The sequence below is a fragment of the Anas acuta genome, chromosome 2, assembly GCF_963932015.1.
Source record: "Anas acuta chromosome 2, bAnaAcu1.1, whole genome shotgun sequence".
In the NCBI taxonomy this organism is placed as follows: Eukaryota; Metazoa; Chordata; class Aves; order Anseriformes; family Anatidae; genus Anas; species Anas acuta.
Window position 1 is genome coordinate 80,989,918 of NC_088980.1, and position 110,523 is coordinate 81,100,440.

The 110,523-nt window shown below is 42.5% G+C and overlaps 4 protein-coding genes and 4 long non-coding RNA genes across 17 annotated transcripts; 5 read left to right on the forward strand and 3 right to left on the reverse strand.

The window, feature by feature from the left end:
* Window positions 1-3,667: 3,667 nt before the first annotated feature.
* Window positions 3,668-10,442, forward strand: LOC137850681 (uncharacterized). Its single transcript, XR_011092739.1, has 3 exons — window positions 3,668-3,838; window positions 4,778-4,990; window positions 5,743-10,442. It is a non-coding gene; the product is annotated as an uncharacterized lncRNA (long non-coding RNA).
* A 5,257-nt stretch (window positions 10,443-15,699) lies between these two features.
* Window positions 15,700-82,868, reverse strand: LOC137850680 (uncharacterized). Of its 4 annotated transcripts, XR_011092735.1 has the most exons (6): window positions 82,562-82,868; window positions 82,349-82,471; window positions 81,715-81,804; window positions 37,053-37,149; window positions 18,077-18,151; window positions 15,700-17,890 (listed from the first exon to the last, which is right to left on the reverse strand). It is a non-coding gene; the product is annotated as an uncharacterized lncRNA (long non-coding RNA). The 4 variants fall into 4 exon arrangements; XR_011092736.1 differs by lacking the exon at window positions 18,077-18,151 and having other exon boundaries at window positions 82,562-82,823; XR_011092738.1 differs by lacking the exons at window positions 18,077-18,151; window positions 37,053-37,149 and having other exon boundaries at window positions 82,562-82,792.
* On the forward strand, window positions 34,352-50,948 carry NQO2 (N-ribosyldihydronicotinamide:quinone dehydrogenase 2). Of its 7 annotated transcripts, none has more exons than XM_068670952.1 (7): window positions 34,352-34,470; window positions 41,297-41,349; window positions 42,933-43,097; window positions 44,587-44,717; window positions 47,128-47,241; window positions 48,901-49,002; window positions 50,164-50,948. In XM_068670952.1, exons 1-7 carry the CDS (start codon window positions 34,457-34,459, stop codon window positions 50,335-50,337), a joined length of 753 nt encoding a protein of 250 aa, XP_068527053.1. In that variant the 5' UTR covers window positions 34,352-34,456; the 3' UTR covers window positions 50,338-50,948. The 7 variants fall into 7 exon arrangements, with proteins under 7 accessions (XP_068527053.1, XP_068527056.1, XP_068527052.1 ...); XM_068670955.1 differs by having other exon boundaries at window positions 34,363-34,470; window positions 41,290-41,349; XM_068670951.1 differs by lacking the exon at window positions 34,352-34,470 and adding an exon at window positions 40,495-40,826 and having other exon boundaries at window positions 44,543-44,652.
* Window positions 39,995-41,357, reverse strand: LOC137850682 (uncharacterized). Its single transcript, XR_011092740.1, has 3 exons — window positions 41,295-41,357; window positions 40,337-40,820; window positions 39,995-40,134 (listed from the first exon to the last, which is right to left on the reverse strand). It is a non-coding gene; the product is annotated as an uncharacterized lncRNA (long non-coding RNA).
* RIPK1 (receptor interacting serine/threonine kinase 1) lies at window positions 57,375-79,243 on the forward strand. The gene is made up of 12 exons (XM_068670949.1): window positions 57,375-57,690; window positions 60,021-60,224; window positions 61,502-61,655; window positions 62,144-62,281; window positions 64,624-64,852; window positions 66,832-66,981; window positions 68,144-68,220; window positions 71,084-71,174; window positions 73,016-73,579; window positions 74,591-74,659; window positions 77,847-77,999; window positions 78,352-79,243. Exons 2-12 carry the CDS (start codon window positions 60,073-60,075, stop codon window positions 78,636-78,638), a joined length of 2,064 nt encoding a protein of 687 aa, XP_068527050.1. The 5' UTR covers window positions 57,375-57,690; window positions 60,021-60,072; the 3' UTR covers window positions 78,639-79,243.
* Window positions 82,869-84,244: 1,376 nt separating the features above from the next.
* On the forward strand, window positions 84,245-100,941 carry BPHL (biphenyl hydrolase like). The gene is made up of 7 exons (XM_068670960.1): window positions 84,245-84,399; window positions 86,759-86,862; window positions 88,489-88,655; window positions 92,746-92,899; window positions 95,272-95,403; window positions 97,974-98,097; window positions 100,504-100,941. Exons 1-7 carry the CDS (start codon window positions 84,299-84,301, stop codon window positions 100,589-100,591), a joined length of 870 nt encoding a protein of 289 aa, XP_068527061.1. The 5' UTR covers window positions 84,245-84,298; the 3' UTR covers window positions 100,592-100,941.
* LOC137850686 (uncharacterized) lies at window positions 90,114-92,151 on the forward strand. Its single transcript, XR_011092741.1, has 2 exons — window positions 90,114-90,694; window positions 90,781-92,151. It is a non-coding gene; the product is annotated as an uncharacterized lncRNA (long non-coding RNA).
* Window positions 100,865-103,295, reverse strand: LOC137850683 (tubulin beta-1 chain). The gene is made up of 4 exons (XM_068670958.1): window positions 103,138-103,295; window positions 102,724-102,832; window positions 102,336-102,446; window positions 100,865-102,144 (listed from the first exon to the last, which is right to left on the reverse strand). The coding sequence occupies exons 1-4, from the start codon at window positions 103,192-103,194 to the stop codon at window positions 101,084-101,086; spliced, it is 1,338 nt and encodes a 445-aa protein (XP_068527059.1). The 5' UTR covers window positions 103,195-103,295; the 3' UTR covers window positions 100,865-101,083.
* Between the last annotated feature and the right edge of the window lie 7,228 nt (window positions 103,296-110,523).

The window sequence follows — 110,523 nt, forward strand, 5'->3', positions numbered from 1 at the left end:
TCCTCAGCCCTTCTGAGAAGCATAGCAGAGAGCTTTATCACAGATACTGGCTTTAATATTTCATTGGCAAAGCTCTCCAGAATGCAATTTACTTTATTGTCATGCCACACAAAATACAACTGAGGTCCAAAAGGTCTGAATTGCAGTTTTTTATAATAACTACTCAACACATTCTGCCCCCAAAGTGGAAGAATTCTTTGCCAGCCACTGGCAAATGCTTTCTGTACATGAAACAAAAAGATAAACAATAAGTAAAGCTCCTGATCTGTGTTGTGCTAAGAGGTCCAGAATAACTGGAAAGCCTCATGCTCAATATGCTGGAAGTCTTGCCTGGTCACTTCAGTTCCCCATAACTTGGTTTCTCCATCTGCAATGGGCAGTATTTTTGTCCTTTGCAAAGAGCCCTGAAAAGTCCTGTGCTTGGGCAATACATGTGAAATCATTACGTTGTCTTAGGCAATACAGACGGAATACAAGTGCATCTAGCTTAGTCATCTAACATTTTTCTGAATGGGAAGTGCCACGCAGTCTTCTCTGTTTTATTTTCAAGTTTCGTGACTCCCTTCAGGACGTCTACTTCAGCCTGCAGTGCTTTCCCTTGTTAGAATTGTATTGCATGTGTGCAGCTTTCTACAGTGAAGGAACAAAAATTAGAGTGGGAGAGTGCAACATACCAAGATTAAATAGCAGTGGGAGGAAATCCACATGCACCTTAAACATTCAGGGTGATGTATAGTATCTGCTTTTCTTCCCCACAGCTCTAGAGGGGGAATCCCGATATAGTTGCCAGACCCATCCCTCTTGCCAGTTATTCCAAAAACTGGTTGTTGCAGTTCTTCACTGCTGTTTAATAAACGATCACATAATGCATTTATGGAGGTTGGTCTTCAGCAGACCTAAATCAACATATGGTGTTCAGTGAGTGTTTCTTCTTGGGGTCTTATTCCCTATGCTTAATATTTGCACTTTTTTAATGGTTTGAAAGTCCATTTTAAAAAGCGAGCTATCCTGAGACGACTGGACTGCATAAACGAACTTGCAAAGAAGAGCAAAAAGCTCTTGCCAGATCTCATAGCTCTCAGTATCCCTGAAAAGAGCCATCACTTCAGAATGGCCCCTAACCCCACAGATCTGGGGATGCTTCTACTGCTCTGTGATAAGGGGATGGTAAACTGAGTAATCTCCACTTCTTGACTTTGCACACACAGGTAACCTGGTAATGCCAAGAGTTCAGCAGCAGCGATCGTCTTCTAGGCAATTGCCTGGAAACTAACAAACAGAAGCAAACCGATACCGAAACTAAGTCGACTTCAAAAAAAAAAAAAAAAAAAAAGACAAAACTTCTGCTTTGACAGTATGTTGAGCTTGTTACGTTAAAAATAAATAAATACTCTTCTTATCCTCTGATCTTGCTTTCTGTAAACCCTGGAGTGCTGAGCTCACATTCGGCCATAAGCAAAAGGTATCTCAGCTATCCATGATCTGCCAGGAACTGATAAGACCTGGGCTGGGTTCCCCTGAAGTGGCGTCACAGCTTAGTTCTCAGAGGTGGCAAGAAGGGAGATAAAAAGGATGGCTAGTCAGAAATTGTCAGTTTTCCTCTGAAATAGGCTGGTTTGACAGGAAGGAACTGTTTCACCCGGAAATAAACAACCCAAAACCTTGAAATTCGTAAATAACACCAGTCTTGTTTCCTGAGTGTGCTGAGAGGGTGGTCACCTTCTGCCTCACACTCCTCTCGCCACCCCTTCCATCAGCATCACCAGAGTAAGGAGTGTGCCAGGATGAAAGAGCTGAGCCAGGAGATGAGGCAAAAGTGGCAGAAAGGAGTTGTGTGTTGTTTTTTTTTCTTTCTAGGCAGACCCCTAGGAAGGAACTGATGATTCAGACAGGAGGAACAACACTAGACAATGGCTGCGAAAGCTGTGCAAGATAATTCAGATGTAGGTTAGCTCCCATGGCAACCACGTACCAAATGACTGCACTTCTGTGCCTCTAAACCTGCCAGCAGTCACTTTTGTTTGTGTGTTTGTTTTTAAGGCTAAAAAATAATAATAAAAAAAAAGTTAATCCACCTTAATAATCATGTTGGATTGCAAATGAAGTGTAGAAGGGATTTTCTTGAGCCGCTTGGTTCAAACATTTGGAAGAGAGAAGTAAGAAAAATAATATGCCTTGAAAACTCTGATTTTGCTAACCAGTTAAAATATACACAACTTCTTAACCTTTAAAGCTGTCAGTTCAAACCCATAACTCATACTACTTTGACTTTTTTCCCTGTGTTTACCAGGTCAGCTTGACACCTTTACCTCCAGTGCTTATGTAGGAAAGAAATTGGTTCTAGCAGGTCCATTCATTTTTCATTGAGATGTGTTATAAAAGGAGTAGGGCATTGTGTACTAAGCCAGGATTTGGGAGAAAGACGGTAAAATATTTGATCCCTAAAAGCAAGACTAGTATTTTCAGTAGAAGCAAGGCTATCCAAAAGCATACTGCAAGGCACATGTATATTAATAGCTACTAAGAATAGTCCATTGCTGAGTGTGAATGAAAGCATCCAAACGCATTCCCTTGATAAGCTAGGTATGTATTTGTTTCTCTAGGCACACGTCAAAGTGTCCTCAAATGGAAAACCAGCTTTAAGAGCTTTTTCCTAAGCGCTGCTTCCAGGTCATGTATGGGAAATCCTAGGGAAACGGGGTCTTCACAGAACGTCTCTGCAGGAAGCCTGTAAACCATAATATCCACTGAACTTACGTAGTCCATGAAGACTCTGGAGTAGAAAGAGATCAGTTTTGAAGTTCCCATAGAAGCTTGGTGACCATCAGTGAGACGTTCACCTCTCAACAGGGAATATCACTAGGGTATGATCTGCCCGAGGCAGCAGGAATCTCTGAGCCCAGCCACAGAAGCAGCTGTGGTCAGTGCAAGGAGATAGTCCCCAGCCTTCCCACAATCACAGGATCCTCACGAGTGTAGGCTGGGGTATTCAGCCATTACCACCTGCCTCCAGCCAAAACGCTGGGCAGAGATCTTGATTTTGATGACATTTTCCCCATAGCTTCTGCACAATGGGATGTGTTTGTACAGATTTCCTGTATTTGGAAAATTGAGAATGGTTAATGCTACTATTCTCTATCAATAGGACTGGATCAGTATGATTAGGGACAGGAAAAAAGCCAAGCTCAGGAAGCAGCAACAACGCCAGGACTTCAAAATTCTGTGGTTTGCCTGGACTTTTTCCTCCCTGTGCTTCTGCACATCACACGTCTGTCTAACCTCACCTCCTGCTGAGCTCTGTGGTGTCTCCTGAGAGATATCCCGCTGACATGGCCCAGTGAAGTGCATCCAACGTTGTAAACCCATACTTTTCTGCACACAGCTGACCCGTATTCCTGGCCATTAAGCTGCTGCCTGTCTCTCTCTGCACCTGCTGGACACCTCGCAGTTCCAGGACACATTCCTCACATCTGCCTCTGAGCTCTCCAAGTGTTTCTGCGATGTTTTAGTCCGGTATTTCAGTCATCCCCTGTGCTAAAGCGCCAGTAACACCTAGCAGGCTTCTAACCTGCCGGGGGTTAATTCAGGGTCTCCTTGTGGTCTCTTCTGCGGCTTTCTTGTTTGTTCTGATCCTTTGGTCCTTCACCTGAGACTTGCAGCACTGGCTCTCAGATCAAATGCTTCTCGATAGTTTCGCTTTCCCTTGTGACCCCAGCACAGATCAGCTCTTCTGTACAGTTCATTTGACATACGAAGACAGGAGCAGATGTATTAGGTCGTGGCAGAGATCTCCACGTCTCACAGCAGTGACAAGTAGTGGACACCTATGGGAAACAGGGTGAGTACAGGGGGTTCCTTCCCCTTTTATATCTTCCACTTTCTGGCAACCAGTAGTAAGAGGTTTTTGAGCCAAGGGGCACACCCAGTCCCTGGCCTGAACATTAAGCTGGTTTTTGTTGTTGTTTTTAATATTAACATTTATGGTGACTCCAGGATGTCTGTTGAGTGACAACAGCTCATTCACAACTATCTGCATGTGCTGGGGTTGTGTTTTGCACTATTTTGTATTCACCAGCACCATATTTTCTTTACCATTATACTACCCAGGCAGCTGATGTAAAATCCCCGTGCTAATTTCTCAGGCAGCTTTTGTTTTTGGCTACTGGAAACGATGCTGTATCATCAGCCAGTTTGGCTATCCACGGTCTTTTCAAGCCCATTTGTGAACGCGTCGGATAATGCAGGATCTGGCACAGTCTCCTTCCCCTGCCTTCCTCTTGTAACTTCCTTGAATTGTGAGAAATGATCAGTAGCTCCCACCTTTGCTTTTCACCCCCTGTCCAGCTCCTGATTCACAAAGGGACCTTCCTTCAAGCTAAGGCTTTGTAATGAGCCCTTGGGGGGCTGTAGGGAATCCTGTGAAAAGTTCTCTGAAAATCACTGGTATACAAATGCTGGGGGAGACTAGAATGGGGAGAAGGATGGGGAATGAGGAAAGGTGAAACCTTCTCTGAGACCAGAAAGTTTCCAGTCTTCCTTATGTCTGAGCCTCCCCCAACCTAGGCAAGTTGTGCAGTCTGCCAGACCACTGCCTGTGTGAGAAAGCAGTACATTTCCACTGAAATCCATCTGGCAATGCTGATGACGCCAGCTGAATATTCTGCTGAGCAGCGGATTTGTTAAGTCCGGGTTTATTAGCTCATGTCTTTGAACTTGCTTCTCTCGGTAAAAACCCTCTTGCGTCTTCACTGCGAACCAACTGTGCTTTGATCAGCAGGAATCGAACCCACTTTGACGGGATGCAAGAAACACCAAGCTCTGGTCGGACCGAAGTTGAGTAGGGTTAATGCAGATTTACACCAGACTCAGAGGAGGCACAGCCAGGGTTTGTGCTTGTGCTGCCAGCGAAGTCAGCAAAGCTTTGTCATTCATTTCAGTAGGAACAGGAACACCATTTGTTGTAGAAGGATCGCTTGACACAACCTCTTTTGTAAGTAAAGAAGGAAGACGTTTCAGGAAACTTCACAGTGTCTTCTTTTTTCTTTTTATTATTCCTTTACCTGCTTTGATGGTTACTTTATTTGTCGTCTGGCAGAAAATGAAACTCACTTTAATCTCTTTTAATATCCGAACAGAGCTATAATGCACATAGACGGGCCCGTATTTAGGAGTGGTGCCAACACTGAGTAATTTTAAAATATTATATAGTTGATAATATCTGACCAAATATTCTAGAATAAGTCACTATAGAAATGAAGGTAGGTTTCCTGTGTGGCTTACAATATCATACTAAAATACAAAAGAAACCTGACTAGGTTTCAGTTATGAAATAATAGATACCGAGCCATTTTCAGATTTGCTCCATATTGCTGAAGTGTTTAAGCAGGTGTGTTTCACAAACTTTGTGAAACAAAAGCTCAGCTGAAAGCAAATCAACACTAGGAAGCAAAACCAGTGCTGAGTGATAGTGCTTAAAAACTGAGAAACACGAGTGGTTTTAAACAGCAACTGAAAAGATGCTTTGATGTTTTTTAAAGCACTGCCTCATACTCTAAAACATCTAATAGTTTTCTGCAGTTACCTACGAGGCACTGCATCTTACATGCGTGTTGCTTCGGTGGCTTGGATTATACCAACCAAGTATTAACTTCTGTCTTGTAATTTGAGCGTGTCAACAATTGTTGAGGAGCAGGAAAACATGCTCATGGACCTAACTGCTAAAACGCATTTGTTCTCTCCTAGGACGTTATCTTCTGCCTACAAATGGGGGAAAATGGCAGCGAACCTAAAAGCCTCATATCTCCACGTAACCAACAATTATCCTGTCGGTTCATAAGAAGAGAAAACACCCTCTGCAGCGCATGCAACGCTAGGCAAAAGTGTTTGCTGAATTCACCTGATCTCTGTAATGCAACTTTTTAGCTCCGTCTCAGCTCAGAAAACTCCCTTCCCTTGGACTGTAAACTGGAAAAATGCCACGTCTGTGCAGAATGACAAGCTGTCTCTCTCTGAAGCAAGACAAGGCTCAGCCATGGCACAGGCGGAAGCATTTAGGTCAAAGCCTGCTATCAGAGGCAAAGGTGGCCAACGTGACCTGAGGGGAAATTAAGAAAATCTGAAGAAGTCTGGCTGATTTTGCTTAAGTCCCTAAAAGCCTTGAATTCATTTGAATTCACCGCAGGCAAATCACTGCATGCCTTAAAGTATACAGAAGCCTTTTGACAGTAGGGCTCGTATTGTGTAGCTCTCCAGCATGACTTGGGAAGATAAGACATGAACAATGGAGAGTTATTAGCATGAATAATTTTCCATGCAAATTGGAAGCACCACAGAACAATGCGATGGCTGTAGCTTAATGGCACCAGGTTGTCTGCAGGGCTGCACATAAAATATCACAGGAGGAAAGACATAACAAAGATAAAAGTCACTTGAACAAAACTGCTTTCAAAAATGAGCTAGGGCAGCTGGACCACAAGATCCCTTTTTTCCTGGAAGTGGTTTCAGAGATTGGGTGCCCAGAAAACATGCCTGAAAAAGCTAGAGATAAAAGACTACTGCAGATTTTCCAGACCTGAGGAACACTTCATGAACCCAACACACAAATCTCAATGCTTTCATTAGATCTGTCTTCGTTCCACAGCCTGGAGTCAGCAGGACTGACACATTTGCAAAAGGCTAGCATCTATATTAATAAAACACATTGGCCCCTACAATACAACAGGAAAGAGAAACAACACAAAGAGATAAGCAAATTAACATTTTTGTATGTCACTATTTCAGTAGAGACTTCAGTGGAAAGGGTGTAAGAAGGAGGAGAGCTAGTGGAGGTAGCAGGGACTGGGATACACATCCCCTGGGGTGGGTGGTTCATGTTGCTACTGTGACTTCCTCAAGACACATTTCTGCTTTCTGTGTTGCTCTGAATCACACCCGAGCAGCAGAGCTGGTGCTGATCCAGGTGACAGCATCTCAAGCTGCTTGAAGTATCAATCCCAAGAAGCCCAAGGGGAAAAGAGGTCACCAAAGAGCAGCTGCTCCACTGGCTCTTCTGTCCCTTCCTCACTAAAGCCTGCCCCGCTGATAAATAGCTGACACCCACAGAAGTGATCATACCGAAGCAAAGTTTTTCCAGCTGGTGTTTTGGTGGACAGCCTACGTAGTAGCAGGATGCTCTCTGAAGCACGTAGATCTCTTTTGTCTTATTATTTTAGATCATAAGCAACAAAAACAGTATGTTCTGCAGGAACCAAACAAGACAAAACACCAACTCTTGAGGAACAGGAGCTATGACAACCTGTCCGTGCTGCAGATTCAGTGTCTGTCTGACCGTAAAAGAAATTTGAAAGAGACCTTTAGTGAAAGGGGTTGCATTTGCTGAGTCGAATAGGAGAGCTGTGTGTCTGCCTTCTAAAACTCCCAAATGTAGTTTGTGTTTTACTGGAAACCCAAAGGTGACAGCCAGGTCTGGTACATCGAGCCCAACATTCACTGAAATCAATTGAGCTGCATTTTTAACCCCTATGTCTGAAAGTCTTCCAACAAGTTTCTGACACAGAAGAGGTCACTCAAGCCATTCCTAGTGCCGTGGGAGGTAGGGAGAAGTGATTCCCTCGGAATAAGACTGCTCTATAATGATGCTTGTGAAGTCTCAATTGCTGCTGCTGCCTCTACGAGCCTCTCTGTGGTTATGCAAGGATTTTGGTCTCTGTGCTGTTAGTCTGACACCTTCAGTGCATACTTGAGTCTCTGCTGAAAACGTTGATACTAAATCTTAAGATCATGAAGTCGGTTTCCTCTACCCATGTGTCAAAGCCAGAATGAGGAAGGAAATATAGATTTCTTTTCTTTATTCTGTTGTAGTGATGAATCATTACTCAATCCAGTAGACAAGGCACAGGTTTTCTGCACACGTGGAAGCAAAATTACCCTGTTTCCCTAGTACATATTTATTCCAGTTCCCCTTTTATCTTTTCCCTTAATCTTTGTCCTTCACTCATCTCGCTACTCGTTTCAGTACCCCAAGTCCCCTTCTTGCTCACAAATCACAGCCCCAGGCTTTAGTATCTTTCATTCTCTAGGAACTGCATAGTAATTTATTCTGCAGTATAATAATACCTAAAGGATAAATGGTAAATGGGTCAAACACTAGTTACAACAGAATGCTTGCTTCTCTTTATATGAAAGTCTGCCTTTACCTCCACTTCTGCCTTCCAGGAATCTGGCCTTCATCCACTGCGAATGAAAGCGACCATACGGAGGAGCTTTATTTTGGACTTGTCTTCAAGGGGAGTAACTGATTTTGTTGTTGTTGTTTTGTTTTGGCTAATCTGGTTTCCAGTGTAAAAGTAACATCAGGCTTTCAGGTAAACCAAAATATCTGTTTTCTGTGTCAAATACAGACCCCAGCCTGGAAAAGAGGTGGCTGAAGAAAGATGTGCGCAGAGATCTATCAAATTATGTGCCACAGGGCAAGTGAACGGGTGATGGCTGTTCCTAGATTTTATTTATTTATTTATTTTTCAATACAAGAGCTAAGGGGCATCAAATTCCAAAACTTCCACAGAGCAGCCTGGAACAAAGGAAGTGATCCTTTACACACTGAGTTAAACTGTGACAGTCCTTGCTGCAAAAGGCTGTGTGTACTAAGATTTAATAAGCAACTACCAAAATCCGTAAAGGATCAGTAAATAGGAAAGCTTTCAGCAATGGAAGTCCCTGAGCTACACAATACTGAAGGACAGAAGAATATACTGGAAAATTTTCACTGTAACCTTACCTTATCCTTTTACTCCCTCTTAGGCATTTGCTGTCATCCACCCTTGGAAAAGGGCTAAAAGGGTATCCAGTCTGACCAGGCACAACTCTTTTTATGCTCTTCTATTTTGGCTCAAAATAAGGATATCTTATGTACAGCAGCATCTACTGCCCACTGAGCTCAGCAAAGGTACCATCCAGCTTTATGAATTCAAAATTAACATCTCAGGGGCAGCTCTATTGCGTGAAGTGGGGTTTCATGGTGGTCATTTTCAGGATTTCCCATTGGTAAGTGTGCTTATTTTTGTGTAAAATATGGCAGCACAAACCCAGAGTAGAGCCACATTTGGACTGACACTCGGCTCGTCTCAGCATCAGACACAAATCCCATTTTAGGATGAAGTGAACCTTCGGTGATCCTATCCCAATGTCAGTTTGCTGGCTGACCAGGGAGAAGGTCACTGCCTCAACAAAGATGTGGGAGAAATGGCGATGGTTAGATGGGCAGCAGCAAAGTCAGAAGCACTACACCTCTTGGAAATGAAAGACAGGACTTGAAGCTCCCTCTAGATTAAGAAACAGAGGAAAAACTCCCCAGTTCCTGAGACCAGGTGTACATTTTAGCTGCATCCTAAAACCAGTCACATAAACCTCCTGCTTGCTCTTCAACTGGAAATCTGCTACGTGCTTTTCATGCTTCTCGTATGCTTGTGACATTTGGACTGTTGTTTCATTATTTTGTGGCCCCCGAGACACCTTTTGATAAATAAGATACTTCTGCCTTGCCTTGGGCCGGGTGTCACTCGTGTGTGTGTGGCAGGGAGGTGAGAAAACTGAGTAGGGCTGGCACCTACAGGAGTACATGATAGTACTACGTTATAAGTTGTGACTCCCAGTCTCAAATATAAGTACTTATGCATTTTTTCCATCACAGTTATTATTCTGAGTAGTTTCAATTGTCATCTCTGGGCAGGATTCTCAAAACCACAAAGTGTCAGCCTAACTCTGCTTCCACCAAAGTCAACAACATTTTTATTGAATTTGGTTTTGGGTGAAGGTTGTGCACTACCAGCCATTTCTGAAAGCCAAATAGACCTCCAAACAGAAGGCCCTCTGTTGAAGGCATTCTGGCTAAATTAAATCCTTGTTCCTAGTCCTGATTCTAGTTCCTCAGAATATTTTAAACACTAGGAGAGGTATCTGACCATGAATAAATCACAGAGATGAGGGCGTAAACTTGGGTTAGAAATATGTGCAAGTCAAACATTGAAAGAGATAACATCTACAGAAGGATATGAGTTAACTGGCCAGCTAACAATGCAAATAAAACCTAAATTCTCTTATGCCCAGAACTCACAGGAGCCTTTTTGCAAAGGCTTGACCCTTGCTGCCATACTTTAAGGGATTATATAAAACTGCTGTTGTCCTGCCACTCCTGCAGCCTCATTCACTGTCAACTTCTGGCACTTTATTCCAATGTTGCAATCATCTTTTTCAAATTAAATGATTGTACCATTCATTCTCCAGCACGGCCCTCTAGAGTTTCACGCTTGGTCACAGGGAGGATGGTTAAGCACTCCAACAGGTGCCCAGAGAGACTGTGTGCAACCAAAACCCAAAGAAAGCTTGGACTAAGCAACTTATGGAGACCCCTTCCAACCTAAATTAGTCTCAGATTCAGCGACTGTGCTTCTTTTTTCCTGAAATCACTTACTACTAAGAGATCTATAAAAACACAGAGATAGTAGCTCTTTACTAATAGCCGTAGCCTCACAGATCTGTTTTTTTTTTTTTCTCTGGCCTTTCTTCTGCCACCATAATGAATACCCTCCTTCCTTTTTTCTGTCATAGTGTCTACCATCAGTTTTGAAAACAACACAGGCAAAACGTTTAAGCCTTTCTCCCCAAAACCTTCTGCACAGTCTCAGTCATCAAGGCACCACAAACATCTTCTGCTCAGTCTCACTATTATGTGCCATCGTTTACTTACCCAGCTCTGGAAACCTACATATTCAAGCAGTATCCAAATGTTACAGTTCCTTTGCACATCGGCTTTCGAAGACTCATCCCTCCCTTTCACTCGTCAGGGATCCAAGACAGGGAGCCAGAGATCTGAGTTTTAAATTTAGCAGTATATCTACTACTATACATTTTTCCCTGTAGTCTTTGATGATTCATTTAAGATATTCTAGAGCATCAGGGATTTTTTTTGCTTTCCATTATTTTCGTTTTTGCTAAAACTGTTGATCTCCTCAGCTCATTAATAAAATAATCTCTGTAAGCTAAAAAGGAAGATGAATTCTAGATCTTTGTTCTCCTCCCTGTTCTCATATCCTGCCTTTTTTATTGGAAGATGGGAAGGGTGGTAGCAAAGATACTGGATTTGAGATTCAGAAAACTTGGGGTTCTTTCCTGCATTTAGGAAGGTCTACACTGCTATGTGGAGCTTCATATGAATTAGTTCAGAGGCAAAGGTAGTTCTCCTGGAGCACATGAAGACTTTAAAAAGTAGTTATGAAAGTAGAATTCCTTATTTAAAGCTACCTTTGATATATATTTACCAGACTAAAGTCTAGAGAGGGTAAACATATCCAAGGACCATGCTAAAAATTGCACATCGGGAGAATGAGGCTAACAATAGTTCCTCCCTCTTTCTCTTCTTCATCTGCTTATGATGATCTTAAGACCTTTGCAGCAGGAACTTTTTTTGTTTGGAAAGCCAGACATCCACTCTTTTTAATGAATGCATGGTTTTAAGCAGAAATTAAGAGAAGACCAACAGCTTTTACTGCTTCACCTTTTAAAGGCCAGTCTTCTATGAAAAGCATCTTCCTCTGTGCTGCAGCCTTTCAGAAGAGATTCCTACCTTCTGAGATTAATTTTTGTCATTTAATCTTGGTCCTGTAAGTAAGGCTAGGAAATGCAGCTGAAACTAAAATCTTCCATACAGTTTCTGTTTTCTCTGAATATTTTTGAATATCAGGTGACACATGTGGGTGGGGGAAATTGCAGATTAGCCTTAACCAAATCTCAGCTTTTGCTGGAACTTCCCAAAGCTTTTCTCACCCTTTGCTCCTGACTGAAGTTTTGCTAGTTTTACGACTTTGGGTGCATTCCAATTAGAACTTAAATTTGGTTTTGGTTTGCTGATTTGCAATGTCCCAAGCACTTCCAAGTTTCATTTCATCATTCAGATTTATTCCTTTGGTCTTCAGTCCTGAAGATAGCTCTAAAATATCACCTTGGCATCAAGCATGCAGACCACATTCAAACAAATCTTCAGGTGATTTCCAAAAGACTTTTCATCTGAGTAAGGAAGAAGTCAATGGGGATGAAATTTACAGGACTGAAGCAGAGTGAACCCATACTAACAGCAGCTTCATTGTACCCTTTTAGAAAGAAAAGATGAAAAGTAACTTCATTATTTTTTAGGGTAGAAAGACAACTCTTTCCAGTACCCATCAGAAGATGAACTTTGCAATGAGTGTAGGTTTGGAAAATGTGGTCTGGAAAGTGAACAAACAATCCAGAACAAAGTGAGCTTTTTTCTACACTCTTTCTCAAGATGAAAACATTAGTCTTCAGAAAAGGAAAAGGGAAAAGTAAACTTAGAGCTGGAATGCATTATCAAAAAGAAGATGTTTGTGGAAGTAGATTGATATCACTGGAAAAAGCCAAGAAGGGCAAAAATGTTACGAAGAATCTTTACAGCTAATGTCTGACTGCATGGGTCTCCTTCCTGGTTGGGAACATTATGGCAGTTTCAGAACATGTGCTAAATCATACCAGAAGCCACCAATTTCTTCCAAGTGATAACTGACTAAAAAAGTTGGGATTTTCTTCCTTACTTTAGCATGCTTTCAGTTACTCATGCTTTTTCTTTGGCTTTCTCCCTCATCTCACCTCACAAGAAGTTTTTTACCTGCTTTTCTCCTTTAATGTCTTCTCTTGCCACCACGATCCTTCCCTCTTCCAGCTCCTGGTTTATTTTGCACCTTTTTGCATCACTCCTTCTCTTTCCTGTCTGTCTCTTTCTCTGCCCTACACAAACAGCCTTGTTTATACTCTGTCTTTAAGCCTGCTACTTCTACAGCTTTTTTCTACACTCATCTCTTGAAGAATAAGATTCATTAGGGAGCAGGTAAATGTATTTTTTTTTAATCAATAAGGCATAAGGACTAAAATTACAGCCAAAATGTATGTAGAATAAATTGATACAAATACAAGCAGCAAATTTCTCTCTCTAAAATCAGTGCAGTGTTGACATAGCTCTTCCTGTTGATTTTAAAATGTATTTTTCGGGACTCTACCAATTATTTCTAGTTGTTTCCAACATCTCTGTTACTTTTCTTCCTTTTTCACCATTTACTTTTATTAGCTTGGGTTTCTTTCAACTAGTTCATTGCATTGCTGTGTTTGTGGCCCTTTTTTCCTTTTTTTTATTTTTTTTTTATTTTTTTTTCGATTTTTACCAAAGAAGCTACTTAGTTTTTATTCTTACATGTATTTTCACTTCTTCTGACTAATTCATCCTATACTACCAGCCTTCTCCTTAACCAGCTACAGCTATTTTCTGCAGGCTTGATACTGGGAACAGGAAAGAGCTCTTTCTTTCACAATTATTTTGCGGTCTAACTTCACAAGTAAATCTAACTAATGATTTCAGATACCCCAAGTTATTGAAGCTGTTTGTATAATTAAATATTAAGCCTCCTCCAGTTTAGCTCCTGGCAACTGAATCCAACTAAACTATTTTCACCATAGCCTCCAGTGCCTTCTTAACTAAACTGTACAACTGCAGCACTGCGGTCTTCCCATTTTGGATCTGCCAGTTGTTCTTGACAAAGCTGCCATCTATCTGAAAGTTTGGCATTCACTGGCTTCAGGGTCTCCGTTCTCTCCTAATCCTCCTCCACCTCGGTGACAGTTTACAAAGCTTTTTGCAGGTCATCTATATTCCCCCCTCCATCACTTGAAGAGGGACAGAGTGTTCCGTCTGCTTTTGGCTCTTTTCTCTCCTTCTGCCCCTTATCTCTAACTAATCACTCCCCCAATGCACTTAACAACTTCATGCTCACAGCTTACAAATCCGCGTTTCCACTCCAGGCATGAATCATTTTCGCTCAGCTAACCACTCAGCATGTCTTTCTGACAGCTCACAGTGGATGTGTAATCATCGGTGTAAGCTTAATATGGTTAATCGTCCTCCCCCAGTCATTTCCCACCTGCCCCTTTTTTCTCTCACACTGGAAACATCACCATCCTGCCTCTCATTTGGGCCCATAAAGGCAGCATCATGTTCAGCTTGGATTTCTCTCTTGATCCTCGTGCTAGGCTACAAATAAATCTTGCAGATACTTTCTGAATAACAACCTTAAATATAACATTTTTTTCTATTAATCCAACTGAAATTTTGATTTGTTTCTCAACATGTATTATCTCAGTTCAATTGGACTTGATGATCTTAGAGGTCTCTTCCAACACAAACGATTCTATGATTCCGTGATACCCGCAATAGTCTTTTTCTTTTCCTAGCTTTGTCAACACCATCCTGTGCCGTGCAAATATTTCAGCACAGATGAAATTTTGTACCTTGATCTATTGATTTACTTTGCTTTCCTGGGACATTTCTCCTCTTATTCTTGTTTTTCTATTACTATAAATACAACCCTACCAGTCTTCTGTTTGTGGGACCTGTCACAATATAGCCCTAATGTACTTACTGCCTTGCTTGCTATTGGAGTGCTGAGTAGAAGAGGGGCTTCTCAAACAACCTGTGGTACAGCCACCTCTTAAATTTTGAGATGTGCACCTCTGCATTTGCTTCTATTCTATTTATGTGTTCCTTCACATTTCCCTTTAAAATAGTCCTCTGTTGTAAATCCTAAAATGATATGCTATGGTGAGATCAATTCAAGTTCCCTCTTCATCACCAGACTCTGTTCCTCTGCTGTGTCTTTGAGTTACTCTTAGATTGTGAATCTCTAAGAGGAGAGGACAGCCACGGTAGCAATGGGTTGTGTGCTTCCTGAGTAAAAATTCTAAAATTATAGAAATACAGGCAACTGAATAGATAAGTGAATAAATAATAACTATGTTCTTCTTGTATTAGGTAGTTCTCTTCACTACTACTGAATGCTAGAACACTTCAGTAAATTACACATCTTCCAAATAAAATTTGCATGTAAAGTATCCCGGCTGAGATTTGTAAATGCTTGCATAATTCAGATGATTGTATACCAAATTACACAACTTAATCATACTTAAGAACTGAATAAGATCCATCAACAGCTTCCTTATTCCACCACAGTCAAGTAAAATGAGCATACAGCAAAGAATCCAATAAATTAACACAAAGTGTTGCATGAAGACTAGCGCAAGTAAGTCTTGCTCTAATTTCCAGGCACAACAGCATACGACATATATTTTCAGTCTGGACACTATGGGAATCCAATAAACAATAAACAAACAAATGCAGTGTGAACACAAGAGTTCTGCTCACTATGCTCCTTAACACTTATATCTGAGCAGATTCTGTAAAAATACTTTTTTATAAATCAGCTTCCAATTCATTGCAGAGATGTCTACACGTGCCACTAGTGGAATATAATATGAATGCCAGGTGAGGTGATTATGATGTTGCATGACTGAAAAAAAAGGCTTTTGACATATTGGGATTTTTTTAATCAGTGCATATTATTGAGCTGTATATAAGGTTTTAGAATAGCATCAATAGAAAGAACAACCAAAGAAAACCTCCTAAAATTGCTGGAAAACAAAAAAGTGAATTGGCAGCCAAAGAACATCTATAAATATATCATATAACCACTTGCTATACATAGGCACATGTAAAAAAAAAAAATTGGAATGATAGAAATTTAGGCTGTGATACAAATCACTTAAGAAATACAAATTCTATACATTATGTATCTTAAGAAACAAAAGTAATTTGACTTTTAGATTTATTCCTGAAGCAAAATAAATCAGTTAGCTCTCATTCCATGCTATGAGGCATGCTGTAATTAATGTAACACTATACTCTGCTGAGTTACATAGCTGATTCATTTAAGGAGATGCCAAGATAAGGAAAATAAATCTGTGCTTTTCACCTTTTAGGGAAGTTCTTATGAGACCCAAAACTGATTGACATTTTTATCAATGTGTGAAATATCTCATAATACGTTTTCTGCTGACATCCTAGCAGTTTTCATAAGATGGGGAAAAAATAGCGCCATACTCTTTCTAGTCCTCCATCCTCAGTAAGATCAAAACTCTAATACTTCTATTATCATTCAACTAGAAAACGATAATCTAGCTGAAAGATCCTGTGAAAGAAATAGAAAAACTTCCATTGCTTTGGGCAGGTTCGAAGTTGATGTTCGAAAGACTTCTTTGCCTGAGCTGTTGTCACAAAAATAAATAAATAATTAAACCTACCTAAATGGATGTAAATGGATATAAATTTTCATTCTAAACAGTGTAGGATAATGTCCACAGTTGAGCTGACCTATCAATCTGTTAGATCAATGTTACAATATCAATAATCAAAACTGGTCCTGAAAATAAATATAGAAAGAATGGCTTCAACTTCTAAATGTATTTATAAGCAACCGAGCTACACAACGTGCTTCCTACTGCACCATACCTGCCCATGTATACACTCATATGTAAATATATACTCTACCTACAAGCTTGAGACCCAACATGGTAGATAAAATTTCTACATCCCAACTAATGTGCCTGAGTCATTTGAGCATTATTTTTTTCTTTCTGCAAACATCAGAGGCCTCCTCTTTCATCTGGCTAAAAATCCTGATGTGCTCATTCAGCTTTTCCCCAGTGCTTTATCAGGCAAAATTTCCCATTGCTTTCCACACCTTGCTTTCACAAACTTCCCAAACTCGCCGTTTCCAGGGAGTGGGACCAAGATGGGCCAAGCTGGTTTCATCATCAGACTCCCAAGATCCAGTTATGTTTACTGAAGCCTATCTACACAGATGCCTTAATTTCTTTGAAGCACTTTCTAGGTCCTTTACACCCCTCTCTCCTCTTGTCCAGCTGTCTGGGACTCCCCCACTTGTGGCCGAACGTGGATTTTCCCCTAAAGGGGGAAGTTCCCCAGAGCAGAAGGGACCCACAGAGAAATGAATGTCTCCAGTTGTGCTGAGCATTGTACAGATTCCCCAAGGGACTGACGGAGGGACAGTGAATTTCTTCCCTTGAACTAACTCCTCTCAAAAGGGCAAACATTGAAAAATTTGAACAAGAGTCAAAGAGTTATGACAGTCTATTAGAGGATGTCTAGGCAAAAGTGGAAGCAGGGATAAAGAGTATCATGCATGCACGTTTCTTGCAGTACTGGATGATCTCATTAAGACTGCGGAGAACTTAAGGACCATGTTCTGCTATATGACTCTTGAGAAACAGACAGAGCAGCAGAAACTTTCAGGAAGGCTCTAAGAGAGAGAGTTGTCCCAAGCAATGATTTTCAGATCCAGCCCAGGGTGTCTCTGGAGGACGTAACCCAGAACAGGAGGGCAGGATAAGCAAATCCAACCGGATTTGGAAAGGGTCTGGCTGTGTCTGAAGATACAGATACTTTCCTGGTAATCATTCTCCTTCTGAGAAAGTGCTGTACTACTGGTTTGCCTGATTATAATGCATGAATCCACTTCTCCTTTCAGAAGAGGTAATAGGAGGTTGACCTCAGTGGCATCATGAAAATTGAAATGCGTATGGTACCAGACATCGTTCTAATAAACTTAGTGCAACTCCCCTGAAAAAGCAGGGATGGCAGTGAGATGATCTCTTCCTGAGGTGCTCTTTTCCCTCCAACACCTATCGCTTTGCAAACTTCCCCTTTTGTTCCATTCTGTACCATGCTCTGTCTTCACAATTCACAAACTTTCTATTCTCCATATTCTTCTTCTTTCATTTTGGTTTAATGATTCACCCTGTGTCTTCTTTGGGGTCGAGAACAGCTTCACATGATACGATGAGTGTGAAATGTGGGGGCATTTACAGGAACTTGGAAGCAATTCTATAAACATTCCTCTCAAGAAAGGAGCTTCAGAAGCCAGATTTTTTTTTTTTTTTCCAGATAAAGTAGTTTCACAGAGTGCCTTCAGTGGTTTCCCTTTGAATGAAGAAAGAAACTAAAAATTATTATTGTATCACATTGGTGTGATCTAAACAGTTTCAGACTAATCTTTTATTAGCTCAACTCTTTCTGTGTCTGATAGTGACATCTTTTGTTTCTGCTGAAGTAGTGCAACTCATGCTCTTTTCTTTGGATCATTTCTCTGAAGGGGGAATTTCGTACCTGCAGTTCAGTGGACACACTTTATATAATACGAATCCTTTTATCCACAAGTCCAGTTCTGTCTCTTGTCTTGTGCTGAGGATGAAATCAAGAATCAGACAAACACATAAAATTGTGTATCTGGACTTGTAACTGAATCAGATCCAGGAGCTTCTCACTTGACATCCCACTTCCTTCCATATCTCTGCACTGCATCTTGAGATACAGAGATATTCTACTAAATCCTTATGCCACAGACACTAATTAATGCTAAACTATTACTTTCTCCCCCTATTTTAGGAAGACTTGAGTGAGAGAGAGCCATAGGGAAAAAGAATCTGTATTAATAGTTTCCTGTGGGTGTCTATCAATATATCTTGTCATAATCTAAATCAGGGACCAACTTTTCTGTGAAGAATATGAAAATGAAAGAAATTAAAAATGAAGTAAGACTGGGAATCTCAACTCTAATATTCTCTTCTCTTGCATGCACAGATATTTGAATAGTATCTTCGCTACCAAAACTGAAAAATGAGCTTTGATCAATCATGTAACCAAGAATCCTAGAGGGTAAAAATGCTATTCAAACAGTTTTATTTTTATGTTTTCCAAAATAGCATATTATGCAAAATAACTAAAAAGCATTAAAAACAAACAAACAACACCAACAATAAAGCAGGAAAATGAGTTTCACGTAGAGATTGGAAATGAGTTTATTCATACAAGTATTGCCTGGATAAACTTGGGTCCAGATTTAAGCTTTCACAGAATATAATGCTCTCCCTCTCAATCAGGGAACATGACCCTAATTCACACTAGGCAGTGCATCGCTTGTCAGGCTCAATGCACAGGTCCTCAGGCCAAGCTTTCTCCAGTGTAATCTGTGTGTTCTCCCTGTCCTGGAGTTTTGCTTTACTGTGGATTTGAGTGCATTCAAAATCTCAGTGAAAAATACTCTGGATCCAGGCTGACACTCTGTGAGATGGCCGTGCTTTGTTTTACCTCAGTAAATGACCCTAGTCTAGCACTTCAGAGAGTCAGCCATCAGGATGTACCTTCTGCTTAGCCTGACACACAGCCTGAGGCTGCTGTCACCACCCTGATCTTAGCATGCAATTTATTTCAGCTTGTCTGGCAGGAAGTCCAGGTACTGAAGGCTGTAGCAAGAGTAAATGCTGCAAATAATCCTCTGTCGGAGCCTATGAATTTAATTAAACACCTGTCTATGCTTACATTATAACTGCAAATGATTTCTGTCCTGTGTGGCACAGTTACGGGTGAAACTAGCAGCTGCTCCTAGTCTAATAATGCTACAGTGAAAACCCTTGAGAGATTTGCCTCTTCCTCTCCACCTTTCCCCCCTTGGCTTCCCCTCCTCAACTCACCCTGTAGGTCATTCGGTCCTGTTCTAAGGGCAGATTTCCAGAGACCTCGATTCCACCATGCACAATTTTCTCCAGAAGGTATCTGCCTGCTGTTAGGAACTAACAGGGGGTTTTCAGACTTCAGATAGGTGACTCCTTCTTTGATCAGCCACACAGTGTTCATCAGGGAAACAAATAACTGTGGCATTTGGAGATAAACCTTCTCCTCCTCCACATCTTGGACATAGGGCCTGTCAAGATTGTGCAAAGCTTTTGTACCCACACCCAAAGCTTGGAGAGCCTCTACCACTCTGTGCTAAAGAAAAGGGACCCCCTTGCAAGTATAGCTGCAACTCTACACTGCTCTAAAAACTTTTCTCAGTGGGAGTAGTGAGATGAACCAGAAGCTGGCTTTGCTCCTGAAGGTGCCAGATGGGACTTGGAAAGCTTGCCGTAAAATGCAAGCCACAGAGAACAACTTTCCAGGAAAAGTCCCAGAAACTACCAGTAGGAAAAAAAGCCCGTGGAGAAGACGAGTCATAATCTTTCCCAAGCAAAACTGGCCTCACTTCACATATCACTGAAACACTCACTCCCCTGAAACACTGAAGGGAACGACAAAATACCAGACTCAGATGAAGACAATCATGCAGTTCACCAGCTTCCAAAAACAGTGTAATGTCTGCATGATCTGCCTTTTGTTCTGTACAAAGCAACCAAAGACTTCTGAAGAAACCCCATTAGCACTGTAGGGTGCACACAGACCATTTGCTATGGATATAAAACCTCAGTCTAGCTACCTGGGGATCCTTGCTGTAGCAGGGCTGCAGTGATTTTCAGCTCATTTCAAACAGGGAAGCACGCCCAGTAATGACAGCTATTCAGAGGAAGACCACAGTTTCTACACGCTAACCAGCACACGCAGATTCGTCATCATGCTCAGAGGCAAAAGAAAACCTTCCATAGCAGGGCCATTTCCATTTCCCTTGCTGCCAAGTGTCATACTTCCCTTGTGATCCCCGAGAAACTTCTTGCAATACCAGGTTTTGCTGCTTTCCCATTACCTTGTGGCAGAAACTTGGAAGAAAGCACAGAATGGTAGAAAGACAGCCCCAAATTTGTGGCACTTTCACAAGATCCAAGCTATTCAGGTTCTCCTCCGCCATGAGACTCCCTCTGAACAGCGCTGGGCAACTTCCATCATCTCTGTGCTCAGTCTAATGCAAGAACAACTTATTTTTCACAGGAGTACTGGATGCTAATCATATCAAACAGGCAAGCACGATGCTAGTGGAGTTTTCCAGATACAACAGAGAAAATGTTGTTCACCACCACTGATGTGCTCTTTAAGAAGAGGGGCTGGGTGGAGGGGCAGAGGAATTTCCCTGGGTTGGAGGCCAAGCGGTAACATTTTGGAGTTTTCTTTAATTATTAACCTAATCTTGACCTGTCAGTTCCAGAAAGAGCATACGACGCCTTTGATCAGCCTCGTTACCTTTTGCCTCTCACTTGCAGAGGATGTGGGTGCTGTGGGCTACCAGAAAATGTAGGTAGAATATCTTTCTCTTGCTTGAGAGCACATTTCACAGTGAAACCAACCGTTCATTAATAACTCCATACAACAGTCCTGGGCCCCATAAGCATCTGTCTGCGAGATATCAGGGAAGCCAAAATGCAAGCACAATGTCGGGTCCCACAGGCCCATCTCTGAGTCAGCCTTCCTTCGGGGACAATAGCTGAAGACACTGCGCTACTGCTCTGTGAGGAGAGGAAACCCATCAGGGCCCTCCTGCCAGTTTTGGCAGACACAGGCTCTAAAACTCGGCGCTGTGGTCAAATTCAAACCATTGGTTACAGGTTCCCTCTGGTACGGATCCTAACTGGCCAAGTTCTAATTGAAATAAACTTGAAATAGATTTAACTAAAATCAAATTTAAAATGTTGTTTCATTCATAACTTTCTGCTCTAGCTGTTTGAATACCATTGTTGAGTACAGTAAATATAATTTTTCATTTTTCTGTAGATTTTGGCAAACCTTTGGAGCCCTGGCAGTGAATCAAACTACAGTAGCATAAGGAAATTACTTTCCAATTTGCCAGGCAACTCCTAAATTTACATAACAATGTGACCTTCCTGTATATTCGCAATATGTTGAAAACCAGTGGAAATAGGGTTATTGAATCTCCCAAGTAGTTTCCATGAAAGTAAACTTTCTAATAATGGGAGAGAAGAAAAGGAATTTTTTAGAAAGGGAACTGTATAAGCCTTACAAATAAAAATATAAGAACTACTGCTCTAGAGGGAGGGAAAGCCCTCTCTGTAAAAAGTACTAAGCAGCCAATAAAGCAATAAAGATTCATTGATTTCTGTTCAGTTTTTGTTGTTTTATATCCATGTATCAAGTTTTTGAACCTCTTCACAGAGGAAGTACTTACCATGGAAATTGAGGGGAGAATGGCTACCTCATTTTTGTTAACTGTGTAAATGTTTAATAACAAATTCTACTTCAGGAAAAAAAAAAAAAAAAAAAAAAGAGGAATCTGTGCTTTAGTGCAGGCCTTATATTCTGTCCTCTACTTTTATCGTTTATGTGAATATATGCTTTTCAAAGAAGTACATGTATAACTACATATATGTATAACTACATATATTTAGTGACAAAAAGAAAAAGATGATCACAGAAAAATGAAGGCAAATGTATGTGACTGGAGATGTACTGGTTTTACTCTTATACACTAACTTATTGGGGCCTTGGATCTGATTAAGCTATGTCTGGCACACCACATAAGCAAGAAGGCAATCAAGGGTGACATCTATAACATACCCAGACCCCGAAGCACAGGGGAAGAGTGGGAGGGATATGACAGCATGCAATGATGCTCCTGGAGCCAGTATGCCAGAATGCTAAGTTTTTCTCACGCCTCTAAACAAAATAAGTCTTCAATGGTCTTGGCCTGCTTCACCATCAACTGGGGGCTTCCCTTGATGGGGAAATCCCTAGCTTCTTTGTTGTTGTGACTTTCCAGCCATGAAAGAGACTGGAGGATACCCTGTGAATCAGACCCCTGACATTAAGTTGAGTGAATATCATCAAAGTCAATGAAAAGAATTTTTATGACATTAAGTCTGATAAAAAAGCACAAATGGCAGCCAGTCAGTACACCCACTATTTAATTCTTGATGCATCTTTCAAGTCAAGACTCAGTTTTCTCAAGGTGAACACAGAAAGAACTGGCAGAAATCCAATTTGTATAAATTGTGAAGTATCGGTGATACTTCAGAACTTCATGCAAAACATCCTTAGCAGATTCTGTCCTGGTAACGCTCTCAACTTTAACAGAAGAAAGACTGAGAAGAAAGGAAAGCATACAGGTTTAATTTTTGAAAAGTACGATTGGCACAGTCACTAAAAGATAGGGCTGGTACTTAAACAACGCATATGACGTGTTGTTTTTTGGTGGTGGTGTTTTGTTTGTTTTTGTTGTTGTACAACATATTTTATTTTGTCTCAACCAAAAATACCAGAATTTTATTTTAGGCTGCATCCCATGCTTTCTTTCCCCTACACTTCTAGAAATCCTCCAAACTACAGATCAGTTTAACAGATGAGCCTTTTAACTCTTCCCCCCTTTTCTTGGTACACTGCTATTCTAAACCAGAGCTGGTCACCTTTCAAGAAGGCCAAACTTTACACTCAGCAGCAAACTTTAGGCACATTCAGTTACCTGGAAATACCTTGCCCATCACACAAAGATCTTCTAAAACAAGAAGGTAAATTTGGTGCAGACAACACTATGTAAAAATCTGTTTTTCTGAGGCGAAGTTATGGCTTCTGGTATGCTTTTAGAAATCAACCACAAAATTGCAATATGTCTCTGGCCAATTGGGAGTAACCTCAGGTAACATGGAAGAAGTAAAATCAGAACTGTCCAGCTTCAGTCAGTTTCTGAAGAATTGAAGGAGAAGAAAGTATGCGTGAGGTCCAGAAGACATAGGAAGGATACCCAGATGGCTGCATTTCATCTTTGTCAAAGCCCAGGAAAGTGAGGCTGGCTGCCAATGAAGGGATGGGTGCACTCACAGAGGCAGCAATCATCAGGGCAACAAGCAGGAGTTGCTCCCACCATTCTGCTGTTGCCCCAGGAGCATCTGAAGTCCCTCCTAAACTCCACCACCTTCTACCATTTTCTGCCTCCACCCATCCTTGGGCACACACTGGCACTGGGCTGGTCCTGGCTGACATTGGTAAGTCACCAGCATGAATGTGATGGCACTGCTCACAGGGAAGATGTTCTGAGCCACCAAGAGAAGAGTTTCCTGGACTTGGGAGGAAATGAAACAGCGTCCAATCGCAGAATACAGATACAAAGAAATTACGGCTCGAGCGGCTCCTGGAGAAAGGGAGGCCCACAGGATAGGTGGTACTTTCATTACTCATAATGTAGTTTCATTATGTATGCGGTCCCTTTGCTTTCTCTCATAACTTCCTTTCCAAAAGCTTTTGCAGTACACGTGCTAAGATATCAGTTACCATTGCACTGGGAGTAGCCTTTGCATACCTGCCAGACTCCTCAGGATCTGTCCCTTTTTAGCCCCTCCGTGCAGACTCCACTATTTTTGTTGCACTTTCCAAGCAAGCTCAAAGCATCTTTTCTCTTCCAAGTCCTTCTGGTATAAATTCTTCCAAGCATAACCCCCAGCCAGGCAAATCTAAAGAAAGCCGAACAAACCCTAAAGTATGCCACAAGACTCAGGTATTACTACAGCAGCCCCACAGAGGAAGGAAGGAAGCACAGGACTTTTAAACAGCTTCTCCTTTTTCACGAGATCTTCCTGTGAGGGCTTTTGCAGGCCGGCATTGTAAAGCCTGCAGCTACATCAGGCTGCAGTCTGGTGCAATCAGTTCACAACGTACCATTTCCAGGCTCATGGCATTCAGTATTAATTTTGGCAGTTTGCAAATCTTGCTGCGGTAGGCCTGTAATTGTTTTTCTCTAGTATTTATATGGAAAAGATCCTATAGAAAAGAGGTGAACTCCACTGTCCTGCCGCAGCTCCTCCATAAAAGCGGTGACCGACAGGCTGCCAAATGTCTTTGGTTCGGTTTGTTTTGTAATGCAGACTACTACCATGAGGCTTAATGTTATTTGGAATATTAAATAGAATATTAAAGTAGAGAATCATGCGGATCAGATCCTACCGAGTCAGACTTTGGCAAGGTAGGTCCCTTGGAGTCCTGCCACTATGTTAATATTAGATTTACGGACAGTGGAAGAGTAAATCCCCAGAAGATCAGCTCATCCCTCCATCTTTCAAGCCAGTGAGATGAGATACAGATGTGAGACTTCTTCTGAACAAGGTTTCATTTCCAAGGAAGAGTTTTGGACGACAAACACCGAAATATAAATTCATTAAGAACTGGGATAACACATTTTGGCTTCTCTTTTAGAGAGGAAGTATCTGCAGCTGCAGCTGTGCTTAGTCTGTCTGCAGTAATTTGGTACACTGCTGCACAGCTATTTTAATTGATGTTAATCTAGAATCTCTTACGCTGTGCGCTGCCTTCCAACACAGAACAAACTGCCAGAAAAACGGAGACAATGTGACATTCAATTCAATTATGAGTTGGCTTCATAAACACATGCTGTTAAACTGCAAAAGCCAAAGCTTCAGTAGGTCACTCAGCTGAGTGCTTAAAGCTTGTACCCCACTGATGTTAAGAGCAGATTCGTGCCCAAGTCAGGGTTAGTCCTTCTGTTGACAAAGCGACTTCATTTATTATCAATAGTAAAGATTTACATCTAAGACTCGCAGTCTTGCTTTCATTCAAGTTACTTGGTTTTGATTCTGGGTCTTACTGAAGACTTTGTCTTGGTTTTCATGCCTACAGCTGTTTTTCTGTGCATCCTGTACTACCTCTGAAGGCGCAGAAGGTTGCTCTATTTGGAATATGAAGCACACAGGGGAATAAAGGCTCACTTTCTTCTTTCACGATTGCATTACATCACTTAAATACATTCATTTCTCTCCACACACCCACACTCTTTTGTTTTAGAACCAAAATTATTAATAAAATTTGGCACGTGACAGTGTACAATCTTGGGATCTGGGGAGAAACGAAATTAGTTTTGAAAGCCCACTCACAAATTTTGTGGCTCTACCTTTGGCTCGGTGTATGTCGTTCAGACTCTAGGGGAAGGCAGAGGAAACCTTTCAGAGTAACCTATCCCACACGTGGCAGCACCGCCACAACTCTCATGATCTGTACTAGATGCACCTGGCCCTGAGCCACCTTCTCCTTTACACAACGTGCCTATCCTGGCACGGAGGGGTTAGCTGCATTGTGCAATACAGTTTTGAGCTGAACCCTTCTTCTACACAACTTGGAGCTCCGCTGTCAGCGAGGAAAAACTGATGCACGTTTGACATCTGGCTAGACCACTGCCATTTCCTTCCCATCACACAGATTCTCCACCTCAAGGAGAGCTCTCAGCAGGGTTCAGAGGAAGGTGAGCAGTGGGTGACGATGACTGACGATGATACAGACAAAAGAAATTGTCAGCAAGGTGCCTGCACAGACAGATCTTGGGAGACACGGGCAGACATGCTTTTCCACTTCTGTTTCAAACAATATAAATGGTATTTCTATAATCTTTTTATGTGAATCCTAGGATGTAAATGTAATTGGGCTCTGTACAACTGTATAGTAGAAGTGAGAAAGGAAATAATTAATGCTATGGGATACACCAAGAACTATTAAGATGTAGTTCCTCTCCAGAGACCTTTCAACACAGTGAAAGAATGATTTTAGGTTTTATATTGCTCCAGGATGACAAGTCAAGTGAAGAGGTTGGATATGGAAATGAAAATGAAATTGCAATTTATTTAGTTTGTTTGTCAGAACAATACTTTCCAAAAGCAATATCGTGAAGAGAGGACACTGGCATTAGCAAGTCATGTACCAACCCACACCAGAAAACATAAGAACAGCTTTACAAGTGCTACTTGCTGTGTGCATGCACACAAAGAAATGAGTCACTGCATCACAAGGGATGAAACCATAAGAATTAGAGAACACATTTTTATACTCACACAGCCTTCAAAAGTTATACCCCAGCACACCTCAGGCTCAGTAAAAACCTGGCCTGTTTCCATCAGGCCTGAAAATACCACTTTGCTTCAGAACATGTCACCGGTGAGAAGGGTTTGGCTAAATGTCTGTGCAGCACAACCACTGACACCTAGGAGGTTAAGCAAGCAGCTCACTATTTGTCTTGTGATTTTTATTAGTGCAGTGCCTGGAGGCATCCAAGGGTGATCCATACCCCATTGCGGTCGGTACCAAATATTATGCAGGTCTGCCTGTACTGCTGCAGATAAAGTAAGAATTCCTTCCATGAGACGCAGATGTTTGAAGGAGAGCAGTGTCAGTGCATTTTGGTCAAGGGTTTTGGTAGGCAAACAAAAAAAAGGAAGAAATTGGTTTCTGTTAGCCACAGGCTAAATGTTCCTGCTCAGCTCCTGGCATACCACTAATTCAGCAGATGACTACTTATCCACAGAGGTTTCTGCTACCTTATTATTTTTAGCTCAATTCTATGACGTATTTACATAGGCCAGGAACGTGCAGTGCGTGTTCCCGTTCCCATTTCTCTCATCTTTTCATTGATGTTTATTTTTTATACACTTTCTTAGGGAGAAAAATAAATAAATAAATTTGGCCAAAAGGCCACCATGCTGCATGGCAGTAATGCCTCCTAAGACTGAATCAAAATCTGTATCAAAAATCACCATCGTAATTTACAGCTCTCCTGTGAAGCAACACAAAATTTCCCACTCAGGGCAAAAAAAAAAAATTCCTGCTCAGGCTCTCCTTGAGCAGGGGGTATCCAAACTTCATTGCCCACAAGCCTGTCTCAGGCAAGGGGCATGATGCTGGCAGCCTTCATGCCTTGTGTGCACCGCGATTCCCCAGAGCACCAGCAGCAGCAGGGGAGGCCCTGCAGAGGTGCTATCTGTCCTGCTACACCCCCATCTCTTTCAACATAGGCACGCAAAAAATGAGATACATTAACTTGAAATAAGTGTATGAATGCTATTAAAAAAAAAAAAAAAAAGAATCTACACAAAAACACTGTCAGTGGCAGGGATGAAGCATTCTTACTTCTCAGTCCTACACTTGTTTCTCCAACCTTCTGCCTCTAAACCAAAATTGTTTTTCATAATTGTATCCACAAATATTAATGCACACATTTCGGGGTAAAATTCTACTCCCATAGCAGTGATGGAAAGGTAAAAATAGAAAAAAAAAAATGAAGCATATCTTGCTATGCTATTTTTCACACAGCAAAACTGCAGTACTGAGCAATTTCATTGTGGGATTACTCCAAAAGCTTTGATTACCATATCCAAACAGGAAAAAAAAAAGACTCTGATGTGTCTCTATCAATGTATATATATATATATATATATATATATATATATATTCTTTGAGTGTTTGAGTTTGCAGTGAGAAAAGGAAAGTGTGGAGAAAGGGGAGGGGAGAAGAAGGGGAGAGTAGAGGTGAGGAGAGAACTCAGCCCTCTTTCAATTTTCCACTTGGGGGTTTATTATCAGCTTTGACTGTTGTACAGCAGCCTCTGCCCTGCACTTTGGGCTGAGCCCCTGAACCACAGCAATTAATCCCAGAACGCATTATTTGGGTTTGTGAGGTAGCGTGACGCAGGGTGCTAAATGATGATAGGCCACAGAAAAAGGTCAAAAAACCCAGCAGGGCGAGCAGCGCACATGTTGAGTGCTGTGAGAGCTCTGCTGAGTAGCTGCACGGCTAAGTGAGTTTGGGGGATTTCTCGGGTCTGCCCATTGCTCTCAGGGCTTGCAGTGCTGCAGGTAGCAAAGAAAGAAAGGCGGAGGGGGGGGGAAGGGAGCCAGGCTGTGCAGATGTACAGTGAGGAAGTAATTCTAAAATGTGACAGCGCTGCAGCAGCGGTGGTGGATCTGCACGACTGGTTACGCTGCTTCAGGGAAGTAAATTCGTGCTTGAGCCTTTTGTGTAGGAGGTCCGGGTGCAAACGGGGATACCCCAAAGCAGCATTAAAAAAAAAAAAAATAGATCAAAGCATGCGTACGGCTGTATGATTAACACACTTTGTACAGGAGATGTGCATCTCTCTGAACCACACACCAAGTCTCTGCCAGCTCTGTCATGCAGCCTAAAGTAACGGGGCACACCGAGGTGATTCTAGCCCACACTACAGCAGCAAACCTCATCACTTAAACAACGCATTGCTCAAAGCAGAACTCTCAGAGAGCACACTGAACACTAAGCACACACAAATCATCCAATTAACAACAACATATACACATATGCAATTTTTATGTCACCCCAATATACCTACACTCTGCCATTTGCCAAAATCAGCTGCTATCCTTGGTTTCTAAAATTGTAAATTTCTAGCAGCTTATGAAACCAGGTTCTGCCCTGGTGCTGTAGTAATACCTCCTTTTGTGGCAAGGCCCTTCTCCTTCCCATGCATGTGGAGGAGGCATACATGTGTATGGGTGCAGTGGTTAAATTCATTAAAACTGCCCTTTCACACCTCTGATGACTGCCATGCTGGGGGGGGGGGGGGGGGGGGGAGGAGAGCCTATCTGAAATGGTAAAGCTCCAGACTGGCAAAGGCTTACATTACGTATTTAGTAGTGTAAAAGCTTTTATTTATCTGAGTGCATGAAAATGGCAAGCTTTACAGCCCAGGTCACCAAAGAGCAGCTGCCCCTGGGGATGCTCTGTGGCCTGCATTGGGACAGCTCCCAGAGAGCAGCCAGCACAGACACCCAGGAGAAGATGCCTCCTGGGGAGCTGAGGAGGCAGAAGGCCACAGAAAGACAAATTTCCTGCATTTAGGCAACAGCAAACACAACAGCAAGTAATACAAGGAATAGGTCTTCAATCATCTGCTCCCCCTAACATTTTGGCACGTCCTTAGTAAATAACTAGCCACAGTCCCCAAGCCTCCACACCCAGAAGCAAGCATGCATCTTTTCCAGAACATGCAGGTACCATTTTTTACCTCCACCCCACCTTCTGCGTGATGTCCCAGTGACTAAGACTGGAATTCAAATCCTGCCTCATGGGATTTCATCACAAGGTTCACACCCCAGTGCCCCCTGGCCAGCAAGCCCCATGGTATTACAGAGGAGCAGGAAATGAGACTGGGGGGAAGGTAAGGCACCTCCCCATGCTGAAGCGACCTCAGCGTGCAGAACAGAGCTGAGAAAGGGTGAGCTCACAAACAGCAAGGCTGCAGCCTGGTGTTTTCACCCTGTTATTGCAGGAAGGAGAAATCTGGATCCTGGAGCTCTTGCTCCAGACACTGTCTTCTGCATTTACATCGTAACATAATTACCTAAAAGTTTCCTGGGCAAATTCTTTGTCAGAAAGTTTGGTCCAGGTGGATTTTAAACATAATGGATTAGCCAGAAGAACAGTTCACAGGGCTGAACTTTTGAGCATAGGCAGACTGGAGGGGGCTGTGCATTCTGCTGAATCACCTCCTTAGTCTATAACCATCAGTTTGCTTATACATAAAATATAAATTATTATTCTTAGCTTTTATCAAATACTATGGCAGCAATATCTGCTCTGTGAGTAAACTGCTAAACGTAGAGGTGAAACTCAAGTTGTCTGACATGTAAAATAGCCCGAGAAAGGATGGTTGAGATAACAAAGCAGCTGCTCAGCAGAATCACACAGAAATGAAGCAATGAACCCAACTCTTGAAATGCACTTGAAAGACAGCACCCATAGGATGAGCACGCATACCTATACCGTATCCTTCAAACATAGGAAAGACTTTGACTAGGTCCTTTTTTGTTTTGCTGCTTCACCAAGACAGAAAAAAATGCAGTGATACGTGGATGTACTGCTCAGTGCATTTCAAGGAATTTAAGGCGTTCAGCAGCGTCATTCTTAGCTCTCCAGCACCCTCCTCCGGGCTCTGACTGTTCAAGCAATGTCCTTTTTCTACCGTTCACCCCTGGCTGAATTATTTAATGTTGGGAGGCTAAAGACCAAGAAATGTTTCTTTGCTCCTTTTGAAGCCTTAGAGATTCCTTGTGTGGCATAAATTCAAAAGAGCCTTCCTCCAGAATTATGCACTGTTACAATTATTTTGAACATCAGCTTCGTTGTATTTGTTTTGAAGCTATTCATCATTGACTTGCTCACCATTTCCAACTCTAGGCTGTTAATTTTGAGCTTGGTTAGGAGACTGTACACTAAAACTTTTTTTTTGGAATCATCGAATATTCTGAATTGGAAGGGAACTTCAAGGGTCATTGAATCCAACTCCTGGCTTCACACAGGAACACTCAAAAAATCAGACTGTGTGTCTGAGAGTGTTGTCCAAGTGCCTCTTGAGCTCCAGCAGGCTCAGTGCTGTGCCCACAGCTCTAGGAAGCCTGTCCCAGTGCCTGACCACCCTCTGGGTGCAGACCCTTTCCCCAACCCCCAGCCTGACCCTCCCCTGTCCCAGCTCCATGCCGTTCCCTCGGGTCCTGTCGCTGTCCCCAGAGAGCAGAGCTCAGCGCCTGCCCCTTCGCTCCCCTCCTGAGGGAGCTGCAGGCCGCCATGAGGCCTCCCCTCAGCCTGCTCTGCTCGGGGCCGAACAAACCAAGGGACCTCTGCTGCTCCTCATACATCTTCCCCTCTAGACCCTTCACTGTCTCTGTAGCCCTCCTTTGGACTCTCTTTAATAATTTAATGTCCTTCTTAAATTGCAGTGCCCAGAACTGCACACAGTACTTGAGGTGAGGCCGCACCAGAGCAGAGCGGGACAATCCCTTCCCTCGACCAGCTAGCAATGTCATGCTTGGTGCACCTCAGGGCATGGCTGGCCCTTTTGGCTGCCAGGGCATGCTGCTGGCTCATATTCAACTTGCTATTGATCAGAATCCCCAGATCCCTTTCTGCAGGGCTGCTCTCCAGCCTCTTGTCCCCCAGTCTGTTCGTATAGCAGGGCTGCCCCTTCCCAGGCACAGAATCCAGCCCTTGCTCTTCTTACACTTCAAGCTGTTGGTGACTGCCCAGCCCTCTAATTTGTCAAAGTCTCTCTGCAAGGCCTCTCGACTCTCAAGGCAGTCAACTGTTACTCCTGACTTAGTATCATTTGCAAACTTAGTTAATATGCATTAAAGTCCTGCATCCAGGCCATTTACACAAACACCAAAGAGAACTGGCCCTAAAATGGAGCCCCACAGAACCCCACTAGTGACTGGCCACCAGCCTCATGTACCTCCATTTACTAGAGCCTTTTGGGCCCAACCTGTCAGCCAAATGTTCAGCCATTGCTTGCTTTGATGGCAGTTAACATCCCTGGATGATAGGTTCATGTACAGGAGACTCGATCCTGTATTATAGCCTGATCCCAAGTCAATGGATAACTGGGAAGCAATAACCAAGTTACTATCATGAGTACAACCTAATGAACCTTGCCAGGCCAGGCTCATGGCATGCCAGGCAAGTGAGTGCTCCCTCTCATTTTGCTGACTTTCTTCCCAGGTGCTTTGCAGCTCCATGGGAGGAATCGTCAGCAGATGTCTCAGCCAAATTCTCTGGCATGTAAGAGGAACCTGCAAAAATCCCTTTGGAAAGAATATACAAAATAAACTGCTTCTGAAATACGCTATGTCACACATCACTAGACTCACCTAAGGCAGCACCTTATGTAGCTGCTGATACCCAACTGGAGTTTATCAGCTTTGTAGAATTATGTTTACCCCTTACCTTAACAGACTTCAACCAGCAGCTATGCTCATTTTTCACCTCATTTCCCAAATCTAGAAGAGTATCAACTTCAATATGAAAAAAGAGTGTCATATTGATGTGGAATGACTACAAAAATAGGTCTCCCAAGTTTTTATTTCATCAAAGAGCAGAATTGTTGGTGTCAAAAAATTACTCTCATTCCCCCCCTTCTCCCCAGATTTGCAATTTGAGTCTGTGTTCAAATGAGTGTCTCAGGCCAGACTTCTGAATCAAAAAGTGCAGAAGAGATTACTAATTACAAGTAGCACATTTATGTATCCTAGAAGTTGTACTTGTATGAATTATTCACCCAACTTCTTGGCAAAGATATTCCAGGAGAATCACAGAATTTCTAGGTTGGAAGAGACCTCAAGATCATCGAGTCCAACCTCTAACCTAACACGAACAGTCCCCACTAAACCATATCCCTAAGCTCTACATCTAAACGTCTTTTGAAGACTTCCAGGGATAGTGACTCCACCACCTCCCTGGGCAGCCTGTTCCAATGCCTCACAACCCTTTCAGTAAAGAAGCTCTTCCTAACATCTAACCTAAAACTCCCCTGGCGCAACTTTAGCCCGTTCCCCCTCGTCCTGTCACCAGGCACGTGGGAGAACAGGCCAACCCCCACCTCTCTACAGCCTCCTTTAAGGTATCTGTAGAGAGCGATAAGGTCGCCCCTGAGCCTCCTCTTCTCCAGGCTGAACAAGCCCAGCTCCCTCAGCCGCTCCTCGTAGGACTTGTTCTCCAGGCCCCTCACCAGCTTCGTCGCCCTTCTTTGGACCCGCTCAAGCACCTCGATGTCCTTCTTGTAGCGAGGGGCCCAAAACTGAACACAGTACTCGAGGTGTGGCCTCACCAGAGCCGAGTACAGGGGGACGATCACCTCCCTAGCCCTGCTGGTCACAGTGTTTCTGATGCAAGCCAGGATGCCGTTGGCCTTCTTGGCCACCTGAGCACACTGCTGGCTCATATTCAGCCGACTGTCCACCATCACTCCCAGGTCCTTCTCTGCCTGGCAGCTCTCCAACCACTCATCTCCCAGCCTGTAGCTCTGCTTGGGGTTATTGCGCCCCAGGTGCAGGACCCGGCACTTGGCCTTGTTAAACTTCATACGGTTGACCTCAGCCCATCGGTGCAGCCTATCCAGATCCTCCTGCAGAGCCTTCCTACCCTCGAGCAGATCGACACACGCACCTAGCTTGGTGTCATCTGCAAACTTACTGAGGGTGCACTCAATGCCCTCGTCCAGATCATTGATGAAGATGTTGAAGAGGACCGGCCCCAGCACCGAGCCCTGGGGGACGCCACTAGTGACTGGCCTCCAACTGGACTTGGCTCCATTTACCACAACTCTTTGGGCCCGGCTACCCAGCCAGTTTCTAACCCAACGAAGCGTGCGCCAGTCCAAGCCAAGAGCAGCCAGTTTCTTGAGGAGAATGCTGTGGGAGACGGTGTCAAAAGCCTTGCTGAAGTCAAGGCAGACCACATCCACAGCCTTTCCCTCGTCCACCCAGCGCGTCACTTTGTCATAGAAGGAGATCAGGTTCGTCAAGCAGGATCTGCCTTCCATAAACCCATGCTGACTGGGCCTGATCGCCTGCTTGCCCTTCAAGTGCCACATGATGACTCCCAAGAGGATCTGCTCCATGAGCTTCCCTGGTACTGAGGTCAAACTGACAGGCCTGTAGTTCCCCGGACTATAAATACATAAATACACATTTATGTATCCTAGAAGTTGTACTTGTATGAATTATTCACCCAACTTCTTGGCAAAGATATTCCAGGAGAAGACGCAATTAAGTTGTAAATTGATAAAAGCATTAAATATATATTTAAAAGACCTCTAGTATATCTTAGTAATATTAAATATTTAACATCAGAAGGTTTAAAAACATCCTAAACAACATATCAGAATTGTTTCCTAGGACACTATTCCTGTTGCTGGTTTGTTTTTCATTTAGATGTAGCGTAGAGTTTTTAGCCCAAGAGGTTACCATTTTCAATTTCTGTTACTCACTCCCAGACAAGAGAGACTGTGAAGAAAAACAGGTCACAGTACAAGGCTGTTAGTCATACAGTCCTCCTGCTTCCTTCCTTCCTGTTGCACAAACCTGTCAACTAAGGAGAGAGATCAATATGGGGCCGACTGTCTCCTTTTTACTACCTGACAAAACAAGCCTAGGAGTAACCAGAGTGCTGGTGTGATGCGTATGGTGGTACAGACTGATGCGGGACAAACAGTAGGATATTACTACTCCATTTCTCTTCTTTTCCGTTTTCAGTGTAGAATTGTAATATTTGCTGGTTCAGAACTGCTGTATCAGGGGCTTTGTTCTTTGTAATATTCACAGAAAACTAATATTGAAGAGAATTTCTCTTACATGCTGATTTGTTAGTATTGTTTTTCCTTACTGCTTATTCTCACGGGTGACAAATGCTCTTAAAACGTTTCCTCTATAAGAGAACTTGTGTTGAAGATTAAAAACTTGATCTAGATGAAGACTTCACTTCACTTTACTGGTCTCTGCTAAAAATGCAAACCCTTGCACTAGGCACTAGAGGGCACAACTGATATCCTTCAGACACATGATATTTTTAAATCTTAATATATTATTTCAGAGAAAGAACAATGGATACAATTAACTTGATATTAATCCTAGGAAAAGGTATACAGAAAGCTAAAGTCGTTCCTGCAGAGTTGTCATATACAATATGATATTATGATATGATTATTCTAATTCGTTTAATTTCTAAGATAGATGACTGTACCTTACACCCTAACCAATGTTTTATAATTTGTACATAGAAAACACGCCACACAAAACTATGATACTCGCATTCCCACATGAACTTAAACAACAGGTATTAAGGATCAGCAAAGAGTATCATATGCTAAAGTAGGGAAGAGAAAAACCCACGAATGCTAATCTAGCTCAGTAGCTGAAGTAACTGATCCATGTAAGTGCTGTTTGTGTTTGCAAAAACACCGGCATCTATTATGTTCTTGACTGTGTTAATGACTCAATGCACTGTTGGCTTGAAGCAACAAAGCTGATTATTTCAGAGTAGTTTAGTTCTTGAACTTGAAAGAGTTTAATTATAATATACAATAACATAATCTTAAAACGTAGATTTTAAAATCAGGCCATAAATGGACTTGGATGCAATAAAATGTGACGGTTATTTCTTCTTCTTTTGCATGTATCTCAAATGCATTTTCTTATCTTTATCCTATAACCAACTCAAAAATTTTCACTGCTCATAAGATATTAGAAGAGAATTTGAATAAAAGTAATAAATTGTTTTTAGATATGCAGGTGCTCTTTTTTGACCCATTCTACTTTGCCTTTTTTTTTTTTTTTGATCATTGATTGACAATCAACTTTTTAATTCCTTTTCTTACAGGATGCTACAGTAGGAAATATTATTTAGATATATTTGGGGAATATATATTTGTTCTTAGAGCAGTTTGACTCATGAAGTAGCACTGCAGACTTCCCCGTGTCACTATCTTAGCACGTCAGTGTTTTGACCCAGAAAACTCATTTCATTTAAAAGTGTGCTCTCTTGGTGCCACGCCTGCTCGTAGCTCTGCCTAGTTCCTTCTCTCTGCAGCCACTTTGTTATCCACAGGTTTTTCAGTCTTACTTCTGCTTCTCCAGTACTTTGTTCACTATATAAACTTTGCTGGCACCACCACAGCAATAGGCACTAGACTCAGTCTAACCACTTCCCAGCAACTCTCTGTCTTATAGCTTCTGACTCATGCTATCCAACCTGTTATTTTATAACACTGTTCTTACAGCACCAAGTACCAGACAGTGATTAGCCTCAGTGCAATAGTGAAACACGAAAATCTCTCATCTCTTTACCCCTCAATGTTAGCTAGGTTTTATGCACTTGGAGAACCTGTTTTGTTTTTTATATATATCCCTGACTACAGCTGTCACTCAAAAGGTTGCAGGAGTCCAGGTCTTCTGAAACTCACAGGGGAGGATTGTATTTATCTCCCTGTAGCCACCTAGATGTTGGATGCCTGTGTAAGCCAAGCAGTGATTCTCTTTCTACTAGCATCAAAGATAAGTGAAAGGAGTTGCATCTGAAGGTGATGAATTCAACTACAGAGAGTTTAGAGAAGAAGTCCTAAATTTTACGTGGCTAAAACTAGGAAAGAAGAATCCTACCTGCTTGCCTACCTATATGGAGAGCAGTTATGTGGGTTTGGGGTAGAGTGAGAAGAGAGAGGTAGACTGTAATCCCTTACATAGTAACATTTTCACCACTACAGCATCTTTGAAGTGGCTTCCTAAACCAATCACAGTACTTTAATGCCCTGTCACTGTTCAAAGGGACCATTACAGTTTCAGGACATTTAGTTACCTGAAGCGATATCCAATGGACAATTATTTCAAGTCAGGAACTAGTTCTCTCCAGTTCCTAGCTGGGTAATATACATCTTATGACCAAGGGCATTTTTTATTAGTAAATTCAGTAACTTCAGAACAATATTATCAGTAGATATTTAGTATTGAAAATTGAATACAAAAGCTTCTCAGCAAAACAGAGATAATTTTAAAACAGCTTGTACAAAAATGGAGCTTTGTTTGTGTGCAGAATATAGCTGTGTGTCTTAAAATTAGTGATTGCTCATGGGACATCACTGGTAACAATTCAAGAAATTATTAATGGCCTCATTAAGGAGAGCAGATGGTTTCAAAGAAGCATAAAACACTTGGGAACTAAACTGCAGGTAGAAGTGTGCCCAAATACCATTTGCAGAATACCATTTGACAGCTCAAGGCTATCCAAATCATCACTCTACCTGTGAACTTCTGAAGGAAGAGGTGGAAAATAGTTTGTGGACAGCATGACCTCGTCCATCAAAGGAAAGGAAGTACGCAGTGGAATATGTCTCCATCCTAGGGAAGAAAATCTGGAATCAACTTCTGATGAAGAAAGTCATATGAATGATTCTTCCCTTTTTCAGTTAAATGGCCCTTCCAATTTTGCAGGATACCTTTTTTTTTTTTTTTTTTTTTTTTTTTTTTTTCCCCAGCAGATAAAATCAAATTGTCAAATCAGCCTCGTTACTGATTAACAGATTTTCTTGACCAATATTTGGCAAGGTTTGGCCTCTGAAAACCACCTACATCCACACTGAGCTCTTGATTCCATCTCACTACTAATCTCCCTATAATTGATCACTTTCCTGACACAACTACTTTCCTGCCTTTCTCGTACTTTCTATTTTCTTGGATACTTTATTTTCAATTATTTTTCATCTCTCAGTCTTGCTTTGTGACATTATGGTTATTCATCTGAGTGATCTCCAAGCCTGTGGAGGAATTCCAATACAACAGCCCTAGAAGTACAACAACAGAATTATCTGAAAAGGGAAATAAAATATATTTTAAAATGAAATGGAAAAAGATAGGGTTAGTATTCAATGGAAGTTCTTGAATTAAGGCTACCTGCCCAAGATTTCCAGGTACAGTGTCTTATGTTTCCATTTTCTTTATAACTATTTACCTTAACATGAAACAGTTTCCTATTTATAGTAACTGTCTCTTTTCCTTCAGTTAATGCTGACTGTGTTTCTTTGTAGCAGAAATGAATGAGTCCTCAGAGGGGAACTGTGACAAAACTACTAATTTTCTTTTCTTTCTAGGCCAGATACTTAAAAAGAGGTTAAAATCATATAAATGATATTTAGGCAAAAATGAAACTCCTGAGTTCAGAAGACCTACTCCCAAAACTCCCACCCAGCTGATGCCTAACCTTAGGTAAAGAAAGCATAGGGTTTTTTCTTTTATATAGCATAATAGGAGTTGTGTGTCCACCCAACAGCTGTTGCATGTTTCAGCAATTGTTGGCAGAAGGACTGGAGCCTTCGTGTTTCAAGGTCATGCAAGTGACTACAAAATTATGCCTACATTTATGTTTCTTCACCAAATCCTAAGGTATTTTTTTCTGCAGTGAAACACCTTCAGCAGGATCTGATGACAGACCACCACAGTGTTCTAGACTGCACCCAGGAGACAAGACGATTAATAATTATTTTCAGTCTCTTTAAATCTTAAAAGATGCTCATGGGACACAAAGAAACCTGGCCTCACATTTAAAATAAGGGGCTCTGAGCTGACTACCATCAACCAGGAGTAAAGCTGTCTAATAACCACAGATAATTCCATGTAAGCATCAGCTCAGCACTTGGTAGCCAACAAAAAAAGCAAATCGTATGGTAATAGTTATTAGGATCAGAAGAGAGAAAATCATTACACAGCCAGGTAAATTCAAGGTGCCTCCATACTGTGAATGTTATCTGCAGATCTGGTTCCCTCATTTCAAGAAATGATACAGCAGAACTGGAAAAGGGCAAAGAGCAATGAGAATGACTGAAAGCACAGAAGACTTTCCAAACAAAGAGCACCTGAAGAACACTCTTCTGCCTGGAAAAGATGAAATTTGGGAGGCACATGTCTCAAGTCCACAAAATCACCTTTGGACAGAGGAGACAAGCAGAGATGGATTGTTGCTCTGTCACACCCAATGCAAGAACCAAAGGGCATCAAATGAACCTGATAGGAACCAGATGCAAAACAGACAAAAAGGGGTTGTTCTTCACGCAGCAGAAAATAAATCTGTGGGAGTCTTTGCCAGGGACATTGCACAATTGGCAGGGATTCACAGGGAGATTGGGCAAAGTATCTTGTGCAGAGAGGCAAACTGGAGGTTACCACACAAACTACATGTTCAAGTCTGAGACGAAGATAGCTGCAGTCTGAGAGAGCAGCGGGGTGAATATCCTACATACTTACTCTGCTTTTACACTTTCATAGCCAGATACTTGTGAGCAGGGTTAAAGAGAGGATACCAGGTGGAATGGACCCTTGGTCTGAATCTCTGCTGTAATTTTCTTGTGTTCTCTGTCTTGTGTTAGAGACAAAAGCAATCTGTGCCAACAGTCAATGAGGTTGTAAACATTCAAATTTCTTATAAAGCATGACTCACTCAATTCATGCTCATGGATGGCTGACAGGGACAGGAGAATTTTCTTCCAGCTTAGTCACAACTACTTTTTGTCATTGCTAATTAGTACTTAATTCCTTAGAGAGAAAAAATGTTTAAAAAAATATTATTTTAAGTGAGGACTGGAGAAAGCAATAGAAAATGCTATTAAAAATAATAATAATAATAATAATAATAATTAAGAAACACTCCCAATCTGCAAAACAAAATTCTCCTTGCAGAGGTGCATTGTCCCATGAGGATGTTTCAGCTACTGTTACACTTTCCTGAGTGTTAACTTTACAAATACAGGAGCAGTAGAAGAGGGCAAGGGAGGCTACAAGAAGCTCCACTCTGTCCTACAGACTTGCCCAAAATGCAAAAATACATGGTTTCCCCAAATCACCCTGAAATTTCTCTTAAGAGCCCTAATAAACGTGCTCATGAGATTGCTAAGAAATAGCTGGATCTGGCTGCTGAAATCCTTATAAGTAGCCTTGTCCAAAGACAAACATGAAATTGAAAGGATTTTATTTTTTTTTTAATTTTATATAATTCTTAGAGGTAAGTCCAACAATATTTGAGAAGAATGGATTTTAGGAATTAACATGGGCACTAATCATGCAAACTTTTACAGCCTTAGCAAGGAATAAGTTTTTTTTTTTTTTTTTTTTTTTTGTTTCTTTACTCCCTGAAGTACAGGCACAGCACTTTTTTTTTTCTTTGCTATTTCTGTGAGTTATTATGTTATATGGTATGTCAAACATATAAGATATATGTTGTCCAGGTACAGTATGTAAACTACTAGCATTTTTCCTTTAGTTTCCCTTCTCTTACCACGACTAGACTTTATGCTTAGGAGGGGAGGGTGGGTGAAGGAGAATAAATATTTTTGACTTGGCCATTGATATGAGATATAATATATATATACAAATATCAAGATACATAAAATAAAAAACTTACAGTCTTTGGGCTGTAGCCCATTTCAGCTTCTTTCCTAGCTTTTGCCCAGTCTGCACAAAAGTGAATTCTACTTGCCAACAGCATACTACCAGCCCTGAGCTGTTGAAACACAGTTTTATCAGATCATCTCATTACTTCTGTTACCAGAGGGGATGAAAAGACAAAAATAAAGCATCCTACCTGAGAGAAAGCAAACTGAGGCTGTGTTTCCTGAGTCCCTGCCCGATTCTTTACCACGCTGCTTCCCACACAAGCAGAGGAGCATCACCCAGCAGAATGTGGGCTCTGGCTTTATGCTCAGCACGCTGGCAGTTGGTGAGCAACTGCTGCAGCCCCAAGTTTCCGCTAGGGTCACTTCCCATTTCTGGACACCACTGTCCCCAGTGCCAGCGGCACTGTACACGTTACCTTCTCCCGGAGAAGCTGGGGGGACGGCTGAGGGCTTTGTGTCTCCCCTAACACAGCACAGCCGGTGGAAAACACCAGCAGGGCAAGGTTTGCAGAGGTTTTCTGCACACCCGCTGCGAGAGGACGCGGGTGGCTCTGTCACTCGGTGCCAGGGGCCCGATCTGCTGGTGTCTGCCCCGGTTTCTCCAGTCCGAACCAAGCCCCAGCGCCGCTGCGGGTAAAGCCCTGGGGGAGGCAGGGGGGCCACGGCGCTGCCCCGGGTGGGTGGCAGGGCTGTGCGGGAGGGACAGGGGGTGAATGGGCCTGACACCAGTTTTTAGAGGAAAAAACGAGAGCGCTCTCCGCCTTTTCCTTTGTGGAGGCTTTGGAGAGTGACGCAGCACGTCCACGTTAACCGAGCGGGGAGCTGCTCTTTGCTAAGCGCAGCAGCAACAGCTCCACCGGGCACTCGGTGGCCTCTGCCAAAAGCTGAATGTGAGGGGACGTGCTCGCTGAGCAGAGGTCAGCCAGCCCAGCACTATTTGCCAGAAGAGCACACGTACGGCCTGCCTGCCCTCCCGCAGGCCTGCAGCCCGTTCGGCACCACACAGCACGGCGCTCCCAGCCAGGTGGTACCGCGCTGGTAGCTGCCCGTGCACCTCCTCGTGGTGCTTGCAACACGAGCAAATCTGCTGTTTGAGTTCACAGGCCGTGCTGGATTCTCAGGACAGAAGCTACCGATTGCTGCTGGAAAATGGCAGGTAAGAAAAAATACCAATAAGGATGCTGTTTGCTTCGGTCCTGGGCATGCTGCTATATGGAACACCTGCAGGGTTTACTTGTGATACTAAACCATTTTTATTTTTTTTCAAATCACCTCTATTTCTTCAGTAAAGGATGCATTTGAACGCTCCCATCTCTCCACTGTTCGAGTGCCTCAACTCCACTGCAAGGGAAACAAACTAGCACTTGCAGAATTAATCCTCTGGCATCTCTGAGCTCGTCATCCCCAGCCACTGAGCTGCTTATTTGCTGAGAGCTAGCGAGACCAGCAAAAAAGCAACTGCTCCTACAAGGAGTGAGCGAGCAGTGCTTTAAATTGTTTATACACTTGTTAAATTTGTGGTAGCATCTAACCACAAATTGCAGTAGACTTCTGGCAAAGCTAGTAGAAATCACTACCTCTTATAATTTATGTTAAAAAAAAAAAAATAGGTATTGTTTTTTCAAACCTTCAGCACTGGTTCTTGTATCTCTGACACTGCAAACTTACCTGCTGCCCTGATGGTCATCTGGGACATACAGCTCATGTCCACTGAATTCAGGAGATACCTGTTACAGATCAGCAGAAAGGAGCCAAGAGCTGCATATTTTGCAGATCCAGACATTTTCAATAATCCCTGGAAATCCTCTTACGTATGTATGTACAAACATATTACCGCATAAGAATATTTTACCTTTCCCTTGTGTTCAGTGATGAATTATTTTTTTTTTTTAGTGAATTATTAAAGTTGAATGGGCCATATACCATGACATTTTGAACAAGCAAGCTCTAATACACCTTGTGGATCAGTTTAAGCAGCCACATCCTAACATACTCAGTTTAGATTAATCACTTTAGATTAAATCTGCTTTATTCAGAGATACAACAGACAGCTCATTGACACATCTAAGAAAACAATTACATTTTTTTCTACTGAAGTCACTGTGAAGATGCTGAAGTGGGACAGTGGCATCTGAAACATCTACCCTGAGGTTGTCAATTGCACAGCACCGCAACAGAAGATGTAGGGAACCCGCAATGCAGTAGGAGGATGCTCTGAACTCTCAGAAATTGTTTCCACAACAGTCTGAGAAAACATAAATTATCACTGCTTTGATCCCATCCTGTCCCTCACTCTTGCTCTGTAGCTTATCTGACTCTGCTCAGGGAGCTAAGCCAGCAGAAAGCTGTTTGCTTTTTTGTTTTGTTGTTGTGTAGGGTGAGAGTTTTTGAAGGAATGAGCTGAATACAAGTGCTGGCTCGAGGATGGACCATGCCAGAGGAGAAGTGGGAAAGCCCCGAGTTGCACTGATGTAGGGCAGTGTGGCCTGCTCTGGAAAGGCACCTACTGCCCACTGAGCCCTGCCTAGGAAAACCCAGCATAGCACAATATTGCTGAAGGGGTGGGGAGGCATTTACTGATTAGTTCCTCTGCTGGGCACGAGTCAAACGCTGCCACTATCAGCTCTGCACTGCTTGGAAATCACAGTACAGAAAAATGGAGAACCTGGCCCTGGCTCCACAAACTCTTTCGTATCTGCCTACCTCAAAGGTGTCTTCTGCTTTTCTTTCTGCCTCCAGGGAGAAAAGTCCTGATAGTCTACGCACACCAAGAGCCCAAGTCTTTGAATGGAGCTTTGAAGACGGTTGCTGTGGAAGAATTAAGCAAACAGGGCTGCACTGTCACGGTGTCTGATTTATACGCGATGCAGTTTGAGCCAAGAGCAACAAGAAATGACATTGTTGGTAAGTCTAGCCAAAATACTTTTTTTTTTTTTTTGAGACTGACATTAATCTTATCTATGCTGCTGCACTGACAAGCTAGAACCCATGCTGTTAGGTGCATTCTGAAAAATAGTTGCTATTATTTCATACAAATATACTCCAAATAACAAGACCTGTTTTTTTATTTTCTGTAAGCACTGCCCAAGAAATGCCAGTGTAGGAATGTAACTATCACCTGTTTTTAAACAAATCTGATGAAAAATGGCTCCTCAATTAGAGAGAGGAAATACATGTGTAGTGCAGACCTGTAAAACTGTTTTGCTTTTAGACCAAAATGAATGAGGAATGGTATTGTTTTCCCGGTACTTGCAATCAACTGAAGAGACATTCAACGAAACATGTTCTCTTAATGAACAATGTTACAAATGCCTATAGCAAATTAGCTCCAGGCACTCAAGTACACAGGCTTTTGAGTTGTTTTGGCACCTTCCAGCAACCTTGATAGTGCATGATTATTAAAAATGACTAGAGGTTGCAGCTGAGACTTGAGAATAATAGCAATGATCTTGTTAGGCTCATGGAACTTTTTCATGATTAAGAAAGTTCCACTGTGCTCTTAATAGCATTTAGTCCCAGTACTTTTTCTGGTCAGGAAAAGCAAAGCTATGACATAATCTGGGAGAACTTTAGAACAAGAATTCTTTAGAACTAGAATCAAAAAGAAATAGCACAGGCCTAATGCAAGCATCGGAAAAAAAAAAAAATTGTTAATGATGAAATGTAAGCATTTCTAAAAGTCCACTTATGAATACGAATAATCTTGACTCACAGTAAGGTTAGTTACTGAGAGGCAAAAATGCATTAGCACTTGCCAGAACCAACTTCTGATGTAAGTTTCCGATCCCATTCTATGAGGTACTTAGCTTTGTTCACGAGGTTACTACTTCTACCTTCCATTGCTTGTCACCCGTCCTTCTGCTAAAGGCTGACAATCTGCTAGTTGAATCAGCAGGAATGAATGTCTGGTTCAGACACAGTTGGCTCAGCTCACCCAACTGTAGCAGAGTCAGCCTTTACTGGTTCCCCCAGCCCCTGCTGAGTTTACAGAGAGGCTGAAAAGCAGCTACATAGTGCTTGTGACTGCGGAGTGGTTTCAGAGATCCCTAATGCAGAGGCAGAGCAATTAGCAAAATTATCTTAAATCCTCTGAAATCATCTACCTGCATCACCAGAGTCTAGAGCCAAGCTTAGGTCCTCTTTTTGCACCTCATATTCTGTCTCCTACAGAAAGGTAAAAGTTTTAGTACTCTGAGATAATCTATCCCTCTCCAGTTTACAATCAAGTCATCATCTGTCAGCTGTGACAATATGGAATAGCATTAAAAAAAAAAAAAAGTGTGACGAAACAAGAAAGTAGTGACTCAGTTTAGAACCACAACCTGTGTTTAATTCTTGCTTGGCTACAGGGCTAGGAATGGAGAAAGCAGTGACCATGCCCTTCTATCCACAGATTGCTTGCACAACTCAGATGAGTTCAATTACGGAGTGGAGACCTGGGAAGCTTACAAGAGAGGAGGTTTGTCCAATGATTTGATTGAAGAGCAAAAGAAGGTGCAGGAAGCAGACTTGCTGATTTTTCAGGTCATCATTTTAAATTGTATTAAAAGGTTTCAGTTGTAAACCAAAAGCAGCAGTAAGCAAGAAGATTACAGATTTCATTAGGAACACTGCATCTAGCCAGAGTAAAAACAGGTGGTAGCTCAGCCATCTACATAGAATAGTTTTTACCCAGCATAGCAATTTCAAGGTGTCAGGCTATTCTGATATGATATATGTTTTTAGAAAAAAAAATATCAAACACACTAGATCATGTGTGAGTATTATTAGTTCTGGCACAATATGAATTTTTCACACAAATAATGGCTCCATGCTGACATTTTTGGTGACTAGAAAGACATCTGAAATCAGATCTTTAAAACACCCAACTAAAATTCATACTGTACTTCACTTAAAAAAATAATATTCAAAAACTACACGATCAGACTACTTTTGTGAAGACTGCTCCTCACGCCACCTGCACTCTAAAATAATTGCAAGGAGCAACTCAGATCGGAAAGGATCAAGTGCAAAATAACACTATAATTCTATATATAAGAACCGTGCCGTATTATCAGGCAGCCTGACGGCATCCTCTTGTCTGGTAGCGCAAGAAAAGCAAGCACAGATCTACACACAGAAGAGTGTGTTGGGCCTTGAGGTGACCCTGCCACGTTTTAAGCTTGGGATATGGTAACAGACACCCAACCATAAGCTGTAGGGACAAGGACTTTATCTCTAAGTAGCGATAGAGCAACAAGCACAGATCAGTAGTACAATTACTTGAGTAGCTATGACAGCAAATCCAGTGACTCACCAGTACCGGGCCAAACTCAACATCTGGATGCACAAAGAGGTATACGAACATGGCTATCAGGCAGGCCAGCAGGAAGCAGGGCATGGCTACTTTTCTGGGCAAGCAGCTGGCAGCAGCCAGCAGGCCTGGGGAATTCTGACTTTCCCAATTGTGCTGCCCTGGTCCCTTGCTGAGTTGCAGAAGCACTGTCTGGAGTCGCTAACCAATCATTACACCTCACCCCTGCTCTCCTCTCTGCCGGTTACGTCTTTGGTGTGCACGGGGCACAGGGATATCACAGAAAGCAAAACTAGCCCCACAACGCAGAAACAAAGTTCCCTGTGTGAGACAGATGCTTGGGTGCAGAGTAGCTCCTAAATGAAACAGTGGGATCAGCAGGGTGAAACATGGCACATACTTGTGCAAATGCAGTCAATGGCAAGGATAAAGTACACAATGTACTGTCCTCCAGAGTGCTGATGACTGGGAGGCCCTGTGTAATAAAAACAAAAAAAAAAATCTGACCATATTCACAATCAGACTGATGGCCTTAGGCACAGCCGATCTATATTCCACTGTCCCGTTCTAGATGAAATCTAGGATGTGACTATATCTCAAGCACGCATTTCAACATATGCTGTTGTAATTTTCACAATATTGCTTCTGAGATTACTAAAACATCCCCGGAAGGAAGTGGTTGCTTTCTACTTTCTGTCCTTAAAATACTATGTGGAGTTGAGTGTGTTCTGGTGCAGAAAAAATAAATAAAATAAAATAAAATAAAATAAAATAAAATAAAATAAAATAAAATAAAATAAAATAAAATAAAATAAAATAAAATAAAAATCAGAAAGAAAAGAAAGAAAAAAGCCTCTTAAAGATACTGCAGAGTAATTTAAAATTTACTATAGCCTAAGCTCACCACTTCCAAAGATCATGGTGACTAGCCATTTCTACACTGTTTCCATCTTGATTTAAGCCATATGCACATAAGCTTCTAATAGAATTTCTTCTTTCACACTGCACAGTGTACAAAGGTTTCAGAAGAGCAATTCATCCTAGAACAGAAGTCCATCGAGCATTCAAGACAATGCAAATAAGACATGGTGATTTTAGGCTGTAGACCCATGGGCTAACTGGAGGATCGAGGAACAGAGCCCTACTGTTAGAGAGGAGGCTTTCTTCTCAGGAGGGGTTATCACGTCAGATACTACGGCACTTGTCAGAGGACTGTCAGGTCAGAACTGATCACCAGATGTCAGTCCCAGTAACAGGGCTCTCTGTGCCATTTTGGAAGCACTAACCATTAGCTTATACATTCCTTTTGCATTTCAACAATCAGAGACACAATTCTGTACAGCCGTAAGTCTGAATTCAGTGACACCTTCCTGCCTTATCATTTTCCAGCTTTTGCTTGTGTGGAAGCCCTCACATTCGCCATGGTGTCGATGCACTGCAGCTGTTTAGCTAGGTACCTGAGACTACCACAAACAGAGAGCACTTCAGTTATTTTTGCCAAGCAAAGTTACTGCCTCTCCTTCCTGGAAGAAGGCACATACAAGGTCTGAACAGATTAAGAGAACAGGAATCTGCCTACAGACCAGGCCTTAGGATGACCTAGATTCTCTGTATTAACAAGGTAATTTCCTTTTTGTTTAGTTTCCCTTGTACTGGTTCAGCATGCCAGCAATCATGAAGGGCTGGATGGACAGAGTCTTGGTCCAAGGATTTGCTCACGAATTCCCCAACTGTTATGATTCCGGTTTGCTGAAGGTATGCTTCTGAAAGTGTTTTATTAAGACCGAGATCTTTGCAGTGCACTTCAGTAGTGGTCTTTCTTTTCCATTATGTTTGTATAAAGCTTTCACTTTCATCTCTCCTGAAAGCAGACCATAGCTTTTTCTGTGAAGGAATGACTTATTTTCTTGAAATCTGTGGCTTATTCCAGCCTTCACTATTAGACTTGCATTAATTCAGGTCTTGGAAGTTGAACTTCTTATCAATCCAAATGTATCCTGTGCAGCATGCAACAATTGCTCATGGTAGCACAAGGAGGTACAAAAACTTCTTCCTAGTCTATCACAAGGACTGATTCCCTCAGCTCTCTCCAAAACACTTTCCAGATATGAGTTCTCTGCAAAATGATGCAAAAGGGAGACATTAATAAAATGAATCACTTTATAGCTGAGGGGGAAGAAGGCAAGTGCCATGCATCCTGAAGCAGTTTTGCTTGATTATAAAATAAGGCTACACTAGTTCAGGCCAGTGGGGCTGTAGGAGATCAACGTGTTTCCAGTCAGCTAGTGCCTAACCCTTGATACACCACGGTATTCCAGAGTAGCTGGATGATTAACATCATCCATCAACATCATGCATCAACAGAAACTTTATCTTCAAAATAAAAATACTTCAGGAAAGCGTGTGGGGGAAGCTTGGCTTAAGTATTGGTGACAGACTCTTATTTTCAGTCAGTCCTTGCTTATTCTACACAAACTAAGAAAAGCCATGGGTTTAGGTCAAGCTTAGCACTCTTCTTACAGCTCTGTAATGACAATTCTATAGGTAAAATATTCTGACATGCATAAACAGGAGAGTACGTGAACAAAACATGAGGTAGAAACTTTGTATCCATGGAAAGTCTAGGAAAAAGAAAAGCGTATTTTAGTATAAAATCCTGTACGGTTAATTTTTGAGGTAAGGGTTTAAGCTGTTGTGTTCATGGTTAGGATATGGAGAACACATATAGATAAGGAACACAGTTCAGGTGTCAGAAAGTAACTGGAAAATGATCCTAATTTGATGAAGTGACCATTCTGGCAGCTCTCAATAATAAAGCTCTAGTAATGCATTGTCCCCCATATAATTAGAAGCAAAGCAGTTGTGATACTGCACCATCATACCACCCCCCCAAAAAAAAGTATTTTAATTATGGGAGGTAAGACAGAGAGAAGTGCTGAGCACCAGCCCATGGCCAACACCAGAGTTATAGGATTAGAAGAAAAAACGTGGTTTTAGAACACCTGAATGTTCCAAAAGTGAGGAGCAAGCCCAGATCTGAACTGGGATTGTAGCACACAATTTCTGCTTTCAGAAAACCAAGGAATAAAGATATCCACAGTAGTGAAGTGCTTTCCAGCCAGAGTTTTCCAAACATTTCACAGGAGAGAACAAGGGTCAGCCCTGCTTCATACAAGGCTGTCAGTACATGTAATTCCTTTTCTTTTTAATCAGCCTCTGCCCAAAGCCCTGTGCATGCAGTCTGCTGTTCAGGCCTTCAGTCTGTGACTTGGAGCCACTGCTAAACTCAAGGTCTGGGGAAGGGGACACCTCCTGCAGAAACTGATGCTGCCCAGCTTCTCATGAATCTCTCTTGAACTATTCAAACAGTCTTCTTAAGCATTTTTTTTTTGCTGTTGTTGTTTTTAATTCTAGAATAAATTAGCCCTCTTTTCTTTCACCACTGGAGGAAGCAAAGAGATGTATGCAAAAGGAGGTATCAATGGTGATATTCGCTATCTCCTGTGGCCCATGCAGGTACAGCATATGAATATTTGATTATTTGTTTGCATTATTTTTTATTATTTATTTTAGCAACTGTAGTGATGCTTATTTGATATAAAATACATTCATAGTTAGCTCTATAATAGAAAATAATTAGTCAGTTACAAGTATCTGTAAGTTATCGTTGGGCCCTAAAATCCTGAGACTTTTTAAGAGTCCACAGACTTTTAAATTTGTTTTGTGTCTCTTCCTCCAAACTGGAACCTAGAGAAAGCTTATAATATCTATCTTTTTAATTTCTCTAGTGTAATAGGATTTCCTTTAGCCCTGGCACACAAGGTTTCTTTTCCCTGTAGCTACCTGATTCACGTAGGATGCGGGACAGGAGGGCACTCGCACATTACCCTGGCATTTACAATCAGCATACAACAGTTAGCATGTCTTGTCTTATTGCTACCCTTTTGCCAGAGGTAGAAGTAGTGCTTTCAGGAATTTAAGTGGCAAGGCAAATTGCGACAACCAGTGTTTGATACAATACAATGGATGTGTTTTGATTTTACTGGAAATTCCCTGCTCTCCAAACCCTTTTGATTACTAGCTGTGTGCCCTTGTGAGGCTACCTAGCTGCACAGCTTGCAAGTCGACGTAACAAAGAATGCTATAGGCAGCTGCAAATTCAGAAACACAGAAAGGGAAAAAGGCAAGTTGAGCTGATTTCAAAGGCACAAATACTCATTCAGAATTGTGTGGCTATGCTGGAGGCAGAAAGTTAAAAAAATAGGTAAGAGGAGATGAGAAATGTGCTGCAACCCTGAACAATCCGTGGAGATTCAAGCAGTGTAATGAACTTCAGGCTGTCTCTGATCTTTGCAAATTTAATAGAAAACGGCAGCCAAAGAGAACAATTCTATGGATTTAGTAGCACTTAAAAATGAATTTCACGGAGCAGAATAAATTAAGTTGGCTTTATCTTTCAGTGTGTTGTATGTCATTCTGCATAATGCCTAGCTTTCAACACAAGCTGCCAAGGCAAACAATGAACTTGTGCAATTTATTTCCCTTCTCCTGATAAATGCACAGAATTAGAAAACCTTCCGTATCGGGTCAGAGGAAGTTTCAGAACTGAATACTGCACATGCTCAAATTGAAAGTGAAAAGCTAACTGAGGCATTTCTCTGTTTGCTTTGGATCTAGCATGGCATCATGCACTTCTGTGGTGTCAAAGTCCTTGAGCCTCACATCTGCTTCGCTCCTGAATATGTCTCTGAGGAGAAAAGGAAGGAGATGCTGCTTGCTTGGGCCCAGCGTCTGAAGACTCTTTGGAAGGAAGAACCCATAAACTGCTCTCCTGAATGGTATTTCAAGTAATGTTCAGACACAGGACTACAGAGAAGAATGTTTCCATTCTTTCTGGTGCTTCATCTCGACATCTGAATGCTGACCTCGTAATCCATATGCATTATAGGTATCTTGAGCTAGCAGCTTAGCTGACAATAAAGAATTTATCTTTATTTCCTGAGGGATTCTCTTCAATGAGTGCACAACTCTTCGTGAAGAATTATTCTTGCTCGTATAAACAGTGACATCCTGCCTGCAAGTGGTTGGTAACACAAGCGGTATTTAATTGCAGATTATACCATTGTTGCTAATAAAACAGTAAAGCACGTGGCCAAGCTTAACACTCTTTGTACCAACAGCCACTTTTTTTGTTGTTGTTTAATTGGCCAGGGAATGTACTGCCTACGCTCAACCTCATTATAGACAAACCTGCTCCTTCAAATGGGAGATCTACACTCGTGCCTTCGAGCCATGAAGCCAGATTGTGAATAATGCGAAAGGATGTACAGTTGCACAGTGACTTAGACAACTGGAAAGTCTTCTTGGCAGCTTAGGCTTTTCCATGTACTTACAAATATATTAAAGCCAAGACATGCCAGAAGAGGAAAGGAGCAAATAAAAATATTCCACAGTAGTACAAATACGTATTGCCTTTTTTTTTTTTTTTTTTTTTTAACAGCGTAGCTTCCACATGTAAAGTAAGGAGTTTCCTAAAATCAAAGGGAACTGACTATTTTTATTACTCTATTTAGAGACAAAAGGGAATTACATCTATTCCCTGCCCTTGCACATCAGCCAGCATTGCTATTCAGGTCTGGTGAGCTTGGTGCATCCCCTACACTGTGAGTATAAGATGTACCTGTCAGTTGGAGAGCCAGAAAGCCCTCCCAAAAAACTGCAGAAGCACTGTCTATGTATGGGCCATGACATAAAAAAAGAGATTTTGCTTCTTGATATCTGGGAATCTTATCTTGAACTTTACTGGAATAATTTCTTCTTGCTTAGCTACATAATTTCTTGCTTTGATAAACTTACCTAACAGCTGACTTTGCACTTTGATATTGAAGGAATGTAGCCAGAATAAGAAACAGTCTGAGTCACTGTGGAATGACACTCGGCCCTCCGCAAACAGAGCATGCATGCTGCAGCCTTGTTATGCCCCACCCTTAGGTTTCTTTACGGACTGTGAGCAATAAACATGCCAAGCCCAGGCTGGGAAGGGGCAGAGTTATCTAACGCTCCAGACGGGGAATTGCTACGGCAGGTAAAGAGGCATGTTCCTGTTTGTCACTGTATGAGGTGAAGGGCTGCTGGACCGGGAAGCAGCGCTGCTCCATGCTGTTCCAAGTGTCTGCTTCAGTGTGTATGACTCACAGGCCATATATTACCCAAGCAAGAGTTTTGGCTTGGTTTGATAACTCTTGTGTATGAAAGTGAAGTGGAATGAAATAGAAAATATTACCTGCACGAGTTGTAGGGAAAGCACATTCTTGCCTAAAGGACATAACGAAATCAACTTCAAGTTAGCTAAAGAGGGGCTGAAAGACAAATAAAACCCTGTCCGAAAGAAAATACAGTCAAATGCAGAGAAAAATAAAAGTCTGATCACATATAACTAGTTGCTTTGGAGGGGAGCAGTTTGTTGGAAGATGAACAAAATGATCCATATTCCTCAGAGTATCTTCATGTTTGTAGAACTGAATTTTATGATTTTCTGCATTTTATAATCATGAGATTTTCCTTGCCAGAGGACAAATGAGTATTTGGTATTGAAAACAATCTCAGCTCACCTGGAAATTCTTCTGTTTTCTATCGCTAACCAGAAATATCTGATCCAGCCTTTTGGCAGACAAATTAGTGAGTGAAACCACATATATCCACAATACCTGAACAGACTCTTAAAAATAAAATTTCTCGTTACTGTTTGGTTGGCAAGAATTTACAATGCGTATTAAAAAAATCCCAGTTACGAGTTACTGCCAAGCACAGAGTCCCACCACAAAGACCTCCCAGGTCAAAACATCTGCTCAGTGAAGACACTAACTCCATAGGAAAGAACACTCGGGGGTAAATAATGACTCACAGTGCTGCACAGTCCATTTCCCTCTTGCTTTTCACAACGTCAGTGACCTGACTAGTTAACACAACAGTAAAACCTTATGTTCTAAAAATGTGGAGAGACTAAAGACATTATTCATGGTCAGTGGAATACTTAGTGTTATTTCCTAAAGACAACTTGCAAAAATATATCGGCATATCCTGTATGTATTACTTCTTGCAGAGGAGTTCACATCAGATACTTGGGAGAAGGTGGAACTGAGGTGTTACGCAGCACGCCAGGAGGCGTCTCCATCAAAGCAATCAAGACCAGCAGATAATCCCATAATCCATCTTCTTTTTTGTTTTAACAGTAAAACCCAATTTCAAATTCTGAAAACCTGAAGCTTCCTAAATCCTTCCTTAATTACATCCATGAAGGAAATAAAGCTTATGAGAAAAGAGACACCAGCTTAAAACTTCTGAGGGACACGGTTTGGTGATGGGACTCCGTAGGCCACGTTAGCAGTTTGACTTGATGATCCTGAAGGCCTCTTCCAACCCCGATGCTTCTAGATGCAAATAGCAAAGTTGTACAGGCGAGGAATCATCCTTATCTTTACTGCATTCAGTTACCAGAATATTTGAGAAAGAAGGAAATGGATACGAAAGCAGAAGTTGCAACATCAAACAAGATGTTACTGTATTGGATCAACTGCAGTGCTTAGTGGGCTCGACTGTTAGATAAAGAATCTCAGATTAACGTATATGATGAAGATACACTTCTGGATACCACGTGGCACATGCGTGCCAGCCCCCTCACACAGGTGGTAGTATTAAGTGCCTATATTATACTGACCATATGTAATGTAAGCATACAAGGCTGGCCAAGCTAGGTCTGAATAAAGATTCTCCAAACCTGAGTGTTTTCTCCACAGTGGTAAATAGGCCAGGAAGAGCGAGCACTTCCCCTGAATGCTGTCCCAGCCTCTGACTATATTTACTTTAGGGGATTTCCTGAGCTATGTATGTTTTCGCCACATTTACCAGCCCCAGCAGATCTCTTCTCTGTATTTTGCTCAGTCTTCCCGTGGATTTATGCCAACTTTAAGCAGCCAGTGCTCTTCAGCAAAGTTCAGCAGGTCAGCTTTTTCCTTGCGTGAAGCTTTGGAGTTGGTGGGAGACTGAGGGTGAAGAACCTGGTTGCCACTAGCTTCATTGGATTCCTCACAGTCAACAGTAAATGCTCAGTCCCATCCATTCATCCGGATGACACTTATTTTGTAGACGTACATCACTTCCATCCTAAATAATATTTTTCCCAGGCTGTGGGAAAAAGCTCACGTATTCTTAAAGGAGAAGGCACTGGCCTTTGGTGATCCTTTTCTTTTCTTTTTTTTTTTTTCCTCTTCTGAACTCTTCCAGTCTCACTGTCACTTTATGGAGGAGAGCGGACCAGAAGCACATGCAGAGTCCACAGGGTGACTCTTGCATTCAAATGACTTTCTCTGCTCCTCTCCTAATAAGCTCTGACGTATGATTTACTTTTTTGACTGCTGCTGAGCTAGTGATTTCATATGTTATAACCCCAGATCTTGGCTGACAGTCTTAATGGTCAACTCAAAACTGTTATTTTATACATCAGTTCAGGGTAACTTTTTTTTGCTCATGTCCTCTCCTTTATATAACTCGATTTTCACTTCTTGTTTCATTGCCTGGTCACTCAACAATGTTTCCCACAACTCATCACAATCTGTTTTCCATGTCCCCCATCCTCCAAGTAATTTCTATCATCAGCAAACTTTCTCAACCTCAGTGCTCATATCCTTTTCCAGCTCACTTATTTTCAACAGCTCGAATCCCTGCAGAACCTCACCTGAAACCTCCCCCTATGCTGAGAACTATCTACTGTTGTCCTCTTTGTGCTATCTTTCAAACATCTGTCCATGCTCTGTCCTTCTCTCTTAACCTTACCTGCTTAGTTTCCCTCAAAAATTCTGATAGGAAACTTTGTCAAAAACCTCCTGAAAATGTAAAGAGACTGGATCATCATTCTCCACATGCTTTAAGCCCTCGTGAAGTGAACTCTGCATGAACACCATTACAATATAAAAGCCATCAAGGTAAGGGATATATGATGGGGCAGGGAAATAAACCAATAACAACTATTCAGCTGTAACTCTCCGCAGTCATTTCAGTCCTTGTCTCTGTAGTCTTTTCTCATACAGAAACTGTTCCCTGGGCCACATAATTCCTGTCAACTTCTTTTCGTGTCACATCTACCTCTTCTAAATCTGTTCTGAGAAGAGGCAATCAGAGCTGTGTCTAGCACGTGGACACCTACCAGGCTAAGCCATACTTCCTGAAGGTCTCTTTTTCCAGGTGCTTTGGAAGCCGGCCAGCTGTGCTTGACAGCTGGAGCCGAGCCAAGTGTCACTGTGCTGACGTGCTGGGGCACGTGCCTATCAAACACAGCCCCTTTCAACACTCGAGGGAGGATTTTCACAGGTAGAAAAGCAATAGAGAGTAATCTGTGGTTAATAAGGAAAGAGAAAGGAAGTGACAGTATTGGTTTCTTAGTAGTACTGGAAACGTCGCAGCCATTTTGATCTACACAGTTACTGCTCATCTAAACCACAACACACTAAAAGCCACATGTAGACCTGTCAAAGCAGCATTGATTTCATCAGAATAAGGCTAGACTTAAGTGAGCAACTTCAGCTGTTTCAGGTTAGGGAGAAGAGCATAATGGCAACATGCTGTCCTGTTCCAGTTGGTCTGTTTTGTTGTTGCTATTGCAGCCGAGCCTCCCCTCCCACACTCTTTCAGGCAACGCTCTGTCTTTTTCCTTTTAAATTAGGTGTGTTACTACAAAGATCAACTGAGAGCATTCCCAGCCTTACTTCCAAAACTCAAGTCAAAATGTCTAAAAGCACCTTTGCCTACAAATATTTGGGCAAGAAGAAACACTCAGTCTAGAGCAGTACCCTCGCATTTCAGAAGTTTAATTTTGGGTCCTTTAATCTAGCAGCAGCAGTTGATCATTTCACAAGCAAGTCCTGGAAATTTTCCTGTAATAGCGTTGTTGCTTCCGTTTTTCATCTACTGGTGTTCGTGCATTTATGGAAACATTCTCCATAGAACAAAATACAAGGAAATGCCTAATAATGGTGTCACAGCACTTGGTGCAGACTGACATTAAAAAGTTAGTAATTGCAAATACTCGTAAAGTGCTTATATCTTTGAGCAGCACTATTTAGTAAAATAATTGTTCCTGACCAGGTATTTCCAACCATCCTAAGACATGTTTAAACTCATCCAGATTCATCAGGAGTTGTGTAATGTTGTTTGAACCCACGGGAATTCCGATCTGTTTGAAAAACTCCATCAAGAGAGAGAAAACCAGCTTCTTCTCTGGGACCACGCAACCAAAGTACCTCATAGCTGTTTCTGAATTACCAATTGCCCTTGATGAAACGGGAAAGCATTTTGTTAATAACTGATGTAGAGAAGAAAACAAGGACTAGCCAGCAACACTGTCACAGAGAACTGCCACACCTGCACATGCAGCTTACTCCAGAGGAATGTGCACTGCAAAGGTGTTGCTTTCACTGGAACTCATCACGAAGTCAAGAGGCAGGTAATTCCTCTTAATACACTCCACACTTACACCTTCATATTTCTGTTGCTAGGCCACAGCTCAGCATCGAGGGAGGACCTCAGAAGATCTTCTGAACTTATCAGCAATAGAAAATTGTGGCTGCAGTCAGCCACAACCAACGGTGGTTCCCAAATCCCCCGGGGCACTGTGCTCTGCAGCCGTGCTCCCGTGTGTCAACACTGTTGGTCGCACAGCGCTGCAGATTCTCCCTCCTCTGCCCTCTGTGGCTTCAGGAAAGCATAATAGAAGTTTTGTTGAATTGGTGGGTCAAAACTAGCTAAAAAGTCATGGCTTCTCGTGCCATGAGCTTACCGTGATTTGATTTTATTTTTAAGATTAGTAAGGCAGGTAACTATTCCAGGTAGCCTTGGTCTAGCACTGTGTAGTTTTGATATTGTCTATTTATCAGCCCCTATGAAAGGTGCAATAGAACCTGCAAATTTCACATCCATGGTTGGCAACAGCAATTTTCATCCTGCTGACAAGGAAAACAGCTACATGCAAAAAGAAAAAAAGGCTACTGGAATTATATGTATTTACATTTTTTCCTGGTGGCTGAGGATTTTATTACAAAGAAAATAAAAGTTTCAGCTAAAGGAAAATAAACCCATTAGGTTGCTTTTCATTTTCATTAATGCCAAAATTAAATATTTCTGCTCATGTAAAGACATTATTGTGAAAAGCATTAAAGCAGTATTGACCTTATCCACATCAGGATAACCTTCCTTTCTTCTCCATCAGAAGAAAGATTCCTACGTAAATTCAGATTGCATTTTTGGATCAATTTATTTTCCCTATTAATTTCAAGAAGGGATGTGATAACTAGCAACACTGAGCGCTTGAGTGCAAACTAATAAATGTTATTTTTTTTATTTATTTTTTTTTGCCTCATGCTTGTTGGTAAATCACAACTGAACAAGACTGGAATGTTTTTAACCACGCAATTGTTACAAATTTAGCCATCTTACTTCCTGTCTTTAGCCCATATCTTCAGCCATATATCTAATGCAAAGCTCAGAAGAAGGAAAAAAAAAATAGTAACGAAGAAACCCAGAAGAAAAAGGCTGTCCAAAATAGTTTGCAATGTTTGGGATTGGCAACAGAAGACCAGAACTGCTTGACCTTCCCATGGCTGTGAGAGACACCACGTCTGGATTTACTTTGCTTTATTTTACTGACAAACATCCCAGGTTTGCTGGACCTCCGAAGTCCTTCACAGCCGAGGAGGAATCCTACCCAGGAGATGGCCAGCACGGAGTTAAATGACCCCCTCCGTGGGCACTGTGTTTCCTCCAGCTCTCCAGCAGCCTGGGGCCACACTTTCCAGCAGGACACCAGCTCCTGGACCGCTGGATCCATCCCATCCCCAGACTTTGCCCTCCACTCTGGGAAGGCAAACGCAAGCTGAGGGCTGCCTCCCGACACGGATGTGCACCACAGCACCCTCAGGGCACCGTGAGGAGCAGAGCAATCCCTTGGGGCTGGAAGTATCGTGACAAATCCAGCACCAAGCAGCACCACCGCCACCAGCAGCAGCAGCACCGCCGCCCAAGCCACCTCCTCCGCTTCCGAGCAGGCGCAGCAGCGGCGGGGCCGGGGCCGCTGGCGGAGCCGGGAGGGCCGAGAGCTGCTCCCACGGCCCTTGTGGGGGGCTCGGCCGGGACCAGAGGCGTCCCACGGCCACGGTGAGACACGGGGGGACCGGGGAAGGGGGAGCCGGGCCGGCCGCCCTCAGCCGCGGCCACCCCGCTGAGGGGGCCCCGGGCGAGGCGGAGCGCGGGAGCCGTGAGGGGGGCGGGCGGCGGCGAGCCCCGGCAGGCGGAACTGGGCGGCGGGGGAGGCTGAAATTTGGTCCCGGCAGTGCGGGGAAGGCTGAAATTTGGCCCTCTGGGTGCAAAAATCTCCCCCTTCGTGTCCCCGGAGTTGTGGCCGTGGGGTCTGGGGGTGCTGACAGCTCGAGGAGGGGCTGCGGGGAGCCGTCCCGCTTCCTCCTCCCGGCACCAGCCTCGGCGATTTCGCTTTTGCTTCCATTTTCCTGCCCCGTGCACCCCAATCTCAGCGGCTCCGGGCTCGGTGCCCGTTCATCCCCCGCTGCCATCCACCCCCTCCACCACAAGCACAACCTCCCCCCGTAGCGCACCTCGCTTTGAACGAAGCTCAGCACGCCAAAATTGCCACAAATAACGCAACTTGGATCCAGTGCTCTAAAGGGAGACCCCAAAAATAAGAAGCAAGATGTTAGGCTGGGTCACATTAAGGTCTCATTGCTGAATCCAGGCCTTTGTAGCGGTGACACCTACCCCACCAGCACAGCAGCTGGTGGCATTTCACCAAGAGAGCCAAAGGACCGGCACCAGGAGCTGCTGGGGACACAAGGGCTCACCTGTGCGAGCAGCAGTGGGTGTTCTTGGCAGTATTTGACTAGCTGTAAAGCAATAAAAAATCTCCCATAATAAATGCTAGGCAGAGCTGAGCTTACCTTCTTAGTAAATGAACGCCGCCATGTCCTCAGTCCTGTGCTCTCGAAGCAGGCTAGCGCCCCAGCAAAACAAAATCTGCATCCTTTCTAAGCCAGGAAAGCCAAATAAGAAAGTTTTTTTTTTGTCTTTTTAAAGCTTACTCTTCCCAGTTTTGGCTTGTCAGTATTGAACTGGCCAGCCAATATCCAGGTCTGCACATTAGCATCTCTCTGCCCTCCAGCACCTGCTTTTTACAAACCCTTTCGCTACTTCCTTACTTCCCAGACCCCAGAAAGAGGCTTGCAGCTGGTGTTCATAACGACATTAAAAAGATCTTTGCAATTAGAGGTTTTAAGATACAGGTGCATAGTTGTTAGCAATAAGTTGTTGGTCTGAAATATTTGGGAAGCCCTTTTTGACACTATTTAGAGAGCTTTTAATTACCTGAAGGAGATAATCTACTGCTGCTGACAGGGGCACTCGGGAATAATGCTTTTGTTATATCCATGTCATAGCCACCCAAAAGAAATGGAGACTAAACAACTGCTGTAGCCTCTTAGGAGTTTGCTTTTTGTCAGAAAACCTTTTCTTTACACAACATAAAGTGTTTAAGGTAAGAGTTCAGTGGTGAAGAAGCAGAGCTAGCAGTTTGCACCTGTGCTAGCAATGCAGCTTGCTGATGCATGCCAAAGGCACATGTTTGTGCAGCCTTCTTTTAAGGTTTTACCTCCTGAGAGACACGCCAGGCAAGAGAACGCCACAGCTTTAACAAAAGCTTAAAATTACTCTGGCATCCCCCAGGGATGATTTACCTACCCACTTCAAGGCTACCCAAATTCACGGTATTTTCCTGTTAATGTGCTTAGGAGTTACTGCAAGCCTTCATAATTTCTTCATCCCTTTTCCTTTTTTTTTGGGGGGGTAGAGTGTTGCCTCATTTCCCCACCACAGTCCGTCCCAGCTTTCATGTCCTTAAGTTCAGGCAGCTGGGAAAATAATTTCTCCACTTTCACCCTCCAGAGAAACCATTTCCTTGTTTTAAGCTTCAAGCAAACTTCTGAAAGCTGGACTTGCAAAGATGCCTAAAATGTAGCTTAGAGTTTAACAAGTATCTAGGCACCAGATAGACCCATGTTCAGGCAATTTAGGAAACAAGAACCTATTGGAATTGTTACATACTGCCTGCCTTTGGAGCCATGGCCCTTGTTTCTCTGGTTTTCATTTTTTCCAAGCATGAAGTATAAGGACAGTAACAACCTACTGCATATTCTATGGATAAGAACCATTTATTAACAGCACTTGGAGATCCTCAGGTGAAGAAATGGTTTCACATCATTTTAACATGACTCTAGTGGGTAGACAGAATAAATCATTGTGATCTTTGGGACTGATCCTACGAGAGAATAACAGCCTCTAGTTTCACACTGAGGCCCTTTGTAACACTGCTAGTTCGGAAGGGTCACGAGAGTAGATTCTAATGTCTCCCACCTTACACAGACACTTAGTGGAACAGCTAAATGCGGATTAATGACACTTGCTTTTCTTCTTTTATGCAGGTCCAGAAGCACTAGGATACTTCCTTTTGTTTAAGTTGCTAAGACTGCAAACATGTCACTGGATGACATCCACATGAGCACCCAGGATTTGCTTGAAAAACAACAGTTAGACGCTGGAGGATGTGGAACAATTTCTTTATGCTTTCACAAAAAACATGGATACGTAGTATTAAAAACCGTGTACACGGGACCCCAGCGCACCGAGTGAGTTACTGATCTTAGTTCTCATCTTTATATTTTAGTCTAAGGAAACCTCTACATTCAATAGAGATAATTCTAAATACAAGATTATAATTTTAAATCTTTGGATCCTGAAGGTATTGTATGTGGGGAAGATGTCAATATAGTACTAGCAGCCGTCCTGCAAGTTTTCATTTTCCCCTCATGAGCCAACTTTTCTAGAGTTTTAATTCATCATTGCAGTGAAGTTCCTGTTTTCTTTTGCAAGGTGAGCACTGCTGTGAATTGTTAGGGAGGGGAACTCTTACACACCTAGGTAAATTCAGCAACTCAGCAGGCACCTTACTTGCAAACTTGCTGATCTATTTCCAATATAGCTGTCCAAATGTAGATGTTCACTAGGAAATAAACACACATAGGCCATCAGCAGGACTCCAACCCTATTTTAAAATACCAAGAATGTAAGCTAAGCTCACTGATTTAATTCAGGGCTTGAATTAGCTGTGGAATTCAATGGATTCATGTCACGTTCTAGCTCTACCACCTCACCATCACAACTATCCTAAAACTCTCCCTTGAGTCTTCCACTAGAGAGAGACAAGAACCCATGTTCTTCTAGTTTGTGTTATGATAAATAAATTAGGATTTTATTTTGCCGGTGGAAAGCAAATTAAGAGATTCCAGTAGTGTGTAGACTTCACTGATGTTTGGGACAAACACAGTTAAAACAGATGAGCCTGCCAGGCCCTTAAGTATTTTATTCCTTAAAGTCTTGAATCAAAAGCCTTAAGCAAACATCTAAATGAGCCTAAAGCAAACAAAACAACCACCTCCTCTAGCACTGCAGAGGAAGCGTGGGTAGATTCCCCTACAATAAATCCATTTTGGAAGTGAACATGAACAGCAGCCCTTCAGGAAAGAGGCCTGGGTAGTTTCCTGTACAAGAGGCAGCAGAGTGTGCCTTGATCCTCCTTGTGCAAAGGTTCTTCCAGCCCTGCCCTGCCCTGATCCCACCTCAGCTCAGGGATACGCCACCAGCAGTGCGCTTACAAAAAACATGCTTATTCACTTTCTAAAAAGCAGGTCTTAACATCAGGCTGTGCTGACAGTCATTGTACAAAGCATTTGGGAGAGAACATAGCCTAACATGAACAAGGCTGTACCAGTTTAAAACAACAGAAGTTATGGGTCATCTTAGAGTGGCTCGGGGGAGGCTGTCAGCTTGGGCTGTGATTTTGGGTACGAATCCACAGCATTTTTGCTTTATCTAGCCTACGTTCAGTGTAATTGCTGTTTTGCAGATACAATGCTTCCCTCCTCGAAGAAGGCAGGATTATGCGCAAACTACAGCACGACCGTGTGGTAAAACTACTGGGTATAGTTTTGGAAGATGGAAATTACTCACTTGTGATGGAGTATGTGGACCGGGGGAACATGATGAAAGTGCTACAGAAGGTGAACTGTGAATTGCTTCATCCCTGATGCTCCTCCGAGTTGATAAGATGTTTGAAAGGGTCAGGATGTTGCTGCTGTCTCCAAAGGATGCAGTCATTTTAGTTTCTAATTCTTTCTGTATTAAGGGGCCAGTTTCACTCTGCCTTCTCTAGAGATGGCAGATTATAAAAGCAGAGGACAGCTATGGCTTTCCTGTGCATCACAGAGGAGGAGACCGCAGTTGTAGGTTCAGAGTTACGGGAGTGTATTTTTAGAAATATTTCAAGACTCTGCTAAAAAAGAATGCTTTTGTAAATATGATGGAGAGATTCCAGAATTATATTAATGCAAGAATTTAGATCCGAGAAGGACCTTGGTTCTTTTTATTAGCCTGGCTTGAACAGAGGTACTCAGGGGACTGAGAAACAAACTCGTTTAAGGACTGTTTTCTGATTTGATGGTTGTAGTAGCATTTTGTAATAGGTGGCATTTCTTGTTCCTTATTTTAGCTCTCCATACCTTTGTCAGTGAAAGGCCGTTTTGTGCTGGAGATCATAGAAGGAATGCTTTATCTACACGAGCAAGGCTTAGTACACAAAGACCTAAAACCAGAAAACATCCTTGTGGATGCAGACTTCCACATTAAGGTATGTGTGAGAAAGTAAATGGAGAATGCTGATGATTTGGGGTGAAGAACCCACTTTCTCTGCTTTTGCTTAGTATTCCTGGATGGTAGATGAACTCCTCTGTAGTCCAGTGAGCTATTGCTAAGAGAGTGTTAGCAGTGGATCCCTGAAATATGATGACCTGTACAAGCTCTGCACCTGAGATTTGCATGATCTTCCTCCTATCTGTGGAAAAAAAAATCACTAGGGGTATTAAAAAAGAAAGAATAATATTATTGAGAATTAGTGAACTACAAATAATGAAACAGCTATAAAGAAAAAACTAAGCCCACAGACTGAAACTAAATGTCTTAAAGATCATGCCTTTTGTCCTTTACTACTGTAATTTATCCTCCTGCCTTTACTTCATTCTTTTTATTCCATTCCTTCTTTTGTCTATTATCTTTTCCTCTTTTGTCTCCCTCTTTTTTCCTTTAGTCATCATATTTAAATGACAGCCAGCAGCTACAAAAAAAAAAAGGCAGCAGGAAGCTACTACAGAGAATGAGTTATAAGCCTGTTCCAAAGTCCTTCTATTAACTTCAGTGGGCTTTTGGACCAAGACACATACATATAGAGCCTCCTGCTGAATAAACCTGAGTAGAATTTGCAGCAATCCTCATCAAACGTCCTGGTCAAGGTGAGTTGCTGAAATGATCACCCCGTTGCAATAGGAAAATACCGAATAAAATCCTGTGAAGAATATTCTATCACCTTTTATTTCTCACATGCAAATTATTGAGAAGTAATTAGACAAGGTTAAGAAAGTAGAAAGCCACAGTGCAGCATGAGCAGCTTGCAGATGACGGATATAAGCTGTATTAGGTTTTGACCAAAACAAAAGACAAAACAAATAACAGCAACAAATCATCACTTCATTATCTGCCTTAATTGTAAATTTGGTTGGTTTGGGGGTTTCAGCTTGCTTTTATGGACAGGAGCAAATTAGTCTGCCATCACACTGGAAGACAAACAGAACTGGAACACAGGATCAAATTCAGAATCAGATCAGGCTTCTTTAAGCAGTTGGATCAAAAGACTCATGTAAGGCAGCTGTTGTATGATCTATCTACTCAAATGTGTCCAACAGTGCCAACACTTGCTAAGGGGAACCAGCTGTTCTATGAAACTGCAAATGTAGGAAGATGTAAATTGTATTTTCCTGTCACATTAGACCTCTCACTTTTAGACACAAACTCAGACTCCTGCTTTGTCAGCAAGTTGTAACTTAGAATTCCCTTTTCTTCTGAATATATCACTTCTAAATTTAGCCAAAAGCATCAGAAGCTATAGACCACCAATAAGCTAGTTAGAGGCAACAAGAGAGAGAGAAAAGAAGTGAAGCAATGTGTCACTCCAGTTGTATCTGGAGTGATTGGGTTACACAGCCAGATGAGTCTAACAGCTTTCTGCAGCCAGGAGAGGCAGTCCTGCTTTCTTCCACTTGTCTTCTCCTGTTCCCTCGCATCAGCACTGGTGCTAATTTGACCACCCTGCCCCAGTACAATTTAGGAAGCCAAACCAGCAGGTTACAATTTATGTTTTTGGCAGTCCTACCCTTCTGCTGGAGAGCACTTGGTTAAGCAAGTTGGTTGAGTGCTTTGTGCTAGGTCTTCTTGGGTCAGTGCTGGAACAGGAGAAGCCAAGGGAGCACATGAGAGGAGGCTGTGGGAAAAGGAAGGAAGGATTGCTTTCTTCACCACCAGCCATTAGTCTAACTGTTGTAAAACAGCACACTTATGTTTCAGTAACATCCCCTTGTCAAGCACACAGCACCCAGATACGCTGGCTTTAACTTATTTCATGCTATCCTTCTCCATGTTTCTTGCAGCATACACATCACAGAATTTTTGATCCTCTTCCTCACCCTTTCTGTACAAAGGTTTCAGGAGGTCACGTTAAATGGAAATAGAAAGGGCCTTGCAGGAGGAGGGGATGATACACACCCTTCTCATAGATTATTTCTGAACCTCATCTGCTTCTTTTGTGGGTCTTCTGTTCTGCCATGAGTACCACAAAGCAGCTCTCGAACATCATTTTCGCTTCAAGCAAAAACAACTTTTTCACCTTACATTGTGCCATTGCTCCACATGGTGTTACGTTAATAATGAAGGTTCAGCCTAACCATTCCCAGTTGGCAGTGATATTTTATTTAGGGGAAAAAAAAGGCAAACATTCTTTTCCTTTCTCCTAATGAAACTCTGCAAAAATGCAATTTTTAGGTAAGTTACTACCTACTACAGTTACAAAATAGAGCACTGCATGAAACACTTCTTTATGTACTTGTCATCACAGCACTGGCTCTGACACATCTCATTTTTCAGATTGCAGATCTTGGTGTTGCTTGCTTTAAGAACTGGAGCCGGCTGACCAAAGAAGAGACCACCCGACAGAAGAAAATCAAGAGCGCTTCCCAGAATAACGCTGGCACGCTTTTCTACATGGCCCCAGAGCACTTACGGAGTGTTAACGTAAAACCTGATGAGAAGTCAGATATTTACAGCTTTGGCATAGTAATGTGGGCGATTTTTGCTAACAAAGAGCCATATGAGCGTAAGTTACTTGCAAAAAAAAATGGATCACAAAATTAAGTTGGAAATGCTAAGTGTTTAAAGTTACAAAATTAAGATTAGTGGATTATAACACTTACGCCCAAGAACAGCCCATGTTTGGCATCTGATGGCCACTTTTAAGTATTGGTTGCATCAGTTCTCTTAAGTGTGGTCAGGAACATCTCAGTTGTACTTGAAATGCAGGCACGAGTCCAAGTCTGAACAAAGTCTATTCACATCCACTTGGTCCACATATAAACCTGCATTTGGTTGTGGAAGTTGGACAAACCTTGGGCAGGCCAGGATGGAAACTTTGATGTGTATGCTATTTGCTAACATGGGCTAGTCACATGTGCTTTTTTTTCTTTTAAGGGGAATGTCCACACTGCCAGTTACTGCTTCTCAGCTGTGTGGTGCTAATTTCCTAACATGCATACATAGAACCATTAAGGTTAGAAAAGCCCTCCAAGATCACCTGGTGCAACCATCCCCCTACTACCAAAGTCACCACTAATCCATATCCCTAAGCACCACGTCCAACCTTTCCTTGAACACCCCCAGGGACGGTGACTCTACCTCCTCCCTGGGCAGCCCATCCCAATGCCTGACTGCTCTTTCTGAGAAGAAATGTCTCCTCATTGCCAACCTGAACCTCCCCTGGAGCAACTTGAGGCCATTCCATCTTGTCCTAAATGTCCTACATCACAGAATCACAGAATTTTCTAGGTTGGAAGAGACCTCAAGATCATCGAGTCCAACCTCTGACCTAAAACTAACAGTCCCCACTAAACCATATCCCTAAGCTCTACATCTAAACGTCTTTTGAAGACTTCCAGGGATGGTGACTCCACCACCTCCCTGGGCAGCCCGTTCCAATGCCTCACAACCCTTTCAGTAAAGAAATTCTTCCTAACATCTAACCTAAAACTCCCCTGGCGTAACTTTAGCCCATTCCCCCTCGTCCTGTCACCAGGCACATGGGAGAACAGGCCAACCCCCACCTCGCTACAGCCTCCTTTAATGTACTTATACAGAGCAATAAGGTCACCCCTGAGCCTCCTCTTCTCTAGGCTGAACAAGCCCAGCTCCTTCAGCCGCTCCTCGTAGGACTTGCTCTCCAGGCCCCTCACCAGCTTCGTCGCCCTTCTTTGGACCCGCTCAAGCACCTCGATGTCCTTCTTGTAGCGAGGGGCCCAAAACTGAACACAGTACTCGAGGTGCGGCCTCACCAGAGCCGAGTACAGGGGGACGATCACCTCCCTAGCCCTGCTGGTCACAGTGTTTCTGATACAAGCCAGGATGCCGTTGGCCTTCTTGGCCACCAGAGCACACTGCTGGCTCATATTCAGCCGACTGTCCACCATCACTCCCAGGTCCTTCTCTGCCTGGCAGCTCTCCAACCATTCCTCTCCCAGCCTGTAGTTCTGCTTGGGGTTATTGCGCCCCAGGTGCAGGACCCGGCACTTGGCCTTGTTGAACTTCATACAGTTGACCTCAACTTCATACAGTTGACCTCAACTTCATACAGTTGACCTCAGGACTCCTACAGAAAAGTAGGAGCAGACCATGGAATTCCAGAATAACTTGTGTTTGCCATTTTGAATGGATTTATTTTTGCTATCTGGCTAAACACTGCTTATGTGGCAATCTTTGTGTTCTGACCTAAAACAGAGCATAACTGAGATTCAGTTCTAGAAATCTACATCTGTCACCCTTACTCACACGGAGCATGTCTTATGCATAAAAATCAATCTATTAGTCTTAAAATAAATCTCTAATGTATTGTAATTAAGACCCTGGATTCACATTTACAAATGTGAGAGATTTGTATCTGTAATTCAGGCGTCTTTTCTTTGAAAGATTTACATATCCAGAAATAGACAGGCTGCTGCTTCACTATTCCTTTTACCTACAGAGATGTGACTTTGGGGGATAGCAAAATAGGTGATTACAATCTGATATGAAATGTTAATTTTTCAGACGGTATAAATGAAGCTCAGATTTGCTTCGGCATCATGAATGGAAATAGACCGGACATAGAAGAGATCATTGAGAAATGTCCAGTGGAAATTATTGACTTAATGAAACAATGCTGGGACGAAGAGGCAGAGAAACGGCCTACCTTTGCAGGTAAGACATTGCTTTGGGATTATTTTTGGTACATGTCCACTAGTAGTTCATAATGCAGCAAAACAAACTTGAGTGTTTTCTTCTTGATATAGCTTTATTTTCAAAGCAAAAATTGGTATCAGCTTATGTGCCCAGTAAAGTCTGTTCCCTGTAAAATTAGCATCTTGTCCAACATGTACAAATTTGAGGAACACTAATGACTGGATGGAGCTAAGACACTTTATGCATGATGATAATTTGTCTTTGACAATATATTACCTTCCTTCTGAAGCTTGCAAATAAAAAAAAAAAAAAGAGCTAATAGGATGGAACATAGTACGTCTTGGGTACAACTGAGAAAATATCCCATCAAAAATTGCTTCAAAAGCTGTCCCAGATTAGCCTGCCATTAGCAACGCAACAGCTTGTGACTAATCATCCTTCTGTGTGTCAGATCCCAAAACAATCAAAGTATGTGAAAGTCTGGACTGAATGGTCCAGGGAAGGAGACTAAGAGCACTCATCAAATATAAGCCAATGTTCCTTATCTCCTTTTGCCCTTTCTCTCTGCCTCAGTAGTCCCTCCCAAAAAAAGAAAAACAACATGTGACAAGAAACAGAGATTTTGATTTAGAACAAGGGCTCCAAGAGCTTCGTATACAGCAGGTCAATATTCCTAGGACATGTGTATACCAGGAGGAACAAATCAACTATTTCCATATTTAACCTGCAATTATCTACTGCTAACGGATGGATTTTGTGGCTGTGCTGGGTGTCTCGGTTTGTTTTTCCCTTAAGCAAAACGCTAATATTTACCTTGTTTATAGATTTTCAGTAATTCCATCTTTAGCAGAGGTAGGGCAGCTGCTTGTTAAATACCTGAATGCAACTGAATGTATTCTATTTCTTAAAACATGGTATTTTGTCTTTTGGCCAGTCAAGTCCAGGGCAGGTGCTGTCAGTCACAGGTCATAAACAGAGCACTTTCACCCTAAAAAGCAATATGACGACTAAAAAAAATCATCATGTGAACATAGATTTCAAGTGTGTGTATCATTTTCCCATTGGTATTTCTGACTTGATAGAAGCCTTTATTCAACACTTCTCCATCAAAATCGTTGACAGTATAAATCGCTTACTTTCCATTGAAAACCACTTTCACCTAGTTCTCCTCTTTTTACAGAAATTAGTAAAACATACAAGCCATTCTACTATCAAAATATAGGAAAAAATATTGAAGAAGATCTGAAGAAGATAAAAGTGAGTAACGTCCTAAATATTTCAAAGTGCCAGTTTCCTAACATCCCTGTGCCTCATCCCCCGTTATGGCCAGATTCTGCCACGTTCTCATCATCCCTGACAAACCTGATTTCCTTCTGTGATAAACTGGATGGGGCTGTGAATGAGGGGAGAGCAGCATATGGCATTTACCCAAACTTTAGGAAGATTTTCAACACTGTCTCCTGAAATATTCTTGTGTCTAAGTTCAGATGTTACCATCTGGATGGGTAGACAACCAGATGGGTTAAAAATGGGTTGGATGGTGAGGCTCAGAGAGCAGTGGCTAATGGGTCCTACTTCACATCAGCCAGTCACTATCCTTAGAGGTTTTTCAGGACCCAGCTGGACAAAGTCCAGGAAGTCTCACTGATAGAATTAAATATTATTCCCAGAGATTCAAAAGTAATAGAATCTGAATTAGAGTAATAATAAAAACTCTGTACATTCATGCATTTTTTTTGTTTGTTTGCTTTTTTTTTTTTAAGGCATGTAATTTTGTGTTGCGTTCAGGCAGTATGGAGTGATTCCTAGCCTGCTTGAGACCAGGAGCAATACCACAGCAAGAAAATTAATGCCCCCTGGTTTTAGCTGAAATCAGTTATTTTTCCTTTGTATTTAAGTTGGTCTCTCTTCCTTTTCTGGCTTTATGTTTACAACTTACAATACAAAGAATAATTTCTGGACTGAGAAATAAGAGAATACGAACTTATTGAATATTGGTTGATTACAGAATCTTTTTATCACAGATTTTATCAATTCACTTGATTTAGTAGTACTGACAGCTATCAGTGAGGACTCCTAGAATTAGGGTTTAATCTTTGCAGTAAAACAAGGCTCAGACTCATGACATATATCCAGTTATTTTAACAAAAAACAACTTCCTTTGTAAAACCATTCATTTACAGTTTTGTTTTTTTAAAGTGCTTCCTTCTATCAACAAGTCCTTAATTGTGGAAATGAAAGGTTCTGGTTTAGAGAACATGTGATAATTATGAAGCACAGTCAACTGTTCAACAAAATGATACAGCTTTGCACAATGAAATTCATTAGATAAATCTCCTGGAGTGATCTGACTGAACTAACTCATGATGTGAACTACATGTCCAATTTATGACAGCGGCCCCAAATCAGGATTAGTACCAATTACACTAGCTCCATTAGCTCTCTGCAAATATTCCTCCTGCATCATAGGGGCCAAAGGACTATTTAGAAAACGGGCTACGAGTCTATTACTGTCCCAGGAAGGAAAGCATCCCTTCATATCAGACCACACAGGTGAGGGGCACAGAACCTGAATAGCATCCAAGCAAGTCTGTGGTGAGCTGCTGGTACAGCTTCATTAAGAACATGAGTTGGAGGGTTTGGGGCAAAGCGTTTTTCCACTCCTGCAGTAGTGATGGTGGAAGCAAGAGCCTACAGCCCCCTAACTAGAAGGGCCACAGAATCCTAGAGTGGTTGAGGTTGGAAGGGACAGCTAGAGAGCATTTGGTCCAGCCCCCTGCTCAAACAGGCCCCACGTCCTTTTCTGCAAAGCTGCTTTCCAGCCAGCCAGCTCCCAGTATATGTTGGTACATGGGGTTGTTCCTCCCCAGGTGGGCAACTTACCACCCCCCTTCATTGAGCTTCATGAGATTCCTGTCAGCCAGTTTCTCCAACCTCTTGAGGTCCCTCTGGATGAGGAATGAAGGCATTGAACAGGCTTGAACCTAGTATCGATGCCTGGGGTACACAGCAAGTTACCAGCCTCCAGCTGGACTTATTACCATTGATCACCACCCTCTGTTTTCAAGCCTCTTCACTGGATGCTTCTCCAGCCCATAATTTTATCCAGCCCATAATTCATCAGCTTCTCTGTGAGAATCTTACAGGAGACAGACTAATTATGAAACACATCACTATTCAGTTACTCAAGCAAAATCTAAGTACCTAAGGTTGTAATGAGATTTAGAACATCGTCTTTTGCTTTGGGAAGAAAACAGAACTGTGGGAAGAGATTAGTGGTTGTCAGTTTTTAATCTGACAATGTACTTCTTGGGTTTAACTTTCATTAGAAAATAAAAGGCATCTTAAAAAAATATTTTACTAGTAAGATGCACTAAGAGAAAGTGAGAAATCATTTTTCCAGGTTAAAAAAAAAAAAAGAAATGAATTGATTTCCAGTGAAGTCTGAGTAATGGTAACATTAAAAAAGTAGAACAGGAGTGGATTTTGCCTGCACTCTAGCATAGCTGAGGATTTGCAGAGGGGAAATTGTACTGTATCTTTCTGAATATACCCTCTGAACTCCTTATTCCTGATACTCTCAGGAACAGTAAAAAAAAAAAAAAAAGTAGAAGTCAGTGTGGCCATACGTGAATGTAACTCTCCATCCTGCCTCTTTCCTGTAGATGAATATACTTGCTATACAGAGATCCAGAAAAGAGGGTGCCTATTTGCTACCTTTACCTCAGCACCCTCCTCTCCCTAAGACTGCTTGCAGAAAGGCTAGCTATTAAGCCCAAGACAGACAATCCACAACCACTCCGTATGGATTAAGCTCATACTCACATAGGTAAGGGCTTGGCCAACTCAGAGTGTCACATCCTGCAGCTGCATTACAGCTCTTCTTCCCTTCACTGAAGATAAGGTGTTAAAATAAGGTTTTGCCCATCTGTAGCAAAACTGTGGATATTTTCTGCTAGGCTGTGCTCTCTGTTAAGGGCTTGGCATCTCTCCCCGCAGACTCATGGAATCTGTTCACCCAGGTCTCTTTACTACATGCACGTGCTGTTCCCTACCCTACAGGTACTCCCTTTGATTAAGCTTGCATCTATAATTTGATTGTATGTTCTTTTACATGTAGAAAGTGTGGCCGGAGCCAAACGAATTGCTGCAGAGGATGCAATCCCTTCAGATAGATGCTGTAGCAGAAGATCCCAGTAACGGTCAAATAGGTAAGTGTTCCTGGTCACTTCCTAGCCTAACATCATGCCATGTGCTCTGCTGAAGATGAAATTGGGTCCACGTACGATGTAAGTAATCTTACCGTTAAGTGGTTATGGAGAGATTCAATTATGCAGCACTTCAGAGAGAATTGTAATCACTGCCAAGATTAAATTTGCTCCCAGGCTCCCCAAAGTCATATTCACTCTTTCAGAATTTTCAGCATCTTCAGTTTGAAACCTTTTTTTTTTTTTTCCACTGGCTTGTGCTTCTCTCTTCCATGCTGAGAAATGTATTTAACATTAAAATTTTTCAATTGTCAATATGGTAATTACTTTTCATAGATGCTCTTTCTTCCCATCCTTTTAACAAACTTAATGCTTGTTCTATAGGCTTCAGTTCCACAAATTTTCCTTTTTCCCAGTCCAGCCTTTCTTACAAATGATCTGAATACAAGCAGGACACGTAATTATAAAGATACTGCTTTATTTATGACCTTGCTGTCCCTAGAGTCTACTCAAGGAGCACTAATAGATAAGTTCTCTCCTTTCTCTGGAATCTTCTATCAAATCTGGGATAAGTTGCATGTTTCACGGAGCTATCTCACTAACATGTTATGACATATTTACTTGTGTGGTAGCATACTTGGAATTAGTTTACCAAAGTATCTTAATGGCAAGGGAAATAAGATCGTATTTGCAGCACTGATTTATAAGCAACAATATAAAATTGAGTAGAAAGAAAAACTGCTAATTTTGCTCACACAATTTAAAGACAATATTAAACTAATAATTTTGAACTATAACATGCAACCGATCAATCTTCCCCAAGGTTAGGCTTTCCGTAACAGATCTTTAGGACTAATGGATTGAGTAGGGCAGCCCTATTGCTATATTTTTTAATTAGTATAGTTACATCCCTAGCATGAATAATCACATACAAACACAGATTACAGATGCTTTTAAGTATAGAAGGTTTTAGTGCGAATTCCCTAGTTCACAAAACCCTAGTTCACTGACATTATCTGAGCTAACAAGAAGCACGTGTACTTTATTCCAAGCTTACAGTGCTCTGTGCAAGTGTGTGCTTTGGGCAGCGCACAACATTTCCTAGACAAACATGAAGCGTTGAGAATCAAAGCAATTAACTATAGCCTTGCCCTTAAAAAACACAAGGACAAGAAGTAAAGTGCAGAATTTTACATTTTTGTCTAGTCTGTTGCAGTACAATCTGGTTCATCGCTCAGTCTAATTCGGGACTGAAGGAGAGCTTCCTTCGATAGCAAGAATGAGTTTGAAAGATGACAGACTATTTTCGCTGGTAGGCGTTACTTGTAAAAATGCATTCTTTGAGACTATGAAGAACCAACTAGACAAAATAAAAAAGGATTAATCCTGAAATACCCAGAGGGGATTTTTGCGTAATCACTTGCAGATGTGACCTTAGTGACAAATTATTTATGCTTTATGAAGTAATACCAATTACAGTGGGTCCTATTTTCCATCTTGTTATGCTCCAGTCTTGCACTGATCAAATACCAGCTGATACAGTGAGGACTCGGTTGGAAACCAGACCCTACAAAAACCTCCAGGAATTTCTTGTTTCAGTGGTTGAGAAGCTGGTGTCAATATAAGCAGAGTAACACAGCAAGTCCAGATGCCTCTTTCCTAGATGTAAGTCTGTAGTACTTCCCACTAAAGGCATTATATAAAGCAGTTTATGCTGGAAGTGATGCTGCATTTTCACCTTTTATGAATTACCGTAACATTAAAAGTAGATCCTAGTGTCATCACAACAGGTTATACCCTTACATTAGGACATATCTCAAATATTTAATTTTCCTCCCTTTCAGATCAGCCTAATTCTCTACACAGCTCCCAGGGCCCCGTGACCAGCGAGGTTAACGAAGCCCAGTTTGCTGCCTCCTCTGAGAACCAGCCTGTTGAGAGCTGCGAGACCTCGTTTACGGCCCCTGACAATCTAGAAAGAAAACTCCAGCGGGAATACAACTACCACATACACGGCAGCTGGATGGATAAGCCAGGAGTAGCAGGAGTTCACCAAGTGGTATACACCCCTGAAATGAGAGAGGAAGAAAGGAGACGAAGAGTTTCCCACGATCCGTTTGCAAAGATGTCTTCTGCTCCTCAGCAGAGCGAACTGTACCCAAGAGCTGAAAACATGTTATCAAACACTAATCCTTATTTTTGGCCACAAGCACCCGCAATGCCAGCACGGGGAAATTTTGATACTTTTTATGGGCCAAACCCTAAAAATCTCCTACCAGGAAACCCAGAGGATCCACAATCAGCCGGTACCTTTAGCCTGAGCAAAACTCCTGTGCCTGAATCTGGCACAAGCCTGCATTCACAGACCAACATAAACAGGTATCCAAAGACTGCAGACATAGACACAGGTGAGAGTCCCCCTCCTCACAACTCCTGGGTTCCTGAAAACACATTTTTTCTTCTAAAAATGACGTGGCAAAGATGGTTTTGTAGTCTGTGCAACACCTGCTTATTGCTACCAGCTTATCTGTGTGATAGGTTCTCTGTGTACTTGAAATACCTCCAGGTTGCTAAAATGCTCCAATTTAACTTCATTTTGCTTGATTTCACTGATCTCAGGCTGTTCACTTCAACTGAATAATTTCTAAGCCATCAGTACGATAGAGAAGCATCAGACCCAACGCCTAACTCTTCAGCTACCAACTTAACAGCGGACAACAGATAATGCTGCAGCTGCTGCCAAAGCCAAGAACTAATCACACTAGAAAAGCAAAGAAATACTTCTGACTCACCAAATGTAACATTCATACCATAGGCAGCATGTGCAAAAAAAATGAATATATTTCATATATCTCATATATTTGTAGCATTTAAGAAAATACATTTTTTTAAAAAGCTTGATTTGCAGCAAGTTAAGGGACTCCTGAGTTCAGGGAGCCAAAAAGGAGCTAAGGCTCTTGACTGGTTTCTCCAGAGAGCTCTACCGGGTACTAATGGCAGACTTCTCGTAGTGTTTGCTAGTGAGCTGTGAGTAGAAAGGTACAGAGGCAATGGGAACTTCTTGGTTTGGAATTTGCAGATTCGAATAGCTGATAGGAGGCAGCAAAATCCATAACTACGTTGTGATCGTGCACTGCCATCTCAGAGTCAGGTGGTCAAACACTCCCGTGGAATCCCATGCTCCTCACTGGGATCCAAGGATCGTTTTGGTTATTAGTCCCTGAGCAAAATCATGATAAGGGTGGTGCTTTAACTAGAGCTATTCAAGGAGGTGCAGTCCTGTTCAGTAAAAAAACCTTCTTGTCTTTTTGTGCTTAAGAGCACTAGGCACTCAGACAATTCCAAATGTTGCAGTCACGTTCAAGTTCTTGTGCTTTTTTACTTATATAATGATTTTGGCATTTTCACCATCTGTTTAGGTAATGATTCCACTTCTTTCTCAAGGGGAACTTTTGCATATTATCCTCCCATACCTCAGTTACCCAGAGGTAAGTGCTGTAGCCTTTATCTGTCTTGGTAACCACCAGTGTAGGCATTGCATCCTGACTAACAAGAAAAAAAATATCAGGATCTTGAAATAATTTGTTATTGCTTTATATCTCTATATGTAAGAGAAGTTGTCACATGGCAAGGTGGTGGGCTCCAGGGCAGGTGCATTGCCACAGCGTAGCCAGGGCTCGTGGTGTGCAGGGGCATTCCTGCATGGAGGCAGCCTCTGGGAGCCTCCTTTGGGCCCCTCGCTACAAGAAGGACATGGAGGTGCTTGAGCAAGTCCAGAGAAGGGCGACGAAGCTGGTGAGGGGCCTGGAGAACAAGTCCTATGAGGAGCAGCTGAGGGAGCTGGGCTTGTTCAGCCTGGAGAAGAGGAGGCTCAGGGGCGACCTTATTGCTCTTTATGGATACCTTAAAGGAGGCTGTAGAGAGGTGGGGGTTGGCCTGTTCTCCCATGTGCCTGGTGACAGGACGAGGGAGAATGGGCTTAAGTTGCGCCAGGGGAGTTTTAGGTTGGATATTAGGAAGAACTTCTTTACCGAAAGGGTTGTTAGGCATTGGAACGGGCTGCCCAGGGAAGTGGTGGAGTCACCATCCCTGGAAGTCTTTAAAAGACATTTAGATGTAGAGCTTAGGGATATGGTTTAGTGGGGACTGTTAGTGTTAGGTCAGAGGTTGGACTTGATGATCTTGAGGTCTCTTCCAACCTAGACAATTCTGTGATTGTCAGCACCCAGCAGCCCTTCCGAGGGTGGCTGACGAGGCTTGGGTGGGGCCAGAAGCAGCAGCAGCCACCCCCACGTCCACAAGATGCCCCAGGGCAGGAGCTGAGCAAGCCAGTCGCAATGCAGCAGGCAGGGAGTGGCGCAGCAGCATGCGCGGGAAATTCAGAAGGCGGGCCGATTTATTCTCTTCTGGGAGCACCCACAGAAGGAGCCTTCCACTGAAACCAGAATGTTTTTCACCTGCTGCATCTGCTGCACCTGCCGAGATGATGCTGAAACCCAAGTGGAGCCTCCCCAGGCGGATGCCTCCTCCCAAACAGACCTCCCAAGCACCGAAGGAGCTGCCCAGGACCTCGGTTCCAGGGAACAGCAGGATCTGGAAGCCCCCCGAGGGCCTGAAGGCAGAGGTGGGTGTCAAGGACACATGTGTGCCCAGCTGGATGAGCTTTTAAAGCAGACGGCTCTGCTACTGGAGAAGCTCATCAGACAGCGTAGCATCCAGGAATCTCATCGGGAGAGCGACGAGCTGCATTACGCTCAACACGTATCAGTGCAACAGCAGCACCTTGAGGCCGGGCAAGGAGAAGGTAAGTTTGCTTCCAGCCCTGACTGACTCACAGGACAGAGGAGAAAGGACCCTCGTCTCTGCTCAAAGTAGGAATCGTCATTTCCCCCTTGCTTGAAGGGCTTCTGCACAACAGATGTGATGCTCTAGGGATGGTAGAGACCTCAGGAAGGGCAGCTGTACAGAGCTGGCCCAATAACCACCCACATCAGATCCAGCGCCTCAAAGAAGGCACAGAGGGTGTTAGCAATCGGAGACTCCTCGCTGAGAGGCACTGAGGCCACCCAGTCTCTCCAGAGAGGTTTGCTGCCTGCCTGGGGTCCACAGGCCTTTGTGATGTTACGAAGAGGTTACACCAAGCCTGGTGGGGCCAGAAGACTGCCCCCCAGCCCTGCTCCTTCATGCGGGGGCAGATGAGGCTGCAACAGACTCCATAATATCAAAAGGAACTTCGTGTCCCTCAGAAAGGTGCTGAGGGGATCGGGAGTGCAAGTGGTGTTCTCCTCTGTCCTCCCAGTTGGTGACTGGGATCCAAGGAGATGAAGATGAATGGACCAAGTGAATGAATGAATGGCTGCGTGGCCGGCACCGTGCTCAAGGTTTTGGGTGCTACGATCTTGGACGTGCTTTTGAGAGACCAGGAATGATGAGACAGGACGGGGCATGCCTAAACAGGTGGGGCAAGCGTGCTGGGCAGCGAGCTGGCTGGGCTTGCGAGCAGGGCTTCACACAAGATTCAGGGGAAGGGGATGCACCTCTGAGCGATGGAAGCCAACCTGGGAACAGTGTCACTTCAGGAAGCAATGGGGAAATCCTTGTGGGCTGTCCCAAAGGGTTCCTCTGAAGAGGTGATGTGACTGGTAGCCCAGCTGAAGAGCCTCTACACCAATGCACCCAGCAAAGGAAACAAGCTGGAGGAGTTGGAAACCGTGCTGCAATTTGAAAACTGTGAGCTAATTGCTGTCATGGACACGTGGTGAGGCAGGTCACATCACCAGGACACCAGGAGAGCTGGAATAGCTGGCTATGGGCTTTTCAGAAGAGCAGGCAGGGAAGGAGGGGCAGGGGAGTTGCCTTTAATGTTAGGGAAGGGATTGATTGCGAAAAGCTGCCTCTGAGAAACAGCCCCAGACAGGCTGAGAGCCTCCAGGTAAAAGACCTGGTGGGTGGGATCCCCTGGGACACTGTGCTGAAGGAGAAAGGAGCTGAACAGAGCTGGCAGCTCCTGAAGGATGCTTTGCTTAAAGCGCACAACTCTCCATCCCCCTCTGTGAGACAGTGAGCAGGGAGGGGAGGAAACCAGGATGGCTGAGCAAGGACCTGGTGCCCAGACTGAGGTGTGAGAAGGAAACGCACAGGTGGTGGAAGCAGGGACGTGTGGCCTGGGAAGAGCACGGGGCTGCAGTCAGGATGTGCAGGGATGGGACTGAGCTTGGAAGGGACGCTAAGGGTAACAGGAAGGGATTCCACAGGTACATTGGCCAGAAGAGAAAGGCCCTGGCACAGGCTGCCCAGAGGAGTTGTGGATGCCCCATCCCTGGAGGTGCTCAAGGCCAGGCTGGATGGGGCTTTGGGCAGCCTGGGCTAGTGGGTGACATCCCTGCCCATGGCAGATGATCTTCAAGGTCCCTTCCAACCTGGCAGGTATGGCTTGGTTATGGTGCTTTGCCATGGCAAAGAGTAGGATTGGCTTTCACTAAAGTACAGCATCCCTCTGCATAATGGCAGCATGCTCACACTTTCCAGTAAGTAGCTGTTTCCATGTTAAATACACTGAAACGCTTAATCATTTCCCTGAGCAGCAGGACCTTCCTCCTCACCCTTCGTGTTACTTCCTGACCTTTTGAACCACATGCAGTTGTTTACAAAATTGTTTTAACTTCTCTCACACAGAAGATTCAATCAAATACAGCATAAGTAACAGCTCCGGAGTTCAGATCGGGTCCAACAATTACATGAAGATCGAAGAGCAGAACCAACACATCAGCACCTCTCCTGTTACTACAGAAGCATCTTACAGTTACTTTGAATCACAGGGTATATTTGGTAAGAGAAATATCTCGGTTGATTATCCCCTCGTAGTTATCTCTGAATCATTCATTTTGGAAGCTATGAAAGCAGTACAACTTTCTCCCTCTGCAGCTTGAAAAAATAACCATCTAGATCCTTTACTGTGTTGAAACTACATCAGCACAGTACTTTGGAGTGTATAAAGCAAGTAAAGGCTTGTGGCAATACTGTTCTGCAATACCACCTACCTCCTTTGTCCTGTAGCTTCATGACACACCAGATGCCAGTGGCATGATGCAGATGCTACAAATAAGTTGGAAAGGGCAGTTGAGATGGCAAGGGGAGTAGAAAATATATTTATGCCCTTTTTTTTTTCCCCCTCCTTCAGACAACAACACTGTCCTGACCGACAATCATCTGAACCTGGTGAGAGAAAAGTTGGCCAGACAGTGGAAGCACTGTGCTCGTAAACTGGGCTTCTCTGATCCTGAGATCGATGAAATCGATCACGACTACGAACGAGATGGACTAAAGGAAAAAGTTTACCAAATGCTGCTTAAGTGGGGCATGAGGGAAGGCTCCAAAGGTGCTACAGTTGGAAAACTTGCCAAAGCCCTCTTCGGCTGCCAAAGACTGGATCTCCTTACTAGTTTGATGCAAATGAACGAGGAATAAGTTGACTGAGAACCAGGGGAAAAAGTGAGGCTATTTTTTTCCTGAAGACTTTGCAATAACAAATCGCTCCAAACAGATTTGGAAGCTTTTTGCACAGACTTTTCCTTTTGGAACAGACTTTTCTGCCAAACAGTTTTCAGTGAATACCTCCTGTAACTCACAAAGTTGCTGTCAAGATAATTAGGTCTTACCAGTGATAAAATTTTCCTTCATGGAAATGGAATTTTGAAACAAACAATCATGCCAATTTAAAACAAACAGTAATAGCGATCCAAGGAAAATTCATTATACAAAATTCCTAGTCTGTCTTGAAACACGATGGTACCTTTGTTCCGTTCTGAAGAGCATGCGTTATTTCAGCAGAACTTATGCATCAGTTATGAATGTGAAAGACAGACTCACTTTTTGAAAGACTTGGACAGAAAGCAAAATCAACTCTTAAAATTTGGCAGTTCTTAAAGCCTACTACTTCTAATTGCTATAAGTAAATGTGTTATTATTTTAAAGTCTTTTAAGTCTTTATTTTAAAGTCTTTTAATAATGTTTATTAAATGTATATGTCTAGAATTATGTTGAACAGTACCGTGAATAAAAGCAAAAAGTGATTTTTGGTTGAAAAAGTGTGTAATTAATAAAATATTCTCCTTTCAAGGATTAATATTGCACTTGATTTTACACTGCTTGGTAGAGAAAATTTTACAAGATTAGTCTCTGGTCTGCTTTATGAAATAGTGGGGAAAAAAAAGAAATTAAATCATTGTGCAATCCAAAATAAAAGCTTGGGACATGTGAGGGATTTGGGAATGTTCCTGGGTGCTGAGGTTAACTGGCAAAGAGTAGCTTGCTGCCAGGATTCAAACTCATTTAATACCCAAAATACCGTGGCATGCTCAGGACTCATTTAAGCAAGGGTTATTTCACAGTGCTGAAGTTGTGTTGGGGAGCCCTGGAAGAGCTCTGTAGTGCAGGTGATGGTGCCCCAGTGCCAGGGAATGTTCCTCATCACTCTTAAATTACTAGTACTGACACAACCTCAGTGTGCAAGATCTGTGAAAGAATTACTGAGCTGTAAGCCTTTATGCACTAAGAATAATTATGCCAAAACCTTTCTATGAATCACAGAACTGTAGGGGTTGGAAGGGACCTCAAGAGATCATCAAGTCCAACCCCCTGCCAAAGCAGGTTTCTTACAGCAGGCTGCCCAGGTAGGCGTCCAGACAGGCCTTAAATATCTCCAGAGAAGGAGACCCCACAACCTCCCTAGGCAGCCTGTTCCAGTGCTCCGTCACCCTCACCATGAACAAGTTCTTTCGCACATTGGTGTGGAACTTCCTGTGCTCCATCTTGTGGCCACTGCCCCTTGTCCTGTCCCCACAAACCACTGCAAAGAGGTTGGTCAAATCCCTCTGTCTCCCACACCTCAGGTACACAGAAGGATGATACCCCTTATTTCCACCAAGCCTACAAACATCTCCACGCACTTTTTGGACCAGGTCTTCTTGCCGTGCGAAAAGCAAGAAGTGCTCATATAGTAACCACCAGCAGCTACCATATTAATCCACAAAACATACTGCAGACCAGATCTAAAGAGCTCATTTGTGCTTGTAACATTGGTTTTGCTGCATCGCTACATCCATTCCCTACGCACCATTTGCTTTTCAAAGTCTCACATACCCATATAGTCTTAATTTATACCATATTTTATTTTTTCCTTAGAAGATCCTTGTCTTACTGGGTACACAGAATGAATAGTGAGCATTTAATAGGCATAGACTGAGTACTTCGTTTTCTCTTTATTAATGAAAGCATGCCTGGACCTCATGTTCTGAAGTAACAGCACTAGTGCTCCGAGTTCAGGTCACACTGTGGACAGCAACACAGAATCAGAAAAGCGAGAGCCAGAGGAAGTCTTCCAGTACACTGCTTACAGAACTAAATGACAGAAGAAAATTCAGCTCCCCGGGAAGAAAAGAGCAGCTAAGAACTCTCCGGAATTTTCATTGCTTCCAGAAGAGCTGCTGAACACCACCAAGGAATAGTATGGGATGGCCAACTCAGAGAAGAGTTCCTCAATGTGCCAGTTCCCCGAGGAGAGGCAATACTGGAGGACTTGGCCTCTGACTGATCAAGTGGCTTTAAAGAAACTGCTCTACTTTTCTCTGCATTCGGTTTTTCATCATTCTACTCCAACAAATGAAGACCTTCCAAATTCAAAATAGTTTGGCCTTGGAGGCTCGTGAAAAATGAAGAATCTCTGAGACTCTGAAACATGCACATGTACATGGTCAGAGGGAACTACAGAGAAACAAAGCAGAAAAGATCATGCATTGCAAGCAGGGCCACATATGAGCTCACTGGCACCGTGGAGTGCTTTATTCCCTGGATCCTAATACACTCTAGGCATTTTTCCCCCCCTCTGTCCCTTCCCCATCCTAATCTCTACAGAGTGCTCCTTGCAACATGTCAGGTTTCCCTCCCAGCATACCAGCAGTCAGCTGACTGGCAACTTATCTGTTCCTCACTGCAAAATGGCATCTAGGGAAAGTGCAACTCTCATATTCCATCCTTAAAACAGCCCCTGGGAAGCAGGGAAGTGGTGAGTTATGACCTAAACAGGGTCTAGAGGCTGCCTTTCTGCTGGAGGAAGTATTGCCTACAAGAGAAATGACTTCATGCTGGGTTTCCCTCCCCTCTCCCACTCATTTGCAACGATATGTAGGTTATTGCCTTTTATCTCTCTAGCAGTTTCCTCATCTCTGTAGTACTGACACTAACTTCTGCCAGAACTTAGATGCGATTGGATAATAAGCATTAAAGCTTACAGAGCTCAGAGATTCTTGATGAGAGTTGTTTGAGACAAAAATCCACAGTAATCACCTTAGCAAGCCAGTAAGTAATACTGCTTAGGTTTTGAACCACGGGTTGCAATTCCTGTGCATCGCACACATATCTCAAGTCAAGAGAGCTAAACGCAGCACGAGAAGGGATATCTGGGTCACTGAGTTCACGACTTACTAATACAAAGAGATTCATATCTCTTCCACAAACGTAACAAGAATGATCTTCTAAACATTACCTTCGTCCCCTGCAAGGGGGAAGCTGTTGCTGCTTTTGTACTATAATATCAGGAGCCATCTCAGATCTGTGCAATTGAAATGCCCTGGATCTGAATAAAAATCATACCGAGACTGCATAGATTTATAGGATGCAGATCATATTCAGCTCGGAAATTATGAGACCTCCTCACAGTTGAAGCATTTGGGCACTTTATATTTCTAACGCAGTTCTTCACAAACAAATAAAAGGCATGCAGATGCTGCTTAAGCTGACAGACAACTATCCCTTACTAGCACAACAAAGATGCAGGCAAACATAAGCAAAACACCAATTTTTAAATGCACGTCTGTCTTTGTTTCTTCATTTAAGGCCAAGGTACCCAGGATCTTTTTCTACTAGTTGTTCTGCCAATCAAAAAGCATTTCTTTCTTTACAACATACATCAAGTTATTTTGAACTTGGCTAGTACTCTAACAAGGCCTCCTGCTACTAAAAAGACATTGCTTCTCTGCACGCTCCACACCTACATAGCTTTAAAAGTGGTTCCACATCCACACAGTCTTTGTTGTTTGAAAGCTCAACACAGAATCATAGAAACATCAGCATTTTCACATCTTTGCTCTGAATTTGGAAATTCACCATCCAAGTCTTACCTCTTTGCGGAGCTAGAGCAGCAAGGTTTTGTCCGGAGGCAAAAATGTTGTCTGAGAAGCACAGGTAGCTGAGTGCCAGACCAGGAATGAAAACAGCAGGATATTTGACTTCATAAAAAGTAGCTAAAATGAAAGAAGTAACAATCAATCTACGAGCACACAGACTCAAGAACCTAGTCTACAGCAAGGAGCATGTCTGCAGTAGCTGCTTACCAGACGTGGGGGAGAAAGGGTAGAAAACACCTTACTTCCAGATTAAATACATCAGTGCACAACAAGGGCCAGGTGCTCCCTGAGTGGCTGGGAGCCAGGAACTCAGCACAGTAACACAGCTTTCAGGGCAGGAGCCTCACTAGCCGGGGCCCCATCCTACAACCACCCCCCAAAACAAGGTGATGGATGGCAGCTGCGAGTCCCTAACAATGTGGAAGAACCAGGGTCAAGCCAGAAACACAACAGACATGGCCATAGACGTGGCTGTAGAGCAGCCATGAAGGCTTCCCGAGGAAGTACAGGAATCGTACATATATATTGTCTATCCAACCAAGAGCCAGAAGGATACTCTGTCCCTGCAATTTAATAGGGATATTGAAAGAGCTCACTGTCCTGCACTTCTGTCCCTCACAAGAAGTTTGTGAAAATACCTGCAGGTGGGGAAAAGGCATTTGATTCATGCGACCCTTGTCAATGCTGTTCATTTTCATGAGGAACAAATCCATGCAGCACTATCAGCACAGCCCGATTGCAAAGGGCCACTCAGCTTTCATCACACCAACAGTGGGGTTAACACATGCAATCCTAAAGATTGGAAAAGACCCCAAGATCATCTGGTCCAACCATCCCCCTACCACCAAAGTCACTCACTAAACCATGTCCCCAAGCACCACGTCCAACCTTTCCTTGAACACCCCTAGGGACGGTGACTCCACCACCTCCCTGGGCAACCCGTTCCAATGCCTGACTGCTCTTTCTGAGAAGAAATGTCTCCTTACTTCCAACCTAAACCTTCCCTGGCACAACTTGAGACTATTCCCAATCCTTTTCCTAAGTGGTACACAAACCTCAACTCCCTTCTCTCTCATCTGTTGAGGGGTCCTGGATTTACCTTTCCAATTACCTCTTTTCTCCCCCTACATCATACAATGAATTCTTTCTACCTTATCCCTCATTTCTTCACCACAGGCTCTAAGAAGCTGTTGTATCTCCTTAAGCAGCAGCAGGTGGAGGATATGTAAGATTAGAGATTGAAAGGTATTTCAATAGGAGTGAAGTTGGATACAAAAAAAAAAAAAAAAAAAGTTTGAGACCTTTCCCTTTGAAGCTCCATGAAGAGGAACACCTTTTGATGTGAGGGAGCTGCAAAATTCAGAAAAAATAGTGTAGCAAAAGACCAAGACACCTATTTTTCCTCAACTCAAAATAATCAGCTGTTACCTCTGGTCATTTTCCACCAGAAGGGTGGATACTGATATTCATAGAGCAAAAATGAGGCTCTGAATGTGGAAGGAAACTGTAGGGGCTCGTATGTTGCACTGGGCAAGAGTGAAGGCAGCTTGTCCTGATGATGGATTGCTCGTAATTAGCTATCCTAAAGACCTTAATCTTAAATGGTTTGATCTGCTCAGGGGATAAACCGAACCAGTATGCTCAGAGAGTCGAGTTAATCCCTTTATGCACCCGCCTTTGCTATGGCTGCCGTTCACCTGAGAGACTCGTTGCCCCAACCCAAGCAGAGGGGGCGAGCAGGCTGACATTATCACCCACTCTGGGGGCAGCCACTGAGCTCCCAGCGGGCTGGAGCTGCCTTGAGGAAACCAGGAGGTCGTGGCTCTGCCCCAAGCCTGCCTCAGCTCCTCACAGCCCCCTCCGCCATTCCCCCCCACAGCCAGCAGGCGCCGCCGCCATTGCGGGCAGGGGGAAGGGAGGGAGGGAGGCGGAGCGGGACCCAAAATGGCGGTGCCGGGCGCCGCCAGGGCGCTGCGGGCGCTGCTGCTGCCGCTGTGCCCCCGCTCCGTGCCGCTCACGCCCCGGGGACCGGCCGCCTCCTACGGGTAAAAAAATAAATAAAACCCAGCCGCCTCCTGCCCCACGGCTCGGTGGCCGAGAGCAGAAGGGTTTGGGGAAGGTGGTATTTGACAGGCAGGGGTGGGTGGCAGTCCTGGTGGCGGTGGGAGAGGTGGTTTAGCAAAGGGGGGGGGGGAGGGTGACAATAGGGACGCTGGTGTCACTGCTGCGTTTTGCAGCGCAGGATGCAATGCAAAACGCGCCCCTAGCACCTGCAGACACCGGCTGTCCTGCAGGTAGCACGAAAGAAGGGCGAAGAGAAGGATTAACAGCCGAGTAATGCTGCTTACTGTGCAAAGCCTGTTAAGGAAAAGAGACATGACACCATTTTTCCACCACACACACAAATAAAGACCGAGTTGCATTCCAGCCCAGCTGGAACAGAAAGGTGGCATCCAGACCCAGGTGTGTTCCTACAGAGCATCAGGTGCAGCGTGGTGCACCTTGCAAAACCTGCGGGCTCTGCAGCCCTCCTGCCTTGCTGAACACAGGGCTACAGGGTCTGACACTGCTCATTCAGTTACAGCATGGTTTGGTTTTCTTCTCTGTTTGCTTTCGTTTTTCACCATTGCTTCCACAAACATGATGATGCCCAACAAAAAAATTACTAAAAAAATTGCAGAAGTGAGGTCATCATGGTGACAGCCATACTGATGTGATTTCAGACTCACAGGAGTTTGCTGTGGGGAAGACCAAGTCTTTTAGGAATAGCCCCTTCCAGGACAGTTTCTCATATATATATATATGTATATATATGTATATAAAGTATTGAAAGTACACTGTATGTGAAACTGCCAAATTTCATTGGACTGAAGCGAGATCCAAGAACTGTGCCTCACAAGCTCAGCAAAATTCCTGAGCTCCCAATGTTAATAATTAATCCTGAAAAAGGTAAAAGGGTAGAGCTGGGGGAAAAAAATCTAACGCTATCTGAATCACGAAATTAGAATATATACCCCTTGTCTATGAAAACTACATATTGGTTACTTTTTCAGAAAATGGTAATAGAGTGATGAATATTTCTGCGTTGTCTGGATCTGGACCTGCTTTTGGCAATTAATAATCAGAAGCAAAGAAATAAATCAGATTTCTATAACAATCATTAAGATCAAGGTATTCACTTTTTATGGTGAGAAATGTGATAAAATAACCAGTTGAATCACAAATTATAAGATGGTATATTAAGGAAAAAATAACAAAACATCCTCTTTTAGAAAAAAGGCAAAACTCATATTCAAAGGGGAGAAGGTATATCTGAATGCTATGTTCAGAGTATAAGTTGTGAAGTATCAGGTGTGGTATGTGGACTTAAAGTTAAGTTGTTACATGTAACAGTGGGAAGCAACATTTCTGTAAATAGGCATGTGAAGTTCACGTTGATTGAATTCATGGGGGAAGACTATTTAATCTACGTAGACTGAGAAGTGCAGGGAATTCAGGTTAAGCATTAGGCAACCAAATGGCAAAATTCACTTTACTACCTCTAATTAAAACTAGTTATGTTGGTGAAAAGACATCTCACAACCATTTGGGAACAAACTTGCTTGGGAGATCAGATGCAGTCATTTATGCTGTTCGGACAATACCTCCAATATATGCTACTTCTAGCATTCTCACTAGGTATTTGTATCTAGAAGCAGTATCTCAGGTTAACTGCATTTGCACATCTTGCTTTGCAGTAAAAGGTTAATGCAGGCATTCAGGTTGATGTCCTATGTGGTCAGTCCCTGTTATCTTGCCAGTTCATATTTTTCCATTTAGAATACTTCTTCAGTGGGTAGGGATGTTTGGTCATGCAATATTTTCCAGTTAAGTATTACGGTGGCAGAAATATCACCCTCATCTCCCTGCAAGGTGTTTCTCATGTAGGCCTCCTACATCAGGAACTGTAACAATAATTTGTGGTTTCTTTGGCAGATAGAGAAGTATAGTCCAGTAGTAATAAAGTGAACACCAGCCATTTCAAAAGTTACTCTGTAGCATCAGGAGGTTTCTCCCCTGTAATATATCTCTTTCACCACATTTCTGTAGCCAAGTAAAGATGCATTTGTATTCCCCTTTCTGCACAGTTGTTTTTTTCTTTTCCTTTATTTTAATTCATTTAACTGTATTTGTGAAATATAGGTGTGAATATTATACAGTGATCACATACTGAATACATCTGTGCTCCTGTCAAGTTTTGTATTTAGTCTTCTGTGCATCTGTGAAAGGGCGAGCGACCTATTTAAATTTTATTGTATTGTCTTTCATGTCTAAAAAAAGTAAGTATTCTATATTCCTTTAATGTCCACGTAGTAATGAGAATTAGCTGTCTGAATGTTCTCCTTTTTCTCTTCCCTTCCCTAGTACTTCCATAACATCTGCCAAAATCCAAGTGAATGGAGTCAACTTGCATTATCAGCAGACGGGAGAAGGAAGCCATGCAGTTCTCCTGCTTCCCGGAATGCTAGGTCTGGAGACTGTCTTATCTCTGTAGAGCAACCACCTCATTTACCATTCAGGCTAGAACATACACAACTATTTTGTACTGTGTTCAGCACCTGATTATGGAGCATTGCTGTTGAAAGATAAAATTGCCACACATACAAAAGATAGGGAAATGCAGAGTTACTGCAACCAGTTCACTGTTTTTAAAGACTTCATTTATCTCACCAGGCACCTTTTATACATACATAGAGGTATTGGTTCTGAATTTATTTCGTAGTCACTCACACCTTCTGGATTTGACTGTGCAAAGTGAGCGTCCAGTACAAGTGGCAAATAGCTACAGAAGGTGCAAGGTAATGGGGGTGGGAGGGGAGAGGGAAGAATCGGGTCAGCTGTATTTGTTACACAACTGATGGATTCATTTGGTTTTTAGAAAATAGGTGTATTCCAATTGAATTAATAGACATAATACAGCACTTCAGTTTATTATCATAGTGAAAAAGGCCTGGTTGATACTTACTTTTTGCTTAAAAATGCATTTTCATGTTTTGGTTATTGAGGGCAACATCTTTAAAATTCTCTATGACATTTAGAGTCGGACAGCAGGTTCTGCTAGCTACACGATATCTTTCCATTGAGATCAATGCTTTTGATAACAATACTTTGAAATTAACACAAGCTTTTCTTCCCCCTGGATTTTTGCAATGCATTTAGCCCTTGCACAACCATTTCAATATAATGATAAATAACCAACTTGATATTCAATTTTCATCCTTTGAATATTTTATATTAGAGCTGAATAGATTTTAATCAAGTAGTGCGATACTGTTGAATGAAAAAAAAAAAATTGCAGTCTTCTTAGCTTCCTCCTAGCATTCATAGATAGCTTAGTGCAGTAACATTTTTTAGACTGGAGTACTTCATTTTTTTTAAAAAATCTTTTGAAAGTCAGACCAAAAAAAATCAATAAAAGAAACAGTTCTGCGTCAGAAAAAAAGAAAAAAACAAACAAACAAACATCTATTTGACTTTTTTTTTTTGCCAACAAACATCTTAGAAAAATCAGAAGTTAGACTTCTCTGGTTTCTGTGTCCCTGTTCTCCCCTCAGGACAAGTATTTAAAGCTCAGCTTCAAGCACCCATAGTTCTATAGTTTTATTGAAGTGTTTCATCAAGTGAGAGCTGTCTCTCACAATGCTTTTAACCTAGATCACAATTTAGGAGATAGAGTCAGTATATTCCTCCCTGTCCACAGTTTCTTCTGTGCTGGCCAGATAAACAGCAGTGATCATGCTACTGCTTTAAATCTGTTAAAGATATCCCCTTACCCCTGTTAATTCCAGGTAAATCAGTTTTAGGTTCTCTTTCAGAGCATCCAGGCAGAGCACAGTTTTGGTAAGCTTACATACCTACTAGAAATAGTTTGCTGCTCTCAGTGCACCACAGATACTTTTAAAATGTTTTTATTATGGTACTTTCTGAGAGTTGCAATGCTTAGTTACAATATACAAATATTAGTTACAAATGTAGTTACAAATTAAGTGCACTTCAGTTGATGGATAGCCTCTGTTTTAGAATTAAGATACAATATATGCATGCTATAGAAGTATTATGGTGGTTACTTTAATTCAAAAATTATGGTTTTCCAGGGAGTGGTCAAACAGATTTTGGACCACAGCTTAAGTCTATGAATAAGCAACTTTTCACAATCATTGCTTGGGATCCTCGGGGATATGGCCAGTCCATCCCTCCATCTCGAGACTTTCCTCCAGATTTCTTTGAGAGGGATGCAAAAGATGCTGTAGATCTTATGCAGGTAAATCTCTTCTCAGGTTTTATTATTTCTCCATATATATTTAAAATCTGTTTTCCTACTGTTATGTGTTGTTTCCAACAGATAGCAAGTTATGCAAAAGAACGCACAAATGAAGGCTTAAAACTGGGCAAACACACTGTTCTGGAAAATATTTTCTTCTTCCATTTCTTCTGCAATATACACAGAGTTTCAGCAGTGGGGATTAATTATAAAGGAATACATTTTTATTCCAGAACCCTGCCCTTAGAGGTTTACAGCCAAGAACCCTGTAAATTTAGGTGAACTATATATATAAAAACAAAGCCTATGCCAAGTGATTTGACTGGAAGGGATTACAGTAGTGGAAGGTTCTTAGAAATGTTTCTAGCTAATAGAATCTTGGCATTTTGCCTTGAGCAATCCATCGCAAGAAACATCTGATTCTGAAAACTAAGCTGACACTTTGCATTTTCCAGCCTATTACTGAAATAAATTTTGTGGGAAATTGGAGGGTTCCTGTGATCATAACAGCTCTTAATAACAGAGCTATTGTTATAAAGAATATGACCTAAAGCTGAAATAAAAAATCCTACAGGATGGAGAAATATTTATTCCTAAATTCTGCTTTTATTCTATCCTCTAAGTGCTAACACTATTCTCTGGTTTAGTTTTACCTAATATTTGGGCTTTGTTACGTTAAGCTATACAGTTTCTTTGGCCATGTTAAGAAAGTTGGCAGAACATTAAAATTCCAAAAATATGAGACAAGATTCAGACAGTGAATCCAAATGTATTTCTGTAATGAACAGTAACCTTACAGAACCATATGAAGCTGGAAATGCAGCCGTATTCTGCATGGTGAAACAAAATCAGTCTGACAGCAGAAGTGGGATTAAGATACAATTGTGCCCTCTAACCATAGAAGCAATCTCTCTGCACAGTAAGTCACCAATTTCTTCTGCTACACTAACAAAGAAAATAAAGCTGTTCCCATGGATAGGTGACAAAGTTTTTTGTTTAAATGGTTGTAACCCCCTTTCCTGCCTCTGTTTAAATACCAACAGATGCCAAACAAAAAACAAAGCTGTCCTCAAAAAGCATGTAACCATGCAGTGTGCAAACAGGACAGCAGCCTACCAATCTTTAAAGCTGCCAAAGCAGATGAGATGTGGCATCCTGTTATTTTTGAAGCTGTTCGTTGATGTGAGCATATAACTACAAATGATTAAAGTCTTCCCAAGCATGGGTAACTTGATTCTATTTTAGCCTAGCATATAAAGGATAGCACAAATCTGAAGGAATCATCCCAGCTAGGATTTCCAGAGAAAAAAAAAAAAAAAGAAAAAAGTCATAACTCCTGCAGAAGGCTTTATGATGGTATATGCTTTGCATGCACACAGACAGAAAATCCTTCTGTATAGGTGGGCCTTCAGGACCTTTATTCTAGGCTCTTCCAGATTCTGGTGCCTCTGCTGGAGCTGTGGCTGCTGCAAGGTTTTGACAAAATAACAAAAGCTGAAATTCTGAAGAGTATTTTGCACCTTGATGCAGATGACAGAGCTGTATATCACTGTGTGGGTTCTGTCAAGGAATTTGTGTGAAATGAAAGGAGTATAACACAATAAGCCTACTTTGCTGTGCTCCATCCCAGTCCGTAAGAATAACCTAGCAAAGGCCCATAGCATTAAAAATTATCATTATGGAAATACTATTGATATTTAAGAGGTACTTATTCTGAAGATCTACTGTCCAAATGAAAGTATGGGTTTGAGCTTCTCCCAGTTCTGGTAAATCAGCTGCAACCCTTACTTATGGAATACTTCCAGTGATCCAATGGAAGTATATGGTACAGAGTGATATTACATGGCACTGTTATAAATTATTTTTGTCACAGCACGCATGATCTTTCAATTGCATTTCACACAGACCTTGACGGAGGAGGTGATTTCGAAGGAGATATTATTCCCCTATTGGGTAAAGAGAGCACAAAATCACCCATGGAATCAAGGAGCTGAAACCAGCTCTCAGGTTACTGCCAATATTAAGTAGAAGCCTGTGCTGTAAGTAGTTCAAGATTAAAGCAAACAAACATGCATGCCATATCCAAAATGTCTGTTACATCATGTTGTTGGGTCTTTTTTGAAAGGCACGAAGGATAAGTTAAATTCCTCATGCTGGAAGGAATCCTGAGACAACCCAAAGAACGCATCGAGATAATGGCTAGTTAATGAGAGAAATACAGAACTGGAGGCAAATATATCTCAGCTGAAGCACTGGCAAATAACTTAAGACAGAGGAAAAAAAAATAATAGTCTATTCCACCCATCAGCCAACTCTGAGATCCATGATTTGCTGTTGGTGCTAGGAGAACAGCAGCAACAAAAAAACATTAGCTTTATAAGCACTGCTGCCAACTCCTGGAACTTGCCAAGACACCAGTAACACTTCAGAAGAACAATACTTAAAGTTAATCACAGATAACTAATTTTCGAGCAGGCCAAGGTCAACTTGTGATCAACTACTAAAATTCCAGGCTCCCTTTTCTTCCTGTCAGATCTTACATAACGCGTCCTTTTCTTTACCCTACCTTATTTCTTTTCTGTTTGCTAATTATGGCTTAGTTGGGTGAAATTGAGTATTCATCAACACTACAGTAAACCTACATGTAGTAGCGAGGAAGGGGCCAAAACCAGAAAAGCCTGATAGAAATAGAAGTTTGCCAAGTGTCAGCTCAACTGATAAGGCTATGCCTCACTTGAGCTTCAAGTTTACAAGCAAGAGTAAGCTTCCAGATTATAAACTACTTTTTCCTCTCTGTGTAGTTTTTTTGTTTCTCTGATTTCCAATGTTTTTACTTTCTTCTGTCCAAAGAAAGCAGGACTGGACTTCCAACAGCAAAACACTGAGCACCAAAACCCCTTGTTCAACTAACTTGCTCTTTTTCCTTCACAATTACAATATCTTCATTGATGTCATCTAAAAAGATGTGATTTTTGAAAAAAAAAAAAAAAAAAAAGAAAACATAAAAAACAACAACTTTGAAACCCTTGATTATGCTTGTTTGCTAAAGAGTTTACAAACTCAGACTCCTACATGCAAAACATCAAATACTTCTTCACCACTAAATATCATTCCTGTAAAACTGGTGAATGTGTTCCTTAATGCCTTTATCTTCTTCACCTTTTGCCCACTGAACATCATATACACAAAATCCTCCCTCCTGTTACTGGTGTTGCCCTCTATCACAGATCTTGGATATGTGAGCAAACAAGAATTTCAAATTCTAAGTGAAAAGCGGTGTACAAGTCAGAATGAGTTAAGGTTTTGGTTGACTTTTTTTTTTTGCTTTGAGCCTTCCTTTATGAGAAGGAGGTGTTGCAACAACAGTGCTTTGAACTGGAATTCATGATGAACTAGAACTTAAAATTAGTTCATCATGAATTCATGAGTTCTTCAGTTGTATGATTCAGAAAATGTGGCTTAGGCACATAAATTCAATACAATCCTGTAGCAAACACATTAAGCATATTTTGGTCATTACTCAGCGGATTGTTTCCCTTTTTTCTTTTATTTTATTCAAGAAAAAAAAAAAAGCTAGCATCAGTAAATTAGATCACTGGATTCCGTTTTTTTAAATCTTAAACTTTTCTTAAATTCATCTGGGTCTTGGATTACATACCATCCCACACTGTGAGAGTCTTTGCCAACTTTATACAAAGAGAATCCACACATTCTTGATACTGTCAGGCTTACTGAAAAGGTCTTTATTATCCATTCTAAATAAACATTTCTTAATTTCAAGAGGGCTTCTTAAATGTGGCAGAAATCTAATATGACTAATGTTTGTTTCCTTAAACAGTCGTGGAAATAAGGAAGAGTAGGTAAAACTTCTTATTTTCCAAATATTTGACCTTTCCATGTTGTTGTTTTTTTTATTATTATTATTTTTGTATAGAAGGAAAATCTATATTTTCTAGCTAGCTATAAGCTAACGATAGCTCAACTATGCAGTGTTGTGTCTAGATCCATACAGACAGTTTTCAAAAAATACTTGATATTTACCCATAAAGCCAACTGATATTTTTCATATAACTTTCTTCTACAAATCAAGGCACTGAAATTCAAGAAGTTCTCTTTGCTGGGATGGAGTGACGGTGGTATTACAGCACTCATTGCAGCTGCAAAGTATCCAGCTCTTATCCACAAGTTGGTTGTCTGGGGAGCAAATGCTAGCGTTACTCAAGAGGACGTGAGAATTTATAATGGTATGTATAAATGGAGTGGGTAGGGGAATATCATATCCTAAATGAATTATTCTCATTTCATCTTGATCTAAGGATTTCAGTTACGCTACAGCTAAGCAGAGATGCAATTGAAGACATAAAAAAACAAGACACAAAATTTACCAAGTTGCTAACTATAGGGATAGATTAAAATCATAGGAAGAAATTGCTCAAACATTACTCCGAGGGTAATATAGTGGGATTAAGAAGCCCTCATCAACAGCTGCTAAAAAGCATAAGTTATAATAGCTTGCCAGTAGATTTCAGAAGGTAAGATTTTTGTTGCTTTAACAAATTCCTAAAAATAAACTAAAAATAATCCTACTGACCCCACATTTGATTTACTTTCTGACATCTTGCACAACACTTAGACAAGTTCCACAGAAAATCATTGGACTAGCATGTAACGGCTTTTGCCTCTAGCGTCTATGTAGTACATGGTCAGTAAGAAAACCTCATAACTTACCATTTGAGCAAAGGAAGCAAATGAATCATTCAAGTAAACATCCCAAGATGCCTTTCTAATTTGCATTCCTTTCAAGTTAATTACTGTGGTTACAAAACCTTTCCAAAATAAACAAACTCCATATTTCTGATCATTATTACACTCAAGTAAAATAAAATCTGACCATTCGCTACTCTAAAGCAAAACAGCAAACAGTGCTAGCAAACTCAGAAATCAACCTTATTTACTTCTGAAATTAGAAATAAAAAGTTAACCATAAGCCTCTCAACAAATGTAACTGACTATAATTTAATTGAAGTGATTGGCATTTGATTTATACCAGCTGTGGAATCTGTTTGGCTTCAGCTAAGTTACTCATGTATGTATTGCACATATGTACTTACATGACCTGTATTAAAGCATTTTCATTATCATTAGTGGTAGCAGTAATTGTTTGTTTTTTTTTGTTTGTTTGTTTGCTTTTTTTTTTAATCTCCGTAAGAGTGCTACTTTAGTTCTTTACATGCTTTTATATGTACAGAGGTTTTATTACGTAATAATTACAAAATACATATCAGTCAGAATGAGCCGATAGAAAAAATAAGTCTTACTTTAGAAGGACTGCAGTTAGTGCCTGCAACAGTGCTGACTTTTGGCCTTTATGTGGACTGGGGCTTTCAACATCTCTCTCTGGGTGATAGAGCTCCTAAAGGAGCATTGCAAGCCTTCCACAAAGCCCGTCAGTGCACCTCACCTACAACACAGGGTTTGGTAAGAGAGAAAGGTGTTCTTTTGGTATCTATGTCCTTTTAAGGTTTGGCTTTCTTCTTCCCATCTTTTTAAAGTAATGATGGCTGCGTGGATAAAACAGTAAATTCTGCAAGGGAAACAGCTGTTCAGTGACAGCTAGCCCAGGATGATCACACTCATTTCCTGGTGGTTACCAATCAGATGTTGTTTCAAAACAACACTTTCGATCAGTACTACCTCGCTCATTTGGCTGGACAGGTTCTGCTTGTTAATTAACTGCAAAGTCCTTTCTTTCCTTATTTCCCATCTGAAACCAATTAAAAGCTTTGCTACTGGCATATATTACTGTTGGATGATTCAGTACTTTTTAGGTCTATTTTCCATTCTCTGATTTGTCAATGTTGTTTTGAGCTTTCTTGATGAAAAGCTGCACTTCTGAAACACAGTTTAGTGAAAGTCACCTTTGTGGATATCTGGTTTGTGAGCTATATATAAAATTTTAGGGGAAAAATAGGTAAACCTGACAAACAACTAGAATGTCAGATTATTTGTACAACTGTAGCCAGTATGCCATGAGTCATGGGGCTCTACTAAGTAGAGCTGCTTGTTTTTTTCTAAGACTATGGCAAATGTACCCTGATGTCAGCCTGCTGGAATGCCTTAGTAAGAGCTTCCTTCCTCTGAATACTGGTAAGAGCCATGGAAGAACTTCCATCCATAAACCAAAGCAAAAGGCTAAAGGATTTAAAAAAGAACTGCTAGCTCTGGCACAGTGTTACAAAAATAGTCCCCATTTTATACACAAGATAACTACAAGGTACACAAGGTACCTCCTTGAGCTCTTCTTCTGAGTGCCCTCTAAAAAAGGAAAAAACAGAAATTGTAGGACTGTGTTCTTCTACATATATATAATTTTCCTCCATGGGAACGTAGTAAGATAGTCTTTTGTAACTCAGAAAGATTGCAGCGGAGATAATAAAAAAACCTACTCCTTTTTTATACCCTTTCCGTGCTAAGAATTATTTAAAACTATTGAATGCAGTTTCAGGTTTTAAGTTTGTATCTGCAGTCGTCTTTGAAAAGTTACTCGTATTGGATGTTGACAGTGCTGGGTTTTATCAGGAAAGGTCCTAACGTACTTCAATGTTATTTTATACAGGTATCCGAGATGTTTCAAAATGGAGTGAAAAGGTTAAGAAACCACTGGAAGAGATGTATGGACATGAATATTTTGCAAAAACCTGTGAGGCTTGGGTGGATGGAATATCCAGGTTTGCTGAAAAATCAGATGGTAAGGCATTTACGGTGTTAATCTGAAGCAATTATAGTAGCAGACAGTTCTGGATAAAAATCTAGCAGTATTCCTGGCAGCCGGGAAAGGAAGGCCTCTGCATATGGCTTTAAAAGCTGTGCCTGACTCACACTTATGAATAAAGCAATTACTTTTTAGATGGTTCACAGAACCAGCAAGGTACAGGAGGAGAAAGCATTTATGGGAATAGTTAGCTGATGAGTCCCTTCTCTTGCTCCACCACAAAACTACATGATTAAATTATTGCTTTTGTGCAGACTGAACAGGAGGGATTCTGCTCAACCTTTTTTCTCCTCTACTTTCTGAGCATCTATGCACTGCATCTTGGTGACATTAAGATACTCCAGAAGCGAGGTGTGTTCATCTGAGTTCGTGCGAGCAGTAGCTGAAGTACTTTTTCGAACTAGTACCGTATGAAGAGTACAAAAAGAAAAAAGTTCAGATTTTGAGAACTCAGAACCAACAAAATACTTAAAAAATAGTATTGTCACAGCTTGGGCATTTCAAATCCAAAAATAGTTAAACCAAGCAGTATAATCACTATTGAATGTTTCTCTCTGAAGACTTCTCCAATTACTCTACATAGCCTTTGCAACCAAGGGTACCATGAATAGTAATGGGCAGTTCTGTTTTAATTCACAGGAAGATTCCTTTCAATTTGACAAAGCTGAAATACATAGTATATAAAACAAGAAGTCTGTAATTCTCTTAAATAGATTTTCCTGCAGCTCTCATAATGAAAGACAGGAGGTAATATACATTAACAGACAGCAGGTACTAAAGGGAAAAATATTTTTTCACATTTTTTCATAAAGATTCCCCATGCATCAGCAACATGGTACTAGAATTTCTCTCAGTAGAGAGTTGTAACGAACTGTGATATCATTTCATTTTATCCTTTCTAGAACGTATCTCCCTAAAACTTGTTTATTCTTAAATCCAAAGCCCAAGCCAATGAAACACTGGCTGTGGCATCCTCTTACTGTCTGCACACGCTTCAAACTCTATGAGGCGGAGCAACTGTGAAATGGAAGCCACCCGGAGACATGTAACAAGGAGCAGAATTATCCAGATGCTGTAACTGGGTCAGATCTTGAGGGAAGACTAACATTTGCTGAAAATGATTAGCTACCATCAGACTGCAATTTTTCCATGATTAACTTGGGAACAGTGACTTAGAATACAAGCAGACCTTTGAATTAAAGTTAAGTAACACTGCAGAAAAGGCTATTTGTGGTGAATACAAGCAAAGGGGTTAGTAAAAGCCATTAGAGGAGAAAAACAAATTGGAGATAAAAGGACAACAAAACTTTTGTTCGTCAACAACTCAAGTTCCTTTTAAAGAACAGATTATTTGCCCTAACAGCTTCTGGTATGAACTTGTACAAGAAATGAACTTTTAGAGGGTACCAACATTTATCAATACTGAGTAAACTCATAAAGCTGCAAAATTCAAAGTTCTTCTTGCTGTTATTTGTTATTAGAGTAAACATAACCTAGTGGTTATAGAATGGAACAGTTTTATTTCCTAGCTTGACTGCCAACCGTGACCTTCAGTAAATAACTTAAATTTGTTTGTTAGTTGTTCTGAAACACAGTCAACATTTGTGCAGGTATTTGATAACCACGAGTACAAAGTTCTAAATGAAAATATTTAAGGGTTATAACTGCAAACTAAGCAAAGGTAAATAACCAAACAATTGGGAAAACTCTGTGAAACCGTGAATGACTTAAGAGCTAGGGAAGACGTGTGCACACAAATATTAACTGTGCAGCTGTTGGTAACTGCAAGGAGAAAACTGCAAATGGGACATAAAGCTATCTCAAGGATAAATGGAACATAAAACACATCAAGTATGCTTTGCGCATAGATTCCCTTGCAGAAGCGTGGGAAGCTAGCCAAAGAGTATGGAAACTGTGGCACTATGTGATGAGGTAAAAAGAAAAGGGGAAAAATAGAAAAGTCTCTAATGAAAAGCATTAAAATTACTTCTACTGAGATTTAAGACTAGTAAGTATAAAATTATTATTGAGGTTCTGTAAAATGAGTGGGCAGGAAGAGTAACCTTTGAATAGTTTTAGTATAATTTGTATAAAATGGTTATTTATTGCTGACAGCAAGGGGTTTGGTAGGTGGAACAGGCAGAAGTACAACCTAGGTTAACTTGTTGATAAAAGTAGCAAGTCTTGGAAACAGATGGCCAGCATAAGAAAATGTAGCATGAAGGCAGTAAGATGCTAAGATAAAAAAGAAAAAAAAAAAAAGAGAGAGAGAGAGAGCGCCCAGGGACATGGGACGATTAAATTCATTTGCTCTATCCACTTCTGTTAATATTCATTAATTAAGCAAATTTCAGTACTCGCATAGTGCTTTAGTGAAAGAAATGTTATAGCCCTATTTATATGATTCTGTGGAATAATTGCATGCTATCCAGAAGGCGAGGCAACAAACAGCTAGAATCTGAGTTTTCACAGTCCTTTACAGAAGCAGTTTCAGTCTTTTACACTATTTTAACATGAAGTGTAACCTTAATTTATTTTCTCCCTAGGTAATATCTGCCAAGAGTTGCTGCCTCTCATTAAATGTCCCACATTTATAATTCATGGTGAGAAAGACCCTTTGGTTCCACGCTATCATGCAGAATACATTCAGAAGCACATCAAAGGCTCCCGGTAAGTTTTGTGATGGAGTGTTTCTAAACCATTGTTGAAGAAAGGAAGTTCAAATCCACAAAGTTAAAAAAAAAAATGCATTTGGACAAGTATTCTCTGTAACGGATGGAACTATTCTAAATTTCCCTAGCAGCTAATGATGCAAACAGTGTAGCTGGACCTTTCTTGTTGTATGTAAAATAAGAAACAAAGAAAGATCAGTACTTCAGTAAGTGCCTTCCTGTTGTTCTCCAGAAGCCACATAAGGTCCTCTTTCTCTTCTCACTTCTCACACAGATCCACTAATACTTACTGAAATAAGCAAATTTGTTTTCTCTGTTATGGCCATCGCCTTCCTTATGTTGTGAAATACCTAATTTCTGTCCCATTCAGTAGGGCAGTGAATTAGATGCTACGAATGGGACAAGAGTACTGGTTATTGGAGAGGAACAGAGGACACTGATCTTTGCTCTTCATTGTTGATGTGAACTACCACCTCAAAGATTTGTTTTTTAAACTGTGACAGGAATTATTAGTGTATTTCAGAGAAGTTAAATGACAAATTGTACAACTACGCTCAGATATTACTCCATAAACAAGAAGTCTCGAGGCAACATCTGCTCCTTTTTGAAAACCCGGAATGCTTCCCATAGAAAGCTGGGATTCTACCAGCTGAATTTTCTTCATATATTTGCACATGAATTCAAGAGTTCTATTACTACTCAATAACAGACAGTGCTGATTAGCATTAGAGAAAAGAATTAGGAGAAATGAACGCATTTTTGTGAATAGAGTGTAGGAATCCGTCATTGGTGTCATCTCTGTGAAAAACTGAGTGATACATTTACCTCAAAGTCAACTCTGCCATTCATAAAAAGGTATCATTCCATGGGAAAGAAAAGAACAGGAGACCTTTCTAACAATCACATGCAAGCATTTTTTTTCTCCAACGTCTGCCAGCTAGTGACACCCACACGTGCCCTGCTTTTAAGACTTGTTATTCTGTTAGACTCCACTGAGCTCAAAAGCACTCAAGGTGCTAAGGCATGTCATAATAAAAACTAGACAAGAATCAGATAGCTTCTTTGGAAGAAAAGACACAAAAGAAAGAATTAGAAGTTGCTATATGATAAAAACATAATGCTGTTCTTCATGTCTTTGTGCTGAAGTGCTCTCCCGTATGTGTATTTACCAGATAAGAAATGGAATTAATGGTGATATTCTCAGAAATACGCAGAAAATACTCAAGCAAACCTCCCCCTTTTTTCTTGTTGCACCGGAGAGGAGACCTTCCATTGTTAAGCAGAAAGACCTTAAATTCCAGTAACACTCTTTGAACATCTGCTTTTCCTGCCTTGGTTTTTCTCTGAATTGTAAAGTAGAAAAGGATTTGCTATTTGTAGCATTGTTTACTTCTGTCATAGGTGCTATCATCCTGTTTTTGCACTGTATGGTTAAGAGTTTGGTCGTATTAGGCTTAACAGCAGTAGCAAAAACCATTCATAGTGGTGTAGGATTGTACATTTGTACATTGCTTTGTCTTTGAAGGAAGAGACAATGAAATTCAGGCAGAAGTGGTAGAAGAACTGGGTAGGTTCCTACTACTGCTTTCTGATGAAAAAAGCAGAATTTTATCACCACTAAAAGAACTATTGCCTTCACTGTAGTAGGACTTAGATGTTATAAAGGCAACAAAGTATCAATCAAGAATGTCCTTAGCTCTGTTAAAACAGCTTAGTAAGTGGTAGAACAAAGAATTTAACACTTCTTTCTGGGTTTGTAAGAAGTATATACCAAAGGTACAAGATTTTTCCCATTCACTCCTATCAGCGTTAAGAGCCTAAAGATTTCAGGTTCTCCTTCTAAACTTTTTTTTATACCTTAAGTTAAAATTCTGCGGCAGAAGTTGACATCCCTTCCTACTTTAAAAGATGAATGGATGGCGTTAGTTTTGAATTTGTCTTTAGCAGAAAGATGAGAAAATTCAAATGCCAACCAAGTTAGAGCGGTGTCACGAAATCTGTTTCTGTAGCAGCCTGTCCAGCGCATTCCCTGTCTAGGACAGCCAGTGTTCTCTGAAAGAGGCAAAGCAGCTTCGGTGCTTGACATACCTTTAGAAGACAAATTTCTCAGCTGATTTTCGGAATGTCAGTCTTCACAGACCACTAAAAACATTCCTAGAAACTGTGTCTGGGACAGAAAAAAATGGTTTTAAGCATAGCTTATCCTGAACAAAATAGGGCAAATAGTATGCTTGTTGACATAGTTGACATACTGAACCCCACATACGTGGGAACAGTACTTCAGTGTTACTTAATTTTTTGACTTGGGTAACCAAGAAAAGGGAAAAAGACAAAAACAGTTAAATTACCTGTGCTCCCAGAATGTACGACATACTCAATATGTACTTTTCCCCCCTCTTTTAAGATTGCTCCTGATGCCAGAAGGAAAGCATAATCTACACCTGCGCTTTGCAGAGGAGTTCAACAAACAAGTGGAAAATTTCTTATTGTAATCTAAACTGTAAAGTAAGTCAGATGTATATGTCCTTGCACTGTTTAGTTGAGTTCCCATGTTCAAGTTAGATAGGTTTGATTCCTGTAAGAAAAAGCAGGAAAAATTTGCATGAGAAGCATACATCTTGAGAATATGTAAGCCTCCACGGATCAGAGTGCATCTTTATGCTGGTAGATTTCTAACCTGCCTTTAAAATTAATTCTTCTCAAACACACTGACTGAAAATCTGTTCTTTGCCCAATTGGGGTGTTAAGAAAGACAGAAAACAGAGTCTAGAATACATGCCTTTATGTGCTTTTAACATTAAAGGACAAAAAACATTGTAATAAATTGGATTCAGAACTGTTACACTGAGAAATCTGTCAAAAGTTACAAGTGCTGAGAGGTTAATCGGGTACACAGCATCTAAAGAACATGCTTTACCACCACTATCAGAAAGTCATTCAGTATGCATGCCAGCTTTACAGAAGTTCTTTTGGTAACGGGGGACTTAAGCCTCGTCCTCTTCTCCCTCCTCTTCAAATTCGCCCTGCTCGTCAGCAGTGGCATCCTGGTATTGCTGGTACTCTGAGACCAGGTCGTTCATGTTGCTCTCGGCCTCGGTGAACTCCATTTCATCCATGCCCTCGCCGGTGTACCAGTGCAAGAAAGCCTTGCGGCGGAACATGGCCGTGAACTGCTCCGAGATCCTCTTGAAGAGCTCCTGGATGGCCGTGCTGTTGCCTATGAAGGTGGCGGACATCTTGAGGCCGCGCGGCGGGATGTCGCAGACGGCCGTCTTGACGTTGTTGGGGATCCACTCCACGAAGTAGCTGCTGTTCTTGTTCTGCACGTTGAGCATTTGCTCGTCCACCTCCTTCATGGACATGCGGCCGCGGAAGATGGCCGCCACCGTCAGGTAGCGGCCGTGGCGGGGGTCGCAGGCGGCCATCATGTTCTTGGAGTCGAACATCTGCTGGGTGAGCTCGGGCACCGTCAGGGCGCGGTACTGCTGGCTGCCGCGGCTGGTCAGGGGGGCGAAGCCCGGCATGAAGAAGTGCAGCCGGGGGAAAGGCACCATGTTGACCGCCAGCTTGCGCAGGTCGGCGTTCAGCTGCCCGGGGAAGCGCAGGCAGGTGGTCACGCCGCTCATGGTGGCCGACACCAGGTGGTTGAGGTCCCCGTACGTGGGAGTGGTCAGCTTCAGGGTGCGGAAGCAGATGTCGTACAGGGCCTCGTTGTCGATGCAGTAGGTCTCGTCCGTGTTCTCCACCAGCTGGTGCACAGAAAGGGTGGCATTGTAGGGCTCCACCACCGTGTCCGACACCTTGGGGGAGGGCATGACGCTGAAGGTGTTCATGATGCGGTCGGGGTACTCCTCGCGGATCTTGCTGATCAGCAGGGTGCCCATGCCCGAGCCGGTGCCGCCGCCCAGCGAGTGGGTCAGCTGGAAGCCCTGCAGGCAGTCGCAGCTCTCCGACTCCTTCCTCACCACGTCCAGCACAGAGTCCACCAGCTCAGCGCCCTCGGTGTAGTGCCCCTTGGCCCAGTTGTTGCCAGCCCCACTCTGTCCTGCAGGTGCCAGAAGCAAGGTGACAATTAGTGCCTTCATGAGGAGCTGGGATCTGTCTTCTCCTGCCCCAGGGGGCTCATCCCTCGCTCCCAGCCCTGTCGCAGTGATCCAGCCCCACCCCAGTCACTTGCACTGAGCCTTTGTGAGCCAACTGCTCATGCTCTGCGAGAGCTGCACTGCATTTACTCACCAAAGACAAAGTTGTCTGGTCGGAAGATCTGCCCAAAGGGACCGGAGCGCACGGAGTCCATCGTGCCGGGCTCCAGGTCCACCAGGATGGCACGGGGGACATACTTGTTACCTGCAGGAGGGAATGGTGTTGGTGTTATGACCCTACAGGCAGCAGCCAGCGCAATGAAGGCACCGCTGGGCTCCCCCCAGCCCCCCTGCAGGATTCAGTGGAGAGACCCCCGTCTCAATCAGAAGCATGGCGCTATCGGAGCTGCCGAGAACAAAGCTCCTTACAGTCGGCGGTGGATGACAGCTCGCTCAGGAATGTTTCCAGCTGTAACACACCAGCTGCCATCCCTGCCCGGTTTATTTTGGGGTGCCCGAGGAAGCAGGGCGGGTTGCCTTACCCGCAGCTTCATTGTAGTAGACGTTGATCCTCTCCAGCTGCAGGTCGCTGTCCCCGTGGTAGCTGCCGGTGGGGTCGATGCCGTGCTCGTCGCTGATCACCTCCCAGAACTGCAAAGCCAAATTCCGCAAAATGGCAGCTCCCCCTGCAGCTGCCCGCTGCCAATCACGCCGCCAGCGCAGCCCGTGCAGCCCCCACCCCTCCCCAGCCTGCTCGGCCAGCTGCCTGGGCGCGACCCGCACCGGGACGAGCTCCTACAGCAGCTTCATTACCAGCAGCGCAATTAACGAGCGAGCACAACGCCGCCCCGATGCCCTCCCATTGTCTGCATGCCTGGGGACCCAGCCCCGCTGCCGGGGGCTACCGGGGACGGACCCCAGCGCTGGGGGCAGCCCCCGGGGGGCGCGGGCGGTACCTTGGCGCCGATCTGGTTGCCGCACTGCCCGGCCTGGATGTGCACGATCTCACGCATGGTGCCGGTCCCGGTGCCACCGCCGCCCCGCCGCAGCCTCCCTCCCTCCGCCGTCGCCTCCCTCCCGCCCGGGCTGCGGCGGCCGCGCCCCGCGCCCGCCTTTAAAGCCCCCGCTGAGGCCCCGCCCCCCGGAGTGACGTCGGGTGGGTTACAGGGCCGGGGGTTATCGCGGGCAGCCAATGGGAGCGCAGGGGGCGGGGCTAAGGGCGGGGGGCGGGGCCTTGCCTCACCTGGGCGGGCTGGGGCTGGGGCTGGGGGGTGCAGGGGCAGGGGCAGGGCCAGGCTGCTCCCAGCGCTGCCCCATGGCAGGAGGAGAGGCAATGGGCACAAACTGGAGCATAGGAAGCGCCACTTCAACATAAGAAATACGGTTTTTGGTGTCAAGCACTACTACAGAGATGTTGTGATGTTGTGAAGCCTCCGTTCTTGGAGATACTCAAAGCCTGACTGAGCACAGCCCCGTCCAACCTCACTCTGGTTGACCCCGTTGGGCTGAATATAGGGTTTGATCTCCAGAGGCACCTCCCAGCCCCAACAATTCTGTGAATATGCAGAGAGGAGTGGGGCTGCAGCGTTTCACCAGTTACATCAGACCGATGGTTTACTGGTCCCAGCGCCACAGCGCACTGTAATGTCGCGTTAAAATGACAACAGCTATGAAAACCAGGGGAGTTTTGCAAATGTGAGCTGCTAATAATTAAGGCGGTAAATCATTAACGTTTCCTCTGCCCTGCGTTTGGCTGCTGTGACCTTGGGAAAACACTTTGGATATTTTTCAAAAGCGGCCTTCGGTTTGCTCCGGTGAGTTGACGTGCAAACAAACCACGGCTCTTTTCCTTTCACACTGCAGAAACCTCAGCTGCCAGGAAATGCCATCGCCATGGACTGGCTTATGCTCGGTTACACGTGGAATTACGTACTACTGCTTTTGCGACCACAAAAGATCCAGGATTGTGCTAGCACTGAGATCCTTTCATCAACTTTCCTAGAACGCTGCCTTCTTTCTCTCCTGCCTGTTGTAGTTGCCACTGACACGTTTCTGCAACACGTACCCACAGGCAGTCTTTGTTACTGCTCACCCAACTCGTGCATATGCATTTCTGCCCTGCCAGGCAGCAGTAGGTTGCTACATCCTCTCACTACTGGTGGAACCGCAATAGAGCTGCCCCTCCTGGCTCCTCTGGGGGATTCACACAAGCATTTAAGAGATTTTTTGGGGTGCTGAGGTATTCTTGGCAACCTGCAAAGCAACAGCTTTAAGCATTCTGATTCTCCACCTGAAGGTACCTGGACGCTCCCCGACATGCCTTCTTCCCATGTGCACACAGGGGCTTCCCAGAGCTTAGCTGTTATTCCATTGAGGGCTTTGAGCTTCTAAAAGGAAAATACTGAATTCATCGATGCTATAGCACTGGTTTCTTTGTAGGTCCTCGCTGGTTTTGGGCGGGTGTAGCCCCAGGTTTTAAAAACGAGTACCTAAAGTGAGGTTCACATTCATGTGCCTAATAAGTTCCCTCCTCTGTAGCAGTGCTGAGCATCCACGAACACCCAAATGAAATGTCAATTCTTTAAATGTCAGTTTAGAACCCTACCTTTAGGCAAAAAAAAAAAAAACAACAAAAAAAAAAAACACTGCAAAAGATCTCAGCCATCAAGGGCGTTTAAATAGATGCGACACTTCCCTATTGCATTTTTCCGTCTGGCTTCACCAGGGTGTTCAGAATTGCAAATAAAAGTCAAAATGCCCCCCTCCTATGCTTGCAGTGCCCGTGCAGAGGAACGCCCAAGTGCCCCCCTGCAGCCAAACCTCTGCCTGCAGCTCTGCAGCCGGCTCCCAGGCTGAAGCAAGCCCTCCACCTTTCCCAGTTTCCAAGGCAACCGCAGAGCCTTGGAAATGAGCTGCACAAGGGAGGCAACAGAAATCCTGGAACATTTTAATGCCTGTCTGTAATTTCCTATTGTTTGAAAAAGAATTGCAAACACACAAATGTGAAAGCTGCTCAAGCATGCACAATAGACCGAGTGAGCCTATGGCTTTATTCTCACTAAATTTGAGGGGCGATAGCACGTAGTGCTTGGGCACGTATATCAGAAACGACGTGACTTTTCGAGCCTTCCTCTTCGAAGCCGAATGATTATGCTCTGTTCATTAGCTTATTGTTTGCCTTCTGCCTGATAACGGCAGTATTCCCACCTGATGCAGACAGTCGGAGGTCACCCTTGCAATCGGATGCTTAGATCCTGGTAAGACTACTTCTCCCAGCAAGAGGGGGGAATATTTGTGAAGGTGTTTTTAATTCTGGTAATAAAATGCCATAAAGGAAAATCTATTTTTATTTCAGAATCACAGCCCACTGCGGGCACTGGAGGCGGTTAGGTAGTACAACACGGAGCGTGCTTTTATGAATGAACAAAAGCAGCTTCATTGCAGAGTCTTCTGTGCTCGTGGTTTTTGTACCTGGATTTTTGTGTTTGGCCAAGAACAAAAGAGGAGAGAGGATAAGCATGTAAGGCAACGTCACGTTACAGAACAATTTAGGGCACTGTCAATTCGGAAACAAAGCGTGCTCCTTTTAAGGAAAAAACTGGTTTCTCACAAACCTGATATTTCTTCCAATACCCTGTGGCTTCCTTTGTGAACTCAAACCGTAACCTCTGAGAGTCGGGAATTTGTGTTTATGTAGTCATATAGGACATGGCAAACAGAACCCCCCTCATCTGGCTTCCAAAAGTAACCATAATAAACATGATCATTATTATGTCACAAAATGACTCCAGAAAGGGAAAAATATGTTGATCATCATCAGGCACAGATTTACCGAGAAGGAGAAAGGCAAAACAATGCAGCCTCTCATTATTTCCCCTTGGCACACCAGATGTGATGGGGTAGCAGCCAGATGGCTCCTGCCCCCATCCAGGCTGCGCCTACCTTTTAAGATCGCTCAGAAGACGAAATCCTTTTGCTGTCTCTACAAACTAGGTCCTTCAGTCGAGATATGACTAAGATTCCAGCATCAGAATAAATGAAATGCTGATATCATGCTTGCCAGCGTAGCTTATTTCCTGCGTGTCGCTGAGAACAAGGCTCAGACAGAGGCTTTGATCTGCTAGCCCCAGTTTCTTTTGTTCCTGCATCTCCTCGCTCTATCTTGCAATCCGATAGATACTTGTAATTCAGACCGACACCAAACTCTAAACTTCATCTTGCGACTTAGGAATTTTGCTGAAATGCTGCTGCTGGGATTCAATACACATCGTTTAAAATCACCCGAGCTCTCTGCAGCAGGAGTCAGGGTGCTGTTGCACCAGGTGAATGAATCCCCTAACAGCCTGCTCTGCTTTCATCTGGCTGCTTTTCCCTCCTCCTTTGTACCACTTCTCACTTCAACCTGCTCTGCAATCCAAGAAAAAGCTTCTTCCCCACCCCATCTCTCATCCCTAGCTTAGAGAGCTGAACTGACCCATTGAGGGGTCAGACGTGCTCCAGAGGGAAATCACACAGATACACGTAAAGGAAATAACACGAACTTAACACCTGAAGCAAGGCAGCAGGAACGGTACCATCCTTTCAGCAGCTGAAAGATATTGTATCAGCCCAGCCCCACCCATGGAGCTACCCACTGCAGCAAACGCAGTTCTCTCCGTGCCCTGCAAATCTCTCATCCAGGCTTGCTCTGATGCCTTTCTTTCTCCTTGCCTGCTAGCATGGAGCTGGAATTTACAAATACGAGTCACACCATTAACTTATTAACCGTAAGGCCAGGATTACGCTGGATGCACAGAAGCAGAGTCTAAATCATCAATTCCTGAATTTCATTCGATGCTTGTAAAGCCTTTTGTGAGACCGTCTGAATTCTGCTCGAAAAATCTGTTTAATTATTCACTACGAAGGCAAGCGGTGTATTTCTGTCGCATCCATGGAAAAGGCGGAAACATTTTCCAGTGCAGAACAACACAGGACTGTTTGCTGAACAAGCCCTACAATCTCTGCCAGGGTAGCCATTTCATCGTCTGGAGAGAGAGCTTTCACATTCTGCTTGAGCTGTATTATTAACGTTTCTGTTTGCAATGCTAGATGTACCCTTGACAAAAACAAAAAATGCACCTTAAATTTACTAAGGTAGACCAAGTGAGAGAAATAATCTGATAAAAACAGATGACATATGGATGATCTGAGACCAATTAGAAATCTTTATCATACAAGAACCAAACATTAACAAACACGAATTTAACAAAGCTAATGTGATTTCCTGTCTTATAAGTGGAATTCTGCCCACAAGGGGAAAAAAGGCTTTGAGTGTGGAGGAAGGAATGATACACTCTTAAATTGCATTTTTTGCTTAGATACTCTAAATAGATAACCTGCTTATAATACTCTAAAAAAACGCATCTTTTCTTTGTGGCAGACTTGCCAGTAAGCTACTTGAAACTGAATTGGAGCTACGAGCAAAGAAGCCATTTGCTTGTTGTCAGATTGCTCAGGGAGGCAGAAGAGTTGTCACCTGCACCGTTTCCTTTGCTGGCAGTCACTGGGGGATCAGGCTCCCCCCAGCAGCCAGCTCCAGACTGCATTCAAACAAATGCTCAAAGGGCTCCAACTGGGTAAGAGTCAGGTCTAAAAATTCTTTTTCCAAAATACTGCATGGCCTCAGGCACTTTCCTGAGACCAAAGGCTTCCATTTTGAGTTTTCATGTAGGCAAGCTAAAGATAACAGCCATCTAAAATGGAAGTACCTAAGATCCCATAGCATGCTCTTTCCTAGCTCAACAATTAACAAACAGATCAGGACAGGTTATTGGAGTATCAAAAGGCATGTGCTTAGCAAGACTGAATTTTAGATTGGATGGGGAAAAAAAAAAACTCTCAAAAACCTTTTATCCAGTCACGTACAAGACTAGCTCCAGATACTTTTACAGGTTTGTTTCTTTGCAGAGTTGATGGAGGGGGGGAAAAAACAGCCTTTCTTGAATTGCCTCAGGCGCATAACACATCAAAAAGAGTCATGAGCTTTGTTTTGTGGAAACAAACAAAAAAGATGAAAACTGCACAGGAATATTGAGAAGAGGATTATTTGTAAATGAGAAAACTCTGCTCTCCCACACCAAGGAAGTTCAGGGGAATGGTGTTACTTGTAGCTCCTAGGCAGGCCACCATATCTGATGTGTCCCTAAAAGTATACGGTAGTTACACTTTAATGTGGAATGGAAAAGTAGAATAACATCCCTTGGGAGAAAGGGTGTGTACCCAGTACGAGGGGTAGTCACATGGTCTCTCTAGGGAGGATTTTATCTCCTCATAGCTTTAGCAAATGAAAATTTTAGCCTTATTAAATAGAAGAGTAATCCAACAATTGAGACACCACCTCCTTGTGAAGCAGAACTCAGTTTAACACCAACCTTCAAAAATAGTAAGCTAATTTATATATATTTTTAATTAACAATTTCAATGCAATAACCATGAAACTTGGCATACGCAAAGCCAGTATCAGGGTCCATCCTGATCTACTATACCTAATTTTGCTATTAGGTTTACAGAGAGGGGCAAAAGTTTAAGGAAGGAAGGGAGAACTCTTGTACACAGCATGTTACTAGATGTCCCAGCTCTTTTTTTTTTTTTATGAGGTAAGAAAATCTCTCTCCAGACACCAGCGCTGTGTTTTGCAGCAGTGTATTGCAGCATCCCTGTCTCAAAGGACTGTGCCTGTTTGTGACTTCTCTAAAGATGTAGCACTTGCACAGATACCTACAAAGATTTACTAGCTCCACACTGTTAAGTATAGGGCATGTGAGATTGTCATCCAGAAGCAGGCAATTTCTTCAAACAAAAGATGAGGGCTTTTCTCCACTTCTGTAAAGAATTGGCTGGAGAAAAGACCAACAATCAGTATTCTCTTCTTTCTTCATGTTATAAACCATAATATTTGGTTTACTATGCTCTTCATCTCATACCTTCTGGAAAGACACGTCTGTCAATAGGACAGACCCCACAGATTTAATTTGTAGATTATCAATATCACCGGGACTATTGTGTTTAATGCAGTCCTATTTCTGGTGTATATGAGCACCTCACATACATTGGGAGGAAGAGAATCATTATTACTCCCATTTGACAGATTGGGAAACACCTGTTGAAAAGCAAATGCAGACCTACATTCTCAACAGATACTTGAGTGCCTCAAGCAGCTTTTGGACACTAGCTCATGTGACATTTGTGATGGAAGATAACAGACTTGTTTCTCCCAGGAACCAGCCCACATACTGGACTATCCTTTCACAACACTGTTATAATGGCTTTAGACTGACATCCTAGAACAAAGAAATAAAATTAAGAGTTGGCATCTCAGGGCTACCAGACGTCATTCCATTTAAATTAAACATACGTAGTAACTAGCCACGCTTACAGCCTTATTTAGGTTTATCAGTTATGCATCTACCAGTAGGCAAATGCCTCTTGGAGCTGTTCGCCTTGGTCAACACATTCTGACAACACAGCAAAAATGCCAGGCATTAAAAAAGGGGATGAAAAAGAGATGTCTCCCTCCCCCAAAACCATCAACTTTAATTATCAACAGAAGAGGATACTTCCCTGCAGATCACCATCACTATGCTAAAGTGAATAAGATAATTTCTTGATATAAACTTCTCTCAACACAAATGAGTCATAAGTGGCTTGAGCTGTACCCCACTAAGCACGTGCTGCCTATCACCATTTCTTCCAGAAAGGATGCCTCATGCAAAATATTAAGTCTCAGAGTTGTATGTCACATGGACAAATACAAGTCAACAGGGTACAGACTACAAGGTAGTCAGATTGCCTAATCTGAAATCTCTTCACTGGTTCTGCTCCGTGAAACAAGAATTACAACCATGCACACTTGAAAAGGCATCTGTTTGTTGTTCGGCATACAGCAGCCAGTCTGCAGTTTTTATAATGAATGGTCTCCTGGGTGATAGAGGCAGCTGATACTCAAGCCAAAAAATCATATTACATTTTCTAGTCCCAATATGAGGCTCATCTTCCTTTATAACTTATGGCCAATCCTACTGAACAGTTTTGAACCTCCTCAGTTTTCCTCTATCCCCTTTCTCCTTTATTTCCTTGAACTCCTACAGAAACAATGGGGGTGGCTTTTTTATTTTTATTTTTAAATGATTATGGCTGGCAAATAAGCTGTGTAGGATTCATAAGGGACATGTTTATTCATAAAGGGACATGTTTCTGTGTAGACTACTTCTATTTATGGTCTGTCTTCCTCCAGGAAAAAAGGAAGAGAAACAACAGTAAGCAGTGTAGGAAGGTGTCCTAGTTTCTAATAAGGGAGCCTTAGT

Bases quoted from the DNA above. Each gene is read 5' to 3' on its own strand.
- NQO2 (XM_068670950.1), top strand. From the start codon at position 40,495: ATGCTCAGCACGCTGGCAGTTGGTGAGCAACTGCTGCAGCCCCAAGTT. The intron at 40,827-41,296 runs GTAAAGCCCTGG...TTGAGTTCACAG, and splicing joins AAGCCCCAGCGCCGCTGCGG to GCCGTGCTGGATTCTCAGGA. The intron at 43,098-44,586 runs GTAAGTCTAGCC...TTCTATCCACAG, and splicing joins AACAAGAAATGACATTGTTG to ATTGCTTGCACAACTCAGAT.
- RIPK1 (XM_068670949.1), top strand. From the start codon at position 60,073: ATGTCACTGGATGACATCCACATGAGCACCCAGGATTTGCTTGAAAAA. The intron at 64,853-66,831 runs GTAAGTTACTTG...TTAATTTTTCAG, and splicing joins TAACAAAGAGCCATATGAGC to ACGGTATAAATGAAGCTCAG. The intron at 73,580-74,590 runs GTGAGAGTCCCC...CCATCTGTTTAG, and splicing joins GACTGCAGACATAGACACAG to GTAATGATTCCACTTCTTTC.
- BPHL (XM_068670960.1), top strand. From the start codon at position 84,299: ATGGCGGTGCCGGGCGCCGCCAGGGCGCTGCGGGCGCTGCTGCTGCCG. The intron at 86,863-88,488 runs GTCTGGAGACTG...ATGGTTTTCCAG, and splicing joins CCTGCTTCCCGGAATGCTAG to GGAGTGGTCAAACAGATTTT. The intron at 92,900-95,271 runs GTATGTATAAAT...TATTTTATACAG, and splicing joins GGACGTGAGAATTTATAATG to GTATCCGAGATGTTTCAAAA.
- LOC137850683 (XM_068670958.1), bottom strand. From the start codon at position 103,194: ATGCGTGAGATCGTGCACATCCAGGCCGGGCAGTGCGGCAACCAGATC. The intron at 102,833-103,137 runs GTACCGCCCGCG...TTGGCTTTGCAG, and splicing joins GCAACCAGATCGGCGCCAAG to TTCTGGGAGGTGATCAGCGA. The intron at 102,145-102,335 runs GTGAGTAAATGC...TGGCACCTGCAG, and splicing joins ACCAGACAACTTTGTCTTTG to GACAGAGTGGGGCTGGCAAC.